This window comes from Eriocheir sinensis, chromosome 12 (genome assembly GCF_024679095.1).
Source record: "Eriocheir sinensis breed Jianghai 21 chromosome 12, ASM2467909v1, whole genome shotgun sequence".
Classification (NCBI taxonomy): Eukaryota; Metazoa; Arthropoda; class Malacostraca; order Decapoda; family Varunidae; genus Eriocheir; species Eriocheir sinensis.
Window position 1 is genome coordinate 16,709,234 of NC_066520.1, and position 144,179 is coordinate 16,853,412.

Below are 144,179 nucleotides of genomic sequence, written 5' to 3' on the forward strand. Positions count from 1 at the left end.
GAGTAATTATTTTTTTTAGGCTCGTCGTCATCATTGTTATTGTTATTAATGTTATAATGAGTCAGAGGCGTAAAAGAACATGGAGGAGGCGGATAAGGACTAGGAAAAGGAAATAGAAGGGAAGAAATAAGAAGAAACAAAAAATAAGATCTAGTAAAATAATCGGAAATAAGAGAAATAAAAGGAAACAAGAAAAAGAATGTAAAGAAGAAAAAAAACATGAAAATAATGATGATGATGATGATGATGGTAATGATTATTATACTTAAATACACGAAAACAAAATGATGGAGACGCAGAAATATCCTCCACTCGCTTTGCATCTATTTCTTTTTTTTTTTTAATTTTCTTTCTTGTTTCCTTTTTCGTTTAGTTTCCTTATTTCCACTTTTTTTTTGACCGGCTGTTTTTTTTATTTTTTATTTTTTGTTTGTTCTCTTTCGACTTTTATTTCTCATTCTCCTCTTTCTTCCTTCTCCTTCTCTTCCTCCTCCTCCTCCTCCTCCATTTCCTCTTCACTTTTTTTCATCATAATTTTTTCATCATCATCATCTTCATTTCGTAAACACAATAAATTTTTAGTAAAGCAATATCAGTTTTCAGTATTTTACACTTTTTTTTCTCTCTCTCTCTCTCTCTCTCTCTCTCTCTCTCTCTCTCTCTCTCTCTCTCTCTCTCTCTCTCTCTCTCTCTCTCTCTCTCTCTCTCTCTCTCTCTCTCTCTCTCTCTCTCTCTCTCTCTCTCTCTCTCTCTCTCTCTCTCTCTCTCTCTCTCGTTTTTTTCTGGTCTCATAATTTCCTCCCGCCAACACTCTTCTTCCTCTCCATCGTCTAGCTTGTTACTCCGTGTTGTACTTGTGTTTGTAGGTCGTTTTGGGGGCTTTGTAAACACTTGTATCATCTCCCTAACTTCTCTGTAGTTTAAGTGTACATTAGTGTCCTTTCTTCTGTAGGTTTGTGGCGGTTTTATATTCGGTGCTCATTAGGGAAAGTGTTGTGTGTATTTGTGTGTGTGTGTGTTTTTTTTCTTTCCGTCGCTCATTAGGAGAAAAAAAGTGTTGGTGTATTCTCAGACCCTCCGCCCTTCTCATCAATTATTTCCAAAGACCAAGAAGGGGATTAATCGGGTTCTCATGAGCTGTCTTTTACGTTCATGGTACAGAAGCTTTGTCGAACTACCACCAGGGTTATAAAACTACCAATTTATATGCCCACAACTCTTACGAAATCCATGTCATATATGTGTGTGTGTTTATGCTTAGATGCTGAAATGTTTAAAAATATGACCTATAGGTGTATACATCAGTGGTGTTATTATTTCTGTGTGTGTATAGCAGTTTATTTTTACGTTCTTCATAAAACCTTGACTCCTATCACTTCGCATCACTTAAATTAGAATGAAATGGGGCAAGAGAGGGAACACTAAAGACAGAGATAAAGATAAAAAACGACAGATATACCACCAAGAGGAAAATATTAGGAGAGTCTAGTCACAAAAATGATGAAAACAAGAAATAGTAAAACGAGATGAGAGAGAGAGAGAGAGAGAGAGAGAGAACGATGTGATGAGGTAAAGAAATGTGTTATCTCTTTCTTGCTCTCTCTCTCTCTCTCTCTCTCTCTCTCTCTCTCTCTCTCTCTCTCTCTCTCTCTCTCTCTCAAGTTAACAATAGATAAACTTCTTTCTCAGTGGCCGTGGACATTCCTTAGTCAGTCAGGGTACTCTTGCGGTAGGGGCGAGGAGGAAAGGAGGAGGAGGAGAGGAGGAGAGAATGGAGGAAAGGTAAGGAGGGAGGGGAGCAGAGAAGGGGAAAGGAGATAAAGGGGAGCGAACACCTGTCTACACATTTGTTGTATCCTGAAAGAAAAAGAAAGAGGAGGAGGAGGAGGAGGAGGAGGAGGAGGAGGAGGAGGAGGAGGAGGAGGAGGAGGAAGAGGAAGACGAAGAATAGTGACTTCGTACTTGTAAGCTCTTAAGGCTAGGCCTGATGCACTTTTTCCTTCTCTTTCTCTTCCTCCTCTTTCTCCTCTTCCTCCACCTCTTGTTATTTGATTCCCAGCCTCCTCTCTCTTTCCTTTCTCTCTCTCTCTCTCTCTCTCTCTCTCTCTCTCTCTCTCTCTCTCTCTCTCTCTCTCTCTCTCTCTCTCTCTCTCTCTCTCTCTCTCTCTCTCTCTCTCTCTCTCTCTCTCTCTCTCTCTCTCTCTCACACTAATATATGTGAGTCATTTCCTCGCTCACGACCGTATGTGTGTGTGTGTGTGTGTGTGTGTGTGTGTGTGTGTGTGTGTGTGGGTGTGTGTAGGCCGCCCCTTCCCATCACTCGCCTGAAGCAGATCGTGTCGGAACAAATTTTAGACGTAGGCCGTAAGAGGTTCAATTAAGGTTAGGAATGTCAACAGCGAGAGAGAGAGAGAGAGAATGTCACCACTCACTCACCCTAACGACCCCATCACTCTTATAGCGAGTCTGAGAGAGGAAGAGAGAGTCCAGCGAGTGGTCGAGAGAGAGAGAAGGAGAGGGAGAGGGAGAGGGAGAATATAAATGGTGAAAAAGAGGAGAAATAGAAGGAATAGAAAAGGGATTATATATTAGGAAGAATCTGGCAGTCATGTTTGGAGGAGGAGGAGGAGGAGGAGGAGGTGAAGGAAGGGTAAGATGCTACATGAAGAATGCTTGTGGAGGAAAGATGAAATGGAAAATCGGAGAGAAAAAAAAGGAAGGGAGTTAAAAGGAGAAGAGTTGGCTGGTAAATAAGAATAAAATAATAAAACTGATGTCTGTAATGGAATAAAACAATAAAATAACATAAAATCGCCATGTGGTGGAGATATTATCATTTATTATTTTGTTCTTGAGTGTGTTGTAATATCCTAATTGAGTGTACGTGTATTTTCTTTTTTTTTTCTTTTTTTTTTGTCTCCCGCTGTTGATGCTGGTGGTGCTGTCATTTTCTTTTTCTTATCTTTTTTTCTTTTTTCGTTTTTTTTTTTTTCGTTCCCCGACGTTACATTCATCACTGCCATTCGTCTCTGCCAGATTATCTTTTCGTAAATGAAGTCCTTACCTCGTGCTGTAAATCTCGGGGTAATTTTTTTTCCCCGTCATTGTCTTTCGTCATGTTTTTTTCTTACCTTTTTGTCCTCCGTTATCACCACCGGCGATACTCACCATTACTTATTTTCGTTTTTTTTATATTTTTTTCTTATTTTTTTGTTCTAGAGTAAAGGAGAAAGTGGAGGGCAAGAAAAGAAGAAGCAAAATATCGAGCGTTCTTTTCTTCTTTTTTTTCACAAACGGCGGCAGTATTATTATTTACATCATCCTTATTTCAATCACCACTACCATCACCACTACCATCACCACCACCACGACCAACACTAACGCCACCACCACCATCAATAACAAATTCAAGAGCAGGAACAATAACCCTTCATGAATATTTACCCTTAACAATTATTTTTTTCTACTAAGAGCAAGAACTTTAGGATCATCACCACCACCAATATCACCACCATTAATATCACCACCACCAATATCACCACCACCAACACTATTACCTACATCACCATCATCAACACCAACTTCACCTTCCACTAAAATCACTATCACCCCCAACGAAATCCTTAACACCATTTCTATTACCAACAACAATAACAAGAAGAGTAACAATCCTCCATTATTACCACTGCAGCCTTCCCCTTCATCACCACCACGCTGCCTTTGTCTTCTTACCTGACTTAATTAACTCTATATCTCACCTCTTCCTTAGTCTCGAATGTCATGTAAAAGTCTACGGATGTTGTGTGTATAGTTTCATTGTCTTACTACCCTCCCTCTCTCCCTCCCTTCCTCCTTTCTCCCCTGTTGATACATTCTTAGACATGGACGTAGCGTTATTATTATTATTGTTATTGTTGTTATTATTATTATTATTATTATTATTATTATTATTATTATTATTATTATTATTATTATTATTATTATTATTATTATTATTATTATTATTATTATTATTATTATTATTATTATTATTATTATTATTATTATTATTATTATTATTATTATTATTATTATTATTATTATTATTATTATTATTATTATTATTATTATTATTATTATTATTATTATTATTCGCATGTTTATTTTTGAGGACGTTTTGGGTATTCATAGGATATTCATAGTATTGTGATTGTCTGTTAGCGGGGATCTTAGGACAGTTACATACCTATTGATTGCTAGAGTTGCTTTTTAAAATTAGGTAATTTCATATGATGGTCACGTTGCAAGGCTTATAATATCTATTTATTCACCTTATTTCTTATTTTTTTCATTCCATTTTTTAATACATTCCCTTTTATTTATGTTATCTATTCTTATTCACTTACTTATTTTATCATTTCTTCTTTTCCTTCTTCTCTTTCCATCGGTCGTAAACTTATTCATTTACTTATTTTATCAGTTCCTCTTTTCCTTCTCCTCTTTCCATCGGTCGTAAACTTGTTCCCAGATTAAGATTTTCGTCTGGCATGAGGCTGCATCGTTTCTGTCTGTATTTCTATTTCTTTCGTTTCTCCGTAAGTGGGCGAGCAGCGAGGCGACTCCCACGGGCTCTGGTAACGGTGTGAAAAGGGTTTGGAGGGCAGGTAATGGGAGGGAAAGGGCCAGGACGTACCGTAGAAGAGTTATAGGCGAGGGGAAGAGACAGGCGGAGAATAGTAGGGGGAAAGGGAGACTAAGGGAGACTAGCATGAATTGTAGGAAGAAAAAATGGGAAACATAATAAGACTGTGGTAGACATAGTGAAAAGAACAGAAAGTGAAGATAAGTATTAAGAGAGAGAGAAACGAGCATGGGAGTGTTTTATGTGAGAGAATGAGAGAGAGAGAGAGAATCCAATCCGAAAGGGAGACTATTATGAATCGTACGAAAGAAAACAAGGAGCAAAAGAAGAGAATGAAAGACGTAGAGAAACATACAGAAAATAAAGACGTATTAAGAGATGGGAATGAGAATATGAATGTTTTATGGGAGAAAAGAAAAGTGACAGACATAAGGAAGAGTTAAGAAAATGCGGAGAGGTTTTAAAAGTTAGGAATGAAAGTATGAGTGCATTATGGGAGCGAAAGAGAAATATAGAGATAGATAGAGGGTGTGAGAGAGAAAGAAAATGATGAGTAAAGACTGACAGAAGATGATAGGAAGGATGTCAGTGGCAGAAATAGTCGCTAATTGAAGCTTATGACACCTGAATTACCTGCCTCTCCTCCCCTCTCATTTTCTCTCCCTCCCCTTCCCTTCCTTCCCATTTCATTTCCTCTCTACCTCTTTCCTTCCTTCTTCTCCCTCCCTCTCTTTATTACCACTGCTATTGCAACATCATCATCTCAACCCCTCCCTTTTTCCTTCTCCCCCTTCTTCCTCCTCTCTCTTCCCTCCACCCTTCCTTTTCTCTCCTCCCTCTTCCTCCTCTAACTTCCCTCCGCCCCCCTTTTTCCCTCCTCCCTCTTCGTTCTCTCTTCCCTTCACTCCCCCTTTTTCCCTCTTTCCCCTTTCTTCCTCTTCTCCCTCTTCCCCATTCTCCCTATTCCCCTCCGTAAACAAAATTAAACCACCCTCGCCACCACCACTATCATCACCACCACCACCACCACCATCATCATCAATTCTATCACCACAACCACCACCAGAAATCTCACCTAATCATCACATTCTTATCTGCCGCCACCACCACCACCACCACCATTACCATAACATCCACAGCCACATACTACGTCCCTTTTCTCCTCCTCCTCCTCCTCCTCGCCACGCCCTGTCATTCACGGCCGCGCAACACGACTCTCCGTCACCCTCTGTTTAAACCCGGAGTCAGGTCTTGAGGGTCTTCTGGAGGACTCGGCGCAGACCTCAACTTCGGCCCTATAAAATCCACCTACTGAAACCCCTCTCACCCCTACCCTTTCAGTCATTGGGTTTAGTTTCGTATCCTTTCCTTACCTTTACTTCCTTTCCCCTTTGCTTTAGTCCTGTGTTGTTTTGTGGGGTTAAGAAAGTTGTTCGTGAAGATGCCGAGAGTGGTGGAAGCCGGAGTCTGCGTCTTTCCTTGCATCTGAACGCGGGAATCTTATACACTGAAGGGGAGATGTTACGGCGTGTCTGAATCCCTGGCTGCTCCTCCATGTCTCCGTCTTAGGCTACAGAGTCAGATCGTTCTCAGTTCGTTCTTGTCTTGCTAAGCGTGAGGCAGAGGAACGCTGGGGTGTATATTCTTGTCTTCGTGTTACTAATGGTGGGACTAATTCGCATGGGTGTAATGTTAGTAGCAGTATTTCATGTGATGTTGAGACTCGAGAAGGGAATAGGGAAGGAAAACATGTAATACTTAGAACAGGAGGAGAGAAAGAGTGGACGATATATGTAAAGTGTTCTGTTTAGGCCTTTAAGGTGAACAAACGCCGTAATGATCAGTGAATCTACACCGTAAAGGGATTCTAACTCTTTTCCTCCCTCGTACCTGAACCGTAAAGGGATTCTAACTCTTTTCCATCCTTGTACCAACACCGTAAATGGAATCTAACTATTCCTCCCTCGTACCTACACCGTATAAGGATTCTAATCTATTCCTCCCTCGTACCTACACCGTAAAGGGATTCTAACTATTCCTCTCTCGTACCTACACCGTAAAAGGATTCTAACTATTTATCCCTCGTACCTACACCGTAAAGGGATTCTAACTCTTTTCCTCCCTCGTACCTACACCGTATAAGGATTCTCACTCTTTTCCTCCCTCGTACCTACACCGTATAAGGATTCTCACTCTTTTCCTCCCTCGTACCTACACCGTAAAAGGATTCTAACTATTCCTCCCTCGTACCTACACCGTATAAGGATTCTCACTCTTGTCCTCCCTCGTACCTACACCGTAAAGGGATTCTAACTATTCCTCCCTCGTACCTACACCGTAAAAGGATTCTAACTATTCCTCCCTCGTACCTACACTGAAAAAGGATCCTAACTATTCCTCCCTCGTACCTACACCGTAAAGGGATTCTAACTATTCCTCCCTCGTACCTACACCGTAAAAGGATTCTAACTATTCCTCCCTTGTACCTACACCGTAAAGGGATTCTAACTATTCCTCCCTCGTACCAACACCGTAAAGGGATTCTAACTATTCCTCCCTCGTACCTACACCGTAAAGGGATTCTAACTATTCCTCCCTCGTACCTACACCGTAAAGGGATTCTAACTATTCCTCCCTCGTACCTACACCGTAAAGGGATTCTAACTCTTTTCCTTCCTTGTACCTACACCGTAAAGGGATTCTAACTATTCCTCCCTCGTACCTACACCGTAAAGGGATTCTAACTATTCCTCCCTCGTACCTACACCGTAAAGGGATTCTAACTATTCCTCCCTCGTACCTACACCGTAAAAGGATTCTAACTATTCCTCCCTCGTACCTACACTGAAAAAGGATCCTAACTATTCCTCCCTCGTACCTACACCGTAAAGGGATTCTAACTATTCCTCCCTCGTACCTACACCGTAAAGGGATTCTAACTATTCCTCCCTCGTACCTACACCGTAAAGGGATTCTAACTATTCCTCCCTCGTACCAACACCGTAAAGGGATTCTAACTATTCCTCCCTCGTACCTGCACCGTAAAGGGATTCTAACTATTCCTCCCTCGTACCAACACCGTAAAGGGATTCTAACTATTCCTCCCTCGTACCAACACCGTAAAGGGATTCTAACTATTCCTCCCTCGTACCAACACCGTAAAGGGATTCTAACTATTCCTCCCTTGTACCAACACCGTAAAGGGATTCTAACTATTCCTCCCTCGTACCTACACCGTAAAGGGATTCTAACTATTCCTCCCTTGTACCAACACCGTAAAGGGATTCAAACTATTCCTCCCTCGTACCTACACCGTACAGGGATTCTAACTATTCCTCTCTTGTACCAACACCGTAAAGGGATTCAAACTATTCCTCTCTTGTACCAACACCGTAAAGGGATTCAAACTATTCCTCTCTTGTACCAACACCGTAAAGGGATTCAAACTATTCCTCCCTCATACCTACACCGTACAGGGATTCTAACTATTCCTCCCTCGTACCTACAGCGTAAAGGGATTTTAACTCTCTTCCTCCCTCGTACCTACACCGTAAAAGGATTCTAACTATTCCTCCCTTGTACCAACACCGTAAAGGGATTCAAACTATTCCTCCCTTGTACCTACACCGTAAAGGGATTCTAACTCTATTCCTCCATCGTATACCTACACCGTAAAAGGATTCTAACTCTATAGCTCCCTCCTACCAGTACCATATGGAAAGGGAGGGATTTTAACTCTTCCTCCCTCTATAATGTCTACACCGTAAAAGGATTCTAACTATTCCTCCCTCGTACCTACACCGTAAAGGGATTCTAACTATTCCTCCCTCGTACCTACACCGTAAAGGGATTCTAACTCTATAGCTCCCTCCTACCAGTACCATATGGAAAGGAAGGGAAAGAATGGGTGATGTCTGTATAATATTGTTTGAAGTGGGAAAACGAAGCAATGATCAGTGAATCCATACCGTAAAATGATTCCAACTTTAATCCTACATTCCGCAATCGCCCTATGACTACTGTATTTTGCGGCGGCGTGATTATATAGCCCAATGAATCTCCCTCCCGCTCTCCCTCTTCGCTCTTACCCCAGCATCCAGGCCCACCATGCAGCCCTACCACTATACCTTATATGCTTCACCTCATTACAACTCCGCGTTCCCAGCCTCCACGGTAGCCATCCACTTCAATACGTGAGTGATGTTAAAGCTTCCCTGCCCGCACGCACTGATTTGGCAGTAAGGAACGTGGTCAAGGATATACGTGTGCTTCGGTGTTGGTTAAGAAAGTGAGGAAAGAGAGACAGTAAAGGAAATTATTGGGGAAAAACCGTTGATTCTTTACACATATAATTAGAGGAAACTGGAAAATGAAAAGACTAACACATATTTCGTTTTTTCAGTGGTATTTGTAGTGCCAAGTGCCAGGATGTTGCTGTGTAGTTATCGTATCGGGGAGAAGAGAAATTAGTAAAAGAAAATACGTTGATTCTGCGCACATATAATTAGAGGAAACTGGAAAATGAGAAGACGTAACACATATTTCGTTTTTTTCAGTGGTCTTTGTAGTGCCAAGTGCCAGGATGTTGTCAAGTTATCGTATCGGGGAGAAGAGAAATTAGTAAAAGAAAACACGTTGATTCTGCGCACATCCAAGTAGAGGAAACTGGACATCTGAGAAGACTAACACATACTTCGTTTTTCACTTGTCATTACGTTGTCAAGTGCCAGGATGTTGATGTAAGTTAACGTACCGGGGAAAAGATGAATTAGTGAAAGAAAATACGTTGATTCTGCACACCGCCAAGGAGGGGAAACTAGAAGCTGAGAAGACTAACACATACTTCGTTTTTCAGTGCCAGGATATTGCGGAGTCATCATATCGTGACTAAAAAAATCGTTATCTATACACCGTGAGAGTTGATCAGGTAATGCAGGTAATGATTCATCCACCGCAACATTTATTATACTTCTTCCCTCGCTTGACTCCGGCTGCTCGTGTTAGTGTATTATTTATATGGACATGAATGGTGAATATAATGACCAGCCGCCCAGTACGCTTGCTTCGCCCTCGCTTCTGATTGGCCGAGGCTTGAGTGGTGGGCGGAGCTTCCTCTATCGACCCGCCCTCCCATTGGTCCTCCCCTTAATGCAGAGAAATGACACTGCAAATAGTTTTATAATTTTCTCGATGGAGTTTTCGTTTTCGGTTTTTAGTTTCGGAAGCAATAAGGATAATTTTTCAAAGCGCGGCGTGCGTGGCCAGAATGTGTGATTGCCGTGATATTTATTTGATTTTATTCATTCTCAGTTTTTTTTGTTACGTAGCGTCGGAGTTATACGGATGCATATATCGTGATTTTTGTTTTGTTTTGTTTGGTATTTGCTTTGTTATTGATGGTGGTTATTGTGGTGGAGGAGGAGGAGGTGGTGGTGGTGGTGGTGGTGATGATAGTGGCATTCCTAGTGGGTTTATATATTTGTTTACAATAATAGTAGTAGTAGTAGTAGTGATGTTGTTAGTATTCTAAATTTTTTCGTTATTATTACATCAACAACAACAACAAAAAAGCTACAAATGCTATCGCTACAACTGCCTTTTTATCCCTTCTTCTGAAATAACAACAACAACAACAACAACAACAACAACAACAACAACAACGTCTACCAATATCATAACTAACACGGAAAAGCTCAGTCATCACCAGCTTAAAATATTTCCTTTCTCGTTGTGTCGTCATCAGTTGAAGCATGAAACAAAAATCATCCCTTCTTCCATTACATTGCTCTTGTTACATCTAATCCTAAACACACACACTATCTTGCATCATAACTCTCATGGGTCAGCTGGAGAACAACAAAAGAAAATCACAATAACAGTAGCGAACAGTTTTATTACATTTCTTAACGTGAAAAAAATATCAATTCATTAGTATACCACCTAAAATAACTTGCTGCGGGTTAATGTAGGTATGTATGTATAGTCCTAGAGTTTATTCAAGGTGTCGCAAGCGGTAACTATACAGCGCGTGAGTCTTACAGGGGAGGAAAGGGAGGAGGGAGGAGAGGGGAGGGTTGGGGAGATCATCTGACGACACGTGGCAGCTGTTAAAGGGGTGAGGGGTGATGAGGGGTGATGGGGAGGGCAGCCACAGCACCCACCCGTCACCCAGACCATCCACCCTTCACCCGTCACCATTCACCAATCATCCGTCACCATTCACCCGTCACCCTGCACCACACCCAGACGTCACAGCAGTACCATGTCACCAACACTTGATATAACGCGTGTAGACCGACTGGTGCTCTCTTAATCACCAATTTAGTCACGGATTAGTCTTGGTGACGGCCGATCAGTCACTTGAGTTGGTGATCCAGTCGTCTGAACAGAACCTCGTCACCAGTATTGGATGGGAAGACCGGAGACTGATATGGATGATGTCTAAATCCCCACTCTAGTTACGGATTAGTCTTGGTGAAGGCCGATCAGTCACTAGAGTTGGTAAGCCAGTCGTCTGAACACTTCTACATCACCAATTCTGAGTGTGACGCGTGGAGACTGACTGGCTGTTGTCTAAATCACCACTCAAGTGACAAATTAGTCTTGGTGAAGGCTCGCTCTGAATAGTGACGAAGACGGTGACTCGGCTAACCTCCGTGGTGCCCCGTATTTACCATGATAACAAGAGTCAAACGTGTACAGCCTCAACTCACGCCTCACGCTCCTTTCTCCTTATACCTCCAGCTCAGTCACCGCCGACATCTCACACCGGCCGGGCACAAAGATATCGTCACGTCATTACTGGAAACAACATGAAATAGACTCGAATGAAGGAATAACATGAGACTATGGAATGGAGGATTGTTTTTTTTCCCTTATAACAAATTTACCGAACAAGTGAGAGAGATAAGGGAAGTAACTCAACCCCTTCTATCGTTTATATTTACCACCGAGAACCGAATCAGACCCCGAACTTCCTCCATTGCATAATCCTACATAGGGAATCGAACACACTTACTCAGCACGTAAACAAATGAGTATCGTTTTATGAATATTTGCCTCACTACACTCACAGGTACACGGGGCTCGTTATTAACACATGTCATGGAAGTCAGTATCTCTAGCCTTGTATATGTAAATTTCTATGTACAAATATATAAAGGGGGAGGACACACGAACGCTTGAACGCATAAGTCGTCCCCGGCGTAGTCTTCTTCCTCCTCCCTTGAACACTGCGTCCTTATCATATTATTCATTAGTGTTGTACTGCTCCGTTTAACTTACCACGTGTACAGGAATTTACCTCGTGGCGAAGAAAAAATATGTCTGGTTAGTGACGTTGGGTTGTGGAAGACGAATGGTTTGTTTTTGCGTTTATTGAAGATTTCTTTGTCGTGAATGGTTTCTTTTTGTGATTTCTCTTTTATATTTGTTGTGGTTGTATGCTCTCTTATTTTTGTAATGCTTTGTTTCTGCAGTTTTTGAAGATTTCTTTGTCGTATATCATTTCTTTTTATCATTTCTCTTTTATATTTGTTGTTCTTATATTCTGTGTTCTTTTTGCTGTGCTTATTTCCGCATTTTTTGAAGATTTCTTAGTCGTATTTGATTTCTTTTCATCATTTCTCATATAAGTTCCTTTTTTGTTATCTTTTATACTCTGGATCATCCTTTTCCACCGCCTCTTCTGTCTTGACACTCCTTAGGCTCAGCACTCAATCCACGGCGCTCAGGAAGGCTGGGAGGAGACGCTGAAAACCTAACTCGTGACCGCGAAGGGAATGGATCAGGTGTGTGTGTATGTATGTGTATGTGTGTATGTATTAGTCTTCAACAAACTATAAAGTGGCTGGTTTGTCTTTTCTGATCCGTTTTTCAAGGCGTGGTAAGTTGGTTTTGATGATTTTTTTTATATAACATTTTACGACTGAGTTGGTAATCTGTCGACTCAAATTTGTGAAAATCCAACGGAAAATGGAAATAAAAAACCCAAATTTGCCACATAACTGCTGATAAATACTAATACGATGTTTAAGAAATTGGCGTATGTGCAAATGTATATATTTTTTTGTGTGTGCGTGTGCGTGTATGAGTGTGTTAATTATTTTGCGGTTTCACTCCTTCTAAGTATTGTGACTTATTTTTCCCTTCAGTCTGTCATGGTAACGCACATTTCCGCTCTCTACGGCATATGATTACCACATTTACAACGCATTTTTTGTATGAGCGTGTATGTGTGTGTGAATTATTTCGGTCTCTTTCCTGTTCAGTAATCCGTTTTATTTTTCCTTTCACTCTGACATGATAACGTAAATTTCCGCTCTCTACGGCATATGATTACCACACTTTTAACGCATTCCAGTCCAGTGTTAGCGGAAGCGGCGGTGTCATGGAGGCCGCCGCGTCGGGAGGGGCCAACACCGCTCACTTCCACGCCCTTTGCTTTAAATTCCCTCTCATTTCGACTCTCTTAAACCTACACTCCCTCATAGCTGCCACGCGGGGTGCAGGGAGTGGTTTCCGACACTATGCGGCGCCGTGACACACCCTTTCCTCTAAGTTTCATCCCAACCCGATGCTCTTAAACCTACAGTCCTTTTTAGCTGCCACGAGGGATTCAGGAATTGGTTTTCTGTCACTATGCGGCGGCGTGACTAAATAATCCAACAATCTATCAGTTTCCTTCACTAATCTTCCTTGTTTTGTCTGTTTTTACTCGTGTTAATAGTTTCCATATTGTGTAGTGTTGTCAGCGCTGATAACCACGCGTGTATTTCCTGTTTCCGACACGTTTTCCGTCACTAATATGCCTTGCCTTTTCTTTTTACCCGCTTACAAATACTTTTCATGTCGGAGTGTGGGCAGCGCTGATAACCACGCGTGTATTTCCTGTTCCCGACACGCTCACCGTCACTCACTCTATCCTCGCTATGCGCAGATCGATACACATCCTGACGAGGGTTGGGCAGCGCGAACAAACACGTTAATTTCACTAATCTGGACACATTACATTGTCGCGGTCATTACTGTTCGTTCACACCTGTTGTCGATGCATTTTCCGTTTTATGTGCTTCATTTTCCACTGTGCGGGTCTGGTGTTCTGTTTATTTGCCGTTAAAGTAAAATTGTCCTTCGTATTTCACAGTAAGTTGGTCCTCCTTGTAATTTTTCCCATGACCATGACTGCCACCAATACACTTTCTTTCTGCCGAGGTTCTTTTTACTCACCGAAGACATGTCCGTACTCTTCACTCTCAGACACCAGTGAAGTATTCGATTCACCGCCTTGGCCGCTTGTCACCGTTTCTTCTCCATTGCCGTCTTCGCTCATCCAGTTTGTCATTTGTCTACGTTGTTGGGAAATTTGTTTTCTTTTAGGTCTCGGTAATATGCGTAATTGCAGTAAAATAAACCTTCACATATATTTTTTTCCATTAAGGTTTTCCTCCGTTCACTAGCGCCACCCCGTAAGTCTTTTTTATATATGTCTTCGCGTAATGTTCACAGTCGTGTGGAAACTCGGTACACCAAGATATATAAGTCATCATTATTATCAGTGAGCTCTAAGTTAGTGTCTGCGCGTCATACCCAGACATAAAATCACCATCATCCGAATTTTTACCGCGCTGTCTTCTATTCTATTCCTTGCACATCACTCGACGCTGCTTAGACTCGGACATGAAACCACCGTCGCTTGAATCTTTACCGCGCTGTCTTCTGTTTAATTCTTTTCACATCACTCGTCACTGCTTAGACCCAGCCATGACACCACCGTAACCAGAATCTTCACCGCACTGTCTTCCATTTTATTATCTGTACATCACTCGACAGTGCTTATACACTTCACACAGAGCATCATTTGTCAAGATTCACCGCCACAGTTTCCATTTTCCCACCGTCATGAGTTTTTTGCGCACACCAACAAACAGTCAGAACAGGAACGCTCACTAGTCTGTCACCGCCACGTCCCCACTGAACCCTCGCTCTAACGCTGCGTCTTCACCGTCGTCCTTTGGCAGCGTGGCGTTAAGGCTGCGGCGTGGACTGCTGCGTGTGGTGGTGGCGGTGACCAGACTAGAACCAATAGAGGTCCTTGCTGCCCTCCTGCGTGGCTCCGGTGCCCTCCAACCCTGGGGAAGGAAGTGAGTGTTAGAAACGCCATGAAGATATAGTCCCCCCAGTAGGAAGCTTGTATGGTTGTCTGAGCATGTAGGAGAAAAGTGAGATGATATTCAGGGGAAACTGAGATCCACGATAGCTAATATATAGGGGGTGTGAGGAAACGTAATCATATGTATAAGTATAATCATAAGTATAGGTATAAGTATAGGAGAGACGCGAGGTAGAGGTGGAGAGAAAATTGAGGTTCGTGATAGCTAAGGGCACGAATGTATATGTCTATGAAAAAATAAGTAAAATCATTAATACGACTAAACGTTATGGCGCGAAACAGCGGGAATATGACGCAGACCACATCGCTCTCCTCTCTACACTTTTATATTTCTTAAGACTTCCTGTATTTCCTTCACGATTACTGTCCTCTATGAAAAAAAAGAGCATCATAACGACTGAAGAAGATGACCTGCCAAAGAACGGGATGCAATAAACGACACAACATTTTTATCTCTTCATATCATCTATTAATTTTAAGACTTACATTATTATCCTCTCTATAACGACCGCGAATATAATGGCCGGTTTCCCTCCTCTTCTCTCTCCTCTCTATCGTTCTCTTTATATTACTCATTTTCTTTAAGACTTCGTTTAACCCTCTTCATTACTACCGCTATGTCTTTTTACTCTTCGTCTTTTCCATTATCTTCTTTTATTCTCCTTCTCCTTTCTCCCTTCTTCATCGTTCTCTTTACATTACCCCTTTTCTTTATGAGTTTTCCTTTTTAACTCTCTTTATTACTACTACTTTGTCTGTTCATCCTTCTTGTAATCTCTTTCCGCTCCCTCTTTCTATTATCCTCTCCCTCTTCCTTTCCATCGCTCTCCAATATAATTTTCCATCGCCCATTTTCCTTAAGACTTTCCCCTTTAAAATCTTCTCCATTACTATCACCATGTCTGTTCTCCCTCCTGTCTTTTCCTTTCCGCTCCCTCGCTCTCCTTTCCTCTCCCCCTTCATTTTCATCGCTCTCAACAGCCTTCAGAGCCTTATTTTAAACTACTTTATTACTACTACTATGTCCTGTTCTCCCTCCTCGTCTATTCCTTCCCGCTCCCTCGCTCTCCTTCCCTCTCCCTCTTCCCTTCCATCGCTCCCACCAGCCTCACCATTAGCTCGAAATTATTCCCTATCTTCTCCTTATTACTCTGATCCCCTTCCCTGCCTCCTCATCCTGCCCTCGCCCCTTTCTCTCTCCCTCCTAAACCTCCATCAAAGTTCCCTCACTATCTTCCGACTATGCTCCCCTTTTTCCCCTCTCCCTCGCTTGCGCCCTTCCATGTTAATCTTTTTCCTTAACTTACGCGAACCTCTCCCCTCTCAGCGTAAAACTTATCAATAGATTTTTTTCTTTCTCCCCTTCCTTCTTTTACGACTATGATCTTTGTGATGACGTGTCGTTTTCTCATCCAAATCAGTTAGTCAGTTAGTCAGTCAATATCCTTCCTGATGTTAAAAGTTTCATTTGGAGTAAAGATAAACTAATGGTTGTATTCAGTTTGTCAGTCAACAACTTTCTTGATAAAACCACAATGTCGAGATTTATAAAGACAAAGGGGAACGGGTTATAGTCTGAAAATCATTGTTAACTGACCTGATTCAACCTAATTTTATGGTCGTGAAAGTATTTTAAGCTTTGAGAGAGAGAAAAAAATGAAGGTAGACTCAAATATTTTATTAGTATGTTTGAGAAAGGTAGTTAGAGATATATGAATTTTGAGAGAGAGAGAGAGAGAGAGAGAGAGAGAGAGAGAGAGAGAGAGAGAGAGAGAGAGAGAGAGAGAGAGAGAGTTATTTCAGGTTTAGTCAAGAGGAACAGCTACAATAATCTAAAATTCGATAAAGTCCGCGATAAGATCAACGAAAGATCACAGCCGTCGAAAACTCTTGAAAGAAAATCACCGAAACAAAAACAAAAAAATCCAGATATGAAGGATTGGATCGCATAAAGGAAATAAGTTAATCGAAATATAAAGGTTTGGAACGCACAGGGAAAATAAAAGACGTGACAAAGTGTATATATATTTACGAACACGAATAAAACTAGTCGAGATAACGTAGCATCGGAACCTGTACTACACACACACACACACACACACACACACACACACACACACACACACACACACACACACACTCACGTTCATCACACATGGCCAAGCAAGGTCTACGTAGCTAGGCATCATTTATTTTTTTTGTCAAGGCTGGGAGGAGATCAAGGGACGTCGGATTCGGTTCAGAGCGCGCGGCTTTTAACGAAACATTCGACTTGTAGGTGAAAGTAGGTACACATCGATATCTGAGGCCTGACTGAACACCTCATTAATCACTCGAGTCGAAGTATTAACCTCCAATTAGTTTAGTTCTGAACACCTCGTTGGTCAATAGAGTCGAAGTATTAACCTCCAATTAGTTTAGTTCTGAACACCTCGTTGGTCAATAGAGTCGAGATATTAACCCCCAATTAGTTTAGTTCTGAACACCTCGTTGGTCAATAGAGTCGAAATATTAACCCCCAATTAGTTTAGTTCTGAACACCTCGTTGGTCAATAGAGTCGAAATATTAACCCCCAATTAGTTTAGTTCTGAACACCTCGTTGGTCAATAGAGTCGAAATATTAACCCCCAATTAGTTTAGTTCTGAACACCTCGTTGGTCAATAGAGTCGAAATATTAACCCCCAATTAGTTTTGTTTATCCCTTCCTCCATGAGATTGAATTCTGTTACACTAGGATTTGAAGAGGCGGTATAAATCTCACGTAAAGACCAAGAAAACAGTTCACAGGTTGTTTGAAATGAGTTTAGTTGATCCCTTACTCCACGAGATTGAGTTCTTTTTCAACAGAATTTGGAGAAGCGCGGTATGAATCTCACGTTAAGACCAAACAAATAGTTCACAATGTTTATTTATTACACGTGGAAAGGTACTTCTTCTATTCTTCTTATTATTGTTCTTATATTTTTCTTCTTCTTCTTTTTATTCTTATTCCAAGAGACGAAACAGACCGAGAAGGAAGAGTCGCCGCCCTTCTGCACTACGGGGAAATCTCTCCTATGGCTAAGAAAGTTGTCTGATTCACGGCTCATTTGGTATCGCGAGTGGACCGAGGAATCGCGGTGACCATCGTATATAAATGACATGACCTCTCGACCCTTACTCGTCCACGGTAGGCAGAGAGGAATGTTTCATAAATGTCAACTTTCCATTTGTCAGAAAAGAGAACTGGTTTCTGTCATCGTTGTGGTGACGGCTACACACATCCGTCCACTCGCCCAGTCCGCCCTGTATTCCTCTAGCGGTGACGTCACGAGGTGTTAGCGTGGGAACAGCCAATCACAGAGCAGGATTTTGCCACGTCACGCGTCCAGGGATAACCCGATAACACGCAGCGATCGGGAGATATGAGAGAAAGAGAGAGCGAGGGAGAGAAAAAGAAAGATAGGGAAAGGTCTTTGATGTTCCGATACTTGACTGACTCTCTCTCTCTCTCTCTCTCTCAAATATGTTTATTGCATTCCACACTGTTAATCTCCAGGTCCCTCTCTCTCAAAATGAGATTATATGCACTGATGGAAGGAGGGAGGGAGGGAGGGAGAAAGGGAGGGAATGAGGGAATGAGAAAAGGGAGGCAGGGAGGAGGGGCCAAGGGCGAAAGGGAAGAATGGGGAGAGGAAGAAGGAAGGGAGAATGAAGTATGGGATGACGGGATAGAATAAAAGGAAGGATGGAAATAAGGAAGGAAGGAAGGAAGGAAGGAAGGAAAGGAAAATGGAAGGCAGGTTGTGTGTGTGAATTTCGAGTTTCGTAAATTACTTGATGAAAAATAATTTGTAGGAAGAGAATTAAAAGGTTTCATATTTGGATTAGGTAATTATTCTGTGTGATTATTATTTTTGCCATACTGTTTTTCTTATTTATGAAACGTTTGCTGCTTTTCTCTTCACACACACAAACTCTACAAAAGCTTTATCGTGTGTGGGTGTGCAAGGCCTGAAATGTTTGAACGTGTGGGTCTGGGTCTAGCTGCGGGGGAGGAACGACAGGTGAAAAATGTCTCGCAGCCTCGAAGTCTCAGTAAACTAACTTCTGTATACCGAATAAGCTTTGGGTGGGAGTATATTGCAAAGGTAGCGGTAGGTTGGTATGCACGATAGATAGTTAGATAGAAAGGTAGATAGAGAGAGAACAGAATAAAGATAGAATGTGGAAAATAGTTTGGGGAAAGGAATACGAGTGGGAGAGAGATGACAGGTGAAAAATATCTCGCAGCCTCGAAGTCTCAGTAAATTAACTTCTGCATACACGAATAATTTTATGAGGGAGCAAATTTTAAAGGAAGCTGCAGATTGGTTTATACGATAGATAGCTAAATAGAAAGACAGATAGAGAGGTAGACGGAGGTAAAAAGAGAGATATATAGAGAAAGAAAGAGATATAGAAAGAATGTTGAAAATAGTTTGGGGAGGGTATACGAGTTAATGTGTTTTGGGAAGGGGACGAAATGGAGTGGAAGCCATGGTCGCGTTGGGGGACTGAGACCATTATTGATGTCACCTCTGAGTACCGATATTGTCCCTGCGTCCCGACCCTCGCACGCGGCACTGACTTCGGACTCACCAGACGCCTCACCACCACCACCCTCACCACCACCACCATCCTCTTCTACTTCGCCTTCATGCCTCTTAGTGTCATCCGATCTTATATGTTGTGTCCAGTAGCTTGTCATCTGTATCCTTTTCCTTCAGATCTAATTGCTTTATCTCTTCTCTCAATTGCATCTCTCTGCCATCACCCTCACCTTCTTATACCATTATCCTTGCACCGTCACACATATCGCTTATTTGCACTGAAACGTCTTGATAACTAGTGATTTTATGCCCCGTATCAGTGTTTTTAAGTCTGTTTATATACCCTGGAGAAGCTTAGTCAGTGGTTCTTGTTTGATTACTGGTATTGAAGCATAATAACTTACACGAAGATAGATTTGAGTCCTGTTCTAGTGCGTGAAGTCGATTTAGATGTCTTAGAGGGAGAGTATAGGAGGATTTATGCAGTAAGAGAGAGTGGTTAGGTATGGAAGGTCGAGGCGGAAGGAAGTGAGGGTCAAGAGCGGGGATTCGAACGTGGTCACCCTTGATCTAGACAATTAAAAGCAATAACGACGCCAGCGACCATTTAATCATGTTGTCCCGCTCTCCCCTCTCTCCTTTGTAGCCCCCGTTCTCTCTCTCTCTCTCTCTCTCTCTCTCTCTTGTAGTAGTATTGTAATGGTAGTAGTAGTAGTAGTAGTAGTAGGAGGAGGAGGAAGAAGAAAAGGAAGAGGAGGGGGAGGAGGAAGAGGAGGAGGAGGAGGAGGAACAGGGAGGGGAAGAGGAAGAGGAAGAGAAAGAGGAAGAGGAGAAGTAGTAGTAGTAGTAGTAGTAGTAATAGTTGTAGCAGCCGCAGCAGCAGCAGTAGTAGTAGCATCAATACCTGACATGGACGAGAAGTGGTGGCTGTAGGCGGCGGCGGGGTCAAAGGTCATCTCTTCGTGAAGGCGGGGCGCAGGGTTCCAGGGGTCAGCCTTCCCCACCACGCACTGAGGCAGCCGCGGCGCGCGACCCATCAGTAAGGACGAGTAGTTGTGGGGATACCTGGAGCGGGGCGGGGGGCGTGTTAGACCGAGGGGTTAGACAATGAGACGAAACTACGATTGAGGCACAAGTAAAGAAGCTAGTGAAAGAGAAAGAAGCGGAGGAGCAAGAAAACGAATAGAATGCAAAGAAGAATGATTGCAGGACGTATTAATAAAACAGAAACTACAATTGAGGCATAAGTAGAGAGGTGTTTTGTGGAGGAAGACGAAGAGAAGAGAGAAGAATAGGAGGAAAGGAAGAGTAAGAGCCCGGCGTATTAAGCTGATGAAGTGAAACTAAACTACGAATGAGGAAGCTGGAAAAGGCCGGCAAAGAAGCAGGGCTGTAGAAGAAGTGCAAGATATAGACGAAAAACAGAAAAAGAAGTAGCAATAGGAAAGAAAATAAAAGGAGGAGGACTGGAAGATTGGGAGGATAAGTAGAAGGAGAGAAGAAGAAAGAGAAGAGGACGACGAGGAGGACGAGGAGGAGGAGGAGGAAAGACGAACCCACACACAGCGTACCTTGAGGAAGAGGGCATGTAGGTGAAGTCAGCCATGGAGCGGTGGTGAGGGTACTGTCCCGCCGCGGTGAAGTTGTAGGCCCACGGATCGCCCTGGTGGAGGCCGTGCAGGCTGGAGTAGTCTGGGTAGAGGCCCTCGTGCCCTGCCAGCGCTACGGAGCCACCCGCGCCGCCGTAGCCCGACACCCCCGCGTGATAATGGCTGTTCCAGAAGGAGGCTGGGAGGTTCCTTTGAGACATCGGGCACGGGTCTGGAGGCGACAGGAGGAAGGAGTAAGAGATTGGAAGGATGGGAAGGGTGTAGTGTGGGGGTGTTTTGGGAAGGTAGGGGAAATGTGTGTGTGTAAGGGGGGAGGGTTGGGGATGTGTGTGTGTGTGTGTGTGTGTGTGTGTACGTAAACTAAATTCACACACACACACACACACACACACACACACAACTTACCCCCCCTCCCCCCAACACACACACGCTGGAAGTGGCTTTTATGCTAGCAAATTGTAGTCTGTGAGCCAGTAAATGTTCAATCTGGCCGGAAATTACCTCCATCTTTGTAGGCATTTAATAAAAAAAAACTTTTACATGTCTTGTGCGGCGGGACCAGACCAGGCAAAGTCCAGCAAAGTCCAGTCCAACTCAGCCCAATCCAGCCTACACAGTGTCTACCCTCTGTCAAGTCTCAAGGCACCTCTCCATTTGAAATTGACCACTCTTCCGGCCACTTCTTGTTTGCTTTTGCGGGAGCGGTGATTAACGAGCTTTTCTATATTTTTCTTTCTTTTTATCCCTCCAGCTGCTTCCTTAGCCATAAAAACTTAATGGTATATATAACTAGTAATTTTCAGTTCTGGATTTACTGAATGATGGACTGACTTACTGGGTGACTTACTGATTCTTGTGCCTTGAGTTCACGAAGTTTAAGTCAGGGAAAGGCGTGCTGGGAGTGAGGAAGAAGAAGACCAGTAGGCAGCGAGGAATGTCTCACAAATAAATGAGGAAAAAAAAGGAAAAAACCTGATAGTAAAGAGTTCTCCTTTTTTGCTCCATTTGTACTGAGTTTTATTGCATCTAAAGTTTGGTGAAGTGCAGTCTGGGGCCCAAATGAAGGTTTAGTTTATATAAGGACACAAGCTGACAGACGTAGACGAAGCGATGCAGCACACAAACACACACACACACACACACACACACACACACACACACACACACACACACACACACACACACAGAAGCGACAGTAAAACATGCAAAGGTATTATTATTTTTTCTTTTTTTCCTCTTTTTTGTTTACTTCTTCCTCCTCTTGTTATTTTCATTCTTAATTCTTCTTCTTTTCTTCCTTTTCCTTCTTCTTTTCAAACACACACACACACACACACACACACACACACACACACACACACACACACACACACACACACACACACACACACAGCATTGCCAACATTCCCGAAGGTTGTTCCATCGCCCTGCCCTGCATACTGATTGGTTACCCCGCCCAGGCCTGCCAACCTCCACCTTCCCCCTCGCCTCTCCCTTCCTTTCCTCCCCATCCCCCTCAGCAACTCAGCGTGATCACCTGTTAAGCTCATATATGGTAAAAATCATGAATACGTTTATTATTAAGTGTGTTTTTATGGTTTTAAAGCTTTTGCGTGTCTTTGGGTTTACGAGTGAGCGAAGACAGATCGGGGTGGCTTTGGTGGCCCGTCCTCCGCCGCCCCCCGAGGCTCAAGCAGCAGTATTTGGAAGTAGATAGACACAGATCAAATGACCCTCCCGTTTTGGCCTCTCATTCGATTTTTTGTTCAGGAGCAGCGCCTAGCGGACTCTTTTTTTATATTTTGCCCTTGAGTTGCTTCCTCTGCTATAAAACAAGTTGGATAGGTAGATAGATAAAGGCAAATAGGGAGAAATATTGATAGGTAGACATTTATAGAGTTAGATAAATAGACAAGATGTATATAAAGATAGCCAGATCAATAGCTGAATAGATAGATTGGTAGATAAGTATATACATTGATAGGTAGACACACATTAATACATTGATGGATATGCAAACAGGTAGATAATTAAAAACGAGTAGAAAACAGATAGATAATTAAATAGAAAAATAAATAGATTAATTGACATAGAGGGGATGTTTTCTTGATACGTAGAGAAGGGGCATTAATTTCTCTTAGTATAAACCCACAGAAAATACATGTCATCATCATTGTCATTATTATCATCATCATCGTCATCGTTATCATCACCATCGTTAGACAGTATTAGTCCACTGCAGTAGGAAGGCTCTCAACGTCCTCCACCTTTCTGCCTAACGTATCAACGGCAATACAAATCGTGTCATAAGGCGTGCAAAGTTAAGGAAATCGAGAGTGATACAATAAGAACAGGAATAAGGACAAGAAAAATAACACAAAGAAGAAAAAAATGGAACAAGAACAATAAAACAAACAAGAAACAACAAGAAAAGAACGAGAACAACAAAAAAAAAGAAAAAAAAGATGAAGAACATAAACAAAGAACATGAACAACAACAAAAATGATCAAGAAGAAAAAGAAGAGGGTATAGAAATTTACATCATTACACTCACTCTACGCCAGACTCCTTCCTTCGTTAACACATTTCCTCTTCGAAGTAATGACATTCGCGGACCGAGGGGAGAGAGAGGGTTGGAAGGACCTGTTATTCAATGCTCTCCCGCACTTGCCTTGGGACATCTCAGCTGAGTGGTCAGTCTTTCCCTCCCTCTCAAGGCTGTCTTTTACCTCTTAACACTACTTGGGGACGATGCCTGGTGAGGAGAATGGCAAGGCACCTCCGAGGGTGGCATTCCTGCACTAACTTGGATAAACGGTTGACTTCTGTACGTTCGGTTCTTCATTTCCTTATTGAAAATGCGAAATGATCGGTAATTCCTTCGCCAATTTAGATAAACGGTCAATTTCTTCAACTTCATATTAAAAGATGCGAAATGATCAGTACTTTCTTCGCTAATTTAGATAAAAGGTCGATTTCTTTAAAGTCGTTTCTTCAGTCTTTTATTGAAAATGCGAAATGATCCGTACTTTCTTCGCTAACTTAGATAAACGGTCAATTTCTTCAACTTCGTATTAAAAGATGCGATATGATCAGTACTTTCTTCGCTATCTTAGATAAACGGTCAATTTCTTCAACTTCATATTAAAAGATGCGATATGATCAGCACTTTCTTCGCTAACTTGGATGAACGGTCAATTTCTTCAATCTCTTATGCGAAATGATCAGTACTTTCTTCGCTAAATTAGATAAACGGTCAATTTCTTAATTTCTTATTAAAAAATGGGAAATGATCAGTACTTTCTTCGCTAACTTGCATAAAAGGTCGATTTCTGTACAGGTGTGGGGGGGGGGGGGGAAGATTGCTCCCTCTTGCAAGAGGGAGCACGGGCCTTTGCCAAAGGCGGCCCGTAGCAGGGAGCCGACAGACCGACTCTATCGGCGATCGAAATTTAGCTGACCAAGTCGGTCTGTCGACGAGGACTGGCGTGTCTCTGTCTGTACAGGCGTTTCTTCAGTCTCTTATTATAAATGCGAAATGATCAGTAATTCCTTCGCCAACTTAGATAAACGGTCAATTTCTTCAACTTCTTATTAAAAATGCGAAATGATCAGTAATTCTTTCGCTAACTTTGATAAACGGTCTATTTCTGTATGTTAATTTCCTCATAACTTTATTAAAAATGCGTAACGATTAGTGAAGAATATCCTGTAGTACGTATTAAGGACAATTCCCATTACTATATATTTTTCGTGAGCAATTTAGAATGAAAACAATATACCTCGTCGTTCTTTTCTTTGCAATACAAACCCAAAACAAACCCAACTCAAAATTGACCTCTCACTGACCTCTCGTTCTTTTTTTATTATCGTCTCGAAGCAGCGTATAACAGGAATTTCATTTCTTTGTTGATGTTTTTGTTTTTTTGCCTTTGCGCTGCCTCCCTTACTGTAAAAACAAAACAGTAACTAAACAGGTGACGGAAAAGCCACGTTGAGGAGATTCCCTTCTGCGTCCATGGTTCTTCCTCTCTCTCTCTTTCTCTCTCTCCATCGTCAGCCACGGAGAGAGTTATAGAGTAATAGGTTAACATCTCCGCCTGTTAAGTTAGCGATATCTCTCCCTAACAAGCAAATAATGGAGTGCTCGCAAGTTTGATTCGCCTTGCTTGTTATCATTCATACAAATCGCAGGTGGGAAAAAGGACGCTACCGATAATGACGATGATAATGACGCCGCCCAGGCCATTACGGAAGCGGATCAGTCGCCATCACTCGCGTTCTCGTTATTACAATTTTACGGTCCTTTCTGGCGATAGTGTTCGGTCGGGAAGGCGGGGCGCGGCATCCTGTCTGCGGTACACATTTACTCGTAAGAAGGCAGCCACGCAATTTCGTTATCTGCGAAATTGTGTTCCTAATTCGTTTCCCGGTCCGAGCGGCAACCCGACTGTGACAAATGTTTCCTGATGCGGGATGTGCCTGTTAAGCGGAAAATTTTTGCGGGTACACTCATTGCTCAGTATGTTGGTCTAATAATTAAGGTTCGGGCGATTATTTAGGCGGAAGAAGGAGGTGGATGGAGAGGACGTTTGCATAGCGATGGGTCTGTGTGTTTGTGTGTGTGAGGGAGGGAGGTGTTGGGGGAGGGTGAGCTTGCAGGTAGGATCGACTTACGGAGGAGCTGATCAAACAAGGTAAAGCTGCTTGAGTGCATGAGAAGGGGAGACACACCGCCGCCGAAGTAGAGCGAGGAGGAAGGGACGAAGTTCGGGCGCTGCCATCTCTGAGGCAGCTGATGATAATGGTAATGATGATGAAGGGTAGATGAAAGGAGGAATGGGAGAAGAAGGAGGAGGAGGAGGAGATGTAGGAGCAATAGGAGACGAAGTAGGAGAAGGAGGAGGAGGAGGGGTAGAAGGAAGGCAGTGATAGTGGGCGGAAGGGTTGGCAGGCATGACTGAGCTATGGCGACGATGCAACCTGTCTCGCTCGGTCATCCCCGCCCCCCAGCCACATGGACCCATCATCCCTTTGGCTCGGCGGGCAGATTTGGCTCTTAATTATATATTCCCGACGGCCCCAGTTAGCAGGACGGGCGTGGGGGGCGGCGCCGATCTGACAGTCCCCAGCGCCGCCGCACAATCATCTCAGAGACAAAGGCGCCGCAGCGTTTGAAGTCTCCGGGTGCCCGTGTGTCCCCAAGTCCCCGCCATCCGCCCCGCCCGCCGCCCGCCACCCGCCCGCCCGACGGTCACTCACTCGCCCGGGATAGGCAATGAGATACTGGGGCAATCAGTCAATCAGTCAGGAAGGCATGCAGCTAGACAGTCAGGAAGGCAGATTAGTCTGTCTTTAGGGTAGTCAGTATGGATGGGACTCCGTGGCCCCGGCAGGTACGTCCACGGGCGGGTTTAGTCGACCACTGAGTCAGTATGATTGGCAGTGAGTCGGTCAGGGGCACAGCGACCCTCATGACCACCAGTTGAGTCCAGGGAGGTTGAGTCAGTCCTTCAGTCAGTCAGGCAAGGATCTGCATGACTGATATCCCTCATTCCCACTGCCAAGATGAGAGCATCGTCCACGCCACACCCTCGCCGACTCCTCCAGATGCCGGGTGCAGAAGGGAAATGTTTCTCCTGCAGCATCGAACACGTTTACGAGTTGGAGGTTTTACTCTCTGGGAGGTGATGGATTGCTCCTGGTCGAGGCGTGTTTTCCGCGTCCTGGCAAGCTAGCGAGAGGCGAGGATCGGTTAGGGACGCGGTGTCATTGTTCCTCTGATCAACGCATCGACGTGGCGTACAAGGATGGATTCTGATGGTCTTTATGATAGGGTTCGGACGGCCGCTGATGCTCGCCTTGAACACAGCTCGTATAACTGTTGATTTATGTCATTAATCTTTCGCCGAATAGCCGTAGCAGGAACAGCAGCAGCTAACGGCAACAACAACAGCAGCGAGATGAAGATATAGATGACGAAAAGGAGGAGGAGGAGTAGCTGGAGAGAGAAGGAAAAGGAGGAATGTTGAAGCAGAAGTACTACGTATAGGAATTTCAGCAGCATCAGGAATAAAAATATAGAAACACGCATCAAAAAAAGTTAAAAATATATACTCTGTCTTTGCCATTGCAACTGTAGCTTCTGTTGCAGTTGTGATTTCTACGAATAACTTTGTGTGATGAGTAAAAAAAAAAGGTTCACTGTGTTACGGCTGGTTTAGTCTGATAACGATGCAGTGCTATTTTTTTGTAATCTTTTATTTTCTGTGGTCCTCTTTATCAGGTCTTTTCCAGTCCTTTCCACTAACTTTATTTTTGGCTTGTATATCTTTTTTATTTTTTATTTAATCCTTTTCTACTGGTCTATTTTTTTCTTCATTGCTTCCATTCGTTCCTCTGGTGTTTCTAATGTTTTATCTCATTTTTCTTTTCCTATTTTTCCTCTCCTGTGGTCTTTTTTTTTCGAGTCTTTATCCTTTTCTCGCGTCTCTTCCCTCTACTTCTTTTATTCTCTCTTTTCTCCTTTTCACTAATATTTTTCTCGTTTCACGTATCGAGACTATGACAGGAAGAGGAGAACCGAGTATAAACATGTTTTAATTGAAGGAAAGAATGTTGAGTTGGGTCTGACGATAAATTTGCGATAAACTACATAATAACAACAGCGGCGAGTATAGTACGTTGAAGGGGAAGGAGGAGGAAGAGGAGGAGGAGGAAGAAGACTAGGAGCGGGAGAAGAAGAAAGGAAGGCGGATGGATAGGAGTCAAAAGCGAGGATACACGAAAAAAAACTCGTAATAAAGATACAAAAGAGAGAAAGAATTTGCAGTTCCATTATATTCGAAGTATTTACACTGTTGAATAAGGCGACCACGTTAAAAAAAAAAAAATCATAAACGCATAATAATATATAAAAAAAACTCAACAATCTGGAAGCGTATATACCTTGGGATTACTCTCACTTAAACAAATAAACTGATAAAATGAAAACCACGATAAAAACAACTTGCACAACAAGGCCATAAATGTGTACTGAGGGAAGGAAAAAATATGAAGAAGGCAGATAAAAAAAACAAACAAGCAAACAGAAAAAGACAGGAAGGTGGGAAAGTGAAGAAGCTCAAGCAAGCAAAAAAGCAAGGAGGAGAAAAAAAAGGAATGCAAGGTGAGTTATTTAGCGAGATTGAACCGAGACAAGTCAAGCAGGGTGCGCGAACTAGCGGAGGAGTGGCGGGGAGGAAGCAGCGCAAGACGAGCTCACGCAAGACGAGTTCCCTCAAGACGAGTTCCCTCAAGACGAGTTCCCTCAAGACGAGCTCGCACAAGAAGAGTTCGCACAAGACGAGTTCCCTCAAGACGAGCTCGCACAAGAAGAGTTCGCACAAGACGAGTTCCCTCAAGACGAGCTCGCACAAGAAGAGTTCGCAAAAGACGAGTTCGCACAAGACGAGTTCCCTCAAGACGAGCTCGCACAAGAAGAGTTCGCAAAAGACGAGTTCGCACAAGACGAGTTCCCTCAAGACGAGCCCCCACAAGAAGAGTTCGCAAAAGACGAGTTCGCGCAAGACGAGTTCCCTCAAGACGAGCTCGCACAAGAAGAGTTCGCAAAAGACGAGTTCGCACAAGACGAGTTCCCTCAAGACGAGCTCGCACAAGAAGAGTTCGCAAAAGACGAGTTCGCACAAGACGAGTTCCCTCAAGACGAGCTCGCACAAGAAGAGTTCGCAAAAGACGAGTTCGCACAAGACGAGTTCCCTCAAGACGAGCCCCCACAAGAAGAGTTCGCAAAAGACGAGTTCGCGCAAGACGAGTTCCCTCAAGACGAGCTCGCACAAGAAGAGTTCGCAAAAGACGAGTTCGCACAAGACGAGTTCTCAAAAGACGAGTTCGCATAAGATGAGTTAGCACATCATAAGTTAACACATCACAAGTTAGCACATCACAAGTTAGCACATCACAAGTTAGCACATCACAAGTTAGCATAGAGCGAGTTAGCACATCACAAGTTAGCATAGAGCGAGTTAGCACAGTGATACGCGTGAGGGAGCTGCCCGTGTGATGGTCTTGCGGCCCCAGAACACATAAACCACCGCAAAGTAGACGGTATTAAGGGCCGTTGAGGGATGTTTGTGGCCGCCTCCACTCTCCGCGTCCCGCCAACTTAGTCTCATCGCTAATGGATTTTTACGTTTGTTGTTACCGGCGTTACACATATATCGCAGGGCTTCCTCGCAGTGTGGCAAGTGGCTTTACACACACGGATATACAAACACAATCTTTATTCTTTTATTGTGTGTATTTATTTATTTCAAAGCCTCTTCGCCGCGTAGCTACTGGTATTTCGTATATTAAAAGAGATGTTTTACCTCACTTGCGGCAAATATCAAATTCATTATATTCATTTTCCTTTTGTTTGTATTTATTTTAATTTTAGTCACCATTTTGTTTCTTATCGTCATTTTAGGTTTACACGTATTTTAGATAAGTGTGTGTGTATGTTTTCAGTCAGTGGTTGAATGTATTTATCATTAAACCGCTTATTATTATTATTATTATTATTATTATTATTATTATTATTATTATTATTATTATTATTATTATTATTATTAAAATATCGTCATTAAAAAAAAAATCGTTGGCTCCCCTAACGCTTATTCCTGTTTAAGTAGAGGAAGTGTGTGACTAACAAAAACTCTACGTAGTCAGGAAATTATAAAGGAGTCTGTTTGTCTGTCTGTGTATCTCATCAAAGGTAGTAGAAAGATGCGAGGAATTGATTTAAGTATATATTCTCGATGTGTCTGTCTGTCTGTCTGTATGTATGTCTCCCTGTCTGTTTGTCTGTCTGTGTCTCTCTATCTACCCATATCTATCTTTCTTCCATCCTCCTTTATCCATTTCTCTCTCCCTCATCTTTTATCCATACATTTATATATCCATCTTCCTCTGTTTCTATCTTTTCTGCCTGTCTGTTTGTCTGTCTGTCTCTCTATCTACCCATATCTATCTATCTTCCATCCTCCTTTATCCATTTCTCCCTCTTCTTTTATCCTTACACTTATCTATTCATTTTCCTCTGTCTCTATTTTTTCTGTCTGTCTCTCTGTCTGTCTGTCATCGGAGGCGGTAAGGAGACGCGCGGAGGTGTCGGCATCAAAGGGCGTGGTGTCAGGTGCCCCATTGTCAGCCTCACCAGGTGACTCCCGATTCATTAGTGTGGGCGCCGCGGCATCGTGTTCCCCGCTCGCTAATCTTCTCGGTCTGTGTCGGAATTAAGTGAACAAAGACGTGTTTTAAGCTGTGTGTATTTGTGTGTGTGTGTGTGTGTGTGTGTGTGTGTGTGTGTGTGTGTGTGTGTGTGTGTGTGTGTGTGTGTGTGTTTGTGTTTTTAATGGCGCTGGGACTGTTTTCCATTTGCTTACGATGTGGGAAGGGGAACTTTTTTTTGTATTCGTGGTCTCTCTCTCTCTCTCTCTCTCTCTCTCTCTCTCTCTCTCTCTCTCTCTCTCACAGTTATCATTGCCACTCTCGTTCTGTTATCGTGCGTGTGCGACGAGTCCCTTCCGCGGCCACCTGCAGCGACCTCGCGTGGGGGGCCTTGTCCGACCGCCTGTCCGCGACCCCGACCACAGCAGCCGCCGCGCACCCAACACCCGGCCGACACCCACCCGCCCATTGTCCGGACACCCATTCTGCCCCTGCAACACGGGTTCGGATGGCGGGTACCTTGTCGCCTGTAAATAATAATGGCCCGGGCTGTAGCGGCGAGGCGGGGCGGGGCGGTCGAAGGACGGGTCTGGCGAAGTGTCGGACGCGGCCGGGAGCGTAAACACGAGTCGATAATCTGCCCTTGCGATCTGACGTTCAATATCGACGCTGAGAGGAGGAAGAGGAATGAGAGGAAGAGGAGGAGGAGGAGGGAAAGAGAGAGGGAAGAGAGAGAGACTAGTAGAAGAGAGGGAGGGCAGGGAGGGAGGACTAGGAGAGGAGAGGGATGAAGGAGAGTAGAAAAAAAGTTAACCCGTCACTGGAGGTCTGGTTCACGCAGCCGACAAAGGGACAGTGACTGAAATAAGCGGAAAATCATCTTCATTTGCATTTCATAAGAGACAATGGCCGAGCGGGAGGAAGGGAGAGGAGAGAGAAGGGAGAGAAGGAGGGGAGGTTAAGCGGAGAGAGAGGCGGAATGAGAGGAGCAAGAGGAGGAGAAAGACTGAAAGAAAGAGAATGAAGGAATGGATGAAGTAAGAGATGAGAGGGAAGGAGAGAGAAAGGAAAGGGGATAAAGCAAAGAGAGAGATAGAGGAGGAGGAAGAGGAGAAAGGCTGAAAGAAAGAGAAGGAAGGATTGGATGAAGAATGGGATGAGAGGGAAGGAGAAAGAGAATGAGGGATAAAGCTGAGGGAGAGATAGAGTAAGAGGAGACGGATGAAGAGGAGGAGGAGAGAGGATGAAAAAAAGAAAAGAATGGAATGGATGAAACAAAGGCTGGATGGAGAATATCTTAAGTGTTTTTGTTTATATATTTATATATTTATTTGTTAGTTTTTGTCTTTTTTTTACACATTTTTGTTTACCGTATTTCCCTTTCATGTTTCCCTTATGTCCCTCTCTTGGTATTCTTTTCTCTTTTTTTCACTTCCATCGGTTTTAAGTTTCTTTCGATTTTCTTTCCGTTCTCTCCTTTGTGTTTTCTCATTCTTTCTTTTTTCTTCCTTTTCCCTTCTATCGTCTTCAGCTTCTCTCGATTTCCCTTCCTTTCTTCCAAGTTTTCTTTTCTTTGCAACTTCTCTAAAATATGCTTCCTCTCTTTTTGTCTTCTTTCCAGTGAGTTTCAATTTCTTCCTCACATTCTTCTCTCGATTTCCTTTCCTTTCTTCCTAGTTTCCTTTTCTTTGCAACTTCTCTAAAATTTGCTTCCTCTCTTTCTGTCTTCTTTCCAGTGAGTTTCAGTTTCTTCTTCACATATATTACTATTTATTACTATTACTATTACTATTACTATTACTAATATTATTACATCTATTTCCTCTGCGGTTTTGGTTTCCTCCTCTCTTCCCCTTCGTTACCGCTTGCTGCTCCACCCTCTCCCTCTCTCCCTCTCCTCCTCCACTTCGTACGTCTCAATACCTCTCCGTTCCGCCGGGGGGTGCCAACTAGCAGGTATTGTGGGTGTCGTGGCCTCCTGCAGCGGCTGACCTGACCTCACTTCGATCTCTGACCCCGCCTTGGCCTCTCCTCCTCTTCCTCTTCCTCCTCTTTTTTCCGCTTCGTCGTCCTTTTCCTCTTCTTTCCTTTCCTTTCCTTTCCTTTCCTTTCCTTTCCTTTCCTTTCCTTTCCTTTCCTTTCCTTTCCTTTCCTTCCCGTCCCCTTTCCTTTCCCTCCCTTCCCTACTACTACTACTACTACTACTACTACTACTGCTACTACTTCTTCAGCGTTTCGTCACCCACTGCGTTCTTTCCTCACTCCCTTTACGCACGCCTATTTTGGTAGCTCACGTCTCTTCATTACCTCATCTCTGTCTTTCCTCTCCTTTCACTTCTTTTTCTTCCTTTGATATCTTTATTTGGTTCACATAATCTCCTCCTCCTCCTTCTCTTCGTCCCTGTCATCTCCCTCCTCTTCTTTGTATTTCTTGCATTTATATATTTTTTTCTTTCACAGTTTTCTTTTCCCTTTGCATTCGTTTTGTCTTTTGTTTTCTTTATTTCTCCAAGACGCTAAGGTGAAATACTCTCCTGTGTTTCGTGTACATACTTTCTCCCTCTCTATTCCCATCTCCCTTCCTATCCCAGCTCATCTACCTTCCTCATTGTCTTCCCAGCCTCTCTCCCTCTCCTCTCCTCCCTCCTGCCATCCCTTCTCCCCTCCCGTCTCTCCCTCCCACGCCCACCGGACCCTCAGGTAATCTCCCAGCCGCCCAGGTCACCCAAAGACTGACGAGCAGATAAAAATAACATTCGGACAATCGGAAAAAGAAACATATTGAGAAATCTAGTCATGTGTCCCCCTGCCTCTCGTCTCAAAGGCTCACGTTAACACACACATAGACCCCCCACACCCCCTACGGACCCCCTCACCACCTCACGGACCCCCCAACACACACACCACGACCCACCCCACCCCTCCACACACACAGACATACGCACACACGATGAGAAACGAGTTGAGAAGGCGAGGCGCTGAGGGATTATAATCAGCTCAATACAGACGCCTTCCCTCCTACCTGCGACCACCTGAGCACACTAATTAAGCTCATTTGCATAATAAACAACGGGATAATACCGAGGCGCCACGTGTCTTGCCTTGAAGCCGCCCCCAACGAAGACTTTCCGTCCTGATCTGTCTGAGGTGAATGTCGCTGAGTGTTAGATAGTTGTTCAGCATCTTTATCTAACGCAGACAAATTCTCCTTTCTCTCATCGTCCTTTTTCAATTTCTTCTTTCTCCTCTCCTCAGCCATCTACGTAACCCCATCTTCCTCCTCCTCTTCCTCTTCCTCCTCCTCCTCCTTCTCTATCTCTGTCCATTCCATCATTGCTTCTCCTCCTCACTCTCCTCTTTTTCTACCCTTGTCATCTACCTTCATCTGTTTCTTCTTTCTCTCCTTTTCAGCCATCTTCGCAACCCCTTCCTCCTTCTCCTCCTCCTCCATCTTCTCCTCTATTTCCATCAGTTGCTTCTCTTCCTCACTCTCCCCTTTTCCTACCCTTGTCATCTACCTTCCTCTGTTTCTTCTTTCTTTCCTCTTCAGCCATTTTTACAACCTTCTTCTTTTATTTGTTTGGTCGAGCCCTAGACACATTATTTTCCTCTCTGAACTACATCTGAAATTGGAAGTATATCACATATCCGAAATCTCCATCCGAAACTGACCTCTCTTTTGGCCACTCCTCTCTACTGTCTTATATGGGAACGTTGCTAGTGGGCTTTTTTTTTTATAGTTCTGCCCTTGTGTTGCTTCCTTTGCCGTAGAAAAAGCACCCGCTACTACTACTACTACAACTTTTACTACTACTATTACGACTACCACCACTGATGATTATGGTACGACCCCCTTAATGAATGAATGTCGCAGCGCCTCACACCACCGGATGCGGGGCGGGCGTGAGCATGTCCCTTCACCTGCCCGAGTGTCTTCACCTGGCGGGCTCATTGTTTCCTCACACCTGCGAGACGCCGCCGACAGCCTAATTGGGGAGTGAGTTACACCGTGTTCATTTAGCATAATTAGATGGGCCGGACTGGATAAATGGAGCTAATTAACGTTTATTTAAGGACGAATAATATAGGAAGTACCGCCGGTCACTCAACCTTGCCGGCCACCCACGATAGGATCTACCCCGCACGGTCGATGTTCCGGGGCGATTGTTTAGCGTTCTGGCCCCTACGAACCTCCAGCCCCGTGATAGGCCGAGGGCTAATAAGGGTAGACAGCTTACACGCTCCCCCGTCGAGCTAATGAGGCGGCGTCACGAAGGGCGATAACCTGCCGGGGACGTAAGGGAGCCTCGGCCTTCGGGAGGGTCGGGGCGGAGAGTGCTATGCGGCGTGGCGGGGCGCGGGAGACTTATATATAAAGGTAATGACTGTACGATTGGCCGATTAATGCCGTTAAAACGAAGGAAATATTTTACAGCGCCGGTTTGCTGCTGATTATTATTTATTAAGGGGAGATTTTTGTTTGTTGTTCTTGTTAATTAGTTCCGCGTCACGCCGAAATCATCTTGGTCATAGTTAGTAGTTCAGTTGTTTGAGTATTCAAGTTTGTTTTGGTTGTTGTTGTACACGATGACCCTCCCTCGCAGTAGTAGTAGTAGTAGTAGTAGTAGTAGTAGTAGTAGTAGAAGATAGATAGGAAGGAGAAGCAATGATGGAATGGAAAAAGGAGGAGGAGGAGGAGGAGAAGAAGGTTACACAGATCCCTGAAGAGAAATAAGAGCTGGGAGCAGTAGTAAGTAACCCTCATCTCATCCTCTTCTCAATTTTCTCCTACATTTTCTATTCGTCTAAGCATTTTATCGTTCACTTCTCTGTTTCTAATCACTGCGTATGGTAATAGTAGTAGTAACAGTAGTAGTAGTAAGGTACCCTCATCTCATTCTCTTCCACATTATCCTCCACATCTTCTATTCTTCCTATTAACTCGTTCAATGCTCGTCGTTTCTTATCACGGAGTCGCCCTCGTATACACACCTATAACACTCGTCCTTGCCCACTCGTAAACGTCAGCCCAAGCACCCACAACGTCGCGCCCATGCAATTAATTTCTCAGGCTTTAGAATATGAGTCCAAACACCAAGTCGTAGATTCTTGCGCTCGTTAAGTTTTGCCCCATCTTGCCTCATCATCTGCTACCCTTGCTTCTTGTTATTTCTCGTCTCTTTTTTATTGTTTTCATTTTCCTTCTTCCTTCTTTCTCTTCTGTTCACCCATCTACGTAACCTCCTCTTACTTCTCTTTCATCTCCCTTGCCTTCCATCATTGCTTCTTCTTCTTCCTCTTCTCTTTTATTAATGTTCCCATCTTTCCTCTTCCGTTTCCTCTTTCTCCTCTCTTCAGCTATCTACGTAACCTCCTTCTCCTCCTCCTCCTCTTCCCTATTCTCTTCCTCGCTTCCCTCCTCTCTCCTCTCCTTTGACGTCCGTGTTGTTTTTTCTTCCCCTTGTCTTCTAATTTTCTCTGTGTATCTTCTTTCTCCTTTCTTTAGCTATCAACGTAACCTTCTCTTCCTACTCCTCTTTCCTCTTCTTTGTCATTTGTGTTGCTCCTTCTTCATTTCCTTTTTTTTTCCTACCCATTTCATCTTCCTCTATTTCTTCGTTCTCTCCTCTTTAGCCCTCTATGCATCCTACTTCTGTTCCTCCCTCCACTCAAATGCCATCCGTGCTCCTCCTCTCTTCTCTTCTGATTTTCTTTTCTTTATTCTGTTCTTTTCTTTTCTCTCCTATTCCCTTACGTACCCTATACACTCCCTTTTCCTCTCCCTCCTCCTCCACCACCACCACCACCTCTTCCTTCTCCTCCTCCTCGTCCTCCCACAACTATAGACTCCAGGACGCTCCTATAAACGCGACAACAAACGGAACAAGTGACAGTCGGCCCCGGCATAAACAGCAGCTCGGCGGGGGGTGGGTGTGGGGGTCGGGGGGTTTAGTAAGGTCGGGTTTACTACCTTATAATTTGGAAAGAGAGCATTTATGGCCGCGCTTCCGAGGGTTTATGGAAAGGTAAATCTCGCTCGTGAACAGAAGGTAAGGGGACGTAGGGAGGGAGGAGGGGGAGGGAAGAGAGGGGGGTTAGGGGGAGAGAAATGGAGATAGAGGAAAAGAAAGAGAAAAAAAAAGAGAAAAGAAAGGGAGATAGAAATGAGGAAAAGAAAAAGCGAACCAAGAAAATAAAGAAAATAAAGAGTAGCAGAGAGAAAAAAAAAAGAAAACTAGGATTGAAGGAAAAGAGATAAAGAGATAAGAGAAATAATTCAAGTGAAAGTACAAGAATATTTTTTTAATGGATCGCCAGAAAACAAATATCTATCTATATCTCTGTGTACCTGTCTATCTATATCTATATCAATTTATCTATCTATCTATCTATCAATCTATCTGTTTGAAAGTTCCGGATATTATCATCACGCCTTCTATCAAACTTCACCGGAGGAAGAGCTTACAAATTTACACACAGGACTCCCTTCTCTTATCCTCCCACCCAACATTTTATAGTCAGGTTTGCAAAGGACAAGAACCCTCTCGTAACTCCCGTAGCTTTCCTTCACACGTGTTCCTCTGTAGCATGAGCTCTTTATGTTCTTTCTTTTTTTCCTTCTTTCTCTTTGTCTATTTTCTTCATTCTCTTTCTTCTTTTTCTTCTTTTTACTTTATTTTCTCTGTTTCTTTTTCCTTTCCAGTTTTTGTTTTTTAATCTCTTGGTTGCTTACGTTTTTATTATTTTACACTTACGGAAGCAACTCAAAGGCAGACACAAAGAAAATAAGTAAAGCAAAGAAATCCCGCTAAGCAATGTTCCTATAAAAGGTGATAACAGAGAATGGCCAGAAGAGACTGACTTAAAACCTTTTCCCCCTCTTCCTTTTCGTTTTTATCACTCCTTCTTTCCTCCTTCTACCTCTTCTCTTTCTTCATTCATTCTTCTGTTACTCTTCTTTAAACACTCTTTTTCTTCGCGCTCCTTCTCCCATTTCTCTCTCCCTGGCATCCATCTCCTTTACCTCTCCTTACTCTTTCCCACAAATCTTCTGCTTCATTAATTATGGACTTTCCTCCCCAGCATATGTATTGTTTTTTCAGTATCCCTGTTTTCCGGTTTTTTGTTGGCATGTACACGAACATCACAAAGTTTATAAATACGGAGTCAAGTTATGCTTTACCTCATGAGAAGGCAAACAGTTCGGGACATCATTTCAAGTCGACGCTTAAAAAAGAACAAACAGTAACCTAGTGCCTCGGCCCACCACGAAACCTTAACATCACAAGGCATCGAAAACAATAACATCAAGAACAACAACATCAAGAACAAGAACAGCTAGAACATCACAGCTTATCAGTGTGGAGTCAAGTTATGCTCTGCCGCACGAGAAGGCAAAAAGTTCAGGGCATCATTTCAAGTCGACGTTCAAGGAAGAACAAGAAGAGTAGCTTAGCGCCTCACCCAACCACCAACCAAAGAGCCCGCGGCGAGGACGAACGAAGGGAGGAAGGGAGGAGGGAGAAACGAGACAAGGGGAGGGAGGGAGGGAGGCAGGGAGGCGATAAGGCGGGGAGTGAGGGAAGGAAACTCGGAAGGAAGGTGACGGCTGGAGGATGTCAGAAGTCAATGGGAGGGGAATGGTGTTGGGTGATTGATGATGAGAAGGAGAAGGAGGAGGATTAGCGAATGAGGAACAAGGAGGAAGAAAATAAAAGATGAAAGTATATGAAAAGAGAATATGATTGTGCTGATGAAAGGAAAGGGAGGAGAAAAGACTGAAGAGACTGGTAAGGGTGAGAGGCAAAAAAGGATGAAAAAAATAGTTAGAAAGCGAAGGGAAGAAGGAGAAACTAAAAGAAAGAGAACAAGAGAAAAAAACAAAAAAAAAAAAGAGAAAAAAAGGCAAAGGAACTGACGAAAATGGAATGATGATTGATGACAGAGAAAAGGAAGGTAGTAAGGGTGAGAGGCAAAAAAGGATGAGAAAAGTAGAGTTAGAAAGCGAAGGGAAGAAGGAGAAACTAATCGAAGAGAACACATAAGAGAAACACAGCGGGAAAAGATGACAAGAAAAGGGCTAAAGGAACTGACGGAGGTAGAAATGGGATGATTACTGAGAGAAAAGGAAGGTAGTAAGGGTGAGAGGCAAAAAAAAAGGATGAGAAAAGTAGAGTTAGAAAAACGAGAAAGTAACCAAAGAGAACATAGAAGAGGAACACAGCGAGAAAAGATGGCAAGAAAAGGACTAAAGGAACTGACGGCGGAAGAATGGGAAGATGAGAGAGAAAAGGATAAATAAGGTAAAATGTTAGAAAGCAAAGGAAAGAAGGAACGACAAACCTAAATGAACATAGGAGACTAGCAGAAAAAAGTGGTAAGGAAAGAACTGAAGCGAAGGTGGAGACAGAGATAGAGGCGGAGGTAGAGATGAAGATAGAGGCGGAGATCGAGGGGAGGGTATAGGCGGAGATAGAAGCGGAGGTCGAGGCGGAGGTAGAGGCGGTGCTAAGGCTCTTTTATGGTGGTGGTGGTCGTGTCGCAGCCTCCTAAACAATGTCTTATTTTATGTTAATGTTCGGCCGCCGCGACGCGACTCAACGGTGGTCCTGGAAGCCTTGGGACGGGGGAGGAGGGGCTGCGGAGGAAGGGAGAAGAGGAGGAGGAGGGGAAAAATGGAGTGAGGGGGAGGGTGCTGGAAGGGTAGAGGAGGGAAAAGAGCGAGGCGAGTGTAGGGTAAGAGGGAGGGTGGATATGGGTGTTAGGGTAAGGGAGGGGAAGGGGAAAGAAGGAAACGTGTGTAGGGTAAGGGAGAAGGAGGGTTCTGGGGGAAGGGAGGAGAAGGGGAAAAAAGGGAGTGTGAGTATGGTAAGAGGGAGGTGTAAGTAGGGGGTGAGAGGGAAGAAGGAGGGTGCTGGAGGGAGGAAGGAAAGGGAAGGAGAAAGAGGGAGAGAGTAGGGTAAGGGAGGGAGTGGAAGGAGAGTAAAGGGAAGGGAGGGAAGATTTAAAAGATAATGAACCTTGATATTGGTCTAGCTTTCATGTTTTTTATCGCATGGCATCAGAGAGATTGAGATAGAGAGGTAGAGAGAGTGCTAGAGAATTCTTGAATAAATTTTGCTCTAGTTAAAGATTCTACTCTTTTTTTTTTCTCTCATCTTATCTTTTATCTCCCTTGCCTTCCATCATTTCTTCTTCTTCTTCCTCTCCTCTTTTCTTGTAGTTCTCATTCATCCTCAATTCGTTTACATTCATTCTCTTCCCATACTAGTTTTTCCCTTTCTACTTCCTAACTCTTCCCTTTTCCTTTCGTTCATCCTTTTCCGTTACTCTTCTCCAAATCCATACTTCTTTCTCCCCGCACTCACTCTCACTCTCTCCCTGACTCTCCTTCCTTCTCTTCCATCTCTCCTTACTTTTTCCCACTACATCTTTCCTTTACTCCCAATCATCTCTCTTCCTTTCAGTCATTCTTTTCTTTTACGCATCTCCGAATCCAGACTTCATTTTCCTCGCACTTAATCTCCCTTCTACCTACTTCCCTCCCATCGCTCTCATCCCTCACCTATTCCTGCTCTTTCCCACCACTCCGGCACCTACCTACCTGCCTCCTCCCTCCCCTTCTTTCCTCCCTCACACCTCATTAGGCCGCACGTGTCGGTCATAAGCTCAGGTGAGGTGGCCGTAATCAACAGAGGATTATAAACTGCCTCCCCAGGTAAGTCCCTCTCCATCGACAATCCCATTTCGAGCAGAGGATTACGCGATGGGATTGTTGTGGTGGTTGTCGTGGGGAGGGACATGGAGCGGAAAATGGGAAGGAAGGGGACAGGGAGAGGGAGGGTAAAGGTAAAGTTTGGGGTATATGCTATAGCTACGCGTGGCCTCAGTGCTCATCTCCGTCGCATTGAGCTTCTGGAGTTCGAGGAGAGTAAGAAAGGAAGGAAACAAGGAAGTGATGGAGATGAGAGTGAGTAAGGGAGTGGAAAAGATTGACAGACAGAAAAGTAGGAGAGAAAAAGGAGCATTGAGGAAAGGAGGGACATGACAGGAAAAGAAACAAAAGTGGACGGAGAAGAAGGCGGAGAGAGATGAAAATGGGAAGAATAGAAAGAGGAGGAAAAGGAGGAAAAAAGACGCGTGATAAAAATTGCCGGATATAGAGATAAAAAAAGAGAGGCAGAAGATATGAAAGGGGAACCCCCCCAAAAAATGAAGATGGCGATTACAGAAAAGAAGAGGGGAAGAAAGAAAAGTAAGAAAATATGAAAAAGAGACGGAAAAGGAATATAAATATGAAAGTTAGTAAGAGAAAATGAGGAAATAGAAAATAAACAAAAGATGAGGATGAGGAGGCGGAGAAAGACGAGAAAGACAAGCATTAAAAAAAAAAGAGGGGCAGAGAGGAAAAAAATGAGGAAGAAGAGAATTTATAAGGTTGAAAAATAAAAGGGGGGAACAAAAGCGAAAAATTGGAGAGGAGGTGGGGAGAGAGGAAAAAGATAGGCGGTAGAAAATAAAAAAAGAGGTTGAGGAAAAGATCAAGAAAAAGGAAAAAAAGAAACTGACGTAGGAAGCCCAAGAAAGCAATACTCTTTTCCTTGACCACCCCGCCAAGCACCGTAAATCATCGGTAAAAGGGAGTTACTGTCCTCGCGTGCTGTCCGCTGTTTGCTCTCCATCATTCTTAGTGTGCAGCCTTCACGGGGAACAGATAAACCTCGTCATCCTTCCGACGTTTGACAGGAATTTGATGACCCTCTCCTGAGCCATGCACTTCAAATAAAGACACACACACACTCACACACACACACACACACACACACACACACACACACACACACACACACACACACACACACACACACACACACACACACACACACACACACACACACACACACACACAGTTTAACAATCCCCCCACACACTCACACAGTTTCCAATCCCTCCCCCCCACACAATCACATACATTTACAGTTTCACAATCTCCCCACATACATACACAATCACACACAATCACACAGTTCCACAATCCCTCCTCCACACACAATCACAGTTTCACAATCCCCCCCCTCACACACAATCACAATCACAGTTCCACAATCCCTACCCCCACCCAATCACACACAAACACAAGCACTCATAAGGCAGAAAATCTCAACTCTCTCCTTATATACTGCGCGAGGACCAGGAAATCACCACATGTCCCAAACGTCGACTTGCTTAAGGAAAACAAGAACTATTAAATCGGAGTAGTTGAAAGTAAGAAGACGGGAAACTTGTATTACAGAGTCGACTGTGGCTTTAGTTGCACTCGTACCACAACTTGTTTCTTTTATAGGCTCGGAGTGCGCATTACCGGCCAGTATAGATAGCGAGGAAGAAATGGGAGGCGATTGGATGGTAAAGTAACGGATGTGCTTCTTATTTTGAGTTTTAAGTATATATCGTAATACTTTTTTGGACTTTGCAAGCCTCGTAAATTCTCTAAGTTAACGAATAGAAATTGCAGCAAGATAATAAGCAAGGAAAACACTTAACGAAGATGTTTCCTGAAGCATCGTCACTTTTCCATTAGCTCTGCACTTCTTTAGTCTTTTCATCGTACAAATCCTACAAGCCGTAAAAAAAAAAAAAAAGGGAAATCGTAAACTTAACAAAGCTTCGGAATACACGACAAGCATCATCAAGAGAGAGAGAGAGTCAGAGTGTATTGGATGGGAATTCGAAACTGTTGTCGGGGTGTTGAGAACCATAGTACGTAAAAAGGCAAGTGTGTGTGTGTGTGTGTGTGTGTGTGTGTGTGTCTGTGTGTGTGTGCACTAATGAAGGCATCAGGTGGGACAGGTAATCCGATGTTATGAAAGTCTGCTCTCTGGGAGGCTGTGTGTGTGTGTGTGTGTGTGTGTGTGTGTGTTCTCTCTCTCTCTCTCTCTCTCTCTCTCTCTCTCTCTCTCTCTCAGGCCACCAACCTCCCATCCTCTTTAAGTTTCCTCTCCTCTTATGTCTACCCCCGATCCTCCCCTCCCTGACCCTCCTCCCTGCCTGTGTTCCCCCCGCCTGTCACTCACCCTTGCTGGTCTTGCTGAAGGACTGCGTGAGGGCCCGGGAGAAGTGCTCGTCCACGGCCGTCGCGAGGTCGCCGCTGAAGTAAGTTAACACCACACAGTTGGCGGAAATGTAGTGGGCGTCGGCGTGCTGCGGCTCGCCCTGGAAGGTAGAGGAGAGGTGCGAGGGTGACAGAGGGTGTGACTTGGGCGTCTCTGAGAAGGAAGAGGCAGGCGAAATCTGACTTTTTTGATTGAAAAGGCGCAAGTGTGACTAGTAAGCAAGGATATGGTTAGAGATGCGATATTGTGAGCCTTCTTCAGTGGCGAGATGATGATGTGTTGTATGAATAAAGCGATCGGATTTTAGAAGTCTAGGAGATATTTCCACGGATCTCAAACTAGGCCTATCTGTAATGTAGTATGGTGGGTTTATATTTACGTGTGTAGTAGCAAATGCGATTTCATATAAAGTCATGGCGTGTCTAAAAGCGTCCATAATGGCATCGTGTACTAAATACTGAGATGATTCATTTCACTTAAGGAACACCAGCTCACCTTTTCGTCGGTTTTGATTGCATGGGAGACCGCTTGCTGCTGCTGTGTTTGTTGCTGCTGCTGTTGCTGCTGCGAGACCACGGGGGAGGAGCACACGCCGCCGTGGGTGACAGCAGCAGCCGCAGCAGCCGACACAGCAACGGCGGCGGGAGGGACGGGAGCGGGAGGTGCTGCTGCTGTGGCCGAGACCGCGCCTGCTACTGGGGTCTGTGGCAAAGGTGCTGACGCCGTACTCGTGGACGCAACAGCGGCGGCAAACTGTTGCTGTTGCTGCTGCTGCTGCTGAGTCTGGAGGTCAGGCGTTGGTGTCTGTGAGGAGCCCGCGCCCCCGGCCCCCACGTCCTGCAGGCGGTACTTCTGTGGGGAGAGAGAGGGAGGGTGAGGACAAGTATTGGGAAAGCGGCGATGGAGGGCAAGTTAGGTTGGGTTGGGGAGGAGTGAGTTAATGGAGCATGAGAATGTTTAAGAGGGTGAGAGGATGAAGGGATGAGGGGTGAGACTGCACGGATAGGTAGATGGGAAAGTAGGTTGGTGTTTGAGAGCACAAGTGTTGTATTGATGCAAAGGGAGGCGAGTGAGTCCTAAGGCAGGAGAGCTCTTAAGAATTGCCAGAGGACTGTGTTAAGGAAAACGGGAAGGCAATCTATCAGAAAAAAATAACCGCCAAGCATTGCATCATATGGGAGTAAACACACACACACACACACACACACACACACACACACACACGAACCCCCCACCCACCTACCCCCGGTACAGGAGAGGGAAGAGATGTACATACGTGCGGTCACTGAATATTGGCGGCTGTCATGGTGACGCTATCCAATAATGGCTTCAAGCGAGGGAGGAGAGAATGTGAGAGGCTTGTGATGGTGAAGGAGGGACAGCATACACGAAGGTAGTCTAAAGGTTAGCGTGTTAAAAAAAAATGCTAGTATGTACAAGTAAATGTTACCTTATTCTGCTCATGTGAGAAGAGAAAACGTAAAAGAAAAAAAAAAATGTGTTCAAAGAAATGTTAGTATGTACAAGTAAATGTTTCCTCACTCTGTTCATGCGAGAAGATAAAATGGAAAAGAATAAAATCTCTGGCGAAGAGGATGCGAAAACAATACTCTTTGATTCGCTCCCTTTTACCACCGTTTTTTGGGAACATTGCATTGCTAAAGTTACGTTCATGGGAGAAGAAAAAACACCGGAAAAGGAAAAATATCTGGCGAAGGAAATGCGGAAACAGTGCTCTTTAATTTGTTTCCTTTTTCACATTTTTTTTTTTATCTAGATATTTGCGTTGCTAAAGTTGGTATGTTGAAATAAGAGTAAGGTTTCCTCACGCTGTTCCCCCCTTAATTTCGTCTTTTTTACTCGTCTCTATATCAGATAACTTCGCAAAATCTTCCCTTCCTTCAGCGCTTCGAGTTGTAGTTTGCCTCTTAAAGTAAATATGTTAGGTTTGCATCATGTTCGTTTTCTCGTCGTATTTCACTCGCCTCACTCATGTAGAACCTTGCAAACTTCCCTTTTGATTTTTCTTTAGCGCTTCGATTTGTCACACGCGTTACCGTTTGTCTCAGTTTACCTAAAAAAAAATATGCAAGTATACATGAATCAGGTTTGCATTATGCTCGTTTCCTCGTCTTATTTCACCCGCATGGCTACCGCAGAACCTTGCAAACCCGCCGCCTTCACGCACCTCCACGGCAAAAGATGTGAGAGTTTCCGTTTGTCTCGTTTTCCACCAAATCTTCCCGGCGCACCAGTAACCATTTACCGTATTTTTAGACATTTTGACGCCCAAGTTCACCTACTTGACAAGGCTTTCCTACGATTTTTTGGGCATTTCCAGGAGCAGTTTTATGACTCTGGTGATAGTAGGACCCTTCTTCTGTACCGTGAACATAAAGAAACACTCATTAGATCCCGATTGACCCCATCTTTGACCTTTAGAAATAGTTGAAGTGGGAAGCGAAATTGTCTTATAATACCGGACTTAATTTGGCCATACTCTTAAACATTTCAGCGTCCAAGCAGGCAAGCACACATATTTGGCAAGGTTTTCGTAGGAGTTTCGAGCATATGCAGGGGTAGTTTTATAATCCTTCAGGTGGTAGTTTAACCCGTCTTCTGTACCATGCACCTAAGAAGTACTCATTAGAATCCGACATATCTCCTTTTCGGCCCTTAGAAGTAGTTGATGTGAGGGGTGGGAGCGTCTGACAACACCGACCTTTATCCTTCTTTCCCCCTTCCCCTTCTGTCTCTCTCCGGCATATGACCACAGATGTTGCGCCGACTAAACGAAACTTTCCAACTTTCCCCCGAGAATTCCGAGACGTGCGGTGAGAGGCAATCAGCGCGGCGTGTTTGGCTAACGTGTGCTTCGATTTAGTGCGCGACGCATCCCGTAGATGGCGGAGATATCGATCCTTTCCCTCACGAACGGACAAGCGGGCGGGCGAGTCCTTGCTTCAGATCCGACCCTTAGATAAAACTCACCCCATCGTTTCTGCAGAAGTAGCCTCCTCCCCTCCTCGCCCCGTGTTTCAACCTGCCAGATCTCCGTGAGGCGGCCCATAAATTCCACCTCCCAGCGATAAGAAAAATCTGTCGGCCATAATATCAGCATCTTACATCGTCCTCTTAACACTCACTCGTTCCCTCGCTGCAGAAGTGAGTCTCGTATCGGACACCATGAAGCCGAGTCACCTTTGACCCCCATATGAACCCCGAGGTCGAGGCGAGGTGTGTGTTCTTGTTCGAGAAAGAGAGAGAGAGAATGGCACACACACACATACACACATAAACCCTTTCACCCTCACCCGAAGACCTAAGATCCCACACCACACCACCTCTTCCAGCCTTACCTTCTCACCTGCCCTCCCCGTACCTTAGAGCCTAATTAGCGGACAGGTGTGTTAGCTCCGGTTAATTAAAGAGATAAGATGCTCGTTCGGATAAGTGGAACACACGAAGGCAATTTCGGAAGAGAGGACTAACACAACGTAACTTAACACCTGAGAGAGCCAGTGAGGTGTGTGGCCCGGGCGAGGCGATGCGGAGACGTCCATATCGAGGGTTGTGTTGTGGGTGTAGCGATGCCTTCGGGCGGGGCGGGGCGGGGCGGGGCGGGGTGTTGGAGAGGGACGCGGGCGGCAACGAGAGGGGTGGTGGTGGTGGTGGTGGTGAAGGTGGTGACATGGGTGATGGCTGTCGTGATAGTTTGGGAAGGTGATGGTAATGGTGTTGATAGGAATGGCGCTCCGTCGTGATCCCTGTGGCGGTGGTGGTGATGGTGGTGGTGGTGGTGGTGATCAGAAGTATACCAGAGAAGAGGGAGCGAAAGATCGAAAGAGAGGGAGGAAAAAGAGGAAATAATGGTGATGGGCGTGATAAGATAGAGGAGCAAAAATGTTACCGGAATTTTCATTGTAACAAAAACAACTCAAACAAACGAAAAAGTAAAGCCAGAGCGAATCACCGGGGTCATTATCTCGTATCATTAAAATCTGAGTCATTAAGGGAAGGTTTTACATAGACGAACTTACTTCAAACAGCGTCATAAACGGGCGTCCAGATAAAGGGAGTTAGGGATAATGAGCTCCGTGGATTGAGTGATTGGGAGGCGAATGGAAGAAGCAGCGGCGGTGGAGGAAGAGTCGCAACGGAAGAGATCTCGCGGACTTTTTTTTTTTTCTTTTTTTTACAGCAGAGGAGACTGTTCATGGGCGTAAAAAAGAGAAAACAGTAATGAAAAAAAAAGCCCGCTAATTACATATTGCTTAAACTATCCATGCAGGTCCATATTCCTAGACATTTCGGGGCTTACACACACACACACACACACACACACACACACATTTGGTAACGCTTTCGTAGAGGTTTTTAGTATTTACATGGGTAATTTTATGAGCCGTGTGATAGTTTGCCAAGGCTTCTACACCGTGAATGTGAATGTGATTAATCTCCTTTGTGCGGGAAATTTCTGTATTGTGAGTTTTGTGAGTTTGTTTTATTTTTTTTTGTGGGATAATTAATCTTAGCGTCGATATGAACCTTCGCTCTGACTTCCCACGAATTGTTAGATATTTGGTAATCTGAAAACTTATTTACAATGCAATCTTTATTTAGCATCTATGAGAGAGAGAGAGAGAGAGAGAGAGAGAGAGAGAGAGAGAGAGAGAGAGAGGAAAACATCGTACAGTAAATTTATCAACTAACTAAAAAAACTCAAACTCTCTAATTATCGTTCCTCGGCGTCCTCATTACACTCGGCGGGGGGCTTCGAGGCGGCCACACGGGGGTAATTACCTGTGGCTGATGGCACTAATGAGTTCACACCTGTGCTACACCTGAACTACCGACTGTCACGGGCTCGATTCATATATTTATTTATCCCTTCCCCTCCTTTTTTTTTTCCTCCTACTACGGCTTTGGTATTTTCCTCTTCCTCATCTCACTTCAACATCACCTTCTCCTCCTTCCTTTTTATTTTCCTCTGGTATTCTGTTCTTCCTCATTCCTCGTCCTCCTCTTCCTGTCCTTTCTTTTCCTTCCTCTCCTTGTACCTCTCTGGTATTTTACTCTTTCTCTTCCCACTTCTTAACCATCACTACCACTGCTCCTTCCCTTCCTGCGCCTCCTCTTTTCTGTTCCCTTCTCCTCTAATTCCTTCCCCTTTTGTCTCTCTCCGGCATATGACCACAGATGTTGCGCCGACTAAACGAAACTTTCCAAAACTTTTTCCTCCTCCTCTTCTTGCTTTTACAGGTATTTTATAGGTATTCGTTACAGTGGCACAGGTAAAAGTGATGTCCCAATACCAAACTGCATGTCACTGTTGTGCTCATATTTGTGCCTGTGTTTCGATTTTGTAGAGGAATCGAATCGCTTAAGTTTACCTGGCGATTAGATTCTCCAGGTACACTTTTTGTTGATGTGTCACTTGTGCGTAATGTGCCTCAGGCCGAGAAGAGAGGCTCCAGGGATTCACAGCAAGACTTTTTTGTTCTTTTTTCATAGTAACCTCGCTAATAAGTTACGCCAACGCTGCCCAGCATTAATTAATCAGTCAAGAGGGACACGCCGGAGGGGAGAATGTAACAGTATCCAGGAATGACATGCTTGGAGAGGAGCGTGTTTGGCTTGTGGAGTGACCAGTGATGTTTACTAAAGGGGGTTAAGGGCTTATTCCCTATTCAAACGGGAATGGTGTATATAGCAGGAATACCCCCCCCCCCCCCCTCACGCGCACACACGACCCTCCCATAGCCCCCCCCACATACACGACCCCCTTTTCCCTCTCCCTCACCACACACACGTACGAGGCGTAATAGGTAGCATAATGACACGGATATGATTTTTTAAGCCAAGTCGGCGAGAAGAAAGCCTTGGTGGTGTGTGTGTGTGTGTATGTGTGTGTGTGTGTGTGTGTGTGTGTGTGTGTGTGTGTGTTCGGCGGCAGCCACTCAGAAGCATCCTTGGAAGCACCCAACAGCCCCACCAGCAGCAGACCGGCCCTCCGCTGAAGCCCTGTACTCCCCCAGCGCCTCCCTCGCGGCAAGAATATTTTGTAACTTTTTTACCCGTGGCCGCGAACTTCACCGCGGAATGTCTTGCTGTCGAGCGTGTTGTGTGTGGTGTGTGTGCGTGGCTCTGCTCTGCTACGGTGCGCCGGATAACTCAGCCTCGATTTCGACAATAGTAATTCCTTAGCAAAATGTTATGTAGGTAGATGGAAAAACAGGCTGATAAATAGACAGTTGGGTAGATAGATAAATTTTTAAACAGCTCATCAGGGCTTTAGACATTGCAAAAGGAGTTGATCAGACGATTAGTGAAAAACCAATAGAAGTTGAGCAATTGTGAAACAGCTATTGCTTTTAACCTAGACAGCTAGATAGATAGATAGATAAACTTTTGAACAGCTCCTCGGGGATTTAGACATCGTAAAAAGGGAGTTGATCAGACGAATAGAAAAACCTTAACAGAAACTGGACAATTATGAAACAGCTATTGCTTCTAACCTTGTCTGTTTAAAAGAAAACAGACAGATAAACAGATAGTCACTAAATTAATCCACTCAAAAAACGAGACAGACAGAAAACACAGACAAGAAAAAAAAAACTCATTCTGCGATATGCGTCCAGGATGCGATAAAGAACTCAGGACAAACATACGAACGCTATAACTCAACGGCATTAAAGACCTTGCCGGTAATATACAGAAGCCGGTCGTTAAGTATCTTGGCAAGTGATGCAAAAAAGCTTGAGAAGTTGGTACTGTCAGACGCTTCCGCCGCTTACATCAACAATTTCCAAAGGCCAAAGAGGAGATTAATTGAATGTTAATGAGTGTTTCTTTATGCTCACGGTACAGAAGAAGGCTCAAACTACCACCAGGATCATAAAACAACCCACAATCTTCAAAGGCCAAGGAGGAGATTAATTGGATGTTAATGATGAAATTGGATGTTTATGCTCACGGTACAGCAGAAGGCTCAAACTACCACCAGGATCATAAAACAACCTACAATTTCCAAAGGCCAAAGGGGAGTTTAATTGAATGTTAATGAGTGTTTTTTTATGCTTAGAGTACAGAAGAAGGCTCAAATTACCACCAGGATCATAAGACAACCTACAATTTCCAAAGGCCAAAGAAGCGATTAATCGGATTTTAATGAGTGTTTCTTTATGCTTAGAGTACAGAAGAAGGATCAAACTACCACCAGGATCATAAAACAACAACCAACGACGCAAACCCTTATGAGAGCCTTGTTGAATATGTGAGCTTAACTTGGGCGACGAAATGTTTAAAAATATGACTCTGGACTCGGGAAAACAAACCAGGCGGCGGGGCGGAGAGTGAGGCAAGAGCAAGGTGGTGGCAGCTCCCGAGTCACTATGAAGGAACCTGCCGCCCGAACCCACAGGCGAAAGTATAGGAATGTTATGTGAGAAATGCTTGCCGAGCGTGTGGGCCGCGGGAGGATGACGGGATGCAGCTGCTGGGGGGGACGAAGGAGGGGGTGACGGAGGAATGGGTGGGTGAGGAGGGAGTGAAGGAGGGATGGGTGGGGTAAGGGAGTGGGCGAAGGAGAGGTGGGTGGGGGTAGATAGGGGGTGAAAAGAGGTAGTGCGTGGGGTGAGAGGGTGAAGCCTCCGCCAAGGGATGGGGTGTGGGGATGAAGGAGAGTTGGTGGGGTGAAGGAAGGGGGTGGGTGGGGTGAGGAAGGGGGTGAAGGGAGGGGGTGGTGGTGGGATGGGGGGGGGGGTTTAGTGGGGGGGAAGAGAGGAGCACGTCGCTAAGATTATGTGGGTACTACTACTGCTGTTTATTACTACAACTTTTTTCCTTGCTGTTATTATTATTGTCGTTATTAATATTATTTTTTCTATTTCTATTTTTCTATTTTAGTTTTCTCATTTCATTTCTGCACTTTATTTTTTTTTGTTATCATCGTCATCGTAATTATTTTTCATTATTATTATTATTATTAGTAGTAGTAGTAGCATTTATTTGTTTGTTTATTTATTTATTTATTTATTAGGTACGGTAGCAGGGGAAGCAGCAACAGTAGTAGTAACAGTAGCAATAATGGTAGCAGTCGTAATATTAATAGCAGGGGTAAGAGCAGGAGCATTAGCCGCAGTAGAAATAGAAGCAAGAGAAGTCGTTACACGCGTTATGACTTACGACAGAACATTTCAACGTGTTCTTAGTATCTATTTTATTACTTCCTTTTTGTGACGTAGTTAGTTAGAAGTGTTGGATTTTCACGGAGTTAAGGCGACGTATTACAAACTCACTCGTAAAGGCAATACAAAAATTCAACAAAACTAAATAACCACGCCTTAAAAAAAAAAGTCTTCCAAATATGTCAAGGCCGGTCTGGCGTAGGCTCCCGCGGGTCCTTTCCTCCCCTTTGCTCTGCCACACAGTCCCAACACCTATCTCTGCCTCTCAAATGTAAGCTATAGGTAACATATGAGAGGAAAAAATAGGTGTTGGGACTGTGTGGCAGAGCAGAGGGAAGAAATGGACCCGCGGGAGCCAACGCCAAAACGGACACAACAATTTGGTTTCACTAGTAAAGACAAATTCGACGTTAAAAAAAAAAAACACGCATTAGTGGAACGTATTAATGTATAGTCTGAATATTAGAATGTCCGTTGTCTCCCTCTCGCGTAGTGTGATTGAAACGTGTCCGTGGTTAGTCAACATGAAATAAAAACTATTGGTCTCATCCTGAAATTTCCATGTAGATTTAATAGGAAAAACGACAAATCAAAATCCTTTAATCTGATGACTAGCATTGGCGTAATTTATAATAATGGAGATGATGGTGACAGCAAAAAAACAATGACAATAAAATAATAATAGTGATGATGATAATTGTAAGAAATCCTGCAATTCATCGGAGTAACGACTTCTTATATACCTCTTGATTTATTGCTTCATCTAATGACCGAAGAATAACTATTTGTATTACCACTGATTGTTATTGTGGTACTGGTTTTACGCTTACTTGCTCACACACACACACACACACACACACACACACACACACACATACACACGCACACGCACACGCGCAGAGGCAGCCAAGCACACAAAACACACCATGGTAGAAATATACTTTAATCCAAGGGAGCGAGAGTGTAATATTATGTGTGTGTGTGTGTGTGTGTGTGTGTGTGTGTGTGTGTGTGCCCTTATACATTGAACAACACCCCAAATAACAATACTGGCGGACAGGATCAATGCCTCCCCTTGTACCCTCACGCTCCGCTAACCCCGAAAGCCTCGCGTCTCTTATTGAAATCGACGAAGAATACGAGTTGATGCCCATCCGCCGCAAGAGACGCGTCGCTGAGGTCCAGGATCTTACATGTGTCCCTTTAACCTCGTCTATGGGTGCTCTGAAGTGATATAAAACGCCTTAGAATAGATAAAACTATGTTAGATGGGTGATTAATAAATAGTGACAACGTATGGGAGTTTTATTGTTGTTGGTGGAGCTGGAAAAGACGATATCGGGTGTTTTCTATAAAAGTTAAAACGTATGAGAACTGTGTGGTCATTGGTGGAGCAGAAAAAGACGATATCGGGTGTTTTCTATAAAAGTTAAAACGTATGAGAACTGTGTGGTCATTGGTGGAGCTGAAATAGACGATATCGGGTGTTTTCTATAAAAGTTAAAACGTATGAGAACTGTGTGGTCATTGGTGGAGCTGAAATAGACGATATCGGGTGTTTTCTATAAAAGTTAAAACGTATGAGAACTGTGTGGTCATTGGTAGAGCTGAAATAGACGATATCGGGTGTTTTCTATAAAAGTTAAAACGTATGAGAACTGTGTGGTCATTGGTAGAGCTGAAATAGACGATATCGGGTGTTTTCTATAAAAGTTAAAACGTATGAGAACTGTGTGGTCATTGGTAGAGCTGAAATAGACGACCTCATTTGTTTTCTAAGGAAATTACCGCTCACATGTATGATTCTTTGAAGGAGGATTTTTTTGTTTCGTTCTTCATATAGTATTTTCATTCCGTATATTTTTATTCGTGTCAGTTGTAGTTTTATGTTACTAGCTCGACGATGAGTCCTAGAAAAACTATGATAACTAAAATATAGATCATCACATTGTTGGAAAATATAGCAGCGTCTAAATATAGTGTGATTCCCAAACTTTATTTTACCATATCTAAATTTTTCAAACAATTTTTTTTCTGATTTGAGTGTTAATTGGAACAGTGCGAACCAATTACCGAACACTATTTCCATGTCTGCTACCGTAAATATCAACCCATAAAAGAATATTAAATGAGTCAGAGAACATTAAATTCTTAGGGTGGCTTTCGATACTAGGAGATGCGTGAGAACAGGAGGGGCCACCGCCTTAACAGACAGACAAAAAGAAAGAAAGAGACAGAAAAAGGAAAGAAAAAGAAAAGAAAAGAAAAGTCATTATGATTAGTAGCAGCTGCATCATTAACCCAACCATTTCGCTGCATAATTAAATAGTTAGTGTCCCAGAACCCTTTTTAGAAGCATCCATCAATCACCTTGTTAGCTCGTTAGTCATTTAGCCAGTCGGTCACTCATTCATCACCTCCTTAGTTGGTTAGTAAGGTTGTCGGGGTTGCCAGGATGCCGAGGAGCCTTTACCTTGTCATAGTGGTTGAGGGCGAGGGGGTTGGAGGGACAGTAGGGGTTGGAGTGCCGTTGGTAAGCCTGAAGGTACGAGGCATAACCCTGGTACATCACGCCAGCCATTCTATCTCCCCCGCACCTCCTCCGCCTTCACGCCCGCCGCTCCCTCCGTTAGTGCTGCAGGAGTTCGGGAGCTTCCTTTCGCCCTCTCCTTCCTTAGATCTCGTGTTGAGTTTGAGTTTCTCCTCCTTTTCCTTCTTTCTTCGGTGACGTCTTTCAGCTGAGATTTCCACTGTTGGTTTTTCTTGTTATTTTTCTTCTTTGTGGTTCCTTTTTTGCTACGACCATCTGTTGCTTTTTTTGCGTGTTTGTGTTTTTTATAGTTTTTTTGTTGTTATGTGTCCGTGGTACTTTAGATTATTTTTTTTTCTGGTTCTTTAATAGTTTGTGGTTTTAATATTTTTTTCTTATCCTTTTCTTTCCCTTTTCAGTTCATTCGTTTTCTCTTTTCTTGCTACTCTGGCTGATTATATTTTTCTTGCTTTGTCGTATCAATTTTTTTAAGTGTTTTTTCTACTTTCCATATCCTTTTTCTCTTCTCTGTTTGTCTATTTCCCCTTCTGTTGGTTGTTTTCTTTTTTCCTATTGTATTTCACTTATTTTGTCATAGCTAATTTCTGGTAGTATATTTTTCCTTTTGTCTACTTTCCAGTCCTGAGCAAAAGTTCTCCCAATTTTTTCTTTTCATTTATGCGGCGTTGAAATGAACTGTTCGTTTCCATGTTGCTCATCGCTGATTAATTATTTCTTTATTAATTTCTTGTGCCTTCAGTTTGCTTTCCGATGGTTTGGCATTTCAAGTTCAAGTTATTTCGCTTTCTATCGTAGTCCACTTCATGTTTTACTGATATATTCTTTTGTGCCAGAAACCTCAGCGTCACTTTTTGAGGTGTTCACCGCTTAAAATCTTTCTAAATACACTCCGCTGCCTTGCGTTTCCTTCTTAATTATTCTCTGGCCCAAGCTCAGTTCACTCTGTTCGTAAGTGTGCAGCTATGTAGAGCTAGTTTTATATCTACCAAGCTATTTTTTTCTGCGCCGTGAATAACCACAATGTTTTATTTACGAAGCCAAATGTTATGTTCCGGCGATTATCGAGCTTCTTTTTATCTCTTTCTAACCGTTTATCAGTTGTCTCGTTTCCCTCACAATCCCGCACTGCACCTTCGCCACTATCAAGTCTCCTCCTCTAATGGCTCAGATCTTCCCTTTCATCGCTACAAACTCCCTCGTCACTCAGCTGTGGAGGCAACAGGTAGAAATTACGATCAGCATCAGGTAAAAACTCGCCCGTGCATGATGTCACTCGCGCCGGTAAATCGTCCCTTTTTTCCTCGTGTTTTTCTGTTCGTGTCCGGCTCGTGTCATGCATCCGCGTCAAGAAGCGGACGTTGGTTACCTTGTCGGAGGTCCGGGTGACGCTTACCTACGAGTTACACACCTGAGTGGATCCTAATTGGGGGTTTTAATGTCGCGCAGTTGTATTGGGGGTTATAAGGTTTTTTTTCCTCATTTATTTTCGCCTTTGAGCTGCTTCCTTTACTGTAAAAAAATACGCGCGTGGTCATCAGCGTGAGGTGGTGCACAAGTCACAGGTGTAGTGATGTTGGTTGTACAGTGCACCGTCACCACCACTGCCATGAACCACCACCACCACCACCACCACCGTCATCATCACTCCCATTCGTAATATCAACACCATTATTTTCTTTTTCTCGGTTCCGTCGCTGATTGGTATTATTATTATTATTATTATTATTATTATTATTATTATTATTATTATTATTATTATTATTATTATTATTATTATTATTATTATTATTATTATTATTATTATTATTATTATTATTATTATTATTATTATTATTATTATTATCACTGACCTCACCTATGATAGCGCAGGTGTTTTCCGTGTATCCAGTGATGTCACCTCAGGCCATAAAAATGTATAAGTAAGTAAAAGCAATATACAAAGGTCACGTACAAGGATAAAAGGAGCCGCCGTGTCCGCCTGCCCTTCGCCGAGGACAAGGAAACTCATCTCCCATCAAGCGTCTGACGTCACGGGCGGAACATTTCGTTAGTATTAATGTTATGCGGCCGGGGTCATGCAAGTCAGAACGATGGAGATTACATTATTATTTTCTTGTCTCCACACACTGATTGTTTTCTCTTTTTCTTCTTCAGCTTGTTATTGATTTTCTTTTGAGTCACATTACTACCGTCGATTTTGTTTTCTATAATTATTTGTTGTTTATTTTTTAGCTTGTTATTATTTTTTCTTTGGGTCGCATTATTACCGCATCCTGGGTTTCGTTTTTTATAATTATTTGCTGCTATTTTCTTTGCGTTACAATATCACCGTGTCGTGGGATATTATAACTGAAAAAAGTTAAGTGTATTGTTCGTATGTTACCACCTTTGTATGTGTGTATGCGTGCGTGTGCGGGTTGAGGGGTGGATGATGAGTGGATGATGTGAAGGATGATGGATGCTGAAACAAGTGTGACGGATGCTAACACACAAATTAACAGTCTTTCGCATTGTGTATGAGTCAGTGTAAACAAAATCATGGCCGTTGGGAGCGTGTGAGAGAGCTAGAGAGGAAGAGAGGCATGGGAGAATAAGCATGGGCGTGGGAGTGAGTGCGTCGGGGCGTGGGAGCAGCCGTCAGCGGTCAATTTCACTTCCCGGGAGGCTGAGGGCGGAGAGAGCGGTATAGGCGGCGGCGGTGGCGGCGGCGGCAGGAGCTCGTCACCCGCCGATATGCATCTCCCGTCCGCCTCAGCAGGTCTCACGGGCGGGCTTGGAGGCTGAGGGTCCGGTGCTGATCTTAACTCGTAATTTATGGCCCCAAGTCGGCCTCACCTCGCTGGGACACTCACGAGAACCATTAGTGTGTGTGTGTGTGTGTGTGTGTGTGTGTGTGTGTGTGTGTGCTATTCACTGTGAAATCGATGCAAAGTGTTCGGTAGTGTCCTGTAAACAGTCACCATGGGGGGGGGGGGGGCTCAATGGTATGGGGTCCTAGAGGTAACGTTGAGGCACGGGGAAAGGGCTTATTTGATTTAGTGTGGCTTTAAACAGGTGATTATTGCCTGTTTATAAGTCACTTTATATACCACCATCAAGACACTTCTCTATCCGAAACTGACCCTCTCTTTTTAACCTCTCATTCTACTTTCTTCACAGGAGCAGTGCATAACGGGCTCTATTGTTTTTTATGGTTTGCTCTTGATCTGTTTCCTCTGGTGTTAAAAAAAATAAGCAACCGTGGGACTGCATGGTGTCGGCGGGGACATCTGGCTGCACGGGTGGTGGGTGTGGCCGGCGTTACCTCGGCGGAGCGGCGGCGACGACGATGGTGTTGGTGATAACTGTGAGATAATGGTGATGTCCTGTGCGGCGAGTGATGGCTGGTGGAGGAGGGCTATGGCGTCCTCGGCGGGGCTACTCCAGGGTGGCTGATGTTGGTGATAAGCGATAACAGCGTGGTGACAACACTGGTGAGGCCGCGGTGATGGTGGCGGGGACGTGGTGATGGTTGTGAGCGGTAGTGATAGCAGGGTTAGTGTGCATGGTGATGATGGTGGTATGGTGGTAGTGGTTGAAGTGGAGTTGTATGGGTGGTATTGTATGGGGATGGAAGTGGGTGTGGTAGGAGTTTAAGATAAGGATTGTGATGAAGTTTGTTAGTATGCCGTGGTGGTATGGTGAAGTTTAGTGACTGGTGGTGGTTGTCCGGTGGTAACTCGCAGCATATATCGTAGTGGTGATGATGGTGACGGTGGTGGTGATACGTAGACGAAAACACCGCACTCCGTTCCCCTAAAAATCACACGAGAAAGCAACCGATAAACACGAACGCACGGCACGCACACGAGTATACTTCAAACACATCGGTAAAAACAACACGCACACTCGCTTACGCTGTTCATACGCACGCACACACTCAACATATCCAGTTCATTATCACCCATATTCGCTGTGTTTAGAATTGTGCGTTTTCTTTCTTCTCGCATCAACACAAACATTCAACTTTTTTTCTGAGTATAACTGTCCGTCGTTCCAGGCTGAGTCCGACGCAAGGAAAGAATCACGCGCTGGGCTTATGTTCCCACGCACCTGTCCGCCCACCTGTTCCACCGCGAGTGTCTCATTAGCGAAAACAATTTTGTCAGGTAATGGCCGCGGCGTCCCACTCCTTGCTGCCCATCAATCACGGCTCATTTTTTCCCTCCTCCTTTGCGTGGGAGTGCCGGGGAAAGAATGCCGGGCTCGGACTTTTTTCCTTCCCGCACCGGCGTCACGGAGGCGTCTCGTGTCCCGCTCTTCAATCAGGGCGGCTGGCGGGGCGGCGGCGGCAAAAGTGTGGTGACGCAGGCGGCGGCGGCGTGCGTCCCTCTACCTGCATCACGGCCCACTAATCTGCACTGATAATACCCATTATTATCTTCCTCCCGGGACTATCCTCTTATCCAATAGTTTCAAGTTAATCCCAGTCAGTGTTCTCGCGTCGTCATGGTAACCCAACGACAGCCAATCAATAACCTGGATTCCAGACCCGGTGGGCGGAGCGTGGTCATGCCCCCGCCTTGTCCGGCCTCCCATTGGCGGGCCGGGGTGTGTGCCGCCCGCTGATTGGCCGGCGGCGGTGTTCTGGAGGGCGGGGACGGGGGTCTGGAGGCCTCGATTGCGGCAATACATTTTGATTAGCTTATGAGGTCGGTCCGCATCAAGAATGCTCCATTAAGTCGGCCATTTTGTCGTCATTTCGGAATTCGGCCGCTATCGTAAAGTCTTTGTCGTTGTCGTCGTCGGGGCCGCGTCTCCCGGAGCCGCCGCCGCCGTCGCCTCCGCCCACGGGGCCGACGGCTGACGCGGCCCGGGCGGGAGGGGGCTGCTGCCTTTCCCCCTTACTGTGTGGCATCATTAAACTTTTCCATATGTATTGCAAATATTAATAGGAGTCATATTGCTGCTGCTGCTGCTGCTATTGCTTGTTCAGTTGTTGCATTGGTGAAGTTATAATCATTGATATAACGTGTGTGTGTGTGTGTGTGTGTGTGTGTGTGTGTGTGTGTGTTTTCTTTTGTTATAATAATGATCTTGAAGTTAGAATACAAAAACAAAACATTTAACAGTGACAGTAATAATCTACTCTTGTATTACCTTCTCCCGATCACTGAAGTGTGAGTCTTTTTTCGGGCTCAAAAGATTATGTCCGTTGCCGAGCTGTGTGAAGCAGAGAACCTAATGTATTTGTCTTCTATAAATTCATGGGGGATTATGAAGAGAATTTTGCTTAGAGAGTTTTCCAAGCACTTAACTTACAGATATATCTAAAGTAGTTCACGGAAATGAAATTGGCTTATCTAGAGCAATCTACGTCAGTGTCCTTATTCTCTGGAAACACCTCCGCGTCACACCTTGTTTCGTTTTCCTCATCACGTAAAGGTTTAGCTCACTACATGGACGCTGAAGTGAATAAAGTTTCGTTACATAAATTAAACTGAAGCAAAACTGTATGATTCCTCGGGAGGTATTTTTTTTTCAACGAATGTTTGTACATGAAATAAATAAAAAATATAAAGACCGTCAAATCCCCGCGAGATAGAAATATCCGTCAACCCAAAGCGATCACGCGAGTCGTCTGCTGCGAAGCGTCAACACGAAAACTCTTGAAGCTGTAACTCGGGTAAAGCAACAATATGAAAATTCTGAAGGTGAGACACAGAGAAAGATATTTATTCTTTTATGCTTTATCCAACTGATTAATCTATTCATTCATCAATTCATATGTTTCTCATTTTCATTCAGGGAGAGTTTGAATATATGCTCGAGAACTGATGAAAGGTGTAACTAGAATCGGATCTTGCTACGCCCATGTGTGACGTTGTGGGGCAGTGGCAAGCAAACTCAGCTACATGAGCGTGTCAGACCGTAGACTCACTCAAGAGCTAATCACCTCCATTAAAAAGAAGCCTGGTGAGCAGGATTATAGAAGATAACAGAGGGGTAAAGGAAAGTGGGAGGAAGACGATAGGAAAAATGAGAAAATAAATCCCTACTCCACAGCCCAACACGGTGTCTATGTAACCGTCCGAACCAAACTATACAAGGAATAATGGTTAGATTTTCGACGAAGCCACAAATACTTAAAAGATTTCTCGTATAGTTTCCTCAATTCCTTACCTGCTCAATGAACGTAAGACACTAAACAAGAAAAAATAATAGTGTTTTGTGGTTGTTTGGGTGGGCTTACGAACCTGCTGAGTTAAACTATGAAACTGACCCTCGCCCGCTTATTGGACATTGCTGTTCATTATCTGTTGCGGGTTGGTCAGTAACAGAGAGAGTTGAAGGGACACATAGGAGAGGGAAGCTGTGTTGGTATGAGGATATTGACGGCCACAGCTACATATGTGTCCTGATGAAGGCTGGTCATATACATTTAGACTTCTGAAGGGCGCGGAAAAGAGAAGTTACATATTTGCCCTGACGAAGGCTGGACATATATCACACTTATATTTCTGAAGGGCGTGGGAAAGAGAAGCTGTGTTAGTAGGAGGATACTGACGGCCACAGCTACATATGTGTCCTGAAGGCGGTGGGTCACATACACTTTGTCTTTTGATGGGCGTGAACGGAACGGACGGAGGAGGAGGAGGATTATTCAGCCATTAAAAATAAGAATAATAATTTGAATGAAGCACCTTACCCGGGGAGAGGAAATAAAATTGTTCAAAGGAGCATTTTCATCAATTAGGACATTTTTCTATTCACGGATGGAATGTTTGATTTTTTTTCTATTCCTGAATTTTAAACCTCCGAGAGATATTAAGAAATTCTTGTCGTGGAAAAAAACCTGCATATTTCTTTTCTTCGGCTTCACCTCTTCTTCCTCTGTTTCTTTTTATCCTCTCTTTCTCCTCCTCCTCCTCCTCCTCCTCCTCCTCCTCCTCCCCATTATTATTCGTTTCATGATTCGAAAAAAAAAACCTTATCCTGATTTAAGAGAAAAAATAACGTTGATAATTTTTAGTTCACATTTCTGTTTTAAGTGAACGCTCTTTACTAAATTTTAAGCATCACCGGGTAAACAATTAAAGTAAGTGAACGGAAACGTACGTATTGAAGGTACATATTGATTTTCCATTGATTTACTCTCCCAGTTTGCCCGTCAGAATAGTCATAACCTCTCGGCTCTCTCCTTTATTGCTACGAGTATATTGTTTTATGTATTTTTATTGGTGTTCTGAAGGATATGTGAATGACTACTATGTTTTGGTATAATGTTATAATGCGTGATCATATAAATTCTTTCCTTTGGTCTTTTCTTTTTCTTTTACTATAAGAGATGGCAAACGCATGGCTTAGTTTTAATCTTAATCTTAAAGTGCTGAAAAGTAACAGGTAAGTGCTCCTTATGAAGAGAGGCAGAGGCAGAGGCGAAGAAAGAGGAGGGAAAGGAAGAGATGGATGAGGAGGAAATAAGAGTTATGTAGCACAAAGTATCATTATCATAGAATAAAATAATAAATGATAACTTCTTTCCAGCGGGAGGTCAGGTCAGGTCAGAATCATCACCGCAGTCGAATTATTTTTTTCCATCTGCTTTCGTGATTTAAATGCCTATTGTTTCATCAAGGTAAAGCCAGACTCACTTGACCTTCCATCCTTCCTCCTTAATCATCTTCACACCTGCCACCTGATGCTCTGTTTCCGCCTCCCTTCCTCTCCAACATTCCTTCAGTTACTATAATGTACAATACCAGGAACTACCTCTACCCTCGCCCTCTTAAGTCATCCTCTCAGCCAGGCAGTCAACCAGCCGATACACAATACTTTTTTCGCCGCCTCTCTCACCTCCTTCCCTCGGCCACCCTTCCGCAGTCTCTCAGCTTCTCGTCTTCATGGTCACACTACCCTCTCGACCGCTCTCAAGTTCTCCTCTCAGCCAGCCAGCCCGCAGCATGTCCTACAACCAAGCCTTTCCCCTTCTCTCGACCACCCTCTCCTCTGGCATTCTTGTACCCCCGAACTACACTGACCTTACCCTCGGCCTTCTTAAACCATCCTCACAAGTTGTCCACTCTTGATTCTGTACCTTTTCCATCGCCATTATATTCCATCTTTATATGTATCTTTCAGTTACATCTTTGTAGCCTCTAACCAAGCCTTTCCTCTTCCTCTCTATCATCCTCTCCGGCATTCTTTTAGCCTCACAGTAACCTCAAATCACCTCAAGTTATCCTCTTCTGCTTCACTACCTACGCCGCCATCATATTCCACCTTTCAGCCACATCTTCGCAGCCTCCCTCCGTTTCTATATCCTGACCACCGCACTTTAAAGCCACTCTCTCGGCCAACCTCACCTAACTCCCTCTTTCTCCTCCTCCTCGTTCCCTGTCCTTCACATCTCCTCCTCTCCGCCCCACACACTCTTGCACGGCTTCTCAACGTTCCTTTCTGCCATTCTTGTCCCTTCTTCTTCCTCGTCCTTACCACCGTCACCACCGCTACCAGGTCAGGTTCGCACCTCGCCTTCTGCCATAGACTTTTGTTTTATTTGAAGGGGAAACCAAAGGAGATGCATTTTATTATACTTTTTCACTACTACTGCATAACAAGACTCAGCGTGGGATTGGATACATTTGGAATTCAGTGTTTTAAATCAAGCTGCGTGTTTAGAATCGTTCGTGCGGGTGTAGTTACTCGTTGGGTTCTATATCATTATTTACACTGTACTGAAACTCCTTTTCCGTTGTATCTTTTTCTGCGCTGTTTAAAATCGTTCCTCGTGTGTGTAGTTACTCGTTGGTTAGCACATAATTATTTACACACTGCTATGAAACTTCCTCCTCCGCTGTATCTGTTTCCCGTGCACAACCAACGCCCAAAGTGATGACCTCCACAATCAGGGCCGTCAGAGTGTTGAAAATCGGTTATCATTTGAGTTTAGGTTCTCTTTGATTTGTATACATCATTATATACACACTGCATTGAAACTTCTTCCTCCCTTGTATCTGTTTCCTCTGCACAACCAACGCCCATAGTGATGACCTCCATAATCAGAGTCCTCAGAGTGTTGAAAATCTGTTATCATGAGAGCGTAATTATTTGCTGGTTTGTACATCATTATTTGCGCACTGCATTGAGTCTTCCTCGTCCCTTGTATCTGTTTCCTCTGCACAACCAAAGCCCAAAGTGATGACCTCCATAATCAGTCCGTCAGAGTGTTGAGAATCTGTTATCATGAGAGCGTGGTTATTTGATGGTTTGTACGTCATTATTTACACTGTACTGACACTTTTCTTTTCCGTTGTATCTATTTCCCGTGCACAACCAACGCCCAAAGTGATGACCTCCATAATCAGGGCTCTCAGCGGCATCACCAGCGGCGGGGAGGTCGAACAAAGTCTCCTCTTTAAGCAGATCAATAACAGCCCCTCCCGCCCGTCCTGCTCCCTGTCCCCGCCCGCCCAGCAGCCTCCAGCGGGCCTGTGGTCGGGGCGGAGTGGCGGCGGGGGGCGACCTTCGGGTAGACACGGAAAACCAAGCCTCAACACCTGCAGCAGCGTGATGGAACGGTGAAAAATAAGAATTGATAAAATGATGCTCTTGTTAATTAATTGATCTCGTCGTTTTCGTGTAGAGCTTCGCAATATTTTATCTAACGTTCACATAAACAATTTTTTTCTGTAACAGCCACGGTTTTCTAATAGTTAAATGGAACGAAAGAATATATACATCGAGGAGGTAGTTGTCCACGAATATGCTGCATTTTTAGGTCATGTTCTAATACCACAAACAGTTACTCATCAGCCGCTTGTTATTTTGTATATGTGGAGTTATGATGAGGCGGAATGAGCCAGGCAAGGAAGTTAAGGCATTTAAGAAAAAAAAATCAGTAAATAAAGATCTATAATTCTATTCATGACGCTCAGAACAGGTGATGGATCTTGATTTGCCTCATGTCACTAGAATACAAATGTAGTTCAGTGATAATGTTAAAAAACAATAAGCTCAATAGTAATGCGTGTGTATATATCAATGATCCCTGTTGTTTGTGTTCAAGTTATCTGCGATACAATACTGAATATTGAACTTATGAATAGTATTGAACAATACTGAGCGATGCTGGCGATGGCGTGACGATTAAAATGTATCCGTATATGCATTACTGTTTCCGAATACTAATACTTTGATCCTTTGAACGCCAAGAATTTGTTTTCGAAATATTAATAAACTATACAAACTAGAACGTGTCGCTGCCTCTGAAATCGTCGCCTATATATCTTACTTTTCTTAGCTTAGTGACGATCTGAATTAATGAAAACACAATACCCCGGAGAATTCAAAGCAGCGACTTCCTAGATTATTTTTTGTGCCTATGTATAAATTATTACCAAGAAGAATAGATATTTACCTTGAATATTCACATGGCGTCATCGCGCACAGGTGTTTTAACGTATGGGGATGGAGGAGGGTACGTGTGGCGTGTGGAAACAAAGGAGTCTAGAGGTTAAAGTTCACATTCTTAAACGTTAATCATGACTATTTCCCAAAGCCACAGCGAAGATTAATTGGGTTTTTCTTGGAGTTTTTCATATTTCCCAAAGCCACAGCGAAGATTAATTGGGTTTTTCTTGGAGTTTTTCATATTTCCCAAAGCCACAGCGAAGATTAATTGGGTTTTTCTTGGAGTTTTTCATATTTCCCAAAGCCACAGAGAAGATTAATTGGGTTTTCCTTCTCCTCTTCCTCCTCCTCCTCCTCCTCCCTTTCCCTTCCCTCCCTTGCCTCCCTCCTCCCTTCTTTGCCTCTCCTTCCCCTCCTCCTCCTCCTCCCCTCAGTTTCCATCGCTTTACTTGTATCTTCCCTTTTCTCTGTCGTTCTTTTTCTGAAGATATAGAAGCCGGGTAAAACTATCACTGGGATCACAAAACAGTCCATGAAAATCGCAACAACTTCTACGAGAGGCTTTTCTAACAGGCGAACTGAAGCGCCGATGCGTCTGACAATACCGAGATGAAGGGAGAAGCGAGAAAGGTGAAAGGAAAAGAGGTGCCGGGGAAAAGGAGAGGAGACTTGCTATGACTTTTTACTTTAGTTTATTCCTCGCAAATATGAAGCCATTCTATATTTTTTTATCCGATCGAATATCATTTATTGAACGCCGCAATTCAAAGTATGCGATCCCCAGAAACCCTTGAGATATGATAACTTATTGAAGACATGCGATCCTGCTCTTAACATTCCGTGAGAAAATGGAAAACCGCGCATCAGGCTTCCTCCTCCTCCACTTTACGCCCCAAGTACCGCACCGTAAAGCATCCGGCCCCTCGTAAACCATTTTTTATTATGCCAAGTTAATCGACAGCTGACGTCCCTGGCCCACGAAACAATGGCCGCCACTCCCCGCCCGCCCGCCCTGCCCACGCCGCGTCCCCTCGGCTCGAGATATCGCCCGTCGCTGCCTCGGCCCCGTCGCCATCATTATAACACGGCCTCAAAACCGCCCTCTCCTTCTTCTCCTCCTCCGCCTCCCTTTCCCTTCCTTCCCCTTCTCTCCTTTTCCTCCCTTCTCCCTTCTTTGCCTCTTCTTCCCCTCCTGCTTCTCCACTCCTCAGTTTCCATCCCCTTTCTTGTATCTTCCCTTTTCTCTGTCGTCCTTTTTCTCCTCCTCCTTTTTTCCTGTGCCTCTCTCCTCTCCTTCTCTAATACTTCTTTCTCTTCTCTCCTTTCCCCTGCACCTCTTCTCCTCCTTTCACCTTTCTTGCTTCTCCCTTCATTTTTGCTCATCTTATTTTCTTCTCTTCCTTTATCTCCTCCTCCTTCGCGGGTCCGTATACCCAGCGGGGACCGGCTGCTGTTTTTCCACACCCCGCTGAACACGCAGCAGCGGGGCGGAGGAGCACGGATCAGTGAGCATGGCAGCAATGTGTCCTATGCCGGCTTTATCATCCTGGCTATACGGAGCATCCAGGCGGAGCTGTGTGTCCGCTGGTCGGGTGTCCACATTATCGTGCCGCCGGGCGCTGCTATCACGAAGCTGCGGTAGGGCGAGGTCCCACGGGAGCGAGGAACGGCGTGTTGCTGTCATCGCCGGCTGCTGCGCGGGGCCCTGAGTGACGCTGGGCCGTGCTGTACCTCCGCGCCCTCGCTGCCGTGGTGCTGCTCCTCACCGCTGCGTTTTTTTTTTTTTTGTAACATCATGATCTGTTTTGCTGTCTCGAGGTTCCCGCTCGTTGGCGCAGGGCAGCGGTCGGTGTGTATGTATGTATGTATACGTTCACCGTCGAGGGTCCCGTGTCGCTGCGTTGAGTCCGGGTACGTGAGCGTTGTGTGGCCGGATTGCTTTAATGTTGATTTTTATGGCGGACGTGTTGTATTAAAACACTGTGTTTAGTACCCTGTCCGGCCGCGGCATTACTCCCTTGATAATCTTTTTATCTGATGGGACTTGCTTACCTTACCATCTTCTGCTGCTTAAATATGGCTGGAATGCTCCCTTCCCTTCCCTTACACAACGGCGATGTGTTGGCCGGTGCTGTGCGTCCGTCTCTATGGACCATTCTTAATATGTTGTCTTTTGACTATTGAGAGGTTTAAGGCGGTGTTTATTGATCGGACGCTCACACCTACACCTGCTGCCCCTGTGCTATGTCTTGCTCCCTTCCCTTCTCGGTCTTGGCCTTGTCTCTTGCCCTTGCCTCTTGCCCTTACCCTGAGGCGGTGCTGCATCTGCCTCCACTTGTCTCGCTGAACCCTTGCCTGCCTGCTTGCTTGCGTGTCGGCCTGCCCGTCTTCCTACATGCCTGCCTGCCTGAGTGCCTGCCTGTCTGCCCAGTGAATTATTTGGCTTCTGTGATCTTGTGATTTGATTAGTATTTTTCCGTGTCTTCAGTTAGGGAGCTGAGTCGCTGTATCTTTATTCTTTTCGGTCGGAGAATTGCCTCACTCCTGCTCCTGATATTTATGTCTACGCACGGACTGACGTTTATGAAATTGACAAGGCGCGTTTATTTTTGTGATACGTCAGGACGCCGGTGTATTATTTTGCCCGCTCATCTTCCGGTCATTCCTTTGTTGTGCATGCGAGCCGCTTCTTGTCGCTCACCGTTTTTCCTTAAAGGCTTGTAAAAAGAAATTCCTACGTCGATGAACCAAGTGATCGGGGTTTCCCAAAGAGATGCCGTCTTGGCGTCACTGGCAGGAGCTGGTGGTGGGAGTTACTCTCATGACGTTACTACCGCCTCGCCCGTCACACCGGTGCTGCATGTGACGCCGGGCATAGCAAGGCCTTAATTGTGTGTGTGGGAGAGTCTTTGTAGCCACGGGAAGTTCATCTTGGGTTATTTGAGACCATTCCAGCAGTTTTGTTTATATTTGGCTTATCTTCCAACGTTAACATGGTGTATTCGGTACCGATGTATAAATTATCAAGCCTAAAGTCATTGTGTCTTGATAAGTTTTAGTCTGAAAATCAAGAGCTAAAGCAACACATCTAAAGCAGAACTCTTATTCATTTTCAGTAATTTGGAACACTGTGTCGGATTACCTTTTGCTTAGCTTCTTTTAAACACTTTTGCTGAGCTTATCATATTCACTTCTGTGTTGTGATTCTTATATTCAATTTCACCATTTTCAATTAAAGCGTAGAGAAAGTAAATCAAGATAGAAAAGGAATCCTGTGAAAAAGTAGCGCTCTATTGGATGGGGACGTTCGTGGCTGCCCGTCAGACTGTGCATGGTGTAGCCGGAGAGGGAGGGAATGGAAGGGAAGGGAAGGGAAAGGAAGAGAAGGGAGGGGGAGGAAAGGGAATTGAGGAGGAGAGAAGGGAAGAGGAGGAAAGAAAATTGGGGAGGAGAGAAGGGAAGGGAAGGAAAGGGAATTGGTGAGGAGAGAAGGGAAGGGGAGGAAAGGAAATTTGGGAGGAGAGAAGGGAAGGGGAGGAAAGGGAGTTGGGGAGGAGAGAAGGGGGACGGAACGTGAGGGGAAAGTCTGGTACACACCCGTTAAAAGCTACAAAATTATTGATGTGGAAGGAGAGGACAGGGGGAGGCCAGGGCGTTGGAGACAGAAGGAAACGGCGAAAACAGTGCAATCCTACGTGGGTGGAACGGAGCCAAAAACGGAATGGAAAACTGTTAAAATCAATACAGCAACGAGGGAACGGAGGGAAAGGGAGCTTGGCAGAAACGGAGAGGGTGGAAAGGGAATAGAATGGAAAGTTTTAATCCGAGAGCGCGCTGGAAACAAAAGGAAGGGAGGAAAACAGAGGAATTGTAGGTGGGAGGCAGACAAAAATGGAGCGATGAAAGTGAATAAAGCAATACAAGGGCTGTGAGAAGGGGAGAGGGGAAGGCCAAGGGCAGAGAGGGTGCACAGGGACAGAACTAAAAATAATACATCCATAGGGAAATAAATGAGACTGTAACAGAGGGATTTAGAGAAACATAACATCCCTGAAGACCGGATTGGATTTGGAAACAGAACAGGCGAAGGTTGAAATACTCTAATGATTATAAAGTACAAGAAATTCATTTATGCAGGTCATATTATGCGTCCAACTGTTAACCGACTGAAAACCAAAATTACAGAATGTTAACCCGGAAATTATAGAACCTTGGGAAGACAGAGAAATAGTTGCGAAGATGAAATTTAAATATTTTACTGAAGCAAGGGAGAATTCTCTAAAATCAGACATAGAGAGAGGTGGGGAACGCTGGGAAAGGCTTGTGTTCTACGGTTAATTCGAAATATCAGAAGGGAAAGAGGACTAAATAAGCTCTTCAGTGCTTAAGGAGGAGTTAACGTGTGCAAGCCGACCATTATTATAGGGAAAGGCTGCGTCTGTAGGGGAAGTGTGTGTTCTTCTAGGGGCAGTGTGTGCATTCTTAGACCGAGACTATTTTAGGGATATATTGCCTAATTCCAGGAACAAACTAAACAATTCTAAGGACTAACTGAGCACTTCTAGAGACAATCTGTGCAGCTCTAAGGTCAAACCATTAAAAAGGACAAGCTTACCATTTATAAAAGCTAACCTCTGACACAAATCTAATTCTAGGTACAAACTAACCATTTCTATGAGCTAATAAATCCTAATAAAATCTAATAAACCGATAATTTGATCATATTTAGATATAAACCCAACATTTAGAGACAGGATGGCCATTTCGAGGGACAAAGAGACCATTTATGAGTACAGGAGACAGGGGGAGGATGGAAGCAAGGGAGCGGTGAGAGGGGGTAAGGAGGGGCACGGGGCAAGGGGCAAAGGGAAGGGGAGGATCGTCACGCCCCACCGCCCCTGACTGGACGCTGGCCACTCCAATGCTTCGCTAATAGGGAGCAGAGGGGAAGGTACGGTTTTTAGTAACCATCTGAGTACACACTGAAGCACATGGGTTATTATTGCCATTATTACTCCTATTATGATTGTCGTAGTAGCAGTAGTGGTAGTAGTAGTAGTAGTAGTAGTAGTAGTAGCAGTAATAGTAATAGTAGTAGTAGTAGTAGCAGTAGTTATCTTTATACATCTTAGTCGAAGGTTAGGTTTTAGTTTTTGTATATATGTAAATGAGTGACCATGGATGATGATGATGGTGATGGTGGTGATGATGGTGGTGATAAAGATGTGTCACCAGATAACGTCAACTAACTCTCCGACGAGGTGACCATTTTTCCTATTTTCTATTTTATTCCTGCACTCAATTTTCATCTTTTTATTTGTAGTTTTTCAGGGAGAGGTGTTATAACGTCTGGGATTCAAATTATGTAACACCGTAAGTCTCTTTTTTTATTTCTATTTTGATCCGTCTCTATCTCATTATTATCTTTTCCTTCTACTCCTACTCTGTTTGATTCTTCTTCTCCTTCTCCTTTCTCCCCTCTCAATCTCCCTCCAGTTTCTCTTTCTTCTTAATCCTCATTTCTCTTCCCTCTCCTCCTTCTCCTTTCCCCCTCAATCTCCCTTCAGTTTCTCTTTCTTCTTAATCCTCATTTCTCTTCCCTCTCCTCCTTCTCCTTTCCCCCCTCAATCTCGCTCCAGTTTCTCTTTCTTGATTCTCCTTTTTCTCTTCCCTCTCCTCCTTTCCCCCTCCATCTCCCTCCAGTTTCTCGTTCTTCTGCATCCTCCTCCTCCTACTCTTCCCTTTCCTCCTCCTCAACCTTCCCCATACTTCCTCCTCCTCCTCCTCTTCCTCCTCCTCCTCGCCGGGTTCACGTCTGTTAGGGTTTATGAGTTGCATTGAGATTAGGTTTTCTGAATGATGATCCGTCAGGCGCGTCCCTATTAGTGCTCCGCCGCCCTCCGAGAAATGCCTTCCCCTCCCTTCCTGATAGAGAGATAGGGAGGTACACGTAAAGAAAATAAAGCTTGTGGGATGTGGTTTTAATGTTTCCTGCAGACTCTTTATGCTCTTATGTTCCCTCTTCCCTTGCCCCCTCCCTCCCTCTCTCTCCCTCTCTCTAGATTGGTAGGGAAGGAAACTGGAGATGTGACTTAGTTTTTTCTTGCCCTGATAGAGAGATAGGAAGGTACAGGTAAAGAAAATAAAGCTTGTGGGATGTACTTTAATGTTTTCTCTCTCCCTCTCTTCTCTCTCCCTCTCCCTCTCTCTTTCTCTTAAGACTGGTGGAAGAAGGAGAGTAAGCTAGTGGGCTGCGATTTACTTTTTTCCTCCATTTTATCTTTATTGTTATTTCCTGTCATAAGAGAAAGATAGGAAGGTACACGTAGGAAAAATAGGCTTGTATAGAGTCCCCCATCCTCTCTCTCTTCTCTCTCTCCTCTCGAAACTGAAAGGAAGGTACTATTTCCCTTCTCTTTACCTGTTTAACTGCCCTACTTATTCCTTCTTTCCTCCCTTTCCTCTCCCCCCTGAACGAAACGCCTTTGCCTTTCTTATATACAGACACAGATAGAGATTACTCCCGGAAAATACGAGCAAATATTTGTTTTCTATTTTTTTTTTTTGTCGAATAACTCGTTCAGAAAATATATAAGTGACGGAACATTACTTTATTTTACTGTTCTTCTCTTTCTTGTCCCTCTAATTGGCGCTTAAACCATCCTCAATAAACAGACAAACTAACGAACAAGCAAAACCACTCCAGCAGCCTCAACCGTAAGAGAGAGAGAGAGAAAAAAAAAAGAAATACAGGTAGAAATATGAGCAAGCGAGGTGTTTTATTATTTTTTTTCCTCCTCCTCCTCTCTCTCTCTCCCTCCCTGTCCACCCATTGTTTCTACTTGAGACTCTGGGAACCATAGTCTGCCCCCCCTCCCCTTCCCCTTTCCCCTTCCCCTCCCCCTCCCCCCTCAACCCTCTCCCCCAAAGCTCGGTTCCCACGGCCAGGCTCTCTCGCACTGGCCCCTTGTGACATTCCTATGAAGTGACCAGCAGGAGTGAGCGAGAGAGAGAGAGAGAGAGAGAGAGAGAGAGAGAGAGAGAGAGAGAGAGAGAGAGAGAGAGAGAGAGAGAGAGAGAGAAGCAGACAGGCAGATAAACAGATGGATAGACAGACAGACAGACTTGCAGACGGAGAGCAACAAGGTGAACACTAAAATTTTAACAAGAATATTGAATCATTATAAAAGAGTAACAACAAGACCCTTAACAACAACAGCAACAATAACAATGGCATCAACAGTAGCAAATACAACAACAGCAACAGCAAACAGAGTAGCTATTCCCGGCTTTTGCTAAGTTCATTCAATTCATCTCCAAACATAACAGCATCAGTGAAATCTAGATGTTTCCTTCTCGTTCCCAGAGACACCAACAGAGAGTAGAGGGAAATTATAAGGGAGGTATAATTAACACACACGCATTCACCACATCAAGGCGGAGAAAGAGGGGAGGGAAGGGTCGACGGAGATGGATGCGAGAGGGGAAAGTACTAGTGACGGAGGAGCTGCTGGGGACACGATGCAAACGAGAAAGAGTTGAATAAGGGATGAGAGAAAAAGGAAATAGGAAGGTAGTTTAATGTTTCTTCTCCCTCCTCCCTCTCTCCCCCCCTCTCTCTCTCTCTCTCTCTAGACTGATACAAGAAGGAAAGTAAACACGTGAGATGTGATTTACTTTTTCTTCTATCCTTTTCTGTTATATCCTGGGTCTAAAAATAGTGGATAGGATAGATATGATGAACTTATGAGATACGACCATACCAAACAAAGATGAAAGTTGAGGGGAAAGAAAGGGATGGCTGGGTCTACGTAAAGGTGATAAATAAGGTGCCAGAGCGAACTTACATCGAGCCAGGGAGAAGCTGCTATTAGTACGAACAGGCTTAGGGCGAGCGAGGCGTTGCAGAGAGCTCGAACTCGCTGCTGAAGGATCATGTCAGTGGTGGAGGAGAGCCGAAGAACTGCAGTGAAGTCAAAAGCGTGTGTAACGAAAGACTAAAAGAGAACAGGTGTCAGGAATAGAGGTGAGGGGTGTGAGGGAAGGCTGCGGGTTAACGTTAAGAGGGCGAGGGAGGGAAAGAAGGAAGGTCAGAGGGATGAGTGAGTGGGGAGAGAGGGAGAGAGAGAGAGGTCACATCCCAGTAGCAACATAGTCACACTTGGGGCTACGTGCGGAATGTCTTCACCGCCACAACCACACTCTTAAAATGGTAGTGGCGGAGGAGAAAGAGGAGGTGGGGGTGGCCGACGCAGCAGGAGTAGTAGTAGTAGTAGCAATAGTAGTAGTAGTAATAGTCGTAATGGCATTTATAGTAGTAGTAGTAGTGGTAGTAGTGGTAGCGCAGAGAGGTTACGGCCACAGTAATGGTGATGATGGATTGGGCGTTGTGGTGGCGAGGAATCCATGTATGAGCAGGCATGAGGCTTGGGAGGAATGAGGCTCAGGTGTATCTTATAAGGCAGGTAAATGATGGTAAGCTATTCCTACAGGTGTGGAAATATGGGTCAAAAGGTAGCGGGGGAATCGAACGAGTGGATTTACCCTAAACTACCCAAAGCTCATATTCAGAGGGCAACGTTTACCTGTTTAAAAGAAGATTCAGCGGAGAAATATGCAAAAAAAGTTTAGAGTAGGAGAATGAAACGCGTGTCATGGGCCGTAAAGGTGACTATTAGTGGGTTGAATTCATGGGGTGGACGTGGGTGACAGGGTGGGTGAGGTGGGTGAGTGTAGACGGTGGGTGATAGTCCGACTTTCTCAGGTGAGGGTGAACAGGTGAGGGGTGAGGGAGGGGGGGCTGCCGGGGAAAGACAAGAGGATGGGAGGGTGGGGGAAGGAGGGGGGTGACATTCCGTGCCCGGTCTTAGGAATGGTGGAATGTGGGGGTGGTGGGGGCGAGGGTGGGCAAGGGGGGTGGGCAGGGGGTAGAGGGGCGAAGGTGGGGAATGGGGGGGAAGAGCGAGGGGGGAGTATGGGAAGTCTCCAGTTCACCTGCTCTCAGAAACTGCCCCTTCACATCTCCTTCCCTTCCCTTCCTTCCCCTTCCCTCCCAGACGACTGACATCCCCATTCCTCCACCCCCACCACCACCAGGTCAGTTCATCACCACCACCACCACCGCTGTCACCACCACTGCAGTCCTCGTCACCACCACCACCACCACCATCATCATCAGTCACCACCGCGTGCATGCAACACCGTAATAACATAAAAAGGAAGAAAGCAATTAGTCTCGTTTCCCCTCCTAATTGGTCTTGAATGCTCGAAGATTTGCAGATAATTACGAGCATAAATTTGACCACAGGGGTAATGCAGGAAAGGAAAAAACAATTAGTCTCGTTTCCCCTCCTAATTGGTCTTGAATGCTCGAAGATTTACAGATAATTACGAGCATAAATTTGACGACAGGCGTAATGCAGGAAAAGGAAAAAAAACAAACAAACTTAAGCGAGAATCTTTACCAACAGGTGGCGTTGCTAACCTCGGAAGTATTCGGGGACCGCCTCGGATTCTTCTCAAGTGTAGCGTTGGAGATTCCAGACTTGTATCACTGAAGAAATCGAAAGTGAGAAAGAAACACATGCACACAAACTCTCTCTTTCTCTATCTATATATTTTTCTCAGTCTATCTTTATCTTTCTTTTTTTTATCTATCTATCAATCTATCTATTTCTCTATCTATCTATCTCTTTATCTATATCTCTACCTGTTTATCTGTATATCTAACTATTTTTCTATCTGTCTCTTTCATGTAGTCTTCTTATATTCTCCATTGTGTAAGTTTAGTAAGTATGGTGACAGCCGCAAAACGTTACTCGGCTCTGTCTGTGTGTAGTCCTCTGGCTTTGACGCGAACTTTCATCAACGTCTACCTTTCCCTTTAAACCACAGCGTCACAGGCATACAGTTAGCAAAGAAAGAATAGCGAGACCTCAAGAACGACAGGTGTGATAACGAGTGAAAAGTAGAGAAGATGGACACGCCTAGCTGAAGAAAATATATATGTGTTTAGGCCGTTTTCTTATTACGTCTTGTGGCTGAAGTAGGATTTGCTGCTCTCTAGCATGGCTGACAACACGTACGGCGCAAGCGATATAAGAGCAGCCAACAGTGGTATCCTCAACGTTGCCGCCGCTGGAACGCTACTGAAGGAAGCATATTTGCGGCCTCCTGAAAACGAGCCACGCCCACTTCGCGCCATCTCCTGCGGGCAAGCAAAGCACAAGACACCGAACAGCACCCGGAGACCATAAATAACGCCATACCGTGAATGACGCGAACTAAATACGGTCTGGAAAGAATTCGGCTCCCGCGACTGTGGGATGACGGACTGCCTGAAGGCGCCGGGAGGTTCTCAGGCCGTCCCGGGGTGTCGGCGCGGTATCACTGTATCAGGGGAGGACAAGGTAGGGGGATGTCAGGCCAGGGACTCTCTCCATTTGTCCCTCCCGCTATCAGGCCGAGTGTTTCGAGGGGACAGATGGCTGCGCTGATAGACTGCCCGTGACACCCTCCCTCGGCCCAGGACTCCTCCAGGGCTGTGTTTTTGTCCCAGATTTCTTGTTGCTGGAGAACGAGGAACCCCTTCGATGACTGGTTGATGGTGTGGGCTTGACTGTTTCACTTATCTATTTGTTTATTACGTTGTTTATTTTGTGTTGTCTATTTATTTATCTATTCATTTTTGTGTGTAATCAATCCTTTTTGTAAATAACTAACGAATCACTTTGTCTCGATCCTTGTATCATCTTAACGGAATTGAGTATGAGCGAAATTTAAATGTAGTAAAATTTGAATGAACATCTTTAGCTTTATGATTATGCAGTGCTGACCGGCTGATTTTGTAAGATACATGATGCGATAATCTTGAGAGTTGGTGTGTTTGAAAATTGGGTAATAATAATAATAATAATAATAATAATAATAATAATAATAATAATAATAATAATAATAATAATAATAATAATAATAATAATAATAATAATAATAATAATAATGAAAATAATAATAACAATAATGTATAAGTCAGCAGTCCCCTTACCACATCATCATCATCATCTTGGTTGTCGTGTCAGGCCGCCGCATTCGCTTCATACTTTGAACGTCGCATTAGTCTTCGTCAACAACAATGTGGCTGATTTGTTCTTGTTTAACCCGTTTTTCACTGCGTGGTAAGTTTGTTTTGTTAATTTTCTTATATCACCTAAAATATAATAAAATAAAAAAGCAAAGACTGAAAAAATAAACGTGAAAGGAAAAAAACAAGATCAGAAAAATGGATAACAAAAGAAAATCAAGAAAGAAAACAAAAGTATAGAAGCAGGAGAAAAAAAAGAACGACAAAGTAAGGAACATAAAACAAGAAAAGAATAAAAGAGAAAACAAAAGAACAACATCAAAGAAAGACTGAACTTGTAATAGGTCGAATTAACTAAAAATCCAACACTTTTCACTATATTCCTCACAAAAGTGAAATTAGAAACCACATAAATGTTAATAAATACTAATGCAACGTTTGAATAATCTGTCTAGCAGCTGCACCGCCTCGTAAGGGCCGCGTGTGCTGCCCCCGCGTGAGGGACGTCCGGGGCCCGGCAGCCTCTCAGCGGCGGGACAGGCGCGGCGGGCGGTGCTGCTTATCTGCGTGGCGAGGCTTTGTTAGTGCACAGCCGCTGCATTCTGAGAAACTGCGGCGTGTAAGCCATAAAAAGATTACGATCTGCTTACGTATGGCTTAATTATATTTGTGTTGGGTAGAATGAGCCGAGGATCATGGTTGCAAGCACGGTGCGGCCCGGTAACTGGATCATAGAGGAGTTTCTATAAGTCTGGCATATAGAAAATTTATTCGCATTCGTATCTTTACATAATTTCCTCTTGGGACTGAAATTCATGTATTTTCACACAAGCAGTATTACTTGCTATGTTTGTCATTCTTATCCACTACACCCACTAACTGACTACATTCCTGTTTATTTTTATTGTTAATCTGGATCGGTCATATTACGATGTTTAACGATTTATTACACTAAGTATTTTGTCTGTCTCACTTAATTTTTTTCATGTGTGATGCTTTGCGTCGGGGGAAAAATCGAAAATTTGCAGTTAATGTTTTTGTAAGTGCGAAAAAAAACCTCAGCTGATAATAAATAAACTGGTTAAACGTCTTGGAAAACCTTACCTTGGTAGTGTATAATAATAATAATAATAATAATAATAATAATAATAATAATAATAATAATAATAATAATAATAATAATAATAGTAATAATAAAAATACCAATAATACTAACAAAAGTGCTGATATTAATGTGTGTGTGTCTGTGTGTGTGTGTGTGTGTGTGTGAAAATACACACACACACACACACACACACACACACACACAGGGGTTGTCTCGGCGTGAGGGGCATAATAAAACAGGTGTTGGGGGCAGTAAAGTCTCCTGGCAGGTGCTTAGTGTCTGTCTGTTTATTAATTAGCGAGAGAGAGAGAGAGAGAGAGAGAGAGAGAGAGAGAGAGAGAGAGAGAGAGGGAGAGGGAGAGGGAGAGGGAGAGTAGTCTTTTTATATATTTTAAGTTGCTTTTTTCCTACTGTAAGCGAGACATCTTCAGTTCTCATTTGCAGGTCTTACGCAGCTCAGGTCTCGGCGATACGTTACAATATATTTCTTCTCTGAATGCTTTACGGATCTCGAGTTACGTTAGGTGCGCGCTATAACGAAGCCACTCCCTGTTAAGCTTCACGAAATGTCCACAAAACGGTGATACTTTGCGGTTCGGTTTGTATAATTTTATGGCGTAATTAAACAGGAGGAACGATCAGGGTTTTCGGGTGTCGGTCTATTCCCATTTTCCTCATTATAATATTCGGAAAGGACACTTGTTTTATGGTGACGTTTGTTGGAAAAGTTAAAATAGAGAAAAACGAAAAGCAAAGAGAAACGTAAAAGTCTTAAAGTGTATATTCAATTATTTACGGCCATATATTCAGAGTTCATTATCTTTATCATCATCATCATCATCTTAATCATCATAATCATCATCAGCAGCGGTATCTTTTACCAATTTACTACAGGGCAAAGATCTTCCCCCAAGTCCTGCATCCCTTCACTAATTAATATCAGTGGATTTCATCTCGCTCCGGCAAAGGGTCTTATAGTGTCACTTCGTTATGCACAAGGCTCTCTGTCTGCCGTGACTTCTATATTTTCAAAGGTGTTCGTTACTAAATGATCAAGGCTGTATAATTATTTCATCAGTACTAGTTATTTTTAAGAGTATGAACATAAGAACATAAGAACGTAAGGAGTCTGCAAGAGGCCGGGTAATAGTAAAAGTCAAAACTCTGTATGCATATTATAATACCTTTTTAATATCTTATCTTTGTGTTTGTTTATTTACCACCATTTTTCAAGGCTACGACGTATTAAAGATTTCTAACTCAATATTCTTTTATCTACGGCAATTCTGTTAAAAATCTATGGGCCACTAACAGTTTAAATTTTATTATGAAATGTTATTTATATATTTTTTCGATGGTATGAGTTAGTTTTAAGATAAATAGACCGCCGCCAAATTTCCAGAAAAAAGTATGGGAAATAAAGAAAAATATCGAATATTGTATAATTTTTTTTTTTCGGAAATGGGTTTTGTTTGTGAAATTTCTGCCGGGAATTTACTCTCGAAATACCCTTTTAGCGTAAAATATGTGTAGTGGAAGGACAAAGCCTGTAGCATGTTTGGTGACTAGTGTTGTTGATATATACTATTTTGCGTATTATTATTATTATTATTATTATTATTATTATTATTATTATTATTATTATTATTATCATTATCATTATCATTATCATTATCATTATCATTATCATTATCATTGTCACTGTCATTGTTATTGATATTGCTATTGTTATTGTTATTGTTATTATTATTATCATTATCTTTTTAAAGTTATAACAGTAGTAGGTGGTAATAGTAGTTAGTAGTAGCGGTAGCAGCAACAATGGAAAAACAAAGTAATTAATGGTAATGATAGGGTCGTTGAAGTCGTAGTAGTAGTAGTAGTAGTAGTAGTAGTAGTAGTAGTAGAATCGCTATAAAACAACAACAACAAAACAACAACAACAACAACAACAACAACAACAACAATAATAACAACAACTCAACACCACCACCACCACAGCTTCAAACACACACACACACACACACACACACACACACACACACACACACGCGCACACTCCATGTTCTAACCTGCAGCACACTTAATTAACATTTCCCAAGCAATTCCAGCATATTTTTCCCCTCCTTTACCTTCGCCCTAATACATCCTCCCGCCCTCTACTCTCGCCCCTCCAAATACTCCCCCAAAACCTTTTATATCTAGGGAAGCTGTGACTTAATTGCATTCTTGGGTTATTGATCGTATGCCCTTCCCCTTCTCCTCCCCTCCTCTTCCCCTCTCTTCCCCTCCTCCTCCTCGTTGTTGCTGCCAGGTGCATGATGTTACCTCCTTCCCTTCCATCTCCCTTCCTCCCCTTCCCTCCGGCCGCACGTTGTCGTACTGGCCGTATGAAAACAACTAGAATAAAATCAGTGAGTCGTGAAATACTGGTTGATTCGACGTAGATTATTTGAGGGACGGAATGTCGTCCTTTTTTTTTATGCCTGTGTGTGTGTGTCTGTGAGGGAGGGAGAGAGAGAAAGAGAGAGAGGGAGAGAAAGAGAGTCAGGGTACATGCTGCTTTGGGGAGATAGGAAGGGAGATAATGGAAGAAGAAGGAAAACATTAAAACAAGCTGAAGGAGGAGGAAGAGGAGGAGGAGGAGGAGGAGGAGGACACAGGGAGAGGAGATCCGTTGAGAATGTAAGAGATAGAGAGATGGAGATTAGAGAAAGAGGAGGAGGAGGAGGAGGAGGAGGAGAAGCAATAATACGTTCCAGGATATGAACTTAACTGAAGGAATAAAGGGAAGACTTCGTTAATTGAGTGACAAACAAAGGAGAGGGACTGAAATAACATCACGCACCCTTTGAGTAATGAGGGATGGTGAAGAGAGAGAGAGAGAGAGAGAGAGAGAGAGAGAGAGAGAGAGAGAGAGAGAGAGAGAGAGAGAGAGAGAGAGAGAGAGAGAGAGAGAGAGAGAGAGAGAGAGAGAGAGAGAGAGAGAGAGAGAGAGAGAGAGAGAGAGAGAGAGAGAGAGAGAGAGAGAGAGAGAGAGAGAATAAGGAAAACAGACAAATAATGAAGGAAAATAATAGATAAATAGACTTCCCAGAGAGAGAGAGAGAGAGAGAGAGAGAGAGAGAGAGAGAGAGAGAGAGAGAGAATAATCCAGGAAATTAATAGATAAATAGACTTCCCAGAGAGAGAGAGAGAGAGAGAAAGGAGAATGACGCAAGGAAAACAAGGAAAACAGACAAATAATCCAGGAAATTAATAGATAAATAGACTTCCCAGAGAGAGAGAGAGAGAGAGAGAGAGAGAGAGAGAGAGAGGAAGTAGAAAAGAGAATGACACAAGGAAAACCAGGAAAACAGACAAATAATGAAGGAAAATAATATATAAATAGACTTCCCAGAGAGAGAGAGAGAGAGACTGGAACAATAACAGGACTTATCTCGAGACAATAAGGGTTGGATTCCGCAGCTGGCAAGAATAAGATCGTCATAATTTGCTTCTGTGGCGACGTTTGATTCCCTATTGTCGGTTCACGGGAAGGGAGGAAGAGAAACGATGTCATTGGTGTTTAGTGGAGCGTGGGAGGCTGAAAGACGAGCTGTGATTGGCTCCCCCCAGACGCCTCGAGCCCTGATTGGTGGAGCCCTAAGTGTTTAATTTACGTGTATGCTTCGTGGGCTGTGATTGGCTGCTGAGATGATCTTGTTTTTCGGTTTTATAGGATTGGTTTCTTGTAGCTCTTTGGTCTGTGTCTCTCTTTCTCTCTATCTATCTATTTTTCTCTATTTCTTCGTTAAAATCACTTTCTCCTCTCTCTTTTTCCTTCCTTCTGGTTCTTCCACTTCTTATCCTTTTTCCTCCTTCTCTCCCTCCTATTCCCTCTTCTCTTCCTCTGTTTCTTCATTAATATCACTTCCCTTCCTCTCACTCTTCTCTCTCTTGGTTCTTTCATTTCTCCTTATCCTTTTTCCTCCTTCTCATCTTATTCTTCCTTCCTCCTCTTCCTCTTCCTCCAGCTCCTCCCATTACCATCTCTCTTCTTATTCCTCCTTCTCTTCCTCTTCCTGCACCTCCTCCCATTACTATACCTCTCCCTTCTCCCTCCGCCTCTACATCCACCTCCTCCTCCCCCTTCGTCCTAAGATAACCTCTCACCTTTAACGTTAATGATGTCCAGGTAACATTGAACCTGGACCTCTCGACTCTCCTCTGCCTCCCATCTACCTTCCCACCTCGCCTCTTTCGCCTCTTCCTCCTCTTCCTCCCCACCGCCCCCAGCACACACCACACGTTCCCATCACCCCCACAGACTCAAAACCAAACTACCTATTCTATCCTATTCTTGTGTTATTTAGATTCATCCATTTTTAGATTCAGGAGAGTATCAAGACACTTCTCCACCCGAAATTGACCCCTTTTCTGGTCTGTCGTTCTTGCTTCTTTTATCGTAGCAGCGTTTAATGGTCTTTTTATGTTGCTGATTTGTTTTGTTTTTTGCCCCTTGAGCTGCCTCCCTTGTTGTAAAAAGAGGATACACTCACTTTCATCAACCATACCCACGAACACACACGCCACCCAGTTGCTCTTTCCTTCGTTTCCTACTTCAAACAGACTTTTCTTTCCTATTAAAGTGTTCTAGTATTTACATTCATCCACCCACCCACACACACACACACACACACATCTATCAGTAACACACACGTACAGACATCACTCAGTTGCTCTTTCCTTCCTCTTCTACTCCAAAATTGCTCTTCTATCCTGTTATGGTGCTCTAGTATTTACATTCACTTACCTCTATCAACCTCACCCACGTACACACACCACCCAGTTGCTATTTCCATCGTCACCTACTCCTACTTCTTTACCTGCAGTCTACGTATCACTTCTCCCACTCACTCCCCTGTTACTCCCACTCAACGCCCCACTCACTCTCACCCTCACTAATGCTTGCCTCATGTTCCCACTCGCCGCTACACGCTGTTTATCAGAGTAGCAGTCACAGTAAATAACCGCTTCTTTAAATGTTTTCCTTGATGTTTGATTGTAGCACTGTTGTTTTTTTCACTCGCAGTACGTACCGAATCGTGAGACTTTTTAGGTATTATTTCTGCCCTTAGTCTTATATTACAATCTCTATGTCTTTCTTTCCTTATCATTTCGTGAAGCTGAATGAGAAACTAAGTCGTCATTAACAGAGTGGTGTGTTTATTAAGCGTTATGTCGGATTTTCAAGGGTCGGACCTCTTACTCGGCCCTTCTCCTTTCATACAACAGTCATCCTCATCCACATCAGTTATCTACCACTCCCGAAAACTGAAGTTCAAGAGTGCAAATGCTTTCTCTGCGATGGTCATGACTGGCTTAGGGTTGTGGGCGTAGCTCAAGAATGGCTATCAACTGTAGTTCTTTTAGTCGACTGTTCTACGCCCAGCTGACGACGAGGATAAGCCGCAAGTATGCGTGTGATTTGAAGAGACGATTAAGAACGGCCGCAAAGTTCTGCAAGATGTTCGGGACTGGCTATCAAATGCTTCAAGACGTCACTTCGAGTCGCTTACTACGAGGATGGAGTAGCGAGTATGTGTGTGATCTAAGGGAGACGTTAAAGTACGGGCGCGAAGTTCTGCAAAATAGACTTGTCGATGCGCTCTAGAAGGAAATTATAAGAACAACCCCGAATGAAAAATGTTGTTTACCTCATATATGTGGTGTATGAGATGTCAAAAGGAACAGACGAGGAGCAAACGATGATGAAGGCGTGGAGGAGGAAGAGGAGGAGGAATAAGAGGAAAGGAAAGATGATTATTTAGGGATAGATGAAGAGGAAGAGGGAGATGTAAAAAGGAAAAGACGAGAAGCAAATGGTGATGAATGAGAAAAGGAGGAAGGAGAGGAGGAGGAATAAGAGGAAAGGAAAGATGATTATTAGGAATAAGAGGAAAGGAAAGATGATTATTTAAGGATAGATGAAGAGGAAGAGGGAGATGTAAAAAGGAAGAGACGAGAAACAAATGGTGATGAATGAGAAAAGGAGGAAGGAGAGGAGGAGGAATAAGAGGAAAGGAAAGATGATTAATGGTGATGAATGAGAAAAGGAGGAAGGAGAGGAGGAGGAATAAGAGGAAAGGAAAGATGATTATTTAAAGGAAGAGACGAGAAACAAATGGTGATGAATGCCACGGAGAGGAGGAGGAATAAGAGGAAAAGGAGGGATGATTGCTTGAATGTGAGCCTGAAGACGTGAATGATTGGCTGGCTGATTCCCTCCATAGCCGTCTGTTTTTTTGAGAGGGATTCGAACCCATCAAATACAGACAGATCGGCGGCCTTGAACACTGCGCCTTAGTCTCACTCCCAACGTGATAGCGAAGAATATTAATTTACTGTGAACTTTGCTGCATTTTCTTTGACTTTACAGAATGGCAGCCTTGGAACAATCCCCTTTAGCTACACTCCCAACGTGACAGCGAGGATATTAATCTACCGCGAACCTTACTACATTTGCTTCGACTGCTTTTTTTGGGGGTTAGGATGAGTTGCTTTCCGCCTGCCGCCTAGCATCCTCGTCCTCGCTGAATGATTAATTTAACAACGCCTCGGCCGCCTCTTCGCAGCCTTCACCCAACTTTCCGCCGCTCAGTCAGCCGCCGCCGCCGTCCGCCCGTCGCCCGCGGAAGGGATTCATATCCTCCACATTCTTGAAGGCCAAATGGGCGTAACTAAACCGCGAAGCAACGCACAGCTCGACGCGCCACGATTTTACTGAAGGCTGAGAGTCGGATTGCGAGCTTTTTTTCCATGCCCGAACCATCTATCAGGGAAGACTTGCTGGTGTCGCCGCTGTCCTGACGAGGCGATGGAGGAAGGAAAGTGGCATCAATGAAGAAATAGAGGAAGAGAAGAAGGAATAAGAAGGAGGGAAGGAGGAAAAAGGAGAGAGAGACGGAGGAAAGTGATTTTAATGAAGAAATATCGGGAGTATAGAGAGAGAAAGAAACTCGCATTGAAATAGTCGAAGTAGTAGTAGTAGTAGTAGTAATAGTAGTGGCAGTAATAGCAGTAGTAGTAGTTGTAGCAGTAGGAGTCGGGGTGATAGTGGTATTAGAAGCAGTAGCAAAAAGTTGATAGTTTTTACAGAGGCAGTTGAAGAATGTCATACTTTTTTTTTCCTCTCTCTTTTATAAACACACACACACACACACACACACACACACACACACACACACACACACACACACACACACACACACTCTTATATACCCCTTCCTTCCCTCCCCCCCCTCCCCCACACAGAATAGTCGCGCCCTGGTCAGGTTCGCTCTTAATGACCTTGAGCCCTCTCGTGTTGCCTTTTACGTTACATAAACAACACGAGGCAGCGAGGAAAGGCCGCGGGAAGGCTAAGAGCTACACACCCAGAGCCGCGTAATGAACACTTTGGGGCTGCAATTTTTTTTTACATTATCGCCGTTCTTGCCTCTCATTGGTCCGTTCGCCTCATCTTACCTGTCCTATCCTCCTCTCTTCCCTATCTTTCTCTTTCCCTCCCTGCCTATCACTCCCATTCTCCCCTCCTTACCTATTCCCCTTCATCTATCTTTTTGCCTGTTTCATTGGTCTGTTTGCTTCATTTTACCTGTCCTATTCTCCTCTCCCTTAGTTTTCCCCTTCTTTTCCTCCCTGTCTATCATTCCCATTCACCCCTTTCTTATCTATCCACTTCATCCTCCTTCATTCCCTACTCATCCGCCTTTTTGCCTGTTTCATTGGTCCGCTTGTGTCATTGTCATTCTCCCTTCTCTATCTTTCCTCCCTCCTCCTCCTCCCTGCCCATCACTCCCATTCTCCCCTTCCTTCATTCCCTGCCGCCTGCCCTTTACTTGCCCTTCTCTCTTCACTTCTCCTTCCTATACCTTATCGAGGAGTCCGCCACGATGTTCCCTCATGCTTGGCCCTTCCCTCTGTATCGCATCCCGAGTGAGGAGATGAAAAAACTTGAGTTATTTGATGGTTATGTGAGGTAGGGAAGGCTGCTACACACCTCTACTCATAGTTTTACTCTTATCCAGTGGCTTAGTAGTTTGTGTGATTCAGATTTTTTTTTAGTTTAGTGTAAAACCAGCATCATAAATAACACCCATTACTAGTCTACCTTATCGGAGTCTGGTGTCTGCTCTGGTAAAGGGTATAATCTCACCTCTCCACCTGGTTTTACTCCTATCCAGTTTCTTAGTTTTCAGAGTTTGCGTGATACAGATCCTTTTTTTTTGTTTACTGTAGCACCATCATTATCATCAGCTGTTACTATATTCTACATCCTTCGGTCTGGTGTTAAGTGTATTCTATCCTGCTCCGGTAAAGGTTATAATCTCGCCTCTCCGCCTGGTTCTCTGTCTGCCCTGACTTCTATATTTCCTGGGGTGTCGCTCTGTTACTTTGAGTGTTCATCTGTTACGGTAATGTCCCTGGTCACCATAAAGCCCTTAGGTAATTGTACACATTCCGGCAGTCCATTTATTTTAATTAGAAGAATGTTTTACCGGAAGACAGAGGCAAAAAGGGCTGTGACGTGACAATGGCCAAAGTAGTATATGAATAAATAAGTAAATAAATAAATAGATAAGTGAATAAATAATAAATATAAATGCAAAATGCTCAACTTCTCGCATTTTCTTCTTCTCATGTATTTCAGTTCAATTTCGAAGTCGGTTTTCTTTTGGTGTGCATGGGATACGGCTTTCTTTATTCCTTATTATCTTGTTTTTTTTTTCCTTGCCATGTAATATCTGGCCACCATCATACCTCACCGTTTTTTCCTCTTCTTTTCCTCTTTCTTTCTAACTTTACATTCCTGGAGGAGTCAGCCGGTCATCCCTTCCTCTTCTCCCTTCTGCTCCTATTTTTTTTCTCTGTAATAACTTATATATGTATCTACCTGTATTTAGTTATCTATACCTCTACCTATCTATGTGTACCTACTTATCTTACATTCTTCCTATTTACCCATTATCTATCTATATCACTCCTTTCCTTCCAGACTCCTTATCTCTATCCCTACTTTACTGCCTGACTTGGTCCCCTAACATCCCTTTCTTGTCCTTCCTCCAAGTCTTCGCGAGGCCTCACGGGCAGGAAGGGGGTTACCTGTGCTCACCTCAAGCAATTAAGCCGCACCTGGAGAATTCCCAGAGCCCTTCAGAGCCGCCCGGAGGCCCCCAGACGAGTCCATTACATCGCAGGGGTGGGACTGGTCAGGTTAGCACCATTGGGCTTGAACGAGGCACCGGTAGAACCACATTGCTGACAGTGATAAGGTCTTGTCCTTCGATAGATTCATGTGAGTGTACAGAGGAGGAGGAAGAAAAGGATGAGGAGGATATGGAAAAGAAGAGAGGGACGAGGAAGATAAAGAAGAGGAAGAAGAGGAAAAGGAAGGAGGGACATTTTTGGAGAAAGATGAAGAGGAGGAGGAAGACGAACAGGACGAGAAGGAAGAAAAAGACAAGGAGGATACGGAGGAGACAGAAGGGAGAGGAAAAGGAAGATAAAGAAGAGGAAGAAGAGAAAAGAAAGGATGGATACTTTTGGAGAAAGATGGAGAGGTGAAGGAGGAGGAGGACGAGGAGGATATAGAAAAGGAAAAGAAGGAAGAGAAAGAGGAAGATCAAGAGGAGGAATAAGAGGAAAAGGAAAGACGGATATTTGGCGAAAGATGAAGAGGAAGAGGAAGAGGACAAAGACGAGAAGAATACGGAGAAAGAGAAAAGAGAAGAGAGAGGAGGAGGAAGGAGAAGAAGGGGAGGAATATAGGGGAGAGAGAGAATATAGGAGAGGGAAGGGGGGCGGGGGGAGGGAAAGTCTGCGGTCGTCGGTTCTGCTCGTGCGGTTTTATGTATTTTCACGCCGCCCCTTCGTCGCCCTTTGCGGTTTTTGACGGATTTTACGAATGCTTGAGTTTAGTGATCTATTTTTTGTGTCCCCCTCTCTAAAAAAAGGTTAAGTTGAGGCCCTGATGCTTTTAATTCCCACCCACTCCCTCCTGTTTCTTTTTTTATTTTAATCTCCCCCACATTCTGATTTTGTTTTTTTTAGATTTTTGTAGCCCTCGCGGGTTTTAACGGCGCCCCCTTTGACACACACACACACACACGCACAGGCAATCAGTCACTGCAATGTAATAACTAACCCATAAATTTGTCGAACGTAAGCCGATTTGAAGATACGCGTGATGAAATGGCTTTGAAAGAACTGAATATTACGAGCTAGACTGGAAAGAAAATATATATTGATAGGGCAACCACCACCACCACCACCACCACTATCACCATCACCAACAACAGCACTAAGAAAAACATCACTAGAACTTATACTACCATCATCACAACCACCACCACCACCACAACAACAACAACAACAGGCACGCCTCTGACGGGCCTCGGTAATCAGGGTCGTCAGGTGACAGGTGAGGTAGGCGGAGAGACTTTCCTCCTTATCTCCTTATCAATGGAGGGAAGAAGCTGACGTCACGACCACCCCGGGGAGAGAAGGAGGAGGAGGAGAAGAAGGAGGAGGAGAAAGAAGAAGAGGAAGAAGAAAAAGAAAAAGAAAAACAAGAAAAGATAAATACAAGGCGGAAAAGAGGAGCATTTAGAAGAGAAGGAAAGAAGGAATAAGAGACAATGTTAAAGAGAAAGGGAGGAGGAAAATAAAAGGAATACTCTCTCTCTCTCTCTCTCTCTCTCTCTCTCTCTCTCTCTCTCTCTCTCTCTCTCTCTCTCTCTCTCTCTCTCTCTCTCTCTAATATTGTGGACAAATATCGAACCTCGTTGCCCGTTGCTAGGATACAATGAGAGAGAGAGAGAGAGAGAGAGAGAGAGAGAGAGAGAGAGAGAGAGAGAGAGAGAGAGAGAGAGAGAGAGAGAGAGAATATGGCGGCTGTGACTATGCAAGGAACGCCCTCTTCCTTATTTTAATGCCCCCTTATCGTTTCGGGGCCTCTCTTCCCTATCTTTCCTCCCTCCTTCCCTCCCCCATGCCTATCACTCCCATTCTCTCCTCCTTACCTACCCCTTTTCCTCCTCTCCCTTGCCTATTACGTTCCCTTCTCTCCTCACCTCTCCTACTTATACCATTTCTCTCTCCCTTCTCTCCCTCTCTTTTTTTTTCCTTTTCTTCCCTCCTTTACGTCGTGCCTATTAAATTCCCTCCTCTCTTGCCACTTTTCTCTCACTTCCTTACCCCCTCTTCCTTTTGTTTTCCTCCTTTACTCCCTGCCTACTAATTCCCTTCCTCTCCTTCCACTTTTCTATCATTCTTCTGTTTTCTTACCTGTTTTCCCCTTCCTTTGTCTCACCTCCATTCCATTTATTTCATCACCTACTCATCATCATCATTTCTCATCGTATATTTTCCCCTTTCATCAGCATCTTTCTCTTCCTCCGTTTAACCACACTTTCATCTTCTCCTCTCATCACATTCTCTTACTGCTCATTCTTCCCCCTTTCCCCTCCTCTTCTGTCTTTTCCTCAATGTTCAAGGTAATGTGTTCTTAAACCTTGGGGAAACGTGATAATTAAAGAATCAGGAAATAATTATGACGGTAATTTACACACACAAACCTTTTTAGTACATCCCCTTCTTATGCTTACGTCAAATAGCAGGGCGGATAAATGGTTACTTCATCCACAAGTCTTAGGATGTTAACTTACTCAGGGTAGCCAAGGGAAGAGATGTTTATTCTTAAGCCCAAGTTTCAGGAATACACGATATCTATATTTACAGGCAACTTGACAGTCACTCACACAGCACATTTCATCATATTCCCTTATCCTTTTCAGCGCCTCGGCCGTGAGTGTAAAGCAGCGTGGATGAGGATCAAAGACCTCGTGGAAGTCTGGATCAAGACAGGGAGAGGACATCCGGCTCGGGCAAGTTTGTGTCCGGGTGCAACCAACGTCAGGAAAACCATATCAACTCTGTGCTCTCGCTCCTCTGTCTGGTTCATCGCCATGCAGGTAATTAAATATCGTATCAAGAAAAACAATGTAACGACAGGAAGCACTTGGAAGGGCAGTGTGTGTGTGTGTGTGTGTGTGTGTGTGTGTGTGTGTGTGTGTGTGTGTGTGTGTGTGTGTTTCCTTTTGTTAGTCTTCTCTGCATTTCCAAAAGTGTCGTGGAGTTAGAGAGACATACCTACACCACCTCCTTACTAGCCTTGCCATTACACGAAGAACACTTACACCGTTAACAGAAAGAAATACAAAAGAAGAAATACCACGAAAGCACAGGAAGGGGTTCTACTAAAAAGACGTGGGTGTGTCTGTGTGTGTAAATCACCGTCAAATTAACTGAGCTTTGACTATCACGCTTCCTAGAAATACACAACAAACACCACCATCTAGCATTGGACGAAAGAATGAAGGTAAGATATATGGAACAGCATCGCCCAATCTTGTATAGTCTGGCCGACAAGGGTTACAGGAGCGGGCTAACAGAAAATGGTCATACTCACCGGCAGCTTGCTCATGGTGGGGGGCCGCGACGCCGCCACCATCACCACTGTTCAACTCCTATCGGAACACATTAACTTGTATTTCCTGCAGTGTATTCGTCTTGCTTGCCTTGAATATTGTCTCTTTTCACTCCTAGCTCTTATTGGTACATATTTACTTGTGTTTTCCTCAGCATATCCGTCCTGCTTACCTGAGTATTATCTGTTTTCACTCCAATGATCTTTTCCTTATTCTCATTACGAATTTCTGTTATTTTAGGCGTTCCTCTCGTATTTCCTTCAGTATATTCGTCTTGCATATATTGTTTAACTCCTCACACATTACTAGGTTGCTGTTTTTACTCCTATGCTCAGGTTTTCCATAATTTCACTACGATCGAACTTTCGTTATTTTAGGCGTTTCTTTTGTATTTCCTTCAGTATATGCGTCTTGCTTTCCTGAATAGCTACTTGTTAACTTTCCATAGATTACACGGATGCTGTTTCCACTCATATGCGCGAGTTTTCCCTGTTCTCGACACGAATTTGGGTTAGTTGAAGTGTTCTCGCTGTAGCTACACTTGTTTCCATTATCAATAACACACTTATTCACACTGGTTCATCTTGTTTGAGTAATAGTGGTTTGTGGATACTCAGCGTGCACACTTCTAAAGTTTGTTATTTTTTCTGATAACTGCATTTTGTAAGCATGCTAATTTTTTTCATTATCACCAAGCACATGCTCTTTTCTTATTATTATTATATTTCGGACTAAGTTATCTTTTCCAGGACTAAGTTCTCTAAGTTATTATGGTGGGCAATGTCGATTTTCAATGTGTGTTTCTCCTTCACAGCCGTCACGTCCTTGGATCTACCTCTAGAAATAATTTAGTAAACATATATGCAAGATGCAATACTCATTTATCCACTTCTAATTTATGCGCACAAGTTAACAAGTTTGCAAGTGATAATTATGTGTACTGCTGCCTTACTTCAATCACATCTCCACAAACAACTTTTTGTGACTTTAAAAACTCTACGAAGGGAAAGTTGCCCATATAAAACAAAGTAATAGTAAACTATATTCACGGGTATTCGCGCAGTGGTAGTCGTCGTCGCAGGAGGCGCAGGCTGCTCTATACATCGTTATGGCGAAATTGTGGCATCCATAATTTGCTGCGACGCACGATGAGGATGTGTGTGGGTGACAGAAGGCATGTCCCCTGCCATCCACGTTGTATCAGGAGCAGTGTTACCACTTCTCGTCAACATCCAACCTTTATCCGAATGCGATCATCACAATAACTATTTTTGAGTAGCCACACTCTTGGCTGGTAGGACTGACATCGCCATAGTTAATTGCATATGACTTTTTTTCACTTCATTCCACCATAACTCACCATAAACTTTGCGGTCAAGAGATTAGCGTGGCTCACTCCCGCACCCTCGTTCACTGTCCTCCCCGCGGCGGCACCAGCACCGTCAGCCGCACCAACGCACGAAGCAAGGATTTTCAATTGTTCTGGTCGCGCCTCTGCCTGCCGCCACCCTCAGCGGTACCTTCAGGCAGAGGTACTCACGGCAGAGTTATGATGCAAGAGGCGGAAGAGTCGGACGCCCACCCCGCCTCGCACCGCCTCGTCTCCTCCTCACCTCCCGCCCACCGCCCTCCCCCACCTGCCAGCTGTCGGGCGGGAAAAATATCACGATTGCACCCTGTAGGAGCGTCGCGCCCTGGCCGGCAGCAGAAGGAGGAAGAATAGGAGGAGGATGTGTCCTTCACCACCAGGCCCCACACACTGAGCCCTCGCCCTACCAGCCGATACCATGGGGGGCAAGCAGGAATTTTTCATTGTAATATGATAAAATTACCAAAATACCACATCACGATGCGATTAACAATATTGGAATACCAGACCGTGAGCCCGTCTGGGTAACGCAAGCCAGGGCCCGTTAACTTTCGCTCACCCCTCATAATGAACGATCACCTCGCCTCCACACCTCCCTTCCTCTCTTCATACCTCGCACCGCAAGCACACCTTCCTTGCACACCTTCACACACCTCCTCACACCATCGCCACCTCTGCAGAACCAGCCGCTTCCCAACGAAGACCACGTCTGAGATAAAAGAAGCATAGACCTCTGGGCGGCTGAAGACTTGTGCCGGGCAGCGGTGTTTGACCAGCCAACCAATTCCCAGACTGGACGAATTCTCCGGGTTAGCGAGCGCGTGTCAAATACCCGACCCCCTGAAGCTGCCAACAACGCAAACACCAGAACCAATCAATCAGTGGCGAAGTTCATCGATCAGAGCGCCCCTAGAGAGCGTCCCTCGGCCCGTCAGACCCGACCAATATGAAACAGGACGCAGAAGGGGCTCGCAGCGGGTATGAAAGATATGTTATTGGGGGAAGTGCCGCGCGGAGCAGACGTGTTTGCCGGGATAAGTCACATAGTTGAAGTATTGAACAGACGGACCACCCCTCCTGCCGGCCCCGGTCCAGGCCCTCCCCGCCATCCCGGCCCTTGTTTTATTGCCTGTACACCCACCCCGCCCACTTTCATTCCAGGAGGCTCTACAGGAGGGGTCGATTCTCCCTCATTCAGCTGGCTCGCTCCCTCCAGTCTCTTGCCCTCGCTGCGCGGACTGCCTCGCCTGTCTAAACGTGTGCATAGCAAATAGAAAATGTATCTTTTTAAATTATCTCTCTTTATTAGAAACAGCTTCGGGTTTGTATATATATGAATATATATGAATATATATATATATATATATATATATATATATATATATATATATATATATATATATATATTTATATATATATATATATATATATATATATATATATATATATATATATATATATATATATATATATATATATATATATATATTTATATATATATATATATATATATATATATATATATATATATATATATATATATATATATATATATATATATATATATATATATATATATATATATATATATATATATATATATATATATATATATATATATATATATATATATATATATATATATATATATATATATATATATATATATATATATATATATCTCTCTATAGATATATAGCTACTGAGCTATATATCTATATATATATATATATCTATATATGTATATCTATATGTATGTGTGTGTGTGTACAGACCATCCTTGAATACCTAAGCCGCCATCCCCACCTCTAGTTTTGCATTGCTCCGTCTCTGAGGTGTACTGTGCTCTGTTCTGTCTTGTTAGAATGGATTTTGAGCAACTATAAAGCAACGGCGAGTGCAAATCAGTTCGTCCCCAAGTTGTACTGTGATACGATCCGTCTTGTTGTTAGGTTGAATAGAGTTTTAACAAGTACAAAGCAGCGACAAGCACAAACCAGCCCGTCTCTAAGGTGTATTGTGTTACGATCCGTCTTGTTGTTAATAATGTTGTTGGCCGTTAGTCTAGATATACAGGGTTGCTGATCCTCATGTGCTCTGATTGTCTACATATAATCATCACATTTTCATGTCTTGTTTTATAAGATATTCAGTAATATTTCATAACCGTGGAGGCATTGCTGAAATATAAACATTGACCCGGCAGTCTCTCGGCGGCCAACATGGTGGGCGGCGCTCTTCGGCGGGCGGCCACGGCTCCACCATTGCCCTGGGCGCGCGGGTGTGTGGCGTGGAGGCGGGGTGAATATGGGTGCCGGGAAGGCGTGGGGGAGGCGGGGGTGGTAAGTAAAGGCGGCAAGGTGTCAAGGTGGCTGTGGTAGCAGGCCAGTGGAGGAGGGCGGGGCTGTCCTGGCTTGGTTCTTGTGGATTTATATTTTTTCCCTGTATTTTTATTTTTTGTCATCTGTGTGTGTGTCGCGGCGCCCGGCGGGGTGGAAAGGCACTCATGAGTATTTCGAGGGCGGCAATACTTCAGTTCTTTGATTTTTCATAGATTAACAGGGTAGCTTTCCTCACAGCCATATATAAGAGTGGGGGGGTACTTACTTACTTATATTATACTTACTTATATTTTCATGTGTTTTTTGGGTCAGTGTGTGGCGTCAGGTCCATTTGTCCAGCAGTGGCCCAGGAAATGAGTGCAGATCAGCCGGTTATGAGTTAATGCGGTAAAGATTTATTTTGGTACCGTGCCAGTATTTCATTACCTACTTTATGAAACATCACTAGCTCTTCGTATATCTTTTCTACAAACGTTCAACAATCATGGTAGCGGTTTTAAAATCAAATTCAAGGGCTATTTATTATTGAAAAGAGGGGATAATATTCACGAAAGCGTAGCCTCCTCTGGCGGCAGCCGCCGCAGCCTCAAAATAGCTCGCAGAGGGTTTAGGGTGGGGGTAGCATATTTAAACTACTCCAACTGAACTTTATGATCTGCTAACAGGGGGCTTCGCCCCCCTCGCCCCCCTCGCTCCCCTTTCTAACCAGGGGGGTCTGTGCCCCCCTCTGGACCCCCCTCAAAAAATATATATGCGACTTATTTCTGTGAGGAGGTATTTCTCGCAACCGGCTGCACCGCCGCCGTGGCCGCCGCCAGAGGAGGCTACGCTTTCGTGAATATTATCCCCTATTTTCAACAATAAATAATCCTTGAATTGGATTTTGAAAGCGTTTCCATGATTGTTGAACGTTTGTAGAAAAGATATATGAAGAGCTAGTGATGTTTCATAAGGTAGGTAATGAAATACTGGCACGGTACTAAAACGAATCTTTACCATTGATTCCCTTGTGAGGCATGCAGGTTTGGTTCATTCAGTCTGCATCGGTGGGTCTCAATATCGGGTGCCTGTGCCTTCAAGGGGTGCAAAACCTTACACCTGGGGTACAAGACATGCTGACCAATAATTCATTATCATGTTTATAGGCCTACTGGAATTATTTATAATTATTTTCTCAACAATTGTCTTAACCACCTTTAGTCCTTGAGTCCAATGGTTTTAAAACAAACTACAGTAATTTATATTATGTATTAGTTACCGTCATAATTATACTTCCACCTGATCGTGGGTGTACAAGACAAATTCATGAGGTTTCAAGGGACACTGGCACCAAAAAAGGTAAAGAACCACTGTTCCACACCCTCCCTGGCCACAAAGTTACTAATTTATCAGCAGATTACTTATTTTTCCTCCCTTCTTTGCAATGTTAGTACATCTTAGTAGGGCAGCTTTTTTTTTCTTAATTCTCAGTCAATTATATGGATTCATTTACTATGATTGGATTCCAATTTGTTTAATATTTTTTCTGACTCCATATGCCTGCTGTAAGTACACTTCTTTACAGGTTGAGTAACACCCACCAGTTCCTCCATGAGAGGGAAGGAAGAGGAAAAGCAGGATGTGTGATAACATCTTGTGAAGGCTTGGCCTGCTTCAGCACTGGCAGCATCTGCATCAGTGAGTAACAGCAAGACTATGGTTATGTATCTGGGTTGAAATTTAAAGACTAAATTTAAAAGAATATGTAGTAGAGAAATTCCTCTTTACATATATAGCTATTATATCCCTTGGGGTAAAAAAAAAAATTTACCTTAAAGTTGGACCACAGACTTTGATATCAATATTAAACACTAACTTATAACCTCATAAAGCAATGCCTGGGTGTGTGTGTAACATAGCAAAGAATCAAAATGTGTATACTATAGAAATGCCATACTTGATCATTTCAGTGTGCTTGTAAAGGGCCACTGCCTCTTCCATAATATAAAATCCTTGTTTTCTGTGACCTTTATCCACTAGTTGGGGTTTTGCTGGCGGTGGTGAGCCTGTGGACCAAGTCAAGCAGTCATATATCACAGCAGCCACTATAAATAAAATAAAAAATTGCCTGTGTCATTAATGGGCTGGGGCCATTTAAGAGTCCCCTCGAGACAGCCTACCAATGCTACAGGCAGCACCTTAAAAATAAAAAATAAAAGATGGATAGCTACATTAACAACACCTCTGTTGTCCTTACTAGACCAGCCCCACCTTAAGTTTCCTGGGTTACTTGACGGGGCACACCTTTTCATGAACAGCACTTAAACCTCATTGGGATCATCTTTCTCATTGTCACAGAAAAGTCTTTCAACCCTAGCCCAATGGTATGTAGAAGGCCTGGCCCATCAAAATGCATTAAAAGAACCCACTTCCACATCACATGGCCTCACACAGTTTCTGGACAGTTCTTTCGATTTAACTGCATTTGTTACTGTTTTCTTTAATTTTCAGTACTTCTTGCATCAGTTTCAGAAAGAGTATTACCATCACTATCACCTAAACCTTCCAAAGGTTCAGGATCATCAGCTTCTATTTAACTCAGTCATGTGGCAATATTTTCTTTTGCACTTGGGTTTTGCTTTTTCTTTACTTTCATCTGCTTTCTTGAGGTCTTTAGAAGAAATTATATCAGCATGCGTAGAAATGCAATGTCTCTTTTGAGGCTGAGCAGGCTGAGTACTTGGACGACTACATTCTTTGATAACTGCCTCAAATGTGGTTCCATTTTCTTTTGGCACAAGATTTTTGGTGCAAATTCATGAAATACAATTGTGTACCAGAGAAAGTTTATTGCAGTGAAATATGCACTCTTTTGTATTGCGTACTGTCCAGTTAGAGGGTAGAATTGCCTGTCTAAAAAATCATAAAAAAATGGTGCAACAAAAATGTTTATATTGATCCTGCTCTTTTTCACCCCAACATACCCTATGATTTTTTTTTTTCACCCCAAGTGTCTTAATAAATGGAACTGTCTAAATCTAGAGGTGGTTCAAGTGAGGAGCATTTACAACCTCTGGAAAAAATATGGATTTAGAGTCAGGCAGTAATGGGCATTATTCAAATCTTGTAAGCTACATCCAGGTAACTGCACACATTCCAGTGGTGAGCACACTTGCCTCACAACCAAAAAGGTCCCAGGTTTGAATCCCAAGTGGGGTGAAGAAAAATGGGCAGTTTTCTTTAGTCTGTGCCCCCTGTTCACCCAACAGTGAATAGGTACCAGGTGTCAGTTGGGGATTGTGTTCTGCCTCCCAGGTGTGTGTAGGTGTGATGCACACACACACTGATCGTCAATAGATAAACATCATTTTATTCTTGCAGGAGGATGAAGGAACGGCACAAACAGCTCCACCACCATGCATGACTTTCGTGAACCCCACCCACCCCTAACCCAGGGCTTCATCAACTCTTGCCACTACAGCATCCAACCAGCCATCTAGTCTACTCTGTATGTGTCTTGGTGTGCAGCTGTCAGCAGCTCAGTCCAGCTATCATGGAGGTGAGTCTCTGCATCATATATTGCCCTGTAAATGCTGCTCCTGCCTCTGCTCCTGAGGGCGGGCTGACTGAATAATTAAGAGAGAGACTGAACTGGAGAAATTTATGTTTATTTCTGAAGGGTTATGTATTAGGAGGCTGTGTGAAGTGATAAAACTAATGGAATGGAGATAGTGTGTTAAGAGGTGGGGATAATGACAATGATGTGGTAGATCTTAGTGTGGGAGTTGAGAAAGTGTTAATTCTTCATCTACTCATGCCCAAACTATTGCATTACAACTCTGGCAATATCACCATTGTAGACGGAAATGACACTGTATGTGGTATTTGTCCCATAACCCAAGGTTAAACATTAAAGGAAATAAGGCAGTGAGAAGATTAACTGATTTTTCATCAAACCCCCCATGCTGAGAGCATGAGTCTCGCCAAGTCACCCTCAAGTTAGGGGTTAATGAGCCATCACTCAAAGTGGGGAGGATGCATAAGACACATCAGACTTAGCACCAACCCTCTTCTACCTTTATTTCATGTCTGTCCAGAATATACTGCTGTTGCAATTTATTCATTCATTATTATTATTTTTTTTTTTACAGAAAATTGGGTGAGGCTGCCTTTCTTGATGTCTGCTACTCGGAAGTCCATTAAGGTGGATCCATCTGTGGCAGTCTCTCTTGTCAGCGTTCTGTCCAGGTGTGCCCCAATCCTTTTGTCTTTCCAGTCTTCCTCCAGGGTATTCAAAAACCCAACCAGTATTATGATAGGTAACACTCTCGCACCAACAATATTCACCTTACTGTTGTCATTGTCCGTAGAATACAAGGTTCACTCACTTTGCTCTGGCAGGCTGAGCGGTGACATCACACGTCCCTCGCTGACTCCTCTTCCACACATTGTGCACTCTCACTGGAGATTAAGAAATAACCACTGGGTGGTCAGAAAAATTGACCCATCCATAATTTCCATGACAATTTTGTGGGTCAATAGAGAAAAAAAACGAAAAAACTTTGTGGTTTTGAATAGCAAAAAAAAGTAAACATTTTCCTTACTTTTTTGTCAACTTGCTGCCATTCCTCGAGTGTTACTTCCATTGATTTTTTGATTACATATTAAAACTGCAAATTTTCTTGGTTCTGATGGTATAAGACACTTAGGCCCCGTCCAGACGAAGGGCAGTTGCCTGCCGTGCAAACACTGTTACCATATATCATACTGCTTCAACTGTTTTGATGGTAGGAGTGAAGAACTGATGACGTCAGAAGCGGGAAAACTACGGGCAAATCAACAAGTGCCCTTGCCCGTGGGCGAGGCAGCGCCTGGTGGTTTGATGGTTGGCATAAAGAGAGCATGTTGCCAGACACATGAAGTTAACCTGCAGAACTCCCTTGCTGTCAGTTCCAGATTTCCACTATACACTTGACGGGAGAACATGTCTGTCCCATGTGGCAAAAAACAGGTGTGGTCAAGGGAAGCCATTATGCAATTAATTGACCTATATAGACAGCACCCTTGCTGTAGCCCATGTTGTGCTACTTTCAGTCCGGTTGTGTTATCGGCCACTGCCTGCCCTGGAGTGCCCGGTCTGCTATGTGCGCCTGGTAGTGGCAAAAACCCTCCACCAACTGTTCAACCTGGCAACCCTTCTAAACAAGCGAGGAATATACGATCAGCAGGCAACTGCCCCAAGTGTGGACACAAGTTTGCCCGCCAGTCTTTGCCTGGTGAATGGAGTAGAGACTGTGACACACAGCAACATCTGGTAGCACTGTTTGTTGCCTGATCTGTTTCCTTCATTTCTGTGCTTATGACGTCATCCCGCTGCTTAGTATGATATGGTAACAGTGTTTGCACAGCGGGCAACTGCCCCTCGTCTGGACGGGCCTTTAGGAATACAAATATACATCTAGATGGTGAAAATTGATGACAAAGTGATAGTTAGTGCGAGTGCACCCGGTGTTAAACTCAAAGTCTGCACCCTCACTGATTGCTCGCCCAGCCAGCAGAGCAGCACAACTCTCTCTCTGCATGCTGCCAGGTTACCTTGACACAGGCTTCAAGTTATTGCAAGTTTTCACCATCTAGATATTTTTATATTCCTTGGTGTCTTGTACCATCAGAATCAAGAAAGTTGACTTTGTTCGACTGTGATTAGAAACGGAAATAATTCTCAAGGGATGGCAGCTAGTCATGAAGATCATTGTTGGGTCAGTTCTTCTGATGATATTGATTATTTCATCTAGGATGAAAGTATATGATGTGTGGGGGAAGACTTTTGAGTCACCAAGGAACGTGCAGCCCGCCAGGGAAAAGTGAGTGGACCTTGACTTTCTTTTGCATCTTTTAGTCGTCCTTTCTTCAACCAAAATTAACAAGTTTTCTCATTGATAAGTTCTGCATACAATATGCAAATATTGCATAAAAGAATATTGAATCAGTAGATAGCATGTCGTGAATCTATGGTACTTAGCTATTTGAGTTATCAGAACCTCCTCGTTTAAGATTAATTTATTGCTGCGAAATTGACTGAAGCAAAATATGCCATAAAAGGTTATTTATGGCTCAAGAAAGTAGGAAATGCTGTAATAATACAGCTTTTAGGGCCCAAAAACAGCTTTTAGGGCCCAGTCCATAATGCTTCAAAGAGTCTCCAGAAAAAAGTAAGCATTCAGCTTTAAAAGAATCTACTTTGAATGTCCCATAAAGCATTTTATTTTCATAAAACATTCTCCAGTTAGTATTATACTGTCCACTTAAGTTGTTAGTTGCTACAATTAGCCTCTTTCCAACAGACACCTCCTGAAGATTGATTGTTGGCTGGGTGGTGTCTCTCCATACAAGTTCTGTTCAGTTGATGTTTTGCTTTGCTGCAGCGGCTGACTGGGTCGTCAGGGCACCCCACCTGAAATATTCAACCAGTTAATAACATCAAGATGCTCCAGTTCCCTCAGCAGCCTCAAAATACAGGTTATAAGAAAAATGTTGGGTTTCTCAGGCAAGGTCTGAAATATGCTTTGCCAGATTAAAATCATTATCCAATGGTATGTTAAGTTATTCCTTGTAGAAAATGATAAGGTATAATTTTATCTGCTGTTAATAATAAAGATATTGGTGGGGACAATTTTCTAATTTGAATAAGCAACATTCTTCCAGTTAATCTCCAGAGCCTCTTTTGGGACATTTATCTTCCAGTTAATAATCTCCGGAGCCTCTTTTGGGACATTTATCAGGCAAAAAAATTAATGCCTTTTTCCAGCATTTTTTTATAATCATTACTGCAATTTAGGATAGGCTACAATACTATTTCTGGGGGCAATTTTAACATTAATGTACCATGGAGTCTACGTTCTCCAAGATAATTATCATAGTCCAGTTTATCTTTCTAGTAGAAAAGACAAGTAAACTTTTTTCTCTACTGAACACCTCTAGAATGTTTTTGAAAGCCATTTATTGAAGAAAAATAGGGACCATTTAGGCTAAGACACCATGCTGCTGAAGATTCAACTCATTACTGTCTTGGGCACTCTTCTTTTCAGCTTACCTCCCCATCCTCCCTGTAACATAAGGAACAAAATTAAAATTTTGACATTATGGTAAAGCAAGGTTCTGCAGGATGGTTTGGACCTGTAATAATTACGAATGAATGATCAGAGTGTACGAGTACACAGAAATCAGTGGATACAGTGCCAGTCATAAAATACCTTTTGCAGCTTGTACTGATCTTGTTGCCCAGCCTTTGATGAAATAGGTCTGTCTGTGGCTGGGCTACAAGACACTGGATGAACTGCAGGAATTATTTTATGACTGGCATTTTGACCACTGCAATTCCCAAGCCTATTAATTACTTTCTACCTGCTAATGTGCTTTGCACTGAGGTGATTTTGGTAGGGTACAGCCAGCAACCCATGGGAGAAGAAAGCCAGGGCTACCCAAGCTGCTGGACAGGCACTGGACAAGCTTTAAGCAGCTGCTGGAGGAGACATGAGCCTCCCCAACACCATGATCACAACCTTACCATCTCACCCACACACCCAGGAGGCAGGACCACTCCAGGCTGACTATTAGTACCTATTCACTGCTGGGTGGACAGGGGGAACGGGTTAAAGGAGACTGCACATCTGTTATCATTCTGTTGTGAGCCAGGTGTGCTACACTACAATGCTTTGCATGTGTGCTAGTTGCTGACATAATTTTCACCTGCACTATTAAATTTTCAATCAAAGTCAAGACCTGCCAAACAGGTTTATTAATATGATTCTATTTAAACACTGACTGCCAAGCCTGTTCCATTCATCTACCACTCTATTGGTGAACCAATTTTTGCCTATTGTCTTTGCTCAATCTGAATTTGTCTAACATAAAACCATTGCTACGTGCCCTACCTGGCTCTTTTACTACCAAAATCTTATTGACATCCCCTTTATTAAAAGCCCTTCACCCATTTATAGACTTCAATCAGGTTTCCTTGCAACCTTCTCCTTTCTTGTGTGAATTTAAATGCTTCAGTCTTTCTTCATAAGGCAAGTTTCTCACACCCTGAATCATCTTTGTCATCCTCCTCTGTACAGATTCTAACATCTTAATATCCATTCTATAGTAGAGGTCTAACTAGTGCTAAGTAAAGTTTTAGGATGACTACAGCGCTCCTATTGCTTACGCTCCTTGAGATGAAACCCTGTACTCTGTTTGCCCGATTTTTAGCCTGAATGTATTGTGCCCTAGGACAGAGGTCAGTGCTCATTAAGACTCCTAAGTCTCTCTCATGCCCAGACCTGCTTAGAGGAGTGTCATTTAAGGTGTAATTGTGTGAGGGGCTATTTCTACCAACACTCAGAATGCTACACTTCCCGACATTGAATTCCGTTTGCCACCTCCCCGCCCAATCATATAGTCTGTCAAGCTCATTCTGGAGAACGCTGGCGTCCCTGTCTGATTGGATTACTCTACCGATCTTGGTTTCATCTGCCAACTTACTGACATCACTACTAATTCCTGTGTCCAAGTCATTGATGTAAATAATAAAAAGCAGCAGACCCAGCACCGACCCCTGTGGGACTCCACTCTTAACACTACCCCATTCAGATTTTTTCCATTAATTAGCACTCTGCTTCCTACCACTAAGCCATGCCCTGATCCAGTTCAAAACTTTCCTATCTACGCCGTGAGCCTGTAATTTTTGTAAAAGCCGGTGATGAGGGACTTTGTCGAATGCGTTACTGAAATCTAGATACAATTGTCATAGTTTTCGTCTCGGTCAACCACCTCGATTACTTTAGTGTAGAAGGACAACAGGTTAGTTAGGCAAGACCTACCCTTCGTGAACCCATCCTGTGAATCATGAATTAAATTATGCTTCTCTAGATGGTCCCGAATGCTCCCGGCTATAATTGACTCCAACATCTTTCCTACAACTGATGTTAAGCTAACTGGGCAATAATTTGAGGTGGCTGACTTATATCCCTTTTTGAAAATCGGCATCACATTAGCTACTTTCCATTGATTGGGCACATACCCAATTGATTAGGCACACCTACGTAGAATTGGGTTATCATACTGTTACCCCTCTTCTTCCAAGCATTCTTATTTATTAACTAAACAATGGAGTGTTATTCAAAGTTTTCAGTAACTTTCTGGAGCCTATGCAACAAATTCTGGCAAACAGAAAATTATTAGATTTAGTACAACAAAAGTCTTGGAAAATCTCCCGACTCAGCACCAGCAGGCTGCTCAGCTGCAGGCTAATTGGTAAAATCTTAAACCATATGGACACAACCTTTTCTTTGAACCTACATGACACACTATTATGGGCGGAACATTACGTAATCACTGACAAGTCTATGGACACAGCTATCCCGGTATAAATTAGACGTCGTAAATAACCTAATAATTGTCCAATTACCCTTCTATAAGGCATAATTTACCCTAAAGTGGAAGCCCTGAAATTATTGCGCCATGTGGCTCAACTGGTGCTGTGTCTGCCCACAACGAACAAGAACAAACCTGAATGAATATCTTAGTGGACTTACGTTAGTGGATTAGCAGAACCATGCCCACCACTGGTATTTGAAGTATCCACTCACCGGCAGGGAAGAGGGTGCAGGAGTAGAGGATGGCTAGGCCGGGGACAACGGGATAGTGGACGACGCACTATTTCCGTAGCCTTTTCCTGGCCAACAACTTCTCGCTCTGTTCCTTGAGTCAGCTTTCCTCATGCTGTTTGAACCGGCTCATGGAACAGACAAGTGAACGACCTGTAAAGAAGTCAAAGTTTTGTCAATAAGTAGCACTGACTACAGGCGATGAAAGTTAGATTTTGTCAGTTTGTACCGAGGACAGTAATAATGCAATACAGACTTAACGGACAGCAATAATGCAAAGACTGACAAAGGCTGAATGATTAAAACACGTTGTTTGTTTGACTTGGCAGCGAGTGGAGAGCGAGACGAGGTGTGCAAGGATGAAGGTGAAACAGGTGGTTGTATGCAGAGTCAAGAGGTTGTTATGAAAGGATTGAAAAAGCAGTCTCTCCAAACTCCCTCCGCTTATCGCAGACATAATATATTAGCTTCACAATCTTTTACACCAAGCACTTAACCGACACGCTACTGAGACCAAACAAGCACTGTGAAGGGAGTAGAGAAATTAAACCGAGAAACATGCATAACTATGGAACGAGTGTCCGCTTGTCCACCATACGTACCAAAACAGCCACTTCAGACCGACACATCTATCACAAGAGCATGCTGCCGTGGTTTAGTGTCAGCTTACACAGTCACATTAGATAATATTCCTCGGATAACAACTCAACATACCTCTCAGCCCGTCTTTTTGTGTTACGGAGCCATGGGAAGATCAACCTCACTCTCCTCAGCCAGTCCACGAACTACTGCAAACCTCTCCCACTCCTTGGCCAATATCCTCATTCCCCGAGCCCCCTCCTCGACTAACCTTCCCCTCTTTAATCCCCCCTTCCCTCCTTTATCTCTCTCTTTCAACTCGTGAAACTACTTCAAACGATGAGATTTACATGCATCTGGAATCAAGTTACATTCAGACGACTTGGTAAACAAATATTAGCTCTGAAATGAGGTATAAGATGGTAGATAGGAGGTAAAATTATGAAACTAACCTCAAAGAACACGTCTGCTGGTGAACGCTACTGCTTCGACTCTTGTTTCGATTCAGCGGGTGAGAGGAACAAGCATTTGACCAAGATACGAAGCTTGTTACTACTATAGAGATGTTATTAGACAAAGAGAGCAATGTCAATGGGATGGATGGTTGGGTTATAAGTTGAGAAATATCAAATTATGTTATACTGAATGTGACTCGAAGGCTGTGACGAGGTGCGGTGTTGAGGGATTCGATTATGGTAAAAACTCTCATAACGTTAGTAATAGTGATCGTAGTAGTTGTGGTTATGGTGGTAGTAGCAGCAGGTGGAGGGGTTTCGGTGTTGTTATTGTGAGGGTGATAACAGAGGTAACAAAAGTGATAATATAGTAATGGCAGCGATGAGAGTAAGGTAAGTTCCGGAACAGACTCGCCCTTCACCTTGTCCGAATCTTCTGTCTTGCCCGAAACAAAGGCTCAAGCTTCACCTCGTCCGAAACTAATACTAAAATAATAATAGAGACTGTCACGTGTGGCTCTCCTCGATTACCATGCTTTATACTTCACGTTCCAATCACGCAAGAGAACATTCATCACGAGTTACAGAAAAAAAGTGGAGAGTTATGTAAGCAAGATTCTGATAGTAGTTAGAATTGCAATGGTTGGAGGTATACTGTTAATCTTTTCATCTAAATTGCTCGTTGAAGATGTAAAGAAACCATAATTATGAGTTCAAACCACTATAGGAAGAGAGTAAACGCATAATTTGTTTCTCTCATGCATATTTGACGATGATACTGAGAACCGGGAGACCTTATGCCATCGCTATTATAAGAGAGTTTCGCTTCTCACATCATCTAATTCTAAAGGTCAAAGAGGGGGTCAGTCGTTTTCTAATGAGTGTTTCTTTAGGTTCACGGTACAGAGGAAGGGTCAAACTACCACCAGGGTCATAAAACTACTACTGGAAATGCCCACAACACCTACGAAAGCCTTGTCAAATATGTGTTCTTGGGCGGCGAAATTTCTTATAATACGATCTTGTGGGCCATACTCTTAAAACATTTCCGCGCTTAGGTACACATATTTGACAAGACTTACGTGGGAGCTGTGGGCATTTCCAGGAGTAGCTATATGGCCCTGGTGGTAGTCTGACCCTTCTTCTGTATCATCAACTATTTTCGAAGGCCAAATAGGAGATCAGTCGGGTCTTCATGAGGGTTTCTTTTACGTTCATGATACAGAAGAAGGGTCAGACTACCACCATGGCCATAAAACTACTCCTGGAAATGCCCACAACTTCAACGTAAGTCTTTTCAAATATATGAGGGATGGAAGCGTTTGACAATACCGAGCTAAATACCGAAGCAGCGTAGCCCGTAACAACTGCTTTGCCTCCTTGTTCATCATTCTAAAATAGGAGGAAATATAACGATAAGATTAAAACATTATCGCCCCTCTCGTTACGTGGCGACGGGAGATGAATAGACGGAAGGAGAGCGGGAATGCCGGGAACGAATGTGTGGCAAAGAGAAACAAACATAACGTAGAAGAAAAAAAACTAAGATTAAAACAATATCGCCCTTTCCATCACGTGGCGGCGGGGGATGAATATATGGAAGGAGTGCGAGGAATGACTGTGTAGCAAATAGGAGACAAACAGAACGGCTTATATGACAGCTAAAAGGGGAGGTGTATTATACTTAGCCTGCATGATCCCTCGCCGTCATCAAACCCAGCCGTTCTATCGTTCTATCTATTCTTAAACGTCTTGGGCTCCCATTACGACTATTCTCCATGGCCACAGAGAAGATTAACCGGGTTCTCATTGATGGTTTTTCAACTCAGGGTGCAGCGGTCGTGTAAAACCATCACTAGGATCACAAAACAGTAACTGAAAATCCCTGACACTTCTATGCATCTCAAACGGACGAACTGAGGTGTCGATACGTTAAGATTACGGGTCCACGTCGCCACTTACTCCCTTCCCTAGCTGTTATTTTACCTTCAGTGTCATTAATATGTACAATGCGGCCTCCTGGTACGCGCTAATCACCCTCTGATAGACATGTAAATGAATTCCTATGAAGAAGGGATCGCTTGGGTCCAGCTCAAGAGGGAATGGCAGAGAGGAGGTGGAAGAGGGAGTTCAAAGGAGAGGAAGGGACACACACACACACACACACGCGAGTTCTTGGGAGGAGATGATGGTGGGAAGGACTGGTTAAGGGATGCTGCGAGAGACGGACAGAGACAGACAGACAGAGACAGAGAGAGGGGGAAGACGGCATCTACACATGTCAGCTTATGATGGTAATTTGATTCCTACTTGATTTTTTTTTATTCTAGACTTTTAAAATTTGTAGAGAGAAAATAATATGTCAAACGAGAGAGAGAGAGAGAGAGAGAGAGAGAGAGAGAGAGAGAGAGAGAGAGAGAGAGAGAGAGAGAGAGAGAGAGAGAGAGAGAGAGAGAGAGAGAGAGAGAGAGAATAAGGATGGGTAGACTGCTTACACCTGGCAGCTCTTGATGATAAATTGCTTCCTAGTTGATTTTTTTTCCATCCGAGACCTTTAAAATTTTTCCATCCGAGACCTTTAAAATTTTTCCATCCGAGACCTTTAAAATTTGTAGAAAGACAAAATTAAAGCTCTAAGTCAACTGTTCAAAGAAATGAAAAAAATCGTAAAAGAAAATTGTTACTTCTTTTGTTTTTGCCTTTGACCTGCCTCCCTTGCTGTAAAAAAAAAAAAATGGATGGAGGCAATACGAACATTATTTTAGTATTCATTTCCTCAGTTTCTATTTTACCACATCAGCCCCCCTCTCTCTCTCCTCTCTCTCTCTCTCTCTCTCTCTCTCTCTCTCTCTCTCTCTCTCTCTCTCTCTCTCTCTCTCTCTCTCTCTCTCTCTCTCTTTTTTCTGCCTTCCCTTCTAATCTCTTTCCCTCGTGTCCTCCGGGAATTCATACAAGTTATTCATCACGTGTGTGTGTGTGTGTGTGTGTGTGTGTGTGTGTGTGTGTGTGTGTGTGTGTGTGTGTTTGGGAGCTGATTAGCCTGTATACATACTTAATTCAATTCGCTGCGTGGCCCCCCTGTGTGGAAGGGCGCAGTGAGTTGAGCTGAACCGCCTCAAATATGTATGGCCTTTGAAATAAACTCATTGAAGCATTTACACTTCCTCCTGCCACCGCTTCTGTACTCTGCCTTTATTAGCATATGCATGACGGGGCTTTACTGGCGTCTCCCTGCCCTATTAACCAAGCTTATTTTTCTCGTTCACTTCTTTTACTTTTATTTCTGAGTAAGTTTATTTTTGTTCATTCCCTTTTTCTTCCTCTTTTCGTCCACCTTTTTACTTTTGATTTTTATATTAGTTGTCTTTCTTCATCTGATTTCTTCTTCTTCTTCTTCTTCTTCTTCTTCTTCTTTTTCTTCTCATCCACCCTGTCACTTTTATTTCTACATTCGTTTCCTTAAATAATTCATCTTCCTTTCTTCTTCTCGTCCCTCTATTAACTTTCACTTCTACATTATTTTTCTTCTCCATTCTCCTTTTTTTCTTCTTTTTCTTCCTCTTCTTGTCCACCCTTTTAGTTTTATTTCTACATTCGTTTTCTCCATCTTCCTCTCTTCTACTTCTCGTCCATCTATAAACTTTCATTTCTACATTCGTTTTCTTTCTTTATCCTCCCTTCTTTTTTTTCTTCTTCTCGTTCGCTCTTTTACTTTCATTTCTACATTAGTTTGCCATTCTCATCCGCCCTTCTTCCTTTCTTTTCCTTTCATCTCCTTTCACCCGATCTCTGTTAGGATTTTATAGCAGTATGTCACTCTCCTATTCCTTCCTTCCTTCTTCCTTCTTTTCTTTCTTTTCCTTTCATTCCCCCATCGCTTTTCACACCCTCCTAGTTTTCCTTTCCTCTTTTCCATTCTCTCTCTCTCTCTCTCTCTCTCTCTCTCTTTCCTTTTCTTTCTGTTACCATCTTGTATAGCAGGCCATTTCTTTCCACACCCTCCAATCTTTTTCTTCTCTTCCATTCATCTGCTTTCACCCTCCCTCTTATCATCCTCCAATCTTCGTCCTTTCCATCCCATCAATCATATTCTCCACCTCTTGCTCCCTCCCTCCTTCCCCGAGCGCACCACCTCTCTTGTCCCTTCTCAGTATTTCAAAAGAACACGGTGAACGAGGCCGCTAACACACTCAACCTTGATTCTCTTTCTCTTTTTCATCTCTCGTGGGAAGGTGGGAAGCGGTAAAGGGAATACTGACTCCCTTTGGTGGATACAAGGCATGTGGAAGGTTTCGATGACGTGTGTTAGTGTTTTCTTACCAAGGGATGTTTGCAAAAGACTGAAATTGTTAATGTCTTGCTAATAAGAGCCACAGAGCAAGGAAGGAAGTGTAAATGTGCTTAGAAACGAATCAGGGGTAGGTTTGCAAGACGAGTGTTGGTGTTTTCTTTGCAAGGGATGTTTCTGAAAGACTGAATTTGTTTATGAGCGCTAATAAGACCCACATATCAAAGAGACAAGTATAAAAGTGTTTAGAAAATAATCTGTATCGAATATTTGAAATGCAGAAGTTAGGTTTGCAAGACGAGTATTGGTGTTTTCTTTGCAAGGGATGTTTCTGAAAGACTGAATTTGTTTATAAGCGCTAAAAAGACCCACATAACAAGGAGGCAAGTATAAGCGTGTTTAGAAAAGAATCTGAATCGAATAACTGAAATGTAGAAGTGTGTGATCCGCAACAACAAACCTTCCTCTCATCCTTCCTTGATCCTTAAAACTGATCCCACGCCTTCGTTTATCCGGCATAACACAATTCCTTTAACTAGTTCCTCGTTTTACTGTGAGTTAATCTAATAGTCTGTTGATATGGCGTGGCAAAGGGACGTTACTAATACCAGACATGCAGTGGTGTGGAATGGGGTGGTGTGGTACTGTACAGAATGACAGGGAGAAAGGAGTGGAAGAAGTGAAGGCGCTGGTGGTGGAGCAGTGTGGAACGGATGGTGGTGAGGTGCAGAATGACGTATAGGGAAAGGGGTGAGGGAAGTGGAGGCCCTGGTGGTGGAGCGAGGTGCAGCATGACTTATAGAGAAAGGAGTGAGGGAAGTAGAGGCCCTGCTGGTGGAGCGGTGTGGCATGGATGGCGTGGCGGCGTGGAAGCAGGTGTGCGGCTAGGCGTATCTTGTTCAGGCAGAGAGCTGAAGGTAACGCTATGAATAACTTATGGAACTGAGGTTGAGAGGATGCAGCGTCGGGTTCAGCAGGCAGGACACGACGCGACACGGCAGAGTAAAGATTAGGGAAATAATAAAGTGTCGTGCGGGGCTGAACCATCAAAACAACGTCGCTTAGGAAGACAAGTTTATTTCAATACTTGTCGTAAAAAAATAATAACAACAGAATAATGTAAAAAGGCGATGCTTTGAAATAGAAAGTAATGATTAAAATATCGTATAAGCAAAACAACGTCGCTTATGAAGACCACAAGATATTTTCAGTTTTGGACATAAAAAAAAAACCCACAGCACTCAACGAAACCATATGAAAACGAAGGCTTGAAATTGAAAGTAATGATTGAAGTAACCTATAAGTAAACGTGTCTCTCTCTCGTTCTTATTACTTGCTTTCAAAGAGGGAGATATACCACAGCCTCCAACAGTATTACAACCTGCCCCCGTTTAGTTAGTACTTTAGGTGTAGGAGAAAAAACATAGTATAATAAATACTTTATCACACCGTGCGAGGACGCCAGAAAAGTTCTCTATCACGAATTCGTGCAATGGCAAGCAAACAGAGGATCGGAATTCACTGCGAACCTCACAATGCAGACCGCGGGGCGTCAACAACCGCTGCTAACGAGGAGAACAGACAAACAGGCAAGCATGCATACATATATACATACATGCATACATAAATACCTCGATGGATACATAAATACATGCATGCACACAGCCAGACATAGAGAAATACATGCATAGTTTCATGTAGACAGGCAAAATAGTCACAGATTAAGACAGACAGGCAACTAGACTGACTAGCTGACTGACAGACTGTCTCGTGTGGATCTGAGGCTTTGGGTGGAGCGTGTTTAGAAAAGTGTGTGTGTGTGCGTGTGTGTGTGTGTGTGTGTGTGTGTGTGTGTGTGTGTGTGTGTGTGTGTGTGTGTGTGTGTGTGTGTGTGTGTTTCTCTGTCTTTCTTTTTCACACACATTTTGGCAGTCTTTATCGGTCTTTATGAGGCTTTATTTTTATGGGTTTTGTGTGATAACATTTTGATGGACCAAGATATAGTAATGAAAATCTTCCCCCTGCTCTGCCGGGGGAGTCACACGCGGGGGAAATAAAGATTTTATTTAAACAGGGAAAATAGTTTCCTGAGGGAATGTCAAACGAATTTCACTTAGGGAGGCTGTCCGGCAGGTTTAAGGGGGAAGGGGACGGGCAAAGAGGGCCGTGAAAAGATATGGGCGAGGCGGCATCCGAAGAAGAAAGACGTGAGGCGCATAATAAAGAGATCTAAGAGAACCTTCCCCACGAGACGCTCCGGCGAGAAGGTCGAGGCAAATGAGAACTAGAAGAACTCTAAGGAATAGGACCAAAGAGATTCCGACGAATACGGAAATCGTGTAAAAAAATGAATGCGAGTCCAGGTTTACCGGTGAAGTTTGTTCCATACATAATGAAGCTGACGAAGCTCATTTATGAGGATCGTGTCGCCGAAAGAGATGTGTAACCCAAGGAACGGGTGATGAAGCTGTTATGAAACTTTCTGGAATCCTAAACACGTACTTTGCGATGAGCGTTCAGTATTCTCCTTGAGGCCACGGGAACCACAAACAATCCTTACCAACAGTTGTCCTGGGAGAGGAACGAGCTGCGTCCAAGACAACCAACTGTACCACCGTAGCTTTCCTCCCATATACTGTACATGAAAATCCTATTAGTGTATTGTAAAGTCTAAACACAATAAAGTGGATCTTCTTGTCACGGTGATGCTTAGTCACCGTTTACTAAATGGTAGCCATCACCCTAGCAGGGGAAGGTGTGTTCCTTTTGATCTTCAGCACCGGGGTTCCCCTACTTCAGTTGTGTATTCTGGCCACCCAAGGCCGCGAGGGGTGCATATCAATGTGCAGCTTGGCGGGGGACAGCCGCTGCCCGAAGAAGCGCCCTTCACTGAGAACAATTCAGTGACGAGTCTGTTGCTGCACAATAATGGATGGATGAAACGGAATCTATTCCAGGAAAAACTATATGGCGTATATATGTTTTTTTTTTTTTGGACAGCTATTGCATTTCCTTTCCAATTTCCGATGAAATACAGTTTCTCAAATATTTTTGGTGTCCTTGAATATCGCCAGACTTTTCGTTCATTTCATATAAAAACGATGTTTTGATTCACTCACATTTGATGAATTAATATGCGTCTACAATTTTGTTGACGAACACGAATATTCTTGCTCCTTGCTTTCCATTGCAAGGCTGAAAGAAAGGTTTCCCGGCTTTTCCCGGCAAGACGCATCACTCCGCGGCGGAACACTGATCAGAAAACTGCCAATTAAGCATCTTGTTACAGGGCGGGTCCCGTGGAGCCTCGCAGCTCGCTGCTGTCGAAAGATATTTGCTCCTAAACCTTCGACGGCCCGTTTGGCTGCGTATTGGTCGATGGACGAGGAGAAAAAATCGTTTGAAGGACAAATTCAGCCATCCAGCTGCTGCCGTCTCAAAGGAATACAGCTCTTTGATCCTCCTATTTAGGGGGAAAATTTGTATAGACGCCGTAACACACGCCGCGCCATCCGAGAGTCAGAGCCGCGCCAGGGGTGACTGCCGACGCCCCGCCGCGCGCCCACGGTTACAGTTTTCCGAGGAATTAATTTGGGGCTCGCCGTCTTGTTGCCTCGCTGACCCAAAAATATATGGCCTCAGTTTCCGCACTAATAGCGAGAGGTGAATGCCTTCCTTGGCGACTCGAAGGAAATTTAAAGTCAGGGATAGACTGAATTTAACTCCACCCGTCACTGGCTCTCCTCGCTGGGAAAGAGATGAGAACTTTATGTATTCAGCTTCCGAGACTTTGTTAGAGATTTTCACGGGATCTGGGTCTGAAAAGTGCAACATTCTTGTCCCGCCGAACGCACCCATCTTTGTCAGTCTAGCAAGAAAAGAAGAAAATGAAACTAGAATCCGTTGAAAGAGACGAAAAGTTTTAATCTAATGAGTGTTTATCTAATTACATTTAAGAGTAATCAGGGTACCTTCATTTGCATGCATAAAATTTAACTTATTATCGTTCTTGGTCTTCAGGTTCAGGCGTTCTCCCAGCTGCTCGATTCACGCACACACACTCACACACACACACACACACACACACACACACACACACACACACACACACGCACGCACACACAATTAAGCGGCTCTATTTGAAACTCACCTTTAATTGCTTACTCCGTCGCTACCGAGGAAAGAGAAAGGAAGGCAAAAATAGGGGAGTGAATGATGGGAGCAATTTTCCGGACGCTGAATGAAGGGCGGAAAAAATACTGGCGAGTCTGCAGATGGTGACGTGGTGCGCTGTGCATGTTACAGCCTTACTAAGCAACGCTGTATACACCTCCGCAATACACCATACACCTCAACACACCTCACCACACCTCTACATGAACGGAGGCAACACACTAGTAACACAAAAAAACGCATCACACTGAAGTAAACCACACCTCATCACACCACACCATACAAAGCTAAATACACATAATACACTCTTTTCTTAACCTCATGCCACACCACACCACACCATAGCAACACAAATATACACAACACAGTAAAGTAAAGCACATCTTACCACACCACACCATACCAAACTAACCTATACATGCACTACACTCTTCTAAACTCCTTTCACATCATACCACACCACACCATACCAAACTAACGTATACATGCACTACACTCTTCTAACTCCTGTCACATCATACCACACCACACCACACACCACACCCCTAACATAGTCATACCCCCCTCCTCCCCACATACCGCAAGTCACACTCCACACTTTACTCTCCCACACTACACAACACTATACTCTGCATCACATCTTTTCCCTGTCCGACAACCTGCACTTCGCCTCGTCTCACCGCACAACGCCGAGCTGCACAGTGGCTTCGGGTGGACTTCCCAGAGTCTGTTCTCCTTAAGCGTCTTGCCTTTTAAGTCTAAATGCTCGCTTCCCTGAGTAAAGGTTTAGTGTGCTGCTCAGCTGTTCACGGGCGTTTGCTTCTATTCTGTTGGCTCTTTGGTGTTCCGGTGGCTTAGACGGTCTTCTCTCTCTCCCCCTCTCTCTCTTTTTACCTCCGTCTTCATGCCTGTATTCCTTTGTGTCTGTCTCTATCCCTGTTTCTGTCTTTTATCTTTCGCGATTTCACGGTCCAACCTTCTCTCTTTCTCTCTTCCTTTATTTCTACCTTTCTTTCTACTTGTCTTTGTGTTTCTTTCTATTCTTGTTTTCCTCTGTCTCTTTCGAAATTTCACTGCCCAACCCACTTTCTTTCTCTCTCATTTTACCTCTGTCTTTGTTCCTCTTTCTACCTGTGTTTGTGAGTCTTTCTGTCCCTGCATCTCTCTTTCTCTTTCGCCATTTTACAGTCCTTAGGTATTCGTCATTTGCGTCTCCCTTGTCTGTCTTCGGTTTCTTTCTTTCTTCTTTTAGCTGTCCAACCTGCCAGCGTCCTTATGTATTCACGTCATATATTTTACGGCTGTCTGCTCTTCCTCTTCCCTCCTATCGTTAAGTCGCCCCTCCATATCTGTCGGTGTCAATGTTCGTCCCTTTCTATCGGTTTCCCATCTCGTCTCCCTCTTCCTGTCATATGTGTCCCCTCTGCGTCGTTTTGTTAACACTTGCCGTCTCCTTATGCCCTTCCTACCCTTCCTGTACATAGTCATGCATATGCCCGCTATAGATACCGAACATGGACCTGCTGTCGCCTATAACTGTATGGTTTCTTCTCTTTTACCTACCTAACATGCACCTCCTGATACTTTCCTATACCTATCGTCACCCTATAACTGCTGCTACCTCTCTTTCGTTATGTATCAGCCGTGACCTCGTTCCTGAAAATCCGAATGTAGTCACCTCTTTTTTCCCCTTCTCGCATCTTCACCTCCTGTCACTTTTCTCTACCTATCGTCATCTATACTTGCGTGCTGTCTTCTTTCTTCTATGCATCAGCCGTCACCTCGTTCATGGAAATCCACATGTAGTCGCCTCTCTTCTCCCCCTCGCGCATTTGTTTCGGTTTCTGTCTCCGCTTTCCTCTCAGCAGCCAAGCCTACCTGCCTCCTGCCTGCCTCATTACCCCTTCCTGCTGAACACTCCCTTGCTCTGCCCTCACCCTCGGCCGTCCCGCGTGCAGCCTCTATACCCATTACCGCAGTTACGAGCAGCATTATCGTCCCCAACTCCCTTACAATTACAGCCGCGGGCCACTGCTCTATGCCATCATTTTCACTGTTGGTACCTCGGTTAGTACCCCCACAATAACAACGACGAAGCCCCTCCCGCTACTACTACTACAACTACTACTATTACCATCACTATTACCAACGTTCTTATCACCCCCAGAATAACAATAATGAAACCCCTGCAACTACTACAACTATTACAACTACTACCATCACTGTTATCAACGTTAAGACAGGGTTCATCATTATCACAACCAGTGTAGACTCTTAACCACCACTGTACCTTTAATAATTACGCGCCAACTTATTTTTACGCTACACCATCGTTAAAACCTTGGTCATTAGCGTCTTTATCACTAGTATCAACGCTTCCACTAACACCATCATTATCGCAATTGAGACTTCACCTCCACTGTCCCTTAATATAAGTGCGCGCTAACATATCCTTACTCGTTAAAACCTTGATCATCATCCCCTTTATCACTAGTATCAACGCCTTCACCAGCACCACCAGCACCACCACCACCAGGAGCTAGGTAGGAGGGGTGCGACAGAGGCCATCACCAAGCCAATTATGTAATGTTGACACTGCTTATCAAGGCTGCCGTAGACATCGCCATCGTTTACTCAGAACACAACCCGAAGTCTCTTTAATAACAAACTACAAGCTACTACGAGCCAGGACGAGGGAGCTTAGGGGTGACGTAAGGTGGGAAGAGTGTAATCGTTGTAGTAGTGGTAGTTGTAGTGGTGGGAGATAAAGTGTGGGGGAGATTGAGTGCGGTAAAGTAATCGTGTGTGTGTGTGTTTAGTGATCCTCGCCTTCTTCCCTTTCAACATCATCTAACGCAGAGACCAGGTTCCCTCTTCTCTTCTCTTCTTCCTCCTCCTCCTCTTCGTCATTCCATCACCAATATCATCAACACCACCGTTTTCACCAGCGTCATCAACAATTCTCCTCCTTCCTTTCCTTTCTCTCTCTCCTTCTTTGTTCTGTTTTCTTTTTCTTTTTTCTTTCTTTCTTCCTTTCTATCTTCACACTTCTCCTTCCTTCTCCTTCGCCTTTGCTGTCCTGTGTCTCTGACTCGTAGATTAGAGTAGATGGTAGCAACAACAAACAGCCTAGTATGGACCAAGAGGGCTGTTGCTGTTTGCTTTTCCTTTGTACTCCTTTGTACTCCTTCCTTGTTCCTTTCCATCCTTCCTGTTTTCCTCTCCTCCTTTCCTTCTTTTCCAATTTTTTTGCCTTATTTCCCTCCTTTCTTTCTCCTCTTCTATCCCTCCGTTCTTCCTTAATTTCTATGTTCTTTTTTTCTTCCTTCCTTTTTTTACCTCTTTCCTTCCTTGCACTATTCTTTCTCTCCATCTTTCCAGCCCATCCTTCTTTTGTCTCCCGTCTCCCTAACTCCCCTCCTCTCTCCCCGTTTCCTTCCCTCCTTACTTACATTTCTTTCTTACCTTCCACCTTTCTTTCTCTCCATCTTCCGACCCATCCTTCTTTTGTCTCCCGTCCCCGTTCCTCCCATCCACCCCGCTTCCTTCCCTTGCTCCCTCCCTCCCACGCTTCCCACCTTCCCCTTTTACCCGCCTCCTTCCCTCCTTCCTCCGCAATTTTTTCCCTCGCTACTCCTCCCTCAGCTTCGTTCCAACAGCATTTACTCCCACCGCGGTAATTGCTTGCGTCACTCACGGTATTCACACGGTGTTTCTCTCTCTCTCTCTCTCTCTCTCTCTCTCTCTCTCTCTCCTGAAATGAGCAAGAGAAAGAAAGAGAGAGAAAAAAAGATGTACATGCCCCCCACCCCCCAAAAAAAAGAAAGCGGTTCATGATTTATATTTTTGTCTCGTGTATTTGATTTTTTTCCCTTCTTCTCTTCGTGTCTGTTATTAGTGACGAGTTTATTTTATTAGTCTCGCATTCGCCGCCTTTTCTTGCTTTTCTCTCGGACACGAAAAAGAGACCCTCTGGATCTAATTTAATTAAGAGTGTAAGGCTGTGTGCGAGGAGCCTGCGTCTCTCTCTCTCTCTCTCTCTCTCTCTCTCTCTCTCTCTCTCTCTCTCTCTCTCTCTCTCTCTCTCTCTCTCTCTCTCTCTCTCTCTCTCTCTCTCTCTCTCTCTCTCTCTCTCTCTCTCTCTCTCTCTCTCTCTCTCTCTCTCTCTCTCTCTCTCTCTCTCTCTCTCTCTCTCTCTCCGCAATAGGGTCTGTGTGGTCTAAATATCTATGTAAATCTATGTAAATCTCTGTGTGGGTGAGAGAGAGAGAGAGAGAGAGAGAGAGAGAGAGAGAGAGAGAGAGAGAGAGAGAGAGAGAGAGAGAAAGGTGGGTGGGGGGGCGGAGTTTTCTACCAAAATAAATAACTTTCTATGATAATTTCCGGCGGAGAGAATTGTTCTACTTCCGTTTTGCTTTAAATCTGGCGTTTGTTTACTTTGTAGCTACGTTTTCTTTTGCTTATATACTTCTTTTTACCTGTGCTACATTGGTTTTCCGTCCCTCTGAAACACACCTCTAAAACCCAAATGAATCTACATCACTCTTTACCCCTGTTTTCAGAGTCTTTGGTGATGCAAGGACACGATTCCTTAACATACTTTTCTCCTAACTCCCTTTTGTCATTGTCGTCGGAAGAGAGGGGAGGTGGAGAGGGAGTTGGGGTGAGGTAGGATGAGGCTGAGAGATAGGAGGGGGAGGAAGGTGGAGAGAGAAAGGAAGGTACGAAAGGAGAGAAGAGGAGGGAAGGAGGGATGGAAAAGGGAAATGATAGGAGGGAAAGGAAAGGCAGGGAAGGAAAATGAGATGATAGGAGGAAGGGAAGTGAACGGAAAGAAGAGAAGGGATAGGGAGAGGGGGAAGGTGGCGAGGGAGCTCGGGAGAGGAGGAGGAGATGAAGAGATAGTGGGTGGAGGGGAACGGGAGAGGAAAGGAGTGGAGGGGGAATGGAAAGGAAGGGGGTGGAGGGGAATGGGAGGGGAAAGGGGTGCAGGGAAGAGGAAGAGAAAGTGTAGAGGGACAAGGGAGGGAGGTAAATGGGGTGGAGAGGGAATGGAGAGGAAGAGGTGGAGAGGAATGGGAGAGGAAGGGTTGGAGGGGGTAGTGGAGAGGCAGGGGAAGAGGGGTAAGGGCGAGAGGGAAAAGGGGGTGGAGAAATAAGGGGTGAGGTGGGAGGGAATGGAGAGGAGGGGGGTGGGTGCGCGGGGGGGGGGGGGGAGGGGCTCGGATAAGAAGCAGGATCGTTACAAGTTAGATAATCACCGCCAACTCGCCCTGACATAAGTTCCTCCATCATCAGGGCGAGACACAAAGGGAGGGTTCTCATCTCCTCCCCCTCGACAAAAGGGAGGACTAAGCTGAACACATTAGCGGCTAAGAACAACACCTATCACCACCATCGATAATGTCACCCACCACCATCACCACTACCACTACCACCATTCACCACCATCAACGACTATACTACCACTATCACTACTACCACCATCGTTATTCCTATCACCACTCTCAAACCTACCACCATCAACGACTACACTACCACTACTACCACCATCGTTATTCCTATTTCCACTCTCAATACCTACCACTACTCACCACCATCAACCACTATCACCACAACCCTTACCTCTTGATATCACTTCCACCACCACCATCATCTGTTCTCATTATCACCACTACCATCATCACCTCTCGCTCACCACCATTCTCAACATCATCATTAACCACAATACCCTTATCACCACTACATTCAACACCTCTATCGCCCACTACACTATCCCCAACATTCACCACAGTCATTATCTTCACTATACAAATATCAGTCTCTATAACACCATGTGAATAAGAGTAACCCCATCATTGCCAGGTAAGATGACAGATGCCAAGTCTCTCCGTCAGTTGCAGCATCCCACTCACTACCAGCATCAGTGTCACGGTTATCTTAAGGGAGTGCCGTGGGAAAAAGTGGAGGAAGGAGGGAGACATGAGGGACGGGAAAGAAAGAAGAAGGAGGAGAAAGGATAAAGAGGCAGCAGGAGGGAGTTGGCGAGGGAAGAAAAGGAAACATGACAGGAGGGAGGGAGAGAAGGCGAGGCGACATTAATCTACATGACGACGAATGGGAAAAAGAATATGAAACCGTGCGAGGAGAAGAAGCAGAAGATTAGATGAGCTTCCCAATGATTTATAAAGTATGTAAACCTACTTATGCTTTACCTTCGGCGTTACAGGACGACGTGGAGAGCCTGAAAAAGAAATAGAGGAAATAAATCACAAATACACCAAAGAGAAACAAAGAAAAAAATTACAGTACCCCTGAAACAAAAGTAAGATTGATGTAGTCACGAAAATAAACGTCTGGGAGGTATAATATGTCAGCCATAATCCGTTTAGAAGAGGACACAACAAACAAGAATTTATAAGAAGCAACATAATATTAAGGTTTTCCAGCGACGGCTTAGAGTGAAGTGTGAAGGCATAAGACGAGGATAAGAAGGGAAGTAAGGAAAGGAGTTAAGGAAGGAGAGGAGGGAGGAGGAGAGGAAGATAAAAGTGGTAAGAAGGAGAGGAAGGCAAGGAACCGAAAGAAAAGGAGAGGAGGAAGGAAGGATGGAAAATGGGAATGGTAGGAGAGAAATGAAGGGAAGGGAAGGGAAAAAAGAGATGGTGGGTGGGGGTAAGGAAGGGAAGGGAAAGGAAAGAAAGGAGAAATGAGGAACGGGAAAGAAAGGAGAGGAAGGAGAACGAAAGGATGGAGAGGAGGAAAGGAATGGAGGAAGGAGAGAGAGAGACGGGGGAAAGAAAAAAACGGAGAGTGGGAAGGAGAGCGAAAAGATGAAGAAAATGGAGGAGGGAGGAGAGGAGGAAGGAAGGAGAGAAATGAAGAAAGAGAACGAAATGAGAGAAAGGAGTAGAAAGAGAAAGGATTGAGAGGAAGAAGGACAGAGGCGGCGGGAAGGAGCAGAGGAAGGGGAGGCAGGGGAGGCTGAGGAAGAGTGAAGGGCGTGAAAGGGGATGAAGGGTGACTGCACAGGGGATGAGGGAGGTTGAGGAAACACTGGAGTTAAGGAGGGAAGGGCAGAGCGAGATTAAAGTTAGGCGAGGGATGACGGAAGGGCCAGAGCATCCTTGAGAGGCGAGAGGAAAGGGAGATAAAATGGACTGACTTTAATGTAGCACTTACGAGTCTTTTCATAACGCTTCACCCCTCGAATAAGAATAGAGCGTAAGGAGTGGACTAGTATTTAAGAAAACGTGATTTTGATAGTCAAGAATGGAGAGCTTTGTAGAACGTCTAACCTAAGAGGGGAAAATATGGACGTCAAAGGAAAGAAGAAAAGAAAGAAGACGAAGATGAACACGAAGATGAAGAAGACGGGGAAGAGGAAAAAGAAGATGAAGGAGATGATGAAGACGAAGGCGAAGTAGAAAAAAAACTTGAAGAAGAAAAAAAAGGAGGTGGAAAAGAAAAAGGATAACAAAAAAAACAAAAGAGGACGAAGATGAAGACAAAGAAGAAGAAGATAAATAATAAGAATAAGAAGCCAAATAAGATGAATAATAATAATAATAATAATATGTTTGTGATGAAGAAAAAGACGATGAAGAAAAAAATAACCTAGTGTCAACAATTAAATATCCTTGTAAATGAAATAATAAAGTCGCGTTGATACAAAGAAACATACACATGCAGGTAACATCGGGGCGAGGAAGTAACAGTTCAGATCATGCCAGGTACCCGAACGGCCTTGGGTCTGCACTGGACACCCCGAAGTTTTGTTTTCATTCCATTTACCTCTTCGAAACGCATCACGGCACGCTTGTCTCCACGTCCAGGCGCCGGTAATGCCTTGGACGGCCCGCGAAGTGGCTGCACAGTGACTCCCAGCGCCGGCCAATGGACAAATCCACGCAGAATCCGGGTTAAGTTCGAGTCTGGGTTGCACGTTACCCCTGTCCGTCTTTCTGTGTCTCTGTCTCTAGCAACCATACTCTCCCTCGTCCCTTTCCTCCTTTCCTTTAAACACTTCTATCAGGGAGTTGCATGTTACTTCTATCTGTCTTTCTGTGTCTGTCTCTCTATAGCAACCATACTCTTCCCTCTCAAACCTTCATTATGTTCCTCTCCCTGCTTCGTCTTATACACTTCCGTCAGGGCTGCACGTTACCTGTCTGTCTTTCTGTGCCTGTCTCTGTCTCTCTAGCAATCATACTCTCTCTACTCTCTAACCTTCCCTTCTGTTCATTTCTGTAACCCTTTGTTCACTTCTATCCCATCTTCTGGCTCTCACCACCTTTCCCCTGCTCTCCCTATCTCTCCCTTCCCCATCTCCATACATTTCGCTCTCTAACCTTCCCTTCTGTTCATTTATGTAACCCTTTGTTCACTTCTATCCCATCTTCTGGCTCTCACCACCTTTCCCCTGCTTTCCCTCTTTCTCCCCTTCTCTTCCCTTCCCTTCTGTCCCTTCCCTACGTCCCCTCACACTTCCAGCCCTACTTTGGCTCTTACCACCTTCACCCTTGCTCTCCCCCTCTCTCTCCCTCGTCCCTGTGTGCCATCCGCGCTTCCTCCCCTTCCTCTCCTCTTTCCTCCTTCCGACCTTTTCCTCAGCTGCTATTACTTCCTGGACAGCTGTGTGAGGGCGGCTGAGCGATTCCACGGCCACTGAGCCTCTGCTGACTAAGGGGGGGAGCTCCTGCCCGCCCCGGACCAACCTTCCACCACCACCATCACCACCCGAATATTCATGGCTGTCGTGTGTGTGTGTGTGTGTGTGTGTGGTGGGGGGGGTCAGAGTGTGTATGTGGGGGGTGATAGTGTGTGTGTGGGGGGGGGGGAGGGTCAGTGTGTGTGTGTGTGTGGGGGGGGGTGGGTGGGATGTCAGAGTGTGTATGTAGGGGGTGATAGTGTGTGTGTGTGGGGGGGGAGGGGGGAGGGTCAGTGTGTGTGTGTGTGTGTATGTTTGTTTGTTTGTGTGTGTGTGTGTGTGTGTGTGTGTGTGTGTGTGTGTGTGTGTGTGTGTGTGTGTGTGTGTGTGTGTGTTTTAGGTCGTGTGTATGATAGTGCATGTAGGAATGTGTGTATCTATGTCTGTATGCGTGTGTGTATGTGTATGTGTATGAATGTATGTAGATAAGTAGGCATATGTACGTAGATTGGTAGGGGTAGAAGGTTATATAGTGTGTATGTGCGTGTGTGTGTGTGTGTGTGTGTGTGTGTGTGTGTGTGTGTGTGTGTAAGTAGAGGTGGGAAAAAAAAGCTTCACAAAAATGCAAGCCGCTGATATGAAACGCAAACCCAATTCCAAGAAATGATGCAAAACTAACTATTGAAAAAAATGTGATGGGCGATTAGCGTGTGATTGATTGGGTAGGAGAGAGAGAGAGAGAGAGAGAGAGAGAGAGAGAGAGAGAGAGAGAGAGAGAGAGAGAGAGAGAGAGAGAGAGAGAGAGAGAGAGAGAGAGAGAGAGAGAGAGAGAGAGAGAGAGAGAGAGAGAGAGAGAGAGAGAGAGAGAGAGAGAGAGAGAGAGAGAGAGAGAGAGAGAGAGAGAGAGAGAGAGAGAGAGAGAGAGAGAGAGAGAGAGAGAGAGAGAGAGAGAGAGAGAGAGAGAGAGAGAGAGAGAGAGAGAGAGAGAGAGAGAGAGAGAGAGAGAGAGAGAGAGAGAGAGAGAGAGAGAGAGAGAGAGAGAGAGAGAGAGAGAGAGAGAGAGAGAGAGAGAGAGAGAGAGAGAGAGAGAGAGAGAGAGAGAGAGAGAGGCAAAAAAAAAAAAGGAAAAAAAAGAAAAAGAACGACTAGCAAGGAATGAAGAGAGCAAAGAGGATTCAAGGGAGATAAGATAGTATTAAAAGAGGACCCGGATGTACTCGTAGATAAACAGGACTAAGGGAAGGGAGAAAAGAGAAGGGAGGGAGGGCAGGGGAGGTAAGAATGGACACAAAAGGAAGGAGAGGAATGAGGGGGGAGGCAGAGACAGGAGTAAGATAAAGAAGAGGGCGATTTAGCAGAAAAAAAGGCAACTAAATGGGGAGGAGGAGGGAGGAGATAGGAGGAAGAAGTTAGTTAGGTGGATAGGGAGGTAGAGAGATGGGTAGGTATGTAGAGAAAGAGGGAGGTAGAAAACAGTAGGAAGGAGGTCGATTTTAGTAAATAGAAGATATAGAAAATGTAGAAGGGAGGAAAGAGAGAAAGGAGAAAGAAGTAAAGAGAGGTAGGAAGGTAAGGAGGAAGGAAGAAGAGGGAAGAGGGATTGGGTGAATCGAAGGTATGGGCAAGGTAGGGAGGAAGATGCGGAAAGAGAGGCAAAAAGGTAGGTAAGTAAGTGTTTGGGTAGGGAGGGAAGGAGGTAGGGTTAGGTAAAAGGGGGTGGAGGAAGATGCGGAAGGAAGACATGGAAGGAAAGGCAAAACAGGAGGTAGGCAAGTGTTTAGGTAGGCAGGTAAGTGCTTAGGTAGAGAGGTAAGTGTCTAGGTAAGTAGGGCGGTAGGTGCGAGAGGTCGGGAGGGAGGGAAGGAGGGAGGGTTGGGTAAGGCGAGGTGGAGGGAAGGTAGGAAAGCGGACCACCTCGCATCGGGCCGGCAGTCAGCGGCGGGTGGTGGTGGTGGTCGGTCGTGTGGAGTGCAGTCGTCACACCGCCGCTCTCGCTCCCCCATCAAGAGGAGAGATAACACACTATACCTCGCTGACACCCTAATGATCACTGATACGGAACGAATAAAAAGGAAAAACTAACAGAAAACTAAGGCTTAAATCCATCTCAGGTTGTTATTATGGATGATTTTATATACCGGAACATCATAGTGTCGGTGGATAAAATACAGTGGATGCGAAAAGAACATATTTACCTCGACCTGCGGCGCTTTGAAGGATAGTTGACCTACTTCTCAAAAATTGCGAGGCCACACCTGTGCTTCGCGGGAACACGTACCGGACATGTATTACGCTGTGAGGAGAGGGACGAGGGGCTGAATATTAAGTTTTTTACAAGGAAGAACTGTTATAAGTGTTTGCTGAGGAACGGGAAGCAGCGAGGAGCGGCTGCGGGGAAGGTAATTGACGGTGTGTGTGTGTGTGTGTGTGTGTGTGTGAGAGAGAGAGAGAGAGAGAGAGAGAGAGAGAGAGAGAGAGAGAGAGAGAGAGAGAGAGAGAGAGAGAGAGAGAGAGAGAGAGAGAGAGAGAGAGAGAGAGAGAGAGAGAGAGAGAGAGAGAGAGAGAGAGAGAGAGAGAGAGAGAGAGAGAGATACATACATACATACATTCATACATACATACAGCCAGACAGACAGAAAAACAGCGAAAAAAAAAAAGTGTACCGTGTAATGTTCATCCGGGGCCAGGACCGTAAAGCAATCAATGAGACATGCATACAGAATGAAGAAACAACTACTACGAAGATTATCACCATCGATGTGTCAACTTAGGGAAGGGTTGCGGCTTGACATGAGCGGAAAGCGGGTGGACCTCTCGCTCTCAAAATGAAGGTAAATTAGTTGATGCCCCGGTTAAGATAAAACGATCCTTATAAATTCACAGAGCCATACAAGAACGAAGGAAAGAGAGCAATAGCTTAAAGAGTATATGGATTATGAGATGTAAGAAGTAAGGAGTGTATACCGGGACGCCTCTCCACCCGAAATTGACCTCTCTCTTGGCCACTCATCTGTACACTCTCTTTTATTGGGGCAGTTATTAAGGGGGCTTTTTTTTTTTATCTCAGTTATTATTTTTTGCCTTTGAGTTGCTTCCTTTACTGTAAAAATAGAACCACTTAGAACCAAAAGAAAAAAAAGATTGTAGTGAAAAAAATGCAAACTCCCTATCAAACATGGCGAACCCTCCTAAAGAAAAACCTATTAATTCGTCAAAAATAGAAAAAAGTGTCCATTATAGAAAAGCAGAAAACTAATAAACCCAAGAAACAGATAAGATGAAGACAATTTTTATAGACATCCTAATATGGCGACCCCGATAAAAATCAATTTCTCCATAAAAAAGTAAACCAAAAAATGACTTAAAGGAACCGATATGATGAAGGTAATTTCTATAGACTCATCCTAGCATGGCGACCCCTACAAAAATAAATTTCTCCATTAAAAAAATAAATGGAAAAAGGCTGAGGGGACCGATAATCCACCTCTCTCTTTCTATCCCCTGGTCGAGATTAACTTGGCTCGTGGGCTTCCGGTTCGAATCCCGCCTTGCAATCTTTGGGCCGGATTGCAGCTGTTTCTTATCCCACGAGCACATCCCCGCTACTCAATCTCTAGTTCCTCTTTTTTTTTCCATTTCGCGCCCGATTCTTTTTCAATACCGGTTTTAAAGTGGAAGAAATATTACCTGGTTTTTATGATTTGCTAGTGTCTGTTTATTATTTACGAGTTATGATTTTGGGTATCGTTGGGCCTTGAAAGAAAATAAAGTCTGTTCACTCGAGTTCAATTTTTTTCATTACAGTTTTTAAAGGAGAACAAACATGAGCTGCTTTATGTTAATTGCAAGTGTCTATTTCTTATTTATGATGATGATAATGATGATGCTTGTGTATGATGAGTCTTAGTGAAAATGAATCATAATTATCTGTATTTATTTACACGCTCAATTTTTTTTCAATCAGCGTTTTAAAGGAGAACAAACATGACTTGCTTTACAGTAATTGCAAGTGTCCATTCTTTAATTATGATGACATTTGGATATGGATGCAAATTGGTAGTAAAAATCGTCTATGCATTAATTTAGAAGTCCAGTTCGATTTCAGAGAGTGCTTCAACAGAGAGGAGACATTAAATGCTTCATGGTCATCGCAGGTTCCTTTTTCCCTAAGTGACTTTGATGATAATTATTTGTGTACCAACGTGTCGGTTCAAAACTTACTCGTATATAAATCCATTAACAAATCTATGGAGTTGTCAATTCAAGTTTTAAAGAGAGAAAACCTGAACTGCTTTATGGTCAATGAAAATGTCTATTACCAACATATTTATGATAATGAGCTGTTTGTGTATCGATGCGTTTTGGTAGAAAAATTAATATTCATATCTCTGAATTTAATTACAAGTCCAACTTATTTTTTTTTTGCTCCAAGCTTTAAAGAGAGATGGTCAGACCTGCTCTTTGATTAATGCATGGGTCTATCTATTCCTTAAAGGGGTTTGGGAACGATTTATTTCTATATCGATGCTTCCGGTCAACAAATACAAACAAACCCCTACATTTAATCGCCCAACGCTCGACATTTTTATATAGCGCCGGTGCTGACATTTTTTCACATAATTTCAGGCATGAGGGGACCAGGCGGTAAATTTCGAGTTGATCTAACTGTGCTCCCACGTGGAAAGCAACACACGTCCAGCCGGCGGGTAGTAGCAAATGTCGTTAGTGCAAACATTGTGTCTGTCACTGGAGTTCATAAAGACTGGGAACATTCAAAACTTGCCCTGCTAGCGTTATGATGTCATGGTTACGTAAGCTGAAAATTGTTGATGGCTGATTATGAGGAAAAAGAAAATAATCGCGTAAATTCACAAAGCTTTACAGGAACGAAAAAGGAAAAGATTAGCGTGGAAGAAAAATGAATCACGAGATGTAAGAAGGAAATAGCGACTGAAACAAAACAAAAAGAATGTAGTAAAAAATCCTTGGAATGCAAAACAGGAAAAATAAAATAAAATCCCATAAATTCACATAGCTTTACAGGAACGAGAGAAAAAAGAGAATAGTTTAAAGTGTAAATGAGTCAGGAGGTGCAAGAAGTAAGCACCGTTTAAAACAAAATAATAATATCGTAGGAAAAACAAAACTAGGAATACAAAACAAAAAATAAAATCAGGGAAATTAGAGAGACAGGAAAATAGCGTTAAGAATAAATGACTGAAGCAACGTATAATACACACATATTCTGAAGAAAAATGAAGGGTCTCAAATTGCAACGCAGTAAAAAAAAAAAAAAAAAAAAAAAAGAGAAAAATATCAAAACGTGCAGGAAATGAAAATAAAAGAGAGCAGCGTCGTAATTGAATAATAAAAAATAAAAAAATCACGATACAGAAACGTGAATACCTTACACACACACACACACACACAAAAAAAAAACAATCAAGAGAACGTGGCTTGTGAGTGATGAGAACAACGTCGAGAAGAAACGTACCATCTCGAAATGCAAAAAATACAAACATTACATAACAAACGTATATATGTATGTATGTACGCATGTATGTATGTATGTATGTATGTATGTACGCCTGTATCCTCCACTCCACTCCAGGGACACATATCAGAACAAAGTTACGTTATTCCGCCCGACAATCTCCTTCGATCAGGGCGTGAGGAAGGCCCCGCTTGTGTGCCCTTGCCTGCCATTACTCTATTTCGACGCGCCGCAGCTGTGCCTCGGCCCTCTGTTGCTGCTGCGGGAATTCAGCTCTCGCGGGGATCAAACCTTCACGCATTCCACTGGTTCAGACTGCGGTATGATGGACATTTGTTGCGCATCACTCCGATTAGTACGCATATCAAGAAAATTATAAATGCTACTCTGTATAAAAAAAAAATGTGATGAGGTTTAAGAATGAGATACGGAGAAATTAACGATTGTGAATGTTCTTATTTCATTTACCGACTTATTGCAAAACCTTAGGCCAGATATTACTTAGGAAAAGAATGTGATGAAGTTTATAAGTGAGGTATCATAAGAGTAAAGATTGTGAAAGCTTTTATTTGATTTTTCGTATTCGTTCTCCTCCTCGTCTTTGTTCTTCTTGTTCTACTCTTCATCTTCGTCCTTTTTGGCTTCCTTCTTATCTTCGTCCTCCTCGTCCTCCTCCGCGTCTTTGTCCATCTCTTTCTACTCTTCATCTTCGTCGTTCTTGCCTTCCTCATTATCTTCGTCCTCCTCGTCTTTGTCCTTCTCGTTCTACTCATCATCTTCGTCCTTCTTGCCTTCCTCCTTTATCTTCGTCTTCCTCGTCTTTGTCCTTCTCGTTCTACTCATCATCTTCGTCCTTTTTGCCTTCCTCCTTATCTTCGTCCTCCTCGTCTTTGTCCTTCTCGTTCTACTCATCATCTTCGTCCTTCTTGCCTTCCTCCTTATCTTCGTCGTCCTCGTCCTCCTCCTCGTCTTTGTCCTTCTCGTTCTACTCATCATCTTCGTCCTTCTTGCCTTCCTCCTTATCTTCGTCCTCCTCGTCCTCCTCCTCGCCTTTGTCCTTGTTCTACTCTTCATCTTTGTCCTTTTTGCCTTCCTCCTTATCTTCGTCCTCCTCGTCTTTGTCCTTCTCGTTCTACTCATCATCTTCGTCCTTTTTGCCTTCCTCCTTATCTTCGTCCTCCTCGTCCTCCTTCTCGCCTTTGTCCTTGTTCTACTCTTCATCTTCGTCCTTTTTGCCTTCCCCTTTATCTTCGTCATCCTCGTCCTCCTTCTCGCCTTTGTCCTTGTTCTACTCTTCTTATTCGTCCTTTTTGCCTTCCCTTTATCTTCGTCATCCTCGGTCTTCTCTTCGTCCTCATTTTCCTCGTCTTCGTCCTCCTTCGCTCACACGTCGTCACCGCAACACTCTATCAACACAAGGAGAAGGAAAACGAGATCCCGGCGCTCCGACTAAGACTCAGCGGTGCTTCGGTCGCTCTTAATCTGGTTAAAAGACTTGAAATTAGTTTTAAAGCTTTCTTCCGAGCCATTTATTCCGCTTTCCGATGGTCTGTATTCCGAGGCGCCTCAGCGAACGAGAGTCAGGTGAAGGGTGGAGGCGTGGCATGGGTTTGGAGGTTGTTGTTGTTGTTGTTGTTGTTGTTGTTGTTGTGTATGTGTGTGTTTGGTTACGTTATTGTTATTGGTGTTGTTATTGTAGTTATTGTTGTTATTCTTCTCCTATCTCTTCCCTTAGTTCTTTCCTTTTTAAGTCCTTTTGCTTTTTCTTCTTTTTTCATTTTTTTGTTCTTGTTCTTATTTTCATCTTCTTCCTTCCTCTTTCTTTACTCCTTTCTTTTTTTTGGGGCTGTTTCTTCTTTACCTTCTTTTCTTGCTCTTGTTTTTCTTCTAATTTTTCTCCTTTTCCTATGTTTTTTCTTCAACCTTTTCCTTTTCCTTTTCCATTTCTTATTCTCTTTCTTCTTGCTCTTGTTCTTCATACTCTTTTCCTTCTTTTTCTCCTTACTTCTATTAATCTTTCCCCTTGTTCTTGTTCTTCTTGTCCTTGCTCTTCTTGTCCTTGTTCTTCTTCTTTTTCTTCTCATTGTTTCTATTATGTTTTATTTCTATTCCAATTTCTATACCCATTGTTCTTATGACCATTACTCTTCTTCTTTCTGCTACCACCACCACTACCATCATCATCATCATCATCATCATCATCATCATCATCCCTATCACCATCGCCACCACCTTCAGGTTGTCCAGTTTCTTGAGTACCGACCATCGTAAAGGACGCAAGGTGTTCTCCCCACTGGCCGGGCGGCGACGCTCTCCTCTCCGTCTTCCAATTATTTTCTGAGTGGCCCTAAAGTTTTGAGTGGCCATCCGGGGCAGTGCTCGGCGCGCCCCGGGGCCAGCAACACCTATTCTGCTTTTAACTAAATTACTTCCATAAGCACGCGGTTATGTTACAGACCTACAAATGTGCAAAAAGAGAAAAAATCACCTTCGTTTTCTTTTACTCTACAGGAAGGAAACTAAGGGTAAACTAAGCTATAAATACAGTAACTCGCAATATTCTTTAGTTTGACCACGAAGACATAATGAAACGTCCACTCTTTCTTTTGGCCACTTTATTAAACTCTTTTTTTATAGGGGTAGTGTTAGCAGGCTTCCTTTTTCTCATTATTAATATTTTTTTTGCCTTTGAGCTGCTTCCTTTGCTGTAAATAAAAAAAAAATAAGGATGATTTTTGGTTTGATTCAACTAACGACTCTCTGGGGTGGAAAACTGCTTAGAGAAAACAGAACCCACATTGCATTTACACATACGAACTTGCATTATACATATTCAGTTATTTATTCTCCTCACAATTTATTCATTAATTCATATATTAATTAGGTATGCATCCATGACTTCAAAGGTCTCTCTTGTGCTCATGAACAATATTTATGAACAAGAATATCTCTTCATCAAGGAGTCTTATGCAATAATTCTTTAATGCTTGAATTGTGTCTGTCTGTCTGTCTCTCTGTGTCTGTTTCTCCGCCGTCGGTCTACCTCTCAGTCCGTCTGTATCTGTCTGTTCGTCTGAATTAACCTTCCTGACTCCCTCTTTGTAGGTATCTTTGCATTTTAATCATATACGTAATTCGTGAATACATGACTAACGATCACTACGGTCGTAGGCAACGAATTCCTGCACAGCTCGCCTTTATGAATACACACACACACACACACACACACACACACACACACACACACTCACACTCACAGTTCGCCTCACTGATCGCCACTCATGTCATCGCCAAAATCTATACTCCGCTTAATCTCAATATTCCGCTTAGCTCTACAAAACGTGAAATTCCAGTTATATATTGTGTGTGTGTGTATGTGTGTGTGTGTGTGTGTGTGTGTGTGTGTGTGTCTCTCTCTCTCTCTCTCTCTCTCTCTCTCTCTCTCTCTCTCTCTCTCTCTCTCTCTCTCTCTCTCTCTCTCTCTCTCTCTCTCTCTCTCTCTCTCTCTGTGTGTGTGTGTGTGTGTGTGTGTGTGTGTGTGTGTGTGTGTGTGTGTGTGTGTGTGTGTGTCTGAGTGTGTACGTGTGTGTGTGTGTGTGTGTGTGTGTGTGTGTGTGTGTGTGTGTGTGTGTGTGTGTGTGTGTGTGTGTGTGTGCGTGTTTGTGTGTGTGTGTTTGTGTGTGTGTGTGTGTGTGTGTGTGTGTGTGTGTGTGTGTGTGTGTGTGTGTGTGTATACGAACACAGAAACACACACATTTATATACATACATATCTATCTATCTATCTATCTATCTATCTCTCTCTCTCTCTCTCTCTCTCTCTCTCTCTCACACACACACACACACACACACACACACACACACACACACACACACACACACACACACACACACACATATATATATATATATATATATATATATATATATATATATATATATATATATATATATATATATATATACATAGTTCTCTCCAAATTTGCTTGGGGGTGGGGAGGGGAAGACTTCGCATTGTTGCTGTCATTGTTGGTTGAATAGTAAAAACAAGTTTCGACTTTTTCATTTCATGGACTTCGTCGTGTCGCCGCCATTAACAGTACGTGCTGCGCTTCTGAATGCCATGAACTGAAGCATTTTTTGTTATTATTTTATGTTATTGTTATTACCATTATTATTGTCATTGATATTATTATTATTATTATTATTATTATTATTATTATTATTATTATTATTATTATTATTATTATTATTATTATTATTATTATTATTATTATTATTACTAGTATTATTTTTATCATTATATATTGTTATTAGTCTTTATCAATAATATAAATAAAAAAAATAATTATTTCAAATGAATGCATATTGACTGTTCTATCGCCACTGCATCACCGCACCGTGCTCTACACATTCCTGCTGTCCGTAACCCGTAACTCGTGTTTGGGGGGTTTCCAATCGTGTTCAGATACCAACAAGCTCAGCATCTTAAATAGTGACAACTACAATACATACAGTTTTTGTGCCACGAAATATATCATAACAAAGCACGTCGTTCGATTGTGAATAGTCTGTAGATAACATATTACGCGTCACGTTCTATGGTCGGAGGATATTTGGTGTAATTCACGCTGGCCTGCACCGGGCCGTGATGGGTGGACGGAGCGAGGACGATAACCTGATTCTGACGACCCAGCGAGGGCGAGGCCAGTGCGAACCTCCCTGATGGTCCAGCTGGGCCGCCGCCGTGTGGTGTGTTCGCTGCTTTGCCCAGCACTCTGGCAGTCTGTGTAGAGCGAAAGGTAGCTCTCGACGCCTCAGCTGCAGAGGAAGCCAAGTTGTGGCGGCTGTTGGCAGGGAACACAACGAGTCTTCGAGGGTCTGGGCGTCATAACCCTTATCTTGATGCTGTCTTTGTTGGCGAATGTCGTGCCTTGCAATGCCATATCTTTTAAGCTTAGAAAAATATTTCATCTTTTGATGCAGCCACGCGTACTGAATGGCAACACCTGCGGCCGTGTGCTGCTGACTCGTGCCTTTTAGAGAGCAGCCTTCCCCCATCATACGTTCCGAGCCTCAGCTGCACGCCTCCATCCCAGCTATACGAGCGTCTCAGGCGAGGCAGATATGAAGCAACGACACTCGGCCCTCGCAGCAAGTGGCGCTGCTCTCGTGTTGCGATGTGATGCAGGTGCTCAGTTTCGTCGCCTTTTACCCGACGATACGAAACCTTCAACAAGTATTACACGCGCTGGGGACAGCTTTGTGGCGCCTCCTGCACACACTTGTGGTGGCAATCATCGTGCAGAGCTCTCATGAGAGTTTATGACTTGCTCATTGCTCTCAGAACGATATAATAAAAACAATGAGCCGCATTTTGTTCAGTAACAATATAAACTGAGTCTGTTTTCCCGGGGAGGAACAAGACACTCAGTACACAGAGTTTCCACTGAGCACCGGAGGCTGTATAAGAAATATATATATATATATATATATATATATATATATATATATATATATATATATATATATATATATATATATATATATATATATATATATATATATATATATATATATATATATATATATATATATATATATATATATATATATATATATATATATATATTTATATCAGCCGAAGAGGATAAAGGAATATCACTTCTAATTACGTTGCTAATGGAAACGATAACAATTTTCAAAGAAATTCAAATTTTTAATGAAGCAGCATTAACACTTAATTAGAAAAAGTTTCAGCGAGAGAGAAGTTGTCGGTTCTCTCGAATTTTAGTTGTTCAATTCTTTCCTTTCATTCCAGAATATGAAAATGTTTGAATGCACGGCACGAAAAACGTTATTTAGGTTATTGTTGTTTTGTGTCCATTAAAAACCTGATGTGCCTGAACGTTCATCGTCACGCCCCGCCTGGGTCTCGTCACACGCCTGCACGCAGTCCCGATTTATTATTTTATTCCAGCTGTTAGACTAAACACGTTCTGATCGCATCTCGAATATGGTGAGTATGCTGAGGCCCGCGGCAGGAAAGAGGTCCCTTTCCTCCTTTCTCTCCGTCCCTTCCATCGTTCCCTCTCTTCCGGTCCTAGCTTCCCACATGCACCCTTCTTCCCTCATCCCCTTCTCTTCCTCCCGGCTTCCGGCACGACCGCTCCTTTTGCCTTGTGTGGACTCGGCTTGAGTGACTCGGCAAACACGCACTGATACCATTCTTGAAGGTCTTAAGGTTTACATAAGACAACCCGTGACTTAAGAAGAAACGCACACACTTTAGCTTTGATCATTGCACAGCTCTAACGGGGACGCTGTTTATCTGTGATGCGCGGTACATGTTCACCCTGCCTGCTTGGGGCCTTTGTATGCTCGTGGCGGGAGGAAGCTTCATTCAGAGGCGCCTTGCAGGGCCTGGCAGTGGCTGAGGAGAAGGATTCATCTCTTCGTTGTGCGCCAAATAATCTCACCGTCAGGGTTGTTAAGTCACGCACACATACAAACCTACACATACAGCCACACGCACACACATACACACACACACACGGGCCCTCACATCATAGCTTCGTATTTTCTCATTTCTTGGTCGCCTCATGAATTCGCAACGCGTGTTTTCAGATCTGAACGAGGAGCAACACAATGGCGCACTTGAATTTGCGATGTTGAACTTGTGTGAATGCATGACAGTGAAAGGCTAATGAAGCGGAAAATATCACGTGACGGAAGGTCCTCGGGATGAAGGGTGATAAGGGTCGTAAAGCAGCTGCGTCGTAAAGTGAAGAAGTTAATGTAATGGAATAAACTTTGCTCAAGATAATATATGTCCTCTCTGGCCATCGTGCTCGTAAAATTCACTCTTTATTAAGCTCTTAAACAAAATTTGCTTTTATTGTTTGTCTGGTCGTCTGGTCTCCTCGCAGTTGTCCTGGAAGTCGAGTTTTAAAGCTAAATAAAACGTTTCTAAAATGAATATGATTTCTGCAGCCACCAACATTCATATTCACACACAACTCCTTTATCTCTCACTCTATCTATGACTATCTATCTATGCATCTCTTTATCTATCAATCTATCAGTTGCTAAAGTATTATTGAGGGCTGACGTGACTTTACCATCAGGTGTGTCAGAATTGAAGCATAAATGTTTGTGTCACCTGGAATCCCTCATTTGTCTATGTCACAAAACTCGCAAACCTTTCAAAATCGTCGACGGTATCGGGGCGGAGGGCCAGTCATCGGGGACGCAGCTTCACCGTCACACTTCAGAACGTTCAAAAATCCGCTTTCCTGAAACTAGAGCGCGACAACGAAAAGTTTGTCCCGAACATTAATTACAACATAACTTTAACGGGGCCAGTATTTTACCGTGAGGGAGGGCGGGATGTAAACAAAAAGATAAACAAATGGCTATAAAACAACACTTGGGGGAGGCGGTGGCTGAGTGGTTAGCGTGCCGGCCCCGCATTCCGCCGCGCTGTCCATGATGCGGGTTCGAATCCGCCGCTAACTACCTGGGATTTTTCAGTCACCGCCGAGTGGCCTAAGACTACCCATATGCTGTCCTGAAGACCACCTATCAACCCGGACTTTAGAAGAAGCTGTGCAGCGCAAGTGAAATCGAGAATGAGTTTCGGGGGGCAGCATGAGCCAATAATAATGGCGCCACTATAAACAATTGCCTGCGCCATGACGAGCTCAGGGCGACCATTAGGCCCCAATGTAATAGGCTACCGGCGCTATAGACCAGACGTAAAAAAAAAAAATGGAAGATAGACGTTATTTTCCAGACGACCACCGCGGAAAGGGAGCAGCACGGCGCGTCACCAGTGGCAGTTTACTTCGTGCACTGATGCAGGACGACAAAACCTCCTCCTCAGCAGCAGCGCCGAGTGGACACACGCCCCAGTGGCTCTGCACCGCCGGCAACCTGATCAAAGGAACTCAACTTGGGTCGCATCTCCGAGCACCGCCTTGCCTTCGCCCCTCCCCGCCGGCTGCTGCTGCTGCTGTTGCCTTTGTTGCTCCTGGTGCTGCTTGGGATGCATACACGAGAACTTCTTTTGGGGAGTCCTCAGTGTATTCCCTCGTGTGTTGACGCTACGACGTATTAAATTGCAGGAGCGAAATACCAGTTATAAAGGGCCGGGTGCCTCGAGGTGGTGCAAGGAGGGACGTGTGGAGGCGATGCACATACAAGGAGTTCTTTTGGGAGGGTCCTTAGTGTATCTTCTTGTGAGTTGACGTTACGACGAATGAAATTGCAGCAGCGATATACCTGGTCGGTTGCCTCGAATTGATGCATGGGTGATCGTGTAGAGGCGATGCATATAACAAGGAGTTCGCTTGGGGGAGTCTTCAGTGTATCTCTTGTGAGTTGACGCTATAACGAGTGAAATCCAGCAGCGATATACCTGTTATAAAGGGTCGGTTGCCTCGAAGTGGTGCAAGGGTGATCATGTAGAGGCGATGCATATAACAAGGAGTTCGCTTGGGGGAGTCTTCAGTGTATCTCTTGTAAGTTGACGCTACGACGAGTGAAATCAAGCAGCGATATACCTGTTAAAAAGGGTCGGTTGCCTCGAAGTGGTGCAAGAAAGGGCGATGCAGTGTATCTCTTGTGAGTTGACGCTATAACGAGTGAGATCCAGTAGCGACATACCTGTTATAAAGGGCCGGGTGCCTCGAGGTGGTGTAAGGAGGGACGTGTAGAGGCGAGGTTTGTATTTTTCGAGGCTGCCACGTGAACCCAAGCGATGGCGTGCCACTTGATAAATTGCCGTTGGGTGGAATTTATATTCAATCTAATTATCTCCCTCCTCGGGGGGAAGACGTGGCTGACGATGTTGTGTATTTCTTAGTTTTCGTCGTGATTGTTTTTATTTGATTTCCCGGAGAACACCGCACCTCCCGCACCCTTCCCGGAGGCCCGACGCACAAAAAAAAAGTAATAGCAATCGAGGGAAGGGAAAAAAAAAGAACTACCAGGCGTTGACTTCGAATCCCAATCGTGGAAGAATAAATCAACACAAACACGATCACATTATGACACGACTCCCATAATTCACTTTAAAGATAAATGAAGAAAAACAAAACACAACATACCTACAGTGAGAGTATCAAGACACCTCTCCATGCACCCGAAAGTGTCGAAACTGACCTCTCACTTTTGGCCCCTCACCTATCCTCTCTTACACAGGACCAGTGATTAGCGTTTTTTTTTTTAATATCTCATTATTATTTCCCCTCTTGAGCGGTTTCTTTTGCCGTAAAAAAAAAGAAGAAAACCCGCAAGGAGAAAAAGGAGCCGTGGTGCCAAACTTTAATAGTAATTCTGAACGGGGCTTTCTCTCCAGGTCGAAGTGAGGCATAAACACGGCAACGCACGGCTTCCCCACGTAATGGTATGCCGGGCAGGTGACGCCCATACACACACGCTTGACGGAGGAGGCTAGAGGGAACGGAGGCGTCGCTTGGGATGGGAGGCGCCGCTCCATTTCTTTCCATGATTCTCTATCGGACTCGTTTTTCAGTTTCCTCCACACGCTCATCCGTGGAGAAGTAGGAGGAGGAGGAGGAGGAGGAGTAGGAGGAGGATGAGGAGGGGTGGTAAGGGAGAAGAGGAAGAGAAGAGGGAGGGGTAGCAGAAGGGAGGAAGGATGAAGAGGAGAGAGGAGGAGTAGAAGGAGGAAGTGGGGAATAAGGAAGAAGATGAGGGAGGAGGAGAAGGAGGGAATAAGGAGGGAGAAGATGGGGGAGGAAGAGGAAGAGGAGGAGAGAGGGGAGGGGGTAAGGATGGAGAAAATGGAAGAGGAAGAATATGGGGAGGAGAAAAAGAGAAGGAGGAGGAGGAGGAGGAGGAGGAGGAGGAGGAGGAGGAGGAGGAGGAGGAGGAGAAGACAGACATCACCGTTGAAAGGAAATTCTCGGCTTCAACTTTCGTCCAGAGACAGAATATTGAGAATCTTATTTGGAACAGCAAACTTTTTCTTGTTTACTTTTATTTTCACAATACGGCGCCTCAAATTACCATAAATATACACCGACATATCTTATTTTTTTTTATATATTGTGAGCGTCAAAAAACAAAACAAAATAGATAAATATGCTAGGGGGGAACACACACACACACACACACACACACACACCGCAATGACTGACATGGACGAACAGATAGAAGGATAGAGATATAAATGGACACGCAGAACCGATTGACAGGAACACGATGAGCCGCACGCCACACACACGCACACGCACACACAAGTCCCTCCCCCCGCCACCCCCACCCCCCACACGCACAGAGAGACAGATCGACAGCCCCGCAGAATGATGAATGAAGACAGAAACAAGCGCTGGAAGAGACAAACAGACGGAGGAGAGACAGGGATTTAGAGACAGGAAGGAGAAGGAGAGATGAAAAGACTTACTGACTGCCAAAGGGAAGATAAATATACGCTAGGAGGAGGCAGAGAGAGAGAGAGAAACACACACACACACACACACACACACACACACACACACACACACACACACACACACACACACACACACACACACACAGACCCCCCAATCCCCACCACTCCACACACACATAAATACACACACGCACGCATACATCTCCTTCCCCCACACACCAAACACATCACCGTTAAAGTACTCGAACACTACATAACCCAGACTATAAATAACGGAGAAAAAACAAAAATAAAACACCAGTGACGGACCTCTCTTCTAAAGCCCCCTTCCTCCCTTCCCCCTTCCCCCCTACCCATCGACGGGAACCGATTCGCAATACAAACGAACAAGAAACAAACAAACAAACAAAAATAGAAAGACGTAAAAATAAACTATGGTGGGTGGTTGACGTGGGTGATGGTGGAAGGGAACGTTTCGGTGGTGGGGATGGTGGAGTTGCTAATGGTGGTGGTAGTGGTGATGGTGGTGATGACAAACTGTCCACATACATATAGAAAGTCTGGGTCAGGCGGATAAGGTAGTGGTGGTGGTGGTGGAGGTGGTGGTGGTGGTGGTGTGGTGGTGGTGGTGGTGGTGGAGGTGGTGATGTGGTGGTGGGGGTGTTGGTGGCGGTGAGGGTTAGGGAGGTAAATCTCTTTATCATTGACTGACTAGAGAAGACGAGGTGAGGCGAGGAGGGGCGAGGAGAGGCGAGAGGGAACCGAGGAGAAACGAGGTGAGGCGAGGAGAGGAGAGAAGGAGGTGAAGGGAGGCTGAGGCAAGAGGGAAGAGCGGTGGGCTTAGGCTGAGGGAAAAAGGAAGACGTGGAGGGAGGGGAAAGGGAGAAAGAGATGGTGGGCTTAGGATGAGGGAAGGAGAAAGAAGTGGAGGGAGGGGAAAGGGAGAGAAAGATGGGGGTGTTAGGCTGAGGAAAGGAGGGAGGAAGATGTGGAGGGGAAGAAAAAGGGAGAGAAAGATGGTTGGTTTAGGGCGAGGAAAGAAGAAAGAAGTGGAGGTAGAGGGAAAAGGGAGGGAAAATGGGGGGGTTACGCCGAGGAAAGGAGGAGGGAGGAAGTGGAGGGGAGGGGAGGGCGGGTAGAGGAAAAAAAAAGATGGTCGGTTTAGGCTGAGGAAAGGAGAAAGAAGTTGAGGGGAAGGGAAAGGAAGAGAAAGATGGGGGGCTTAGGCCGAGGGAAGGAGGGAGGAAGATGTGGAGGGGCGAGGAAAGGGAGTGAAAGAAGAGAGGTTTATGCCGAGGAAAGGAGAAAGAAGTTGAGGGGAGGGGAAAAGGAAAGAAAAAGGGGGGGTTTAGGCCGAGGAAAGAAGGGAGGAAGAAGTGGGGGGGAGATGGAGATGATAGTGGCGGGGGTGGCAGGGACAGCAGGGTGCATCTCTCTCTCCTTAGGGTAGTCTTGGGAAAGGAAGGAAAATGGGGAAAGATGGAAAAAAAAGACCGGTTATGAATGCTATTGATGGTGGTGGTAGGGGTGGTAGGGACAGCAGGGTGCATCTCTCCTTAGGGTAGTCTTGGTAAAGGAAGGAAAAGGGAAGAAGAGCGAAAAAAGAGGGAGGATGTGAATGGTGGTGGTGGTGGTGGTAGGGACAGCAGGGTGCATCTCTCCTTAGGGTAGTCTTGGGAAAGGAAGGAAAAGGGAAAAAGAGAGGGAATATGAATGCTATATCGTAGAGGTAAGGGTGATGAAAAGAAGGGGAGAGAGTGAGGACAGAGAGGGTAGGACTAGGACATCATCTTGGTAGGCTTGGGAAAGGAGGAAAATGGGAAAAGAGGAAAAAGAGAGCGAATATAAATGCTAGTAGTGGTGAGGGTAGTGAGAGAGGGACATAGGGACACAAAGGGCATCATTTGGGTAAGCTTGGGAAAGGAGTGAGGGAGAGAGGGTGACTAAGGGGGTAGGGCATCACTTGGGTAGACTTGGGAACGGAAGGAAAATGGGGAAAAAGAGCGAGGTTATGAATACTTCTAGTGGTGAGGGAGAGAGAGCTAGGGAGGGGGACGACAAAGGGGGCAGGGACATCATTCTCTTTTTATTATCGACTACGCACTAACACCCCTAGCCCCCCCTCTGTCCCCCCTCCCCCCCAAGAGTTAAATGGCCCGGGTGGTGAGACTGAACCGTTTCTGTACCGGATTGAGGCAGCGAGTCGAACCTATTATTGCCCTTCGTTTAATGGATCCTCTCCGTAGCCGGCCGACCTTTTCCACCACCTCTTTTTCCCTTATGTAGTATTTTTTCCAGTCCAATCTTCCTGTTCCCCTTCCTTTTTTTGCCCTCTCTCCCTCTCTCTCTCTTTATCATCCGTTTCCTCCTCTTTACCCCCAATTGATGTCTTCCGATTCTTTCTCCTCCATCCTCTCCTCTCTTTCTTTTTCCCTCTCTTCTCCGTTGCTCCCTTCTCTTTTCCCTCTTTTCTTCCCTTTGAATTTCTTTTTTTCTCTTTTTTTCTCTCTCGTTGTCTGAGGTTGTGATTTTCTTGCCTCCTCTCTTTCTTCTCCTTTTCTTCTTCTTTTCTTCCTCTTACGTTCCATTTCTTTGTCTCTCCTCATTTCTTCTCTTTTTCTCCCTCTATCTGTCTGAGTTTCTGATGTTCTTTCTTCCTCGTTTTTTCTTCTCCTCTCATTTTCTTCTTTTTATTTTCCCTTCCTTTACTTTTATTCTCTTTTTCTCCCTCCATCTGTCTGAGTTTCTGATGTTCTTTCTTCCTCTTTCCTTCTTCTCCTCTCCTTTTCTTCCTTTTCTTTTCCCTTCCTTTGCCTTTTTTTTCTTTTTCTCCCTCCATCTGTCTGAGTTTGTATGTTCTTTCCTTCTCTTTCCTTCTTTTCCCAATTCGTCTCCTCCTCCTCCTCTTCCATTTTTTCCTAGTTTGCTTTTTGCTGATTCTTCTTCTTTTCTTCCTACGTCATAATTTTTCTTCCGGTCCTTATTCACTTTCTTGCTCATTACACTTCTTTGCGTTATCCAGACCGAATGTTTTCCTCTCGTTTCTCCTTTACGGCATTTTTCCCTCTCTTCCCGCCTTCCTCTCCTTCTCTCTGCCTCCTCCTCCTCCTCCTTCTCCTTGCCCTAGAAACCTTTACAGAATCTTATTTTTCCTCCCTTTCCTTCTGCTGCCCCTTCGCCATTCACTGCTATCCAAAACTTACTGCTTCCTCTTCCTTCTCTTCTCACAGCTATCCTTAACTGGTCGTCTTATTCTTACCCTCCTCCTCCTCCTCCTCCTCCTCCTCCTCCTCCTCCTCTTTAACTCTGCTCTCTTCCTCCATTTTCTTCTCTTACTATGTCTTTTTACCCTCCGCCTTCTTTTCTCTTTTCTTCTTTTTTTTTTTTACCTCTTCCATTCTTTCTTTCCACTCAAATTTTACTCGCTTTCTGCTTCTCGTCTTTCGTTCTTATTCTTTATTTTATTTTCCTTTTCTTCGCCGCCACTATACACACGTTTCCTTGACCTTGCGCAAGTCGCTTCACACGCCCTTACGTCGGACAGGCACAGGAAGGAAGGAAGGAAGGAAGGAAGGAAGGAAGAAAAAAGAGAAGAAAAACCTTGAACCTATTTCCGCCCATTTTCCCCCTCCCTCCAGTCCACCGTGACCCTTACAGCTGGCACAGTTACTGCAGAAGGTAGTTTGGGGGGTGATGGTTGAGTAAGGGATTTGGGAGCAGGAGGAGGAGGAGGAAGAGGAAGAGGAAGAGGAGGCGAAGGCGAAGGCAGCGAAGGTAGAATAGGTGAAGGAACAGAACTCTAGCTCCGTCCCTTTAAAATTGCTCTCTAGATAAGGTTAAAAACTACAGGTCCGTCGAAGCCTTGTAGATATAGAAGCGTGGAAAGGGAAGCAGAGGCAGAGACGGACCAGGAGGGAGCGAAGGCGGAGGAGGGACACACCAACTCTAGCTCCCTCCCTTTAAGTTTGCTCTCTAGGCCGGGTTAAAAATTAGGGGTCCCTCGTAGCCGTGTAGCCATAGCGCGCGGGGGAGGGCGGCGGAGGCGGAGGCAGGAGGCTGGTAATGGCAGCAGGGAAGGGATTTATCGTTGAAACAAAAGGCTCAATGGCCCGGGTATAATATAAACAAGTTGCCTTTCTTTCTACACTACTTTCTTATCCTTGTGTTTTTTCTTCGCTCTCCCTCCTTCCCTCTCTCTCGTTTTCTCTCTCTCCCTCGCACTCCAACGCTCTTTTTTCGCTTTTAAGTCTTTGAGTCAACTGTGCCTGTAAGCCAGTGGGTCATAGAAGGGGAATATGAGGGGGAGAGGAGGGGGAGGGAGAGAGGAGAGGGGGAAAGAAAGGGGTCAGTGTTAGGTGGGGTGGCGGGGAGGGGGAGTGTAGAGGGGGAGTGGAAGGGGTTATGGGGTTGGTGTTAGGGGGGGGTGAGGGTCGAGGGGTGAGGGGTGCAGTGGGTTGGTCAGTGTGAGCCAAGAGATAAAGGCTGATAAGAAGGCAGTAAATGTTTTATGTGTCCACTAGGCGTCATTTTAGCTCCTACATATTAGTTCGGTTTCTTTTTTATGATTATTTTCAATGCTCTTTTTCGAACTTTTTTTTTGGTGAGACTGAGGCGTTTTTCTTTGTTGCTCTTTTCATCTCTCTTGTTTTTTGTTTTGCTTCTTGGTTTTCTTTCCTCACTTTTTTTTTATCTTTCTCTTAAGTCCTTCATGTATTCGCATTTTATCTGTGCTTTTCTTTTTTTTCGTCTTATTTGTTTCGCTTTTTACTTTTTTCTCCTCTATTTTTATCTCTTTCTCTTCCTTCCTTCACGCGCTTTCTCCTTTTATCTATTCTTTTCTTTTTCTCGTCTCCGTAGCTTCGATTTTTTACTTTCGTTTCTTATTCATCTATTCTTTGTCTTCCTTCCTTCACGTGACTTTTCATATAATCTATTCTTTTGTTTTCTTCTATCTCTACTTTTTCCTGATACTTTCCTTTCTACGTTTACATCTTTCATCCTCTCTTTCATAACTATCATCATCATCTTCCTTTTCACCATCATCATCATCAACTTCTCTAAACATCCTTCCCACCATATCGGATTGGCAACCCGTCACCAGTGGCGTGCCCCAAGGTTCGGTCCTGGGGCCAACACTATTTATAATTTACGTGAACGACTTAGAAACTGATATCCTATCAAAAGTAGCCAAATTCGCCGACGACACCAAATTAGGAGGTACGGTAATGAACAGTCAAAGTTGTGAGAATATTCAATCAGACTTAATAAGACTTGCCGACTGGAGCGAAAAATGGCAAATGAGTTTTAACGTAGATAAATGTAAAGTAATGCACACAGGTGAAAAAAATCCTAACTTTAAATATCAGATTCAATGACATGAGCTCAGCGAAGTAAAACAAGAAAAAGATCTTGGTGTCATTATCAGTAACACTCTTAAAATGAGTGATCAATGTTCTGCAGCGAGTAAAAAAGCCAATATGATGTTAGGTTAATATCAAGAAACTTTGATTATAAATCACCCGAACTTATGAAGAGATTATATTTAGCATTTGTAAGACCACACCTAGAATACGCCGTTCAGTTCTGGTCACCGAACTATATCAAAGATCAAGTTTTGCTAGAAAGGATACATCGACGAGCAACCAAACAAATTCCAGCGCTCCAAAACTTGCCATATGACGAGCGTTTAAAGCGTTTAGATATGTTTTCCCTAAAAAAGCGAAGGATAAGAGGGGACTTAACTGAGGTGTTCAAAATCCTTAATGGATTCGACAACATTAAACCAGATAGTCTATTTCAGAGAGACACCAACACAATAACACGCAGCAACGGTATGAAGTTAAAGGGAAACCGATGTAACACATTGGTGCGCAAAAGTTTTTTCAAAAACAGAGTCGTCGATCACTGGAATAGACTCACACCGTTAGTAGTTAGCGCACAGAGTATCAATAGCTTCAAGTCTTCATTGGATAAGTACTTCAGGGATATAAAACTATACTGACCCTTCTTTGCATGTTTTCAGACAGACTGCAGCAAGACGTCAACCTAAATCCATATTATTCTCCCCCACAACCTAGATTGCAAGTAGCGTAAGTTAACAATAGAGTGAAGCAACAGTTAATGTCCGCATGACAGGTGGAGTGAGGTGTGGGTGCAGTAAGGTGACAGGTTACTGGTGCCGTGCCTAGTACCGCCGGTAAAACGAGGATCAAGCCTCCACCTGTGCCCCTGAAACTACACCTCACCCATCGTGAGTATCAGGGGGGACCCTGAGGCTGCCCTGTGTAGGCCACTTGTCTTCTTCCAGTCTCCTTGGGTTTCTGTGTTCTTATGTTCTTATGTAATGAAGTCATTTTCCCCCACAGCTTAGGTTACCAGTAGTGTAAGTTAAGGGTAGTAATTTCCTCTTATTTCTCTCTTTACTGTAAAATTTCCATGTCCCTTTCTTCCTTAAAGGTACATGGTGTTCTCTTCTAACTATTTCCTGCCGGCACGTTGCCGGAGGGAGAGGTGGGTGGGGAGGAGCCTTCATCTTTTTTGTCCTGTTCTACCACACGTAGATTACTAGTAGCAGCGGTAGTAAACAGACACCCTCGCCATAGACCGATAGGTCTTCTGGTGTCTGTTCTTCCTATGTATTCCTATGTATAACCACTCTCACCACCATTATCATTATCATCCCCACCACCACACTTCTCCATCAATCCCATTATAACCACCACTATAAGCATCCCCATTATCATTATTACTAGTATCCCCCGGCATCGTACATTTAATCAGGGCGGAGAACCAATTACCAAGAGAAGACCGCGCTGCCCTTGTATAACTGGCGGTCATTTAATGAGATACAAATTATTATGCAGCTCCCTCCTTCTCCTGCAAGTCGGAAAAGTGTTAACTCGCCCTGCCCTTCCATAACGCACGGAAAGTAGTCTCAAGAAGAAGCCGTGTTAAGGGGAACTTGGGCTAATGCTGAAGAAGTTTTATCCGTGCTGAACATTAGGTTAAATTACTCTGACAAGACCTAAGCTATGGGGATGAGTTATGTGGGGGTGGGTGGGGGTGTTCAGGGTGTGTGTGGGGAAAGGGAAAAGAAGGAGGGAGAGGAAAGGTAGGAAGGCGATGGAGCGGATGAGAGGATGAGATTCGAGGAGGGAGAGAGAAAGTATAATGTTATTTTGGTATTTTTTCCCTTTTCTATTTTTTTTATCTTGTTATTCTTTTTATCCAATTCTTCTTTCTCTGTTCGTCTCCTCCTCCTCCTCCTCCTCCTGCTCTTCTTCTTTTAATCCTCCTTTTCTTTATTTCACTGCCTCCTCCTCCTCATCTTTATCCTCTTTTATAATCTTTCACTCTTCTCTTCCTTTCCTTCACTTCTTTCTCCTTTCGTCTCCCCCTCTTACCCTTCTTATTCGTTCCCCTTTCCCTTTCCCTCCATCTTATAATCTTCTTTTTCTTTTCTCTTTCTCCTCTTACCCCCACCCTCACCACCATTACCACCTCCTCTTTCTTCTCCTTCTCCCAAACACTCACCACCACCAATACCACCTCTCTTGCCTCCCTCCTATTCCTCCCCTCCTCCTCCTTACCTCACACTCACCGCCATCACCACCTAATCCCCAGCACGCCACCCCACCACCAGCTAACGAGGGGATGACCTGGCAAACACCTTCTTTAACTAATCAATGCATAAAACGGCTCATCTATATGCATATGCAATATCTAATCAATGAATAATGCAATAAAACACGTTAAAAACAATTTCGCAGCGACCTCCCAGCCAGCACTACTTGACTTGACGAAATCCAATTAAGATGACGTGATATAATTTGCATGAGTTAGCGTAATGGCCCGACCCCGATACTCAATACTTGGTGATACAACGCCCGCTTAAAACACACGCACGCACGCACACACAAGAGAGGGGGATAGAGGGATGATAAAAAAGATCGAATTAAAACTGTTTCATTTTTTTCTCTCTTTTTTTTATTTTTTTCTATCTCTCTTCGCCTGATATAATTTATTGGCGCTACTGAGTAGCAATTAGTCCGGTAATTAATGCTTATAGAAATTCAATGAGGGCAGTTTTAATTCAGGATGCTTTTTTTTTTTCGTTCTTTTTCTCTTTTGGTTAGGTCGTTAAACTGATGAAACTTTGGACGAAAAAATCTTGTTGGGCGATTTGAAGCCTCCGAAGACCTCTTTTGCTTCGTTTCAATTAGAGAGAGCGAGAGAGAAAGGGAGAGCGAGAGCGAGAGAGAGAGAGAGAGAGAGAGAGAGAGAGAGAGAGAGAGAGAGACTGACTGACCCGAGAGATCTTTCCCCTATACAATATCAATTTTATGACTCTATCCAGACGCTAAAAATAATATGCGACTCCATAATGTCGAGATTTCTTGGCACGTGATTCATATTCAAGATTGATGAGGCGCAGGAGTACCTCAAGGCTGTGATGAATGGCCTCCTTTCTCTCCTTGACGTTTTGGGTATTATATGGATTGCAACTCTTAACTAATTCGTAAGATAAATGTACTTACCGATTTTAAAGAGAGTTGGAATCCTTACTTTAGATCCTTTGTTATTTTCAGTATTCCCTTTAAGTTAATCAAGACACTTCTCCAGCCGAAATTGA

General features: G+C 44.0%; 2 protein-coding genes and 2 long non-coding RNA genes across 8 annotated transcripts in view; 2 read left to right on the plus strand and 2 right to left on the minus strand.

Moving 5' to 3' along the window:
* Positions 1-10,420: 10,420 nt before the first annotated feature.
* LOC126997504 (transcription cofactor vestigial-like protein 3) lies at positions 10,421-90,777 on the minus strand. 3 transcript variants are annotated; one of them, XM_050858628.1, is made up of 7 exons: positions 57,144-57,419; positions 52,962-54,246; positions 42,795-43,151; positions 42,261-42,399; positions 20,937-21,186; positions 20,270-20,430; positions 10,422-14,751 (listed from the first exon to the last, which is right to left on the minus strand). In XM_050858628.1, exons 2-7 carry the CDS (start codon positions 53,067-53,069, stop codon positions 14,696-14,698), a joined length of 1,071 nt encoding a protein of 356 aa, XP_050714585.1. In that variant the 5' UTR covers positions 53,070-54,246; positions 57,144-57,419; the 3' UTR covers positions 10,422-14,695. The 3 variants fall into 3 exon arrangements, with proteins under 3 accessions (XP_050714587.1, XP_050714585.1, XP_050714586.1); XM_050858629.1 differs by having other exon boundaries at positions 57,308-57,408; XM_050858630.1 differs by lacking the exons at positions 52,962-54,246; positions 57,144-57,419 and adding an exon at positions 88,131-90,777 and having other exon boundaries at positions 10,421-14,751.
* On the plus strand, positions 87,455-98,512 carry LOC126997506 (uncharacterized). Of its 3 annotated transcripts, none has more exons than XR_007752161.1 (6): positions 87,455-87,633; positions 91,725-91,860; positions 93,425-93,537; positions 95,221-95,398; positions 95,991-96,087; positions 98,184-98,512. It is a non-coding gene; the product is annotated as an uncharacterized LOC126997506 (long non-coding RNA). The 3 variants fall into 3 exon arrangements; XR_007752159.1 differs by having other exon boundaries at positions 91,725-91,819; XR_007752160.1 differs by lacking the exon at positions 98,184-98,512 and adding an exon at positions 96,241-96,259 and having other exon boundaries at positions 91,725-91,819.
* Positions 97,720-102,325, minus strand: LOC126997507 (uncharacterized). Its single transcript, XR_007752163.1, has 4 exons — positions 102,204-102,325; positions 101,472-101,642; positions 97,881-98,293; positions 97,720-97,848 (listed from the first exon to the last, which is right to left on the minus strand). It is a non-coding gene; the product is annotated as an uncharacterized LOC126997507 (long non-coding RNA).
* Positions 102,326-121,549: 19,224 nt separating this feature from the next.
* Positions 121,550-144,179, plus strand: part of LOC126997508 (uncharacterized) — a 219,800-nt gene continuing 197,170 nt past the window's right edge. Inside the window, exon 1 of the mRNA XM_050858631.1 lies at positions 121,550-122,033. The gene's annotated coding sequence lies outside the window, so the exon portion shown is untranslated. The remainder of the gene's footprint in view (positions 122,034-144,179) is intronic.

Excerpts from the sequence above, each read along its gene's own strand:
- LOC126997504 (XM_050858628.1), bottom strand. The coding sequence starts at position 53,069 with ATGGCTGGCGTGATGTACCAGGGTTATGCCTCGTACCTTCAGGCTTAC. Across the intron at positions 21,187-42,260 it reads CTTCAGCAAGACCAGCAAGG|ACCCGTGCCCGATGTCTCAA; the intron begins GTGAGTGACAGG and ends TGTCGCCTCCAG. Across the intron at positions 14,752-20,269 it reads CCACTTCTCGTCCATGTCAG|GGTTGGAGGGCACCGGAGCC; the intron begins GTATTGATGCTA and ends TTCCTTCCCCAG.